This window comes from Lissotriton helveticus, chromosome 3_1 (genome assembly GCF_964261635.1).
Source record: "Lissotriton helveticus chromosome 3_1, aLisHel1.1, whole genome shotgun sequence".
In the NCBI taxonomy this organism is placed as follows: Eukaryota; Metazoa; Chordata; class Amphibia; order Caudata; family Salamandridae; genus Lissotriton; species Lissotriton helveticus.
The window spans coordinates 779,040,940-779,185,118 of record NC_136061.1 but is presented as its reverse complement, the minus strand read 5'-3'; positions in this window follow the sequence as shown (position 1 = coordinate 779,185,118).

The following is a 144,179-nucleotide window of genomic DNA, read 5'->3' as shown; positions in this document are numbered from 1 at the left end:
GTACACAACAAGGAGTTACGAGTCCCATTTATTCCGGCGCCATTTTGGGCGAGGACGGGCAGGTCCAGGATATAGTCAAAATGTCTCCACCAACCATCGACTATGATGATGTTCATATGCTGTGTTTATTAGAGTAACACTCATCTGTCCACATGAAATTAATTTGCCACAATCTAAACATGTCATTTTAATCTTTCCAAAGTTCTTCTGAATATTTGGGACCGTTTCCCTTGCCTCTGATGCTGTCAGTGCCACTTCTTTGGTGAATGTACTGGCAGGTCGGGGGTTGTCCTCCAAATCTCTCTTTTGTGCAGCACTATAATTAATCGGTGCCACCTCTCCATATGACGATGCATGGTATAATTACCATAACTATATTTTTTTTCGGTTCCTCTGGAGAGTACATCGTGGCAGATGAGGCAGGTAACGTACCGGGCATTTACCTTTTTTGCATGTAGAGGAAAGGAAAAAAATTTCGAGCGTCCGAGTTCTAAGGTGTCCCAGGGCCATTTTAGTGGACCAGGCGCAAATCCAAAGAACAGGCCGCCATTTTGAGAGTCCTGTTGCAGCCGCCTGTCGCTGTAGCAGCAAGAGCGGGCGAAACTCAGCTAGACGGCGCTCCACTGCAGATGAAGTGCCTCAACCTGGAGAGGCGGGAGAGGCTCGTTTGCGCCGCCTCCCCCCCCCTTCGGGCACCCCACGCCGTCTTTCGGCGCAGCATTGTAGGATGGCCACACCAGTGCGGCAACTTGCTAGACACCACCTCGGTGCCATCCGGATCTCGGCGCCCCACTGCAGATGAAGTGCCTCCACATGGAGAAGCGGGAGAGGCTCGTTTGCGCCGCCTCCCCCCTCCCCCTTCGGGCACCCCACGCCGACTTTCGGCGCAGCATTGTAGGATGGCCACACCAGTGCGGCAACTTGCTGGACACCACCTCGGTGCCAACCGAATCTCAGCGCCTTGTGGTGTCTTCCATTCCGAAAATATTGTTGACAGCATTTTGAAAGGAAAGATAAACAGCCGTTTGTGGCCCTCACTACACCGTTCTCCTAGTGAGTCTCACATTGTTACATTTAGGAAGAATGTTGAAGAGTAGTATGTTGAAAATCTGAAGCCATTGTTCTACAAACTCTCAACCAGCCTTGGATGGAAAAATCCTGAAGAATGTACAAACTGAAAACCAGTTTTTGTCTGTATAGCATCAGCAGCAACGCTTGAGTCAGCTTTGTGTGAAGCCGCCATTTTGATTCAATCAATAGCGTCCCCCTGCACACATTCAGGGACCTGGTCGTGTCTTCAGGTCAAACGGATTGTGGGACAAGATGCACAAAGGAAAAGGAAAAAAGTTCCGCCGGACCCCGGGAGGCGGCCGCCTATGTCATGGGCGATCTTAGGCCACACCAGGGCAATAGTGAAGCTGCAGCAGGTGCAAATAAGCTTCAGACAGTGTTACAAGCGCTGCTCAGAGCTCTCAACTATGACACCACCTCGGTGCCATCCGGATCTTGGCGCCTTGTGCTGGTTCCGGCCTATTCACACATCGGTCCGCTACTGACACCACCTCACAGGCCAACGGGGCACCCCACGCCGACTTTCGGCGCAGCATTGTAGGATGGCCACACCAGTGCGGCAACTTGCTGGACACCACCTCGGTGCCATCCAGATCTCGGCGCGTTGTGCTGCCTTCGGCCTATTCGCCACAAGTGCGCACGCAACTCAGCTGCATACCGAGTGAAACACCAAGGGGCGCCCCACTGCAGCCGAGAAACCTCCATCTTGGGGGCGACGCACAGCATCACATTGCTTTCCAATGCAGTCAGATCCTCAAACAGCCCCCACTGACTGACGCGAACTCACAGGCCAACGGGGCGCCCCACGCCGACTTTCGGCGCAGCATTGTAGGATGGCCACACCAGTGCGGCAACTTGCTGGACACCACCTCGGTGCCATCCGGATCTTGGCGCGTTGTGCTGCCTTCGGCCTATTCGCACATCGGTCCGCTACTGACGCCGCCTCACATGCCAACGGATTTTCTACGCTTTTTATAGCCCTATGCCGCATAACAGGTCATGTGACTTGTTTATAAAACTTTTCATTGGTTCATTTTACTTTTGGTTTCCTAATGATGGAAGGCTGGATCATATGACCTAAAAATAACACTTTTCATTGGATTAAAATTTTTTTTTTCCCAAACGATGAAAGCCCCACCTTGTTTCTGGATGTTTCAGACTGAAGCTGGCGTCAGCATGAAAGCACCACCATCTCGTGGCTCCGTCGTAGTCATTCCGTGAGCAATCATGGCAGCCGCTCCCCACCGGAAGCCTGCAGGAGTCGGGGGCCCCCAAGACTTTTGTAGAATCTTCAAGGCTGAGGGGACGCTTTCGAGAATGGGGTCCAAGACCTAGCAGACAAGCGTCCGAGTTCCAAGGTGTCCCAGGGCCATTTCAGTGGACCAGGCCCAAAAAGGAAAGAGCCTGCCCCCATTTTGAGAGTCCTGTGGCAGCCGCCTATCGCTGCACCGCAAGAGTGGGCACAACTCAGCTGAATGGCGGATTTTGGCACAGTGTACCAAAAGCGGGCGGAATGGCAACTGAAACGGTAAAGGGGCGCCCCACTACAGCAGACGAGCCTCCACCTCGGGAGGCCCGTTCACGCCGCCTCACCCCCCCCCCCGGGGCGCCCCACGCCGTTATTCGGAGCAGCATTGTAGGATACCAAAACCAGTGCGGCAACTTACTGGACATCACCTGGGTGCCATCCACATCTCAGCGCGTTCTGCTGCCTTGGGACTATTCGCACAACAGACCGCTACTGACGAGGCCTCCCCCCGCACCCCCTGGGACGCCCCACGCCGTTTTTCGGAGCTGCATTGTAGGATACCAAAAACCAGTGCGGCACCCAGGTAACATCACCTGGGTGCCGTCCAGAACTCAGCACGTTGTGCTGCCTTGGGACTATTCGCACAAAACACAGCTACTGACCATTGTTGCTTCTTTTTTCAAAAAAATGTTTACATGTATTTACTGTTTTTGTTGCGTTGTATATATTTATAAGTTATTAAAGTTTTATAATCCTACTACTTTGTTGGAGTGCTATATATTTTTTATGTGACACATAATTGTAAAAACTTTGATGTACAAAGAGGCATCCCTGGAATCTTCCGCTTCAGGCTCGGTCCCCTCCCCAATCACAATACAGGATGGTTTTCAGATAGTAGGAACGCGTGTGGTGTGACGGATCTCATCGGGTGGGGGCCTTGATCTACTGTAACTCCTTTGAAGAGGGGTGATTCTTTACAGCTGGGGCCATAAACTACATCTGCAGGGCTAGGTGATAGCCTGGGACCGGCCTGGACAATCGGACACAGAGGAAGAGGAGTGTCAGAGGGTGCGGTAGTGAATAGGGCGAAAGGGAGGTGTCGGGCGGGCACAGGGTGTGATTCTCAAGGAAGAGCAGCGCAGATGGGGGGAGGTTTATTGCCCATGCATAAGACAGAGAGCGGGGTGACCAGTGCCTGGGGGAGATGCTTGCGAGGGTGGGGAGCCATGCTAAGGATCGACAGCGTGCAGAGAGTGGGTCTGGTCAAGGCATCTAAAATGGCTGCCGTGCACGACAAAAGTGTGGCATTTGAAAAAAGGCAAGATGGCGCAGACAATGTTTATCAACACTTCCTGATTTCCTTCGAATCGAACGTTAACAGACGTTAAATCTCCCACACTACCGGTCCCCCTGGGCTTAAACGCTGAGATGGTAGGGACTGCATCCCGTGGAGATAGGCCGAGACGTCACTCAGCAGAAAAAAAAAAAGTCTATAAACATACAATAAGTTAAAAGTCAATCATTCTTGTTTCCTTGTAGTACGCTCCCCAGTCCGCTTTCCGTTACGCGTACCGGGCGCACCCCACGAAAAAAACTTTTTTTTTTTTTTTGCCCCGCGGGGCCCTTTTAAAGCCTCCACATCAAACCTAGGGGGTCAGGGAGGATCTACTATGCCCCCTTATGGTCATTTGCCCCTTCGCTTCGGCCTCCTCTTGTCTCTCGATCCTACCGAGAGACAAGATGGCGGCCGCTCCGGACTGTTTAGAATGTTGACAGACACCGGAGAGCCAATCAGCTTTGCTTCGCGAAGTTCCGTTACGCGTCAAGTACGCGAACCGGGGCGCTGCCCAGAGCGCGCTTACAGATATATATCTTTTTTTGAACGTTAATTTCTCAAAATCCACTGGAGCACATATATTGAGACCTAGCAAAGGCACATCGGGCTAACAGTCCCTACAATTTTGCCAAGTTTCGTGCAAATCCATTCAGCCGTTCGGGCTAAAAGTGAGGCCAACCGCCCTATGGAAATTAACATGGGAAAAATGTGTTTTGGGACCCCCCTTTTTTCTCGGCCCCCCCTTGACGAACCCCCCCCAAATTTTCAGTGGCTGCTCAGAAACAAAATGTTCCATTTTCCTGAAAATTTCAGCCAATTCCGTCCACAAACGCCAAAGTTATTAGACATAGAATTTTCAAAAATCCCATAGAGAAAAAATCCTAACTATATATACTTACTGGCGACCGCCAGTAGGTAATATATATATATATATATATATATATATATATATATATATATATTCGTTTCACAACAAAACTCCTTCCGGGTCCCTTGACCCATGAAAGGTGGCGTGGACGTCGGCGGAGTGAATCCGACAAAGATATGCTCAATAAACAAAGTCCATTAACCCACGCTCTCAGGAAGCAACACGGAGACACCAAAATGAAGCCAGTGCTGTTTAATCCACAACGCGTTTCGCCGACAAACGGCTTGATCACGTGAATTAGCGTTACCGTATCAGTGCCATATATCACACAATAATGGAAATGAAAAGAGGACTGGTATAGTAAAACATTGTAAAAGTAAAGTTTCTCCATTATGTTCTATCATAAAGACTAACTTATACATTCTCTAAACAGTGTAGAAGAAATGTTGAGTAATCACATACTTTACACAAAGAATTGGCGTTATAATGAAACAAAGTAATAAACAGTGCAAACATACATAATAATACATACATATGTCAGCACCTGAAACGCGGCATTAACCACAGTGAATAAGGTATATTTAAACCTGTGGATCCCCTTCCTCGTGCACCCAAGCTTCACCCTTATCGCACGCCCAATGCGTGAAAAGAAGGGGGAGGACTCTCTCAGCGCTGCAGGCGTCTGCAAATTAATGTGCGCCTGCGCACTAGAACAAATACAATATTTGATCATGCAGTTGTACTCACGACAGAATGTCAAAGAATACAACGAGGGAGGTGCAAGAAGAGAAAAATGAATGAAATTAGTGGCCAGTGCCCAAACCTATTCTCAATCAAGTAGTCAGTCCAGTAAATCTCCAAGTCTTAGTGATGGCAGATCCATAACGCAAAAGTGCTCATGTGACAAGAACCGGATTAGGGGAGGGATCCCGTGAAGTGAAGTGACGGTGAACTGGGCCCCTTATCTCGGTCCTAAAACAAAACAAATAAACAGAACTAGTTAAAAACAGTTTCATTTCATTGAAAGGTTACATGAAGCTTAAAATATAATCATCAGACAGATGAACATGGTAAAAGAAGAAGAACGCTGTATTACAGTTGTATTATTCCTTTAGGTGTACGGCTAGCTCCTCATCCTGATTAAGACCCCCCGGGCTCTTGGTTTGGAAGTCTATAATGAGTTTGGACTCCCTTTGGCGTAATTTTAATACCCTGTTGCCCCCTCTGGGATTCTTTCCTATCTGTTCCAAGATGAAAAAACTCAGATCCTTGACATTAGAGAAATGTTTATCTCTAAAATGTCGGGCCACTGGGTATTTGGGGTCAAAATTACTGATGGCTCTAGTATGTTCCAATATTCTTTTCTTGGCCATACACGTCGTACTACCTATATACCATTTGTTGCATGTGCATGTAATGGCATATATCACAAAGGTCGAGCTGCATGTGAGAAAGGGTACAATCTTTTTCTCGACACCATTGTACTTCACTTCCTTTACAGATTTACTGTTAGCACAGGCCTTACAGTGCCCACATGGGAAAAAACCATCTAATCCCTGAATGTTACTGGGTGGGTACACTGTGATGTCACTGCGAACTAGCATATCACGGATACTCCTCCCCCGTCTATACGTTATACTGGGTCTGGGAGGTAGTTCTTTCCCTATAACACTGTCCGTTTTGAGAATGTCCCAGTTTTTTGCTACAATTCTCTTGATATCTTGGGAATCAGTGCTGTAGGTTAGGATAAGTCTGGTAATGTCCCCACCTTTATCCTTGTCCTCAGTATTGTCTAAGAGGGTATCAGGTCTTTGGATATTGTTGGCTCTATCCCTAGCTTTTTTAAGAACCCAATTAGGATAACCTCTCTCCTTGAATCTGTCAAGAATGGTACCACTCTCTTCTAGGTATGCTGTCGCAGTGTTACAGTTACGCTTGGCCCTCAGTAGTTCTCCAAATGGAATACTCCATTTCAACTTATCCGGATGACTGCTGAGGGCATGTAGCACACTGTTGCCCGCAGTTGCCTTACGAAAAAGTGAAGTGTGGATTTCATTATTCACAATCTCGATTTTGACATCTAGATATTCAATGTTCGTATGGCTTTTGCAGCCACTGAGAACAATGTTCAGGGAGTTGCAGTTTAATTTCGTTATGAAATTGTCTGCTTCCTCAATGGTGCCCTTCCATACAATAAAAAGGTCATCGATGTACCTCAACCACATCGATACCTTTTTAAAATCCTGTTGCAGACTGGGGTCAGATCGAATATCCCTTTCCCATTTGCCCATGAACAAATTGGCAAAGCTAGGTGAAAAACACGAGCCCATGGCAGAACCACTAACCTGTCTGAATAGTTCACCATTGAAAAGGAAGATGTTGTTTCCCAGACAGTATCTCACCATGTTGAGCAACATGCGAGTATGCTCTCTGAATTTAACATGTCTGTTTTTCAGAAATTCTTCACAGGCTTCCACACCTTGCTCATGATCAATAATGGTGTATAGACTCTGTACATCAAGTGTTATGAGTACAGAGCCTATCTCCCATTTCAATTTCTCAATCTTATTAAGAAAGTCTTTCGTATCACGAACATAACTTTCTAGTTCCATGACATGTTCTCTCAGAAAATGGTCAATGTATTTGGAGACTCTTTCCGACACACTGCCTCTGGAAGACACAATGGGTCTCCCTGGCGGTCTAGTGGCATTTTTGTGTACTTTTGGTAATAAATAAAGTACTGGTAAAATCGGATAATCACATTTCAAATATTCATATTCCTCCCAAGTGATGATTCCCCTCTCTTTCCATTCAAACAGTAGGTCCCACAAAACACAAATACTCTTATCATAGACTTTCATTTCAATACATTCATAGAATTTTTTATCAGTTAGTTGTCTGTTGGCTTCTTCTAAATACATTTCCCTGTCGAGGACAACAATATTTCCTCCCTTATCAGCAGGGCGGATAACAATGGAATTATCTTCCATTAATGATTTGATAGCCTCTCTTTGTTTGTATTTAAGATTTTGTCTGTTTTTTGATTTGGATTTGTGTCTCTGTTTGTGTCGTAGATCATTCAAGTTTTTATTGACACATTCGTGAAAGGAATCGATGTTATCGTGGGGTAAGATAGGTATAAAATTAGATTTGTTCTTAAACTTGGTATTGGCTGCAGTGTCTGTGCATATGTCCAAGTCTGTAAGCATTTGTGTAGAACCACATGGAGTGCCCCCCTCTCCCTCATTGGCTCCCAATTCCATAACAGTGTCCAATGTCTCAACATCAGCTATGTTGAAATTATATACATTTGAGATGTCAGTAATGTTGGAAGGGTTTTCGCTGCATTCTCCCTTGAGTTTATACCATTTCTGCAGTTTCAGTTTACGTGTATATTTGAATAAATCTATGCGATTATCAGTGTATTTAGATGGGAAGGAAGGGCAGAACGACAATCCTAAACACAGGGTTCTTTTCTCATTCATATTGAGTTTTCTTTTTGATAAATTCACTATGGTCATATTTACCATTTGATCATCCATTAGTATTTCTTTTTGGCGTGTCCCTTGTTGGTTCCCATGTCGCCACGTCCCTTGTCGCTTTTGCCATCTTTGCCTGATCCGCGTTCTTCTGTTGCGGCGTTTCCCCTTCCTCGTCCTCTTCCGCGGGCTCCCCGTCCCCTGGGCTTTGGTACCGGTGTCTCCCTGGTTGTTAAGCGCCCCCTCCTTAGGGTCCGGTATTCGTCTAAAAAAGTCTGCTTTTTTCCTTTAGGTGGTCCTGCTTCGCTAATCAAAGAGATATCTGACTCACTACCACTGGTGAGGTTCTCTTCAGTGCCCACCGTCGCTCTTGATTCATCGGCACCTAGTTCTTCATTTCTATACAGGTGGTCATACTTGTGGCTGAACGTAAGAATGCGACCGCTGTCATAGTCTGCATAATCGCGATCAAGTTTCCTCTCTTTCCTCGCTTTGATGTCTTCCTCATGTTTGGCTAATCTCTCTTGTATAGGTTTAAGTTTAGCCTCTAAGTTATCAGCCGACAAGCTTTTTTTCAGATCCTCCATGATGTCCTTTATTTCTTTCATTAACTCCTCTCGGTCTATCCATGCGTATTTTATCAGAATTTCCAGCATTCTGCGCGAGCTGTTAGCAGAATTAGTTGACCATTCCTCTAGCATTGCTGGATTCGGTTTTTCATAGGTCGGGGTCGTGAAAATGCATAACCCCCTCGGTACCATGTTTTGCTCCACATAGTATTGCAGGGATGTTGCTTCCCACCACTTGGTGATTTCCGTTTTTTTATGTTTCTCATACAGTTTCAGTTTCTGCTCTACTGGTTCAGTTTTCTTGGTTATTTCACTCGTTTTTGTGGTAGTTTTGTTGGTGTTATCTTTTCTCACAAATAAAGTTTTCGCAGCCCTAGTGCGTTCTTCATCTTCTTCCATGCTGTCTTATTTAAACAGCGTCTGTTCTTCTGGCTAGTATAGTTAGTTGGGTGTCTCTTAGTTGCGTCCCCCCAGTATATACCGGGTTCCTTTTGCCAGTTCTTAAATCCTGAAGGCAGTGTTATCACCGTGATACCAATGTCAAATGCTCTAGCAGCGCGAGCACTCGGAAAATATTACAGAGTGTGTACACCCCCACAGACAATCGTTAACTGAAAATAGATCCAGGGCGGTATGCAAATAATCTCCCGCTGCCCCGGAGTGTCCAGGAAACGCCGAGCAACCTGCGTATATATCCAGCAATTTGCAGAACCAAATTTGAAAAGAGCCTTCCGGAGACAACTTCATTTGCAGCAATTTTAATCATAAGTGACAGCGTGCCAGCAAAGGAATTTCAGACAGGCAAAATAGGCATCCAATATTTAAAAGCCAGACGCGTTTCAGGTAATGAGTCCTTTCATCAGTGGCTTGTTTGGAAGGCAAGGGCACCTCCTGTTTTTCAAGCTTCTCCCCGCCCGGTTGGGCGTGGCCGCACGGCCTCCTGGGAGACGTAGTCTGTGCCAAAGTCTACCCCAGTGGGTTCGAATTCTCCCAGTCAAAGTGTCCTTGAATAAGTGGTGACCTTTCTCAAATTCCGTGCCTTGTGTAAATGCCGTCACTATACTGTGAGCGCACACCTTCCTGCATCGGTGCAAGCTCATCCCGTTCCACTAAATAGCAGCATCGTGTGGTGCCGCCACGGACCCGCCTCGCCAGCAGTAGGCTCTTTCTACGACCTTGGCAGTCCGTAACATATCCAGCAATTTGCAGAACCAAATTTGGAAAGAGCCTTCCGGAGACAACTTCATTTGCAGCAATTTTAATCATAAGTGACAGCGTGCCAGCAAAGGAATTTCAGACAGGCAAAATAGGCATCCAATATTTAAAAGCCAGACGCGTTTCAGGTAATGAGTCCTTTCATCGGTGGCTTGTTTGGAAGGCAAGGGGAAAACGATTTACGGGCACCTCCTGTTTTTCAAGCTTCTCCCCGCCCGGTTGGGCGTGGCCGCACGGCCTCCTGGGAGACGTAGTCTGTGCCAAACTCTACCCCAGTGGGTTCTAATTCTCCCAGTCAAAGTGTCCTTGAATAAGTCGTGACCTTTCTCAAATATATATATATATATATGACCACCAGCTCCAGTTCCCCTCCAGTCCCTGGATACCAGCACAGGGACTCCGGTACCGATTAAAAAGAGATTCTCTTTATTTTCTCCACAGGCTTGCTCACACTATGAGCGCCATTGCAATTCCTTCATTTCTAAAAACACGAGTACCCGATCACGTGGTTCGCTGTTTCCATTGCAATGGAAAACAGTCTCCATTACACACCGTGCTAAATCCAACTAATGAAGACAATGTTGATATATATATTCACTGAAAAACCACAGGTTTCAGGGACGTTATAGTTAGGCTGACATTTCACTCGTACAAAACCAGATAAATTTGGCCGTTATAATTAGCTGAGCTAACTATAACTCGTGCCCTCACAATGCACTGCTGATGACATCACATATTACATCACTCATGATATGATCAGTGACATCACTGATGACATCACTGATGACATCTCAAGTGACATCACTCATGACATCATCCACGTGATCATCTGATGCGCGTCCTCACACCCTAATATAACCTTTGATACACCCACTCTACAGACTATCTCGAAACCGTAGACACACCAATAGGAGTTAGTACATAACCACTCACTGATTCATGGGTCTACACACACATCCACTCACTAACCCATACAGACACTCATACACGCAGTCACTCATCAATGCAGCCACTAATATATCCACTCATACATCCATACAGACACTCACACACTGCTACTCACTCATAGAGTTACTCAAACACCTAGTCAGTCACCCAAAGAATCAATGCACTGCCATTTACTCACCTATACAGTTATGCACACACACCACCTCACTTATTCATGCAGATACTAACACATACTTACTCTCTTATACAATCACTGACTAAACCACACACTCATCTATACAGCCACTCTCACAATCACCCACTCTCCAATATACTCAGTTATATACTCCAACACTCACATATACTGCTTTTCACATATGTAGTTACTCACATATATCCCACTGAGACATCCATTCACTCACCAACACAGCCATGCACGCACTCACTCACTCATACAGCCCTTCGTAGATGCACTCATAAACCCATACACCCACTGAATCACCCACTCACACATCCGTGCAGGGAGTCACACCCCCCCAACCACCCACACAGACACTCAGTCACCCATACAGGTAATTAGACAACCAATGACAAACCCATATAGACACTCATGTAGATACTCACAAACCCATGCAGCCACTTACACACCAACTGACAGACTGATACAGACATTAACACATATTAGTCCTTAACCCATGCATTCACTAGGACATTTGTAATCACTCACTGATACAGTCAGTCACGCACCCACTAATTCCGCCATTCAGACACTCATACATCCACTCATTCTTCACTAAACCTTGGTGTGTGTGTATATACAACATTCTTAAACTTTTCAGAGGCACTCAGTCACTGGATGATGTCATCAGTGATATCATCCGTGATTTCACTGACCATGTCATGAGTGATGTAATATGTGATGTCATCAGCAGTGCATAACTGGGGCGTGAGTTATAGTTAGCTCAGCTAGCTATAAAGACTGAATTTCTCTGGTTTTGTATGAGTGAAATGTCAGCCTAACAATAACGTCCCTGAAACCTGTGCTTTTTTAAGTGAATTTCAACGTTTTTTTAAATGCTAAATCTTAACTATAACATCCCTAAAACCTCAGTTTTTTTCAGTGAATTTCTAAGGATTTTTAAATGCTAATTTCGAACTATGTCTACATAGGTAGAACATGTACAGAAAGAGGAAGAAAGCCGCAGAAAGAAGCATGAGAAGTGCAGTAAGAGGGAAGAGAGGTGCAGAAAGAGGAACAAAGGTGCAGAAAGAAGGAAGAAAAATACAGAAAGAGGCAACAGAAGTCCTGAAAGAGGAAGAAAGGTGGAGAAAAACGCAAGAGAAGTCCAGAAAGAAGCAACAGAGGCACAGAAAAAGGCCTACTTTGACTGTAACTTTCCACAGGCTCATACAAAATAGCTGTTAGAACTGGGGGTCTCTAGTTGGCAGAGCTAGGTACCTTTGACCAAGTAGGGACCCTTACTTCTAGTCAGGGTAAAGGGGCACACACTGTACATAACCCCTGCTCACCCCCCTTGGTAGCTTGGCACAAGCAGACAGGCTTATCCCGGAGGCAATGTGTAAAGCATTTGCGCACACACACAACAGCAACAACATCCTAGGCACACCACAAAAGGAACTCCACACAAGGTTATATAAAAAGAACTTCTGTATTGTCAAAACACATCAGATAGAAATCACACGTGTACATTGTGCCAACTGGCACGGGCAATATTCACAAGGGATTATTTACAAGACAGGGCCACCTGGACCACTCTCAGGAATCAGCACTCAGCAGAAATACTGTTAGAAATAGCACTTCGTAGAACTTAGAATAAATGTAGCACAAAAGAACAATTATAGGTAAGAACACATTATGCATAAAACACATTCAGAGGGGTCACAGGCATAATGGGGCCATTTTAAAACACCATCTTTCCTGGTGTATTTGATCCATACTTCGTTGTATGTGATGGCGCCTACCCCATGTTTCACATATAACTCGTAAGTTGGAGTTCCAACCAGAGGAACCGGACATGAGTCCTCCAATCGGGAGTCCCTATTATTACAACCAAGACAAAACAAATTTCCAAGTCTAAGACTAGGCATCTTCGCTCTCTAGTCTAGTTCCAAACGTCAAAGGATTATCAATTACGATATTTCTCGTGAAAACACGAGTCCTTCGGTTTTGGTGCTTGCAAGTACCAACAATTATCCCAAAGGATACCCAAGATTAAGACCAACTAAGGACTGGGAGACGCTCGATTTATACTTAACTGAGATATCGATGACGTCACCAGAAGACTCGTTTAGTGTTTCGCTCTACCAAACTTCAAGGGTCCAAATCAGGGCGATAGCCAGGGCAGCAGTCCTTGTAGCCGTCGGGAAGCGGGGAACCTCGCAGCAAAGACCTTCGGACCACGTCGACATGCAGGGGTCGATGAGGTGGTTGGCCGTCCTCCGGAATTTTCACACGAAGCTCCTCACGAACCTCTGGCTGACTGGTACCACTGGAATCGCCCCAAACGTTGGGCGCCAGCTGAGGTACTGGGTTTTTAAGAACCGGCACAGAACCGGTAACCCAGCGGTGTCAGGGTACACCCAGAGACCTCGGGTTCTTCCTGATCCAGACCACAGAAACTCAGAGTCTTCTAGGTGAAGTCAAAGATCGATTTATTGGCTGCAACCAAGGTAACAAGTGTCCTAGAAGTACAACACACGGGGAAGTATATTCTCAGGAGACTGCTCGAATTTACAAAGTCAGGCTTCTCTCTTTATACAGAATATTCGGCTTCAGGCAAACATTCTTCGAATTTGCAATATATCATTTACAGGTTTTGGTTACAAAGGAAAAGCAGAGTCATGATGACATGTACATATTTCACGTTGTGCTGCCCACAACAAATCACCCGGCAAGGCCCAACATTTCATCAGATATCGGTGGACCCCCAATAAAACAGGCACCCCCCCACCATAAAGTAAGTGAAGCAAAAAGAGTAGAGACAGATGGGAGCAAGATACGGCAGGTGTGCGCGCTGAAATGGTTTTATGGCCTGTTGAGCCCTGATGCTATCTTGTTCGGCCACTGGGAGGGGAACTGACCTAACGTGTTCGGCCCGGGGCAATGGTTCCAACTTGCACAGGTCATAGGAAAGTCGATTAAGGAGTATGTGTCCTTGTGGAATTGAATTCAGCTGGATTAAGGCCTAAGTAAAGGGCAACACATAAATGGAGGCCAAGGGTTCAGGACGTGAATGACGATTTCGAGGTGAAATCGTCACCAGAATATGCTGAAAATATTTGTACATGGTATGCTCGTCATTCTCGGTCTTTTGATACCAAATTCGTCATGTTTCGACGAAGTTTTAATTCTCGAGTCCAGGGCGATTACATGAATCCAGAATCTTCAGAACCACACTCTGCCGTCTGCCTCCACCCCCCAATAAGAATGAGATAAATATACATTAAAGGTAAAATAATAAACACTTACCTTGACTGCGGTGTCCCCGGGCTGCCGAACTCCTCTTCCTCAGCGTTTCACAGTGATCTGCACATGCACGCATGCCCGCGCATTTGCCCCAAAGGACGCTTAGCATCAATGGGTACTTCATCCCCCAACATAAGCATGCCAGGAGGTGCATTTTCAGAGTGTTTGACAAAGGGGGCTGGGGCCTCCAACGAGGTGTCCCCCTCCCAGGCCATTATTGGCCCCGGGGACCTCATCCCTCGGGGCATGGCCAGATGGTTGGGGACCGCAGAGGGAGCCTGAAGGTCCCCAGAGTCCCAACCGGCTTCTGCTCCTTGCTGGAGCTGGCACGGATTTTTACCCCCAGGGAGCTGCTGACATGCAGCTCCCTGGGGGTAAAAAGCAAAGTGCTCCACTTGAACAAGTTAGAGCAAAATTCTCTCACTTGCTCAAAGTGGAAAACTTGTTTGCTACCGCCATCTCATAGCAAACTGCAATGTCCAGGAGGTGGACAACCCAGGACATTGCTGGAGCAGGCCCTGAAGGGTTGCAATCTCCAGGGTAATTTATGGCTCCATGAGGGGGGCCACGCGGCCCCCGCCAACAGTATTGAGCCCCCGGGGAGCTGGGGGTCCCAGGGCTGTGTGGGGGGGCTTGAGCCCCCCACACTTTATTTTCTAATGTAGCTCCTGGGAAGTGGCTGTCCCCAGGGCTCCGTGGGGGGCTGGAGCACCCCACAAATCTTTTCAATGTAGCCCCGGGAGGTGGCAGTCCATGGGGCTGCATGTGGGGGGCAGGAGACCCTCCACGCACATTTTTTTTAAAAAGACCCAGGGAGGGGGCAGTTCCCAGGGCTGCGGGGGGGGGGGCCAGCATGGCCCCGGCAATTGATGAACATAGCCCCGGGGAGGTGGCGGTCCCCCGCATGTATTTGGATCATTGCCCCCAGGGACCTGGCCCATCCGGGGGCCTAAATAAACAAAGCGGAGGAGCATGCGCTTTGTTTTGTAAAACTTTTCAGCCAGATTCGCAGATCCAACGTGAATCCCGCCAATTTATTTAAAAAAATAAGGATTTTTGGGGCCCTGTGGGACCCCCTGAGCAGGCCTAGGGAGTCAGGGTGTTTCTACCCTGCCCCCTTTTCTTAGTTTTTAATGTTTATTAACCTTTTTCCTTGTGACTCGGTTCAACTGAGTCACAAGATGGCTGACAACACTTCCTGGTTGGCACTGTTGGCAGCCAATCAGATAGCAGGCTCGCGGATCCTCCGCGGCCATAATTTGATATCTGAGAAATATTTAAACTTCTCAGGAACTACTGAACAGATTTACACCATTTAACAAAAAGAGTAGTTTCTGAACCAAGAGCTACCTTTTTGCCAAATCTGGTGTAATATCATTCAGCAGTTCGGGCTGTAGCCGTGTCTAAAGTTTCCTGTGGAAATGAACATGAATAAATGTGTTTTGGGATCCCCCTTTTTCTTGGCCCCGCTTGACGAATCACTCCGAATCTTTCAACACAGCAGCTGAAGTGAGTGGACCAATAGTTTTGAAAATTTCGCGAAGATTTGTCAAACGGCGCCAAAGATATTGGTAAAAGAAAAAACCCTTTTTGAATAGAAACAAGGTCCTAACTCTAACTACCTACTGGTGACTGAAACCCAAATTATCAAATGGTGGGGTTTCATTGAAGACGTCTGCATTATATGGAAAGGTTTGGTTGAAACAGCCAATGAATTTGTTAAAATCATCAAAAATAATGTTTATAATCTAGAATGAATTGCTTAAATCAGTAGTACCAACGTCCAATTCCTAGATGTAGAGCTTTATGTTGAGAATAGTCAGAATAGTCAGATACAAACTAAGCTCCACAGGAAGAGTACAGCGGGGAATTCAATACTTCACGTACAAAGTGCCCATCCGCAACATCTGATCTGATCAAAAGCATACCATACGGAGAGTTTTTGTGTATAACAAGAATTTGCAGCTCAGAGAAGGACCTTATACAATGCCATAATGATTCCTTATAAAGATTTTTGGCACGAGGATACAACATTAGTGACTTAAAAGCAGCACTTACAAAGGCCAACAACTGTAGTCGTGAGGACTATTTGGGTACAGTATCTAAGACCACTAAGAGATCTACAAATTCTCCCCAAAGCACAGAAACCATAAGATTAATAACCACCTTAAGCTGCCAGGACAAAGAGATTAGAACAATCATTTACAAGAACTGGCCCATCCTAAAAACTGATCTAACCATGTCCCAAATGGTGCCTGATCTCCCTCAAATAACATTCAGGAGGGCACCCTCAATGAGGGATACCCTAGTTAAAAACAGTCCTGAGGTAATGGAGTCAGGAACATGGTTATCCAAACGTGATGGGTTTTTCAAATGCAGCTCGTGCAGAACATGTACATTTGGTACCAACACATCTGAATTTTACAATGCCTTTGAAACACCTACCAGCAAAATAAACATGCAAGACTGACCATGCAGTATACATTTTTGAATGTTCTTGCAAGTTGAAGTATGTAGGAGGCACCACATTGCAAGTATTTACACACATACTCCTGCACTTGCATGCTATTTTCAACTCTGACTCTAATTACCCAGTAGCTCTTCATTTTTAACTAGTACATCCACACAAAGGGCAGCATACCCACTATAGTTAGTCTGGAGCCAGGACAGGAAAGGAAGGATGACAGGGAACTTCAAAGGGGAACCTCTAGAAGATGTTTCCCCACTTGACTCAGACACCAACTCTTCAGTACATGTGGCTACTCTGCAAGGAAGAAGTACTGCTGTGCTGCTGAAGAACCACCACTCTGCTGGACTGCTGCCCTGCTGGACTACTGCCTTGCTGTGCTGCTCCCTTGATGTGCTCACCTGATGCCTGCCACCCTATTGCCTAGGCGAGAAGGACCGGACCTGCATCTCTTAAACCCAGACCCCCAGAGTGAGTCCAAGGGCTAGTTGACTGCCCTCTGACTTGAGCCTCAGGGAACAGAAGGCTCCAACAACCTTGACCCATCACCTGTACTCTGCCATCTGTGAGTCTACCCGCCAAGTGGTGCCACCCTAGTCCTGGACCCTTGGAAGTAGGCCAAAGGTACTCTGCCAGTCGGAGTGGATTCAGCAAAACCGATGCATGTCCTCTGCTCAACTGCACAATCCTGAGCAGAACCTATGCATCGTTGCTACTGTGTGGATTGGAACAGTCACAAAGACCCGCATGACATTGCAGCCCGCAGCCTTATTAGAACTGCTGCTGCGCGACGCATCCACAAGGCCGACCCTTGCTGACAGCTTCCTCGATGAAGATGCCAGGTTCCTCATGGCATCTTAGCAGCTCCTCGAAACTGATGCATCGCCCGACATCGCCCGACTGGATGGCACATCCTCAACTTTGGACTTCACATCACAAGCTCTGGTCGACGGGATCCTCGATGATGACACAAGACTTTGCATCGCAACATCATCACATCTTAGAACTGATGCATTGCTTCAGCTGTGCAAGGCATCTTTGACACAGATCCCCTCAATGCTCTGCAAACTAGCATTAAAGGTACTCTGTTCAGCGAGCGTAACTGGGTCCCTGTAGCTGGCCCGTGCTCCATCATGTCAGTCTGAACTTATGAACTTATGACTTTGTTCCAGTCCAGCCCGACCAGATATCCACAGTTGGCGCTTTATGCCTGTTTGCGTTATTTTCACTGAAATCTTTAAAATTGAATATCTCTGGTTCTACTAATTGATTTTTTGTCATTTTGATCTTGTCTTATTTATTAAAACTAGCTCTATGTTTCTAAGTCTGTTGGGGGCTCCTTTTGTGGTGGGTTTGTTATTGTTTTAAGTATTGCCCAAATGCTTTACATATTGCCTCTGAATTAAGCCTGACTGCTCTGTGCCGAGCAAATTAACCTGGGTTGAGCACAGGTTAATTTAGAGTTTGCTTTTGACTTCACCCTGAGGCAAATTGTGGTTGCTGCTTTGGAAGGTTTTCACCCCCTCAACCAGTAACACAATTTCTTTCAACAAGGTAGAAGAATAACTGTTTATGTGATATTAGATGTTAAATATTGTTATTTGAAATGCACCATTTATGGGATGGAGCAGATCTGCAAACAGTAGGACAGGCTTCTCCAACGCGTAGCTTGTGAGCCACTGGTAGACTGTTAATTGAGAGGAAATGAAAAATTATAAGTTTAAAGGACAGATAAAGAATATCCTACAGATTTATGAATAAAGTAAGATCGTTGGATAACATGAACTATTGACTCCACAGCATCATTTGAATAAGGAATCCTGGTAACCCCAGGAGATTAGAGAGAAGTGCACCAGGGAATGCTTTCAATGTTCTATTGTGAGCACTACTTTTGATATACTGGTAGCTCTCCCACTACCTGAAAATAGCTTCACCAATGTGCAGCACAGATTTTTAAATTAGAAACTTTTGAGGGTTGAAATAATGCATGCATCTCAAAATAGAAAGGTGTGTCTTCACTATGAAAATGTGTGTGTTTTCAGACCTCATAAGCTGACGTTTGGAGAAAAATGTATTTCCAAAATCTGTTTAAAGCTTATATTAAAGCGACCATATTACTACTATTACCCTGGTGACTGGGGCACTGCAACTATTACCACCCAGTATTACCCAATTAGAGGAATTCCAAATTGAAAAAAGTATTTTTACATTAGCACTGGCAAAACTGCAGGATACACTGAGGTGATAGCTGCTGGGAATCAAGCATGTAGTGGCCACTAAACTAGTCTTATCTTACGTGGTCACAATTACAACACTAATAATATTAGTAGCTCAGGATCATTCTCATTGAACATAGGCAGCTCTAGTCACAGAAAAGGTTGGAGGCCATATTTAAAAAGTGTAAACCTTATTAAGAGATAAGTGTTATATATAATATATTCAAAGTTTATGAATCTTGTACTAAAGTGTTTGTATACAAGTTTGAAAACGCATTTGTTAACTTAAAGAGTATAGTGTGTGTTACAGTAGTTACTAAAGATATGTTTACATGCTTGGACAACATACATACGAGAGGAGTACAGGGGTTGAAATAGCTGTGCTTATCTCCAACAGATCGGGAGTCTTTTATAGCTTCTGCACATGTTGCACCTGACTACTGCAGCCACCATACCATTAACTGTTCCTTGTGTTATGAAAGTCTGCACCTGTGCTGTTCATGGTACCCTAGTTGTATGTAAGTAAACTGGTTGAAATCCTTTCCACTGTGAGGAAAGGCAGTGTGTACAAGGCTGGAACGCACAGAGTTGAATGGGATGTGTTAGAAATTGGGTCTTTAGTTGGCAGAGGTTTGCACCATGTCCAAGTAGGGACCCACACTCCTGGTCAGGGTAAGTGTAGTACATGTTAGGTTTACCTGTGCTCACCCTGGGGTAGCTTGGCTCAGAACAGTCAGGCTAAACTAAAGGCACAATGTGTAAATTATTTTTACACACCCACACACACACACACACTCTGAGAGCATCATGAGGGCACATTTTACTCACATGCACAGAGGTATTAAATTGAATCTGTGCCTGTATTGTCTGTTGGCAGGACTGCATTTTTCTGGTTTGTCTGATGGCATCAGTGCATATGTTTATTTATTTAACTTTTTATTTAATTTCTTTAACAGCATTTAGTCAAAAATCTCCACAAGGTGTACAGGATACACCAATAAACCTGTTTTTAAAATGGATAGACAGCCACATCCTAACATGTACACATTGACACTGTTCAGGTACTAGATCATAAAATAATATGGAAGGGGGTAGCAGGGTGTGGAAAGAAAATACAATACTAACCCAGAGCAGCATAGTGTACCCTGTCTTGCAGAGGAGTAGCCAACGTGTGCATTACAAAATAAAACGAAACAGTAACTTTTGAAACCATCTGCCCGGCGCTCTCACGACAGCTAATCAGAATTGTGTGACAGGCAATGCACAAAATTCACTTTACCGACTCCACGGCCGTGGCCCAATTCTGAGTGGTCAATACTGTACCTAGGCAGTCATCCCTTTTTGGGTTTACCCCGGGTTAAAAATTCCTTGCATGACCCCGCAGTGCTGCATACAATGCCCAAACCACCCAATAGCCTAGCCCGGTTGTTAAGAAGCATTGTAAGCCCAAGTGCAGTAGCAGATTGGCCTGTCCTGGTGCCCAGGTGTCCCCGATGGCTGCCAGAACTGCATTGTGCGCAGAAAAAAGACCTGCTCCAAGCCCATAGAGTACCTTCAGCCCCTGAAACGAGAGCATATCACCATCACCGTATAGATCACCCAGATGGGTGAGCTCAGCTGTTGCCCATGGTGAAGGATCATGGGCCCCCTGCAGAGTTTTAATGGGTCGTATGCTCCATAGGTGCAGCTGTGGTATGTAAGGCGCCAGTGCGTGTCTGAGGGTTGTATATATTGAAGCGAAACGAACATGGCCACTCATGTGAACTTATTTTGTCCTCTTTTGGCTGAATTCTAGGCGAGAGCAGCCATTCAAGGAAGTCCATGCCCCTCAGGTCAAACCAAACCAAACTACTTTCCGCAGTTCCATCTCCAGTCAATGCACTGACCACAGCTGTTGTGCTATTGTGAAATACAGCTCCAGGTCTGGACATAGGGTGCTGAAGCATGTGCATGGAAACCCGTTTCTGAATGGAGCCCCAGTCAAGCTCAGAGTCCTGAAAAAGGATCTGGTCAGTATCACTAGCAGAGCCACAAAGAAATATAAGAGCCTCTGAAGAACCATTTTCTTTGCTGCAGATGCCCTGGCCATGGACGAAAGGGGTAGTCGAATCCAAAAGTCCATGGGCTGGGGGATCGAGGTCAGGGCCTCACCATGATTACCTTCTAGCAAGTCCTTATCTTTGAGATAAACATTCACACCCAGGTAGAGAAAGGTCTCAAAGCTCCACTTGAGGTGCCCAAAGACCAGCACTTCTCGAGGCTCTGGCTCAATCCAGCGTAAAGGGAATACACAGGACTTACCCCAATTCACCCTGAGGCCTGTCAACTCTCCGAATAAATCCAGATGATCATAGAGGGCCGGCAGCTTTCAGGCAGGGTCTCTAAGGTATACTAATACATTATCTGCATATAAGGACACAATATGCCAGTTCATTCCCTCCTTGATACCCCAGGCATGGCAGCCAGCGGCTCCACAGCTAGAGTGAAAAGTACTGGGGATAAGCAGCACCCTTGGTGGGTTCCTCTGCTTATGGAAAATCGCGAGATGTAATGGCTGGTAACCCAGCCAAGGGAGTTAGGACCCATCTCAAGCACCTCAGCACCTATATTAGATAGGACCAACTCAGCGTATCAAAGACTTTTTCGAAGCCCAGGGAGACCAACACAGGGAGGTTAGCCACCCCACACATCACATCCATAATGTGGCACAGACGCCGAATGTTGTAATGCGTCGTCCTTTGGGGCACAGACCCACATTGGTCCGAATGAACAAGGGAGCCAAGCATTGGAAGCAGATGATTAGCAAGGACCTTACTCAAAATTTTGTAGTATATGTTCAATATTGACGACTGGCGATAGGAGCTCACCTCAAGTGGGTCCCTGCCTGTTTCCGAAGCACCACTATGAGGGCCTCTGGTTTGAATCCTGGCAGTATACCCTGGAGATGTGCTTCTCGATAGACCTCCAGCAGGCGAGTAGCAAAGGTGGCCCCAAAAGCCACATAATACTCCATGGGGAATCCGCTGTGGTTTTACCGCGCACCATCTGGCGAATTGTCAGGATAATTCTCCCCTATCTGGAGATGTTGCTCCAAGTCCAACAGCTGCAGCGGGGACAAGCTGGGAAGTGCCACTGCTCGCAGGTCGTCCTGCACTTGCGTTGAGGGTTCCTGGGGGGAAGAGTACAACTGTTCACAATAGTGGGTGAACACTTCAATAATGTCTGGCTGAGTATTTCTCACGTGCCCTAGGCTATCCCGTATGGTGCTCGTCAGGGTTCTGAGGCTTTCCGACCGCAGCAACCATGCCAACTTTCTCCCTGGCTTATCGCCATCTTCATGTTTGCAGGCTAGATGGGTGTATATGTTTATGATGATTTGTGTGTGCACAAGGAAGCCTGTATCTGTTTTACACTGACTGCACTGGTGCATGTATGTGTATATATTTTATCTGTATGTGAGAACCGTTTAAAAGCCAAACCCATTTACTTTGTCAGCGGATATTAAGACATAGCAGAAGAGAATAGCAAGTCCCAAGGGCTGTCTGGCAATTTTATTAAATCAATACTGACTTTTCGAGATCCACTGCTAATGTATGTGTGTGCTTTACTTAGTCACAGCCTTAACAGCCTTTCAGAATTGTATCTGACACGTGAGTGACTCTGCTTCTGCCCTCTACATGACCTAAATGTGTGCGACACTTGACATATTCACAGTTGTACTAACTGGCCAGGTGTGCACCTGACATTCTTAACTTTTCCCCAAACTTACTGATCTTTCACAAAAGTTATTGACTCTACAACTGCTCTACCAGCCTTTCAGATGGACTTGTGAAATATATTGCAACTGTCTCTTCTTTAGCACTACTTTCCTGTCAGAGGTATAAATGACATGTGACTGCATCTTCCTCAGCCCTACCAGCCTTTCAGAGGTGTGTGTGGAATGTGACTGATTCTGTCTGAACATCAAAGGCTTTGTGGGATACACACCGGAGTACGGAAAAGCCATGCTCTTCAAAATGTTTCTTTGATTCTGAAAGAGGAAACTGGACATTGGGACCAGGAAACATCTCAGGAAGAAGATGGGACAGACATGGGAATCATAACCCTTAGAGCTGGACCTTTGTAACTTGCACATATCACTGAGGCCAACATCCAGGTACTACAGATGACTCTAGTCATTTTGACATAGATTCCTGAACCAGGCTCCATTTTTAAATGTTGTGTTAGGCTGACTTTAATTATTCCCCTTCGTCAGATTTAAATGAGATATTTACACATTTTCATGACACAAAGGCACATTCAGCTGGAACAACAATGTTTTTGCATTAAATTATCAGCATAATAGAAGACGTGTGTGTACAAGATCCCCTAAATATCTACATCTCAGGGTTGTCTGATACACATATGAGATATAATGATGATATGTCCACAAAAGTGATGCAGGCAAAGAATACTGCTTCAGGCTGGATTTTTTAACAGATTTCTGCCTAGCTTCTCATTTACAATCAGTTAGATTACACAGTGGTCAGTTTATTATATGAACACTGAGATCCGACCATTCAGATTAGAGAAGTCTTCGCACCCTAGCTGCCTAGAATGAAGTCAGATTCCATATTACCAGTTGCTGTCCTTCCTGGACCAAGGTTGGGCATATGGAGCTGAATCCGAGTTCGGCTGAACTATGCCTGATTCTGTCATTCTAAGTGTTAAAGGTGGGTTTCCTAAATAAAACGGAGTCCCTGGAAAGCACTTCTTCCTCATACAAAGCGCATTTAACTAAGTCCTCGTTTTACAAGAGTTAGGGGGTCTAAACCTGTAGACTTGGGGTATATTCCTAAAATACATAACAATACCCATGGCTTGTGCTTGGGTCTTTCAGAATTGGAGATGTTCCTGCTGTGATAGACTGCTCCCTGGAGGAAGAGCTAGAAAGCACTTCAAAGTGAGCAACCCCCAAGACATGAACTACAAATTCATAGACTCTAAAGTACATTTGAGCCTATAAACAGATTATATAAAAGGGAGCTTGAGGCTCCCAAATTGTGAAACTGAAGCTGTACATCAGTGTGGAAAAGCTCAGCATGAATTGACCAGGACAAAGGAACTGAGGGTCTGCAAGTCTCCCATGCTGGGTGAGAGGAAATCCATCACAAGAATCAAAGACACCCATCTGGGGCCTGAAGCACCAGCTTTTTCCTGATCCAATGCCAGCGGGCCTTCTGAGGAGAAGAGATGGCCTGGGGGGAGCAAAGTCCAGTGTGAGATTCGATTAAATCAGGACCACCACACCAATCGGGGTGTCTGTGAGTGTGCATCATTGTACTGAACTATCTGCCTGTGTGTAGAATTGTCTCCCCCCTTTGCCAGGTGAGGGCCATGGAGAGGAATGAGGGCCATCACCCTTGGGCTCAGCTGTGGCATCTTTAGGACTGCTTCCCTGTGCAGCACCGTGACTCAGGCAGTCACCTTTTTTGTGCCATTCACGACCCCCCTATGCCAGGTGGAGGCCATGGTGAAGAGGGAGGGCCGTCACAGTGATGCAGCACTACATCGAGTAGAGGGTCATCGTCCAGGGTATTACCATAGATCAGAGGAGGCTGGCACGCTGTGTACACTGATATGACCCTTTATGTCAGGAGGGGGAAGTGATTAAGTGAAAGGGTCCCCTTGAACTAAGGTGCAACCATGAAGGAGAAGCGGGTCATGACCTATGAGGAAATAGCAATGATTTGACTCCTTGAATCCGGGAGCCCCTGAGACATGCTTCTTTGTACAGAGAGAGACTTACCACATGACCGGAGGAGCACAGTGAACATCTGCTGTCCTGACCTCAGCATCCCTAATTCTGCTCACTACCAGGACCCAGAGTCTCTAAACCTCCACTACACTCCAGTGAGTGGGGGTAATAATGACTAGGGGCTATTAGCCTCTGAGGGAACCTTCTCTGACTAAGGCGCTGCGGCACCTGGACATGTTACCTTTCACCAAGCCAATCGTAGAACTTCTAGGGCTTAAACTGACTACTGAGACCTAACTAGTGAGGCCCAACTTGGATGTTGCAACATGTAAATGGGAAATAACTACGAGCCTTAGAAGAGGAAGAGGGACTCAAAAGATGACCTGGGTAAAACTAGCATACCTGCCTTATGAAGACTGTATATATTATTTGTGGAGTACCGCATTGTACCTTGTGTTATCGAATAAATACTCCTTTTTTAGGTCTCGCGACCTGTCAATGCGCATGCGCATTGAGCAGGGCGAGACTATAGCGACTTATACAGACTTTACCCAACTGGGCGATTTGGTGCTGTGCCTGTGCGCTTTTAGGTCAATGCGCAAGCGCATTGACCTAAAATGCGCGTGCACATCATCAAATCGCCATCTGTTCCCTCAGCCGCACTCCTCCCACACCTTTGAAGTGAAGCTTAGCTTCACTTCAAAGGCCCCTGCTGCTTCACACCCTCATCGCCGCTCTCCCCGCTCCGCCCCCTCCCCTGCCCGCCGTGTCGCATTTCTCCTCCCCCCTCCCCACAGCAATGCCCTCCGCCGGCCGTACTTTCACTTTGACGGCCGCAGGCCGTCTCTCGTGTTTCACCTCCCCCTCCCAGTGTACTTTTTTTTTTTTAAACTTGTTTTCTTTTACAATTATAAAACACAGTCTTTATTTTTCATAATTGGTGCCCCTTGCAGAGCTGATCACTGCTCGTTAACACGCCTTTACTTCTGCACGATGTCTTGCAACTCCTCCCTTGTTAACTGCTTCCCATTCCGAGCAGCTGCTCTTCGCTCCCTCTCCTTGGCCACAACTGCCTCCTCCCTATGCTTCTCCTGTGCCATTGGAGCTTCAAAAGGATGTCACGAGAAAGCTGGTAATTATTTTTTTATCAACTTCATTACTGTTGCCTAAGATCAGTGCAACGCTCGACTAGTTATGTGGCAATTGATTACTTAAAATGTGTCTCCATTGAACGCATGCTCATTTGCTTCCTATTTTCTGCCAGAGTCAAGACATTGTGTTTTCTGTGTGGGATAATGATGGTGAGGCTGTTGCTTTGTATATCCAGTGTTATTGAGGGTCAGATCCTGGTTTAATGCAGCACGACTACGATGGCACCAGTGTGAGCACTACTCATACTACCACTGCTTTCCACTGTGTTGCTCGCCAGCCCCTTTCCTATATATCTAGTGCTTTTAAGCTTGTTACAGCGCCTCCTCCAGGACAAGCAGTGTGGGATTCTGGGGCTTGTTTTCGTTGCTGTTGTTAGGGCTGGGTTAGGGATTTTTGTTCTGGCTGCATGTCTTCACCACTCACTGACCTGTGTTTATTAGGGCGCCATCCTTAAGGTGACATCATATATCCATCCAGACAAAAGGCAACAGATCTCACTCAATCTGCATTACTCTGCACACCACTGTCTACGATCCCGCTGCCGACATACATCTTTAATATATGTGCACATTCCTGAAAGGATTGAACGCACACCCAGCCTGGTAAACATATTAATGCTAATGAATGCATGCAGACCTATGCACATTACGGAGTAATGATACAACAAGCGTGGCATGCATTGCTATTGAAATATGTGCACATGTTCTGCTATGTGCAGTTGCCTAGCGCCTACTTCTCATGTATAAGGCCTCGAAGGGCATTTGGATTTTTAGCGCTCCTCGGCGTCCTGATAATCGTTATTGTAAAACATAAGTAACAAGCAGTGGCATAGCCAATAGGTCTCGCCTTTGGGACCTTATAATGTTTAGCCATCCAAAAGGTGATTTTGTTGCACTAAGGATATTTTGCTGCATAACTAAATACTTATAAGGTCCCAAAAGCGATACCTATTGGCTATGCCAATGCTTGTTCATAAAAGCAAGTATTGGACTGGCCAATCATTTATAGGGGTAGTGGGATGTATTTTGAGTTGTGAGTTTGTGCTCACCTCATACCCACCTCCTCCTTGAGAAACCTTGGCCTGTTCGACTCTCTCAATACTGAGAGTCAGAGGTTCAGGGGGTACTTACCAGTTGCTCAGAGCCCACAGGAGGCTAGACATCAGGGGTGAAAGGCCTCAACCATCACCATTGGGCCCAGTGACATCTGCTTCCCTGAGGCCCTCTGAAATGTATTCTGACAATTTATTTTGGGGTGAATTCTTATATAATGGGTTAGGATTGGGTGGATAGTGTTTTGATGTTATGCTAAAGTGAATAACATAACTATTGCATTTTTTTAAGTGATATATTTTTAGGGGAATTTATTTGGGCAGGTAGTGTTGCATTTATGAATCACTTATTTGACAATGTATCTTTTTTGGTTTTCAGGTAAAGTTCAAGAATGTAATAACATCAATACACTGTGAGATGTGTCTGTGAGATTAGAACAAGTCTCTTTAGCACTTAAGCATGCAGTTTCTAAAAATAAAGTATCTTTTTATTAGCAGGTTAACATTCAAGGTCAGACCTTTAAACTATTTAGACATTGATGTTTGAATAAGTCTGTTACTATTTCACCACCCAGTTTGTGCAGAACAGTTAATTCTGTAGTAATTTAATTAATTAATGTATTTTATTTTAAAAGTTTGTATGGTGCTGGTACTTCTAGAGGATCTTCAGCCACCAGAAAGCTCCAGTTACTCTGTGAGGCATCTCAGGGTATTGTAGTGTAGGGCTTTATGGGTCCTGCAGGAAATCTTTTAATTAATTCTTGCTTCGTAAGGGAGCCAGTTTAAGGATTTCAAATCAGGGATGATGTGGTTGTTTCTTTTAGATTCTCTGATCAGTCTGATTCTTGTGGAATCTATAATGTGTGGCAAGCATTTATGAGCTGTTAGTTGCCTCATCCGTTCCTCGATATCCATTGACTGTTTGGGAGCGGCGATTAGGAGGAATTCCGTCTTGAGAGTGTTTAGTTTTTAAGTGGTTGCCCGTCAGCCAGTTTGGAGCATTTTGTGGAGATAAGTTGAGGGACCTGATATCTTAGGGGCGGACACTTTCAGGTACAATTGGGTGTCATCGGCATACATGTGATAGTGGATGTTGGATGATCTCGGAATTTCCTTTAAAGGCTCTATGAACAAGTTAAAGAGAGTAGGTGAGAGCGCAAACCCATATGGAACGCATAATGTGACTGGAGTGGACTTAGACTTGGACTGATTGACCTTGAATCTGTGAGTTCTGTTGTGGAGAATCAAGGCAAACCAGTTTAGGACTGACCCTGATAACCTCATCTTATGTTCAAGTAAGTCTAGTATGTTGTCATGCTTAACCGTATTGAATGCTGACAAAAGTTCACGAAGGATTAGAAGGTAGGATTCGTTCTGATCCAACATTGTTAACATGTTATCCACTATGTGCGTCAGATCTATTCAGTGTTATGACCCAAATGGAAGATGGAATGGAATTGGCCTAAATCGCCAGAGTCAGAATATTGGAGACTGGGCTTAGGTCCGTGTGATCAGCCGTGGATTTTTTCAGGATGGAGGAAACCTGCCCAGGCAGTCAGGGCTTGAAGTAGTGATACATTTACTATTTTGGTCTAAAGTGGGAGTATAGACAATTTGATCTCACTGAAGAAATTAGTAGGTAGAAGGTCGTTGAAGTGGTTTTAAGGTGTCAGTGCTGCTAGAATTTTGAGAATGGTTCTTTCCTAAAAGGTTTTGGATAAGTTCCATGAAGCGTTGTTTTTGGGTGCATGCCCATGTGAACATGAGGGCACAGCAGTCTGGGAAAGGGAGAGGCTAGAATGGGGTATGACCGGACAATGCTCGAATGCCATCTGCAAATCAATCTCTTCCATCTTGTTAATAAGCCTGGGTGGTGAACCCTGCTCCTTTTGTGGAGTTTGCAGAGTTTATTGCACTTCGCAGTCCGCGGACCTCAGGGAGTTCTGTAAAACTCCGCTTCGTGTAGCGGAGCGGAGTTCTTGCTCGATTGCGCTCGCCAACTGTAAGTTGGCGAGCATGAGCAAGGAAAATACAATGCTAGACCACTTCAGAGCAAGATTTTTCAACACGGACTGTCGCGGATCGTAACTACTGCTCGTGTTGAGAAACCTTCAGTTCATGCTGAGGGCGCTGCCGCTCAAGTAGAACTTCTATCTGAGCGGCAGAAAGAAGCAGTGCCCTCTTGCACTGTGCATGATGCTGTTTGCGCTGATTTTACAGCACAGGACAAACACCCAGCACTAAAACCCAGTTCAAAGGCACGAGGCAACCCACTCCATCGCTAGCAGAACTCCACATAGCATGGCAGAGTTTTTTGTCACTTTGCGGAGTTCCTTATTGCTGAACTACCGAAATTCCGCCCAGGCTTACTATTCAAGGAAGAAGGGCGCAAATATCCTGTAGTATGGTTGCGGACTATATCCAGTTGGGGAAGGGTTGGGTTGGCTCTTTGATTGCAGTTTGATGGGTTCAAACAGTTTGGTTGGTTTCTATCTTCATTTATTTGGTTTCTGAAGAAATTTTCTTTTGGACTTCTAATGCATTTGTTATATGGGTTCCTCAGTGCTCTCAAATTCTTGAGGTGTTCAAGGGATGGTGTGGATTTCCACAATCAACCACCTAGTCTCAAAATACGTATTTCTGCATTCCGGCAAACATTGTACCATGGTTTGGAGTCTTTGGTGGACATTCTTTTGAGCTGTAAGGGTGCAATCGAATCTAGAATATTCTTCATAGATCCGTTGTAGTGGTCAGTAAGATCATGGACATCTAGCATGTCCACAGGAGGAGGCAAAATGGTATTGCTATGGGATTTCCCTGTGTTTAGGTTAATGTTTCACAGGCTGTTTTTCCAGTGGGTTTCTTTAGTTGAGCTATATTTGTTCTCACAGATTCTGTGAAGAGACAGATGATGCAGTAGTAGTCTGTCGAGTCACAAGGGAAGATAGGTTCAAGTTGAATGTAGTTGTCCTTAGCAATGATAACATCTAAGGTAACTCCCTTGTTGGGAATGGGGCTGTCACAGGTTTGGATCAGGTTGATGTTAGCTAGGAAGGTTTAAAGGGTTTTAACTCAAGGGCCATTCTGGCCACTCCAATTGAGGTTGAAGTTTCTGAGGAACATCTGTGTGCAGTGTTGTCCTGCGTTAGTTGAGATGATTTACATAATTTTTTTATGAAAGAAAGGGTTGTAGATCATGTGCAATTTGCATAGTGTCCTGTTGTTACATCCAATATCGATGCATAAGTATTTGCATGAGGATAGAACAGTGGATATTGACTGTTTAACTGATAGGTGATGCTTCCATCAGGTCTGGGGATGTCATGGCTGGGAGGGACGAGTATGTCAAGGATAGGTGCAGAGTAATCATTTAGCCAAGTTTCGATCAGGATTAAGAGGTCAAAATCATGTGCAAGGATAAGGTCAGCAATGTGCGCCGCATGTCTTGCTGCCGATCTGCAATTGAATAGCATGCATTTCGGATAAGGTTTAGAGTCAGCTGGCATAGTCTGTGTGAGGGTAACTCGCTTAAGGTTGTACTTCTTTACAGCTCTGGGGTTGCACCCAGGTTTTCTTTCTGGGTTCACCAGAATAGTTTTGATTCGACCCAGACAGTCTGTGTTGTCAGAGTATGTTGATTTATATGGCAGGAGTAGGGCGTTGATATCCCTATCAGTTAGTGGATCTTTTAGTCTAATGGACCGAGTGGGCGCATTGGGGTAGAGTAACATTCTCCAACTCTGGTGAGGAGACATTTAGGTAAGTGAGAATATTTTGGTTGGGGGGATGATGGAAGCCTAGTAACGTGGTTGGTGGATTGGTCGTGCTCGTAACAGTTCTTCCTCTGAGTCCTATTTGCCCAGCAATTGTTGGTCATCTCTCAGGTGATTTATATTAGGCTTTGTAAGTCTGCCTTGAGTTGTTATAGGTTTAGTGTGATCTCATCAAGTCTGGATTCTAGTCAGGTGTGGGAATACATTGTTGGGTCTCGGAGTAGAGGGCAAGGAGGTGGGGGTGTGTTCAAGGCTGTGGTGTTGGGGTACTGCTGGCATAGGAGAACAGCATAGAGGAAGTTGGGTTGGAGCTGGGTGTAAGCTCCAGGTGCAGAGGTGGAGAGCTCGAGAGCTGGCTGAGTAGAAGTGCTGGGATCAACTCCCAATCCATGGTGTGATTGGGAGTTGAGCCATGGGGAGTGTTAGGGGTAAGGTTGGGGTGAGGGTGTTACTTCTGTGGCTTTATAACTCTGAGCTAGCTATTCTGGATGTGTACTGTGAAAGCAGGTTACTTTGGCGATTGATGGAGGGGGGTTTGGATCTGACAGGTGATTCTGAAGAGTTAGGGTTGTGAATGTAGATCATTGTGGAGTAGCAAGGGATGGAAAGGAGTGGAGCATTTAATATGGTGAGGATAAACGAGGACAATACCTGGGGATCCTGAAGGTTGCACGCAGAGTGAGGATGGCCTTAAGAGGGGGCGGATGTAAAACATAGCTACAGTTTTTTTAATGAGAGGGAAAATCTCCTCCAATATTTCTAGGTTGCGATCTGATGACTGGATGAGGATAACCCCATTGTTGTAAAGGGAGATGATTGCTTCTGCTCTGCAGACAAATGAGGTGGCTACAGAAAGTCTTAGACCATAAGGAGTTTTCCTGGATGTAGCGATCAAGAGCAATGAGTTCTGGGCTTTCCTCCTTTGTGCTTGCTTTTTCTGTAAAGGATAAGGTCACTTATTACAGCTCCTCTATTCGGGCAAAAGTAGGGGTCAGAATTTAGAGATTCTTGGTGAGCTTAAAATGTGTCTATGTTTTATGCTCTTGGATGTATTTCTTTTAGATTAGGAGGGCACTTAATTTTATGAGCATTGCGGCCTGACTGATCCTATTTGGTGCTAATTGCTCTTGGGGGACGAGGATGCATGTCTGAATGTGAAGTATGCCAGAAGAATGGAAGGTGTAAAGAACTGGAGTTCCGGGTTTATTTGTGTAGATGCCATATGGGTGTCACTTGCAGGTACAAAGCTGACTTACTGGGAGCTGTACTAGGCTACAGACAGGTGCCAGAACCCATGGAGTTGTAGTCAGTGAAAAGTGCTGATGGAGGAGGCGTGGTGAGTATGAGGCAAATGTGGTTCAAGCCCTGATGCACCCATTAGAAGATTTCAACTTATTAGAAGCATTAAAGTGTAGGGATTTTCAGTACTTTGTTTGCATAAAAGAGTTTAAGTTTAAGTTTAAAATATTTATTAAGCGCAACATACACCTGAGCGGTTTCTTGGCGCTGAGATAGCAAACAGCCTACTGGGCAGAGTCAATCACTAGGACATAAGCTGAAGAGGGGAACAGAGGTTTAAGACAGAAAGGCCTGAGTGAATAAAAATGTTTTCAATGATTTGCGGAAAATGGAATACTGGGTGAGAGACCTAAGGTGAAGGGGAAGAGAATTCCAGAACATGGGGGCGAGGGTGGAAAATTTCGAGCCACCCTGTTTTTTTTTCCTGTAGCGAGGGACTGCTAAAAGATGTTGGGCCGAGGAACGGAGGTCTCTGCCAGGGACATAAGATTTGATGGCTGAAGATATAAAGAGAGGGGCCAGGCCAGTCCTGGCCTGAAACGCCATGCAGCCTAATTTGAACAAGGCGCGTTCCCGAACGGGGAGCCAGTGGAGGGTCTTCAGGAGGGGAGAGGTATGATGGAATTTGGGGAGACCGAAGGCGAGGCGGGCCGCCTGGTTCTGCACCAGTTGCAGTTTGCGCAGGCTGTACTGAGGGATGCCATTGAACAAGATGTTCCCATAGTCCAGGCGGGACAGGACCAGTGCGGACATAATTAGTTTAAGTGCAGAGAAGGAAAAAAAGCGAGAAATAGAGCGGATAGTACGAAGAGTGAGAAAACAGGAAGAAACCACCGAACCAATCTGGGAGTGCATAGTGAGTTTATCATTTAGCTTGATGCCAAGAGTCTTAACAGAAGGAACTGGGGTAGGGGGAGAACCAAAGGAAGGGGGCCAAAATAGGGAGTTCCAGGGACTGGAGCAACCACCCGTAACCACAAGTTCCGTCTTATCGGGATTGAGCTTCAGGTGGTTGAAGTTCATCCAGTCCCTGATGAAAGATAGAATAGATTGGAAGTTAGAAATAGAGTCGGAGGAAGAGGACAGATTAAAGATGAGCTGGAGGTCATCGGCATAGTTATACACCGTGACCTCCAGCTGCTGTAGAGCAAAGATAAGAGGCGAGATGTAAAGATTGAACAGTAAAGGAGACAGAGAGGAGCCCTGGGGAACACCGCACTGGACCTGGCAGAGGGTGGCTGAAAACTCCCCAAGATGAACCGCCTGGGTCCGGTCCCTCAAGAAGGACGAGAGCCAAATAAGGGCTGAGCCTCCTATGCCCGCCGCCCTGACACGGGAAAGTAAGATGGAATGATCCACCGTGTCAAAAGCGGCGGACAAATCAAGGAGGACCAGCGCCTGAGATTGACCTACATCCATACCCTCTCTAAGGGTATCTAGCACTGACACCACCACTGACTCTGTCGAGTGCTTGGGTCGAAACCCAGCCTGACAGGGGGCCAACATCCCGTTCTCCTCGACAAAGGAGCTGAGCGCAGATGTGACATGTCGCTCAAGCACCTTCCCTAAGAAGGGTAGGAGGGAGATGGGGCGATAGTTGGCCATCACGGTGGGGTCGGCTCCTGGCTTTTTTAAGATGGGAACGATGGAAGCGGATTTAAGTGATGGAGTGACAACCCCTTGGGCCAACGAATCATTAAGGAAGCTAAGAGGAGGCAAAGTACAGACAGAATAAACCTGCCGTAAGATGTGTGCCGGGCAGATGTCTGAGGGGGAACCGGATTTGATTTTGGGGAGGAGAGACAGGAAAAGTTCCTCAGAAAGAGGGGGAAAGGAGTTGAAAAAGGCTGGGGCAGGGGGTGGCTGGGGGTCAACAAAAACAGGGGAGGGGGGGGAATGTTGGATTTAATTGTCGCGATTTTTCCTACGAAGTAGCAATTCAACGAATCACAGAGTTTCTGGGAGGGAGGGGGTTTGAGTGAGGTCCTGTCGGAAAAAGCCAGGTCGTGGGTGATGGCGAATATCTCCTTAGGTTGATTCTCGGCCGCCAAGATTCTGGCCGAGAATTAGGCTTTCTTGGCCTCTGTGATGTTTTTTTTATAAGTCCCTAGGAGAAGGACGTAACGGGACTTGGAGATGGGGGAATAGTCCAATCTCCATCTGCGTTCTGCCTGTCGAACCGTGAGCTTCAGCTCTTTCAGATCATTACTGAACCACCGATTGGCGTCGTTAGGGCGCCTAATCGAGGTGCGCCGAAGAGGAGCCAAGCAGTCGCTTCCATTCGTAAGCCACAAGTCGATGGCTTTGGCTTGAGCTGCGGAGTCCAGGCCCGATAAAGAGGGAGAGGAGGCCAGAAGTGAAGTCGTAAGGTCGGACAAATTGACCTTGCCCCAATTGCGAGCCCATGAGTTTTTAGTGTGAATAAGTGTCTTGGTCAAGCAGAGGCTGAGGGAAAAAGAAATTAAAAAGTGATCGGACCAAGTGCATGGGGTAACAGTCAGTGCAGACAAGGGGCAATTGAGAGACCAAACTTGGTCTAAAATATGGCCATGAGTGTGGGCGGGGGTGTGGACAAGAGCGGTGAAATTAAGAGAGAGGAGGGTTTCGGAAAATTCCTTCGATGAGGCGCATTCCTTAGGGTCCGTCGGCCAATAGTTGAAGTCCCCGAGGACTAGAACCGAGGCATAGTTGACGGCCAGAGTGCCGAGTAAGTCTTGAAAGGCCGGAAGAAAAGATGGGGTTGGTTGAGGTGGGCAGTAGGCGAGCATGATGGCTAGGTGAGGGGAAAGAGAGGTGGAACGGACCACCAAGTGGTCAATTCCTCCCAAGGGGGGTGAGGGGAGAATCTGGAACTGGAAGTCGGTACGGGCGATGAAGGCAACGCCTCCACCCGTTCTCCCGCCAGGGCGGTCGGCACGGATAGCGTAGTAGGTCGAGGGGAGGGCAGCCAGTAGAGACGGAAGAGAAGATTCAGAGAACCATGTCTCCGTTAACAGCAGGAGATCGGGTTTGTCCGTGTCTAAGAGTATGAAGAGTTCCTGGTGGTGTTTGATGGCTGACCTAGTGTTTAGTAAAATAATAGACAATGGGGGAGAGCAGAGGTCAGAGATGGTCGATAAGTGGGGAGCTGACGGGGAAGCCGTAGGAAGAGGACAACCTAGTGGGCAGGCACGGCAGGGAGAATGACAGCCCATATTGATGGTCCGTTGAATAGTGAGAGGGTCGAGGGGCCAATGACCTTGTAATAGGGTCAAGTCCGCTGAAGAATATCGGATAGGAGGACCAGGGGTAGCGGCCCCTAACCCCGGCCAGCCGCGGACGGGCGCAGACGGGCTTAACTCTGGCGTGACTCCGGCGCGCCTACGTCGCGCCCGCTGCGCTCGTCCGCTGCGCTGACGCATAGTGGTCGTTTTAGTAGCCGTGTGACCAGGGGGGTGTGGCCAAGGAGAGGCCGGCCAACAACCCGACCCAAGATGGCGCCCGCAGTCGAAAACGACCGGCTTCAGGCGGACCAGCAGGTAAGTGTGGCGGCTTTGTAATCAGCGGGCCACAGGGGTGCGATTTAAAACTAGGGAACAAGTACAGAATGTCCTTACTTGTAGTCAGCAGGACGGGTAGGGGAATAATAAAAAATTATGATGCTCGTAGTCAGCAAAGGCGAGTGGGGTAAGAGTTTTAAAAGACTGCAGCAGCACATGCGCGCGAGCCCTCTGCCACCGGGCTGCGTGCTATCGCTGGAGGAAGGGGAAGGGAGGTCCTTAGTAGCCGTGTGACCAGGGGGGTGTGGCCAAGGAGAGGCCGGCCAACAACCCGACCCAAGATGGCGCCCGCAGTCGAAAACGACCGGCTTCAGGCGGACCAGCAGGTAAGTGTGGCGGCTTTGTAATGTTATGTTATGTTATGTTATGTTATATGGATTTGTATAGCGCGCGGCTGCCCCAGCCAAGGGGCGTCCCGGCGCTGCGAACTGACCAGAGTGCAAAATGAAGGTGCAAAAGAACGGATTATTGGAAAAGATGAGTTTTAATGGCTTTCCTAAAGGCTAAAAGGTCATGCATCCCCCGTATGGTAACAGGCAGGCTGTTCCATAGTTTGGCAACAAGGAGGCTGAAAGAACGTCCCCCAACTCTAGCGAGTCTGGTGCGTGGGATGTTCACTAGATGTTGTCCCTCTGAGCGGAGAGGTCTGCTGGGTGTATACTCAGACAGGAGGGGGCTCAGCAGTGGGGGGGAGGCGGTTTTAAGGATCTTGAAGGCCAAACACAAAGCCTTAAACTGGATCCTTCTTCCCACCGGGAGCCAATGTAGTTTCCTTAAAGTTCCAGAAACAGAAGAGTGGCGGGGTAGGCCGACCAGAGCTCTGGCAGCCGCATTCTGGACTCTCTGCAGTCTAATGATTTCGGCCAGGTTTGCTCCCAAAAGGAGAGAGCTGGCATAGTCCAGTCTTGAAAGGATCGTCGCCTGGACGATGAGCTGGCGGGTGCTGCAGTCAAAAAACTTCAGAATAGGCCTGATGTTGCGTAAAGTGCCGAAGCACGTGGCGGCCACTTTCTTGGTGTGGACGGTGTATTTTAGAGCCGAGTCCATCCAGACGCCTAGATTCTTAACACAGTCTTTAGGCTTAGGGGGAGAGCCCAAAATATCAGGCCACCAGTTGTCTCCCCAGGAAGCGGTGTTTTTTCCCAAGAGGAGAATCTCGGTTTTACCGGCATTTAGTTGGAGAAAGTTCGCCGTCATCCAGTTGGTGATGTCGATGAGTGTCTGCTTGAAATGACGGGCTTCCAGACCACTGTTGTTATTCAAAGCCACCACCAACTGGGTATCATCTGCATATGATACTAAAGCCATTCCATTCCTTCTGGCCACCTCCGCCAACGGGCGGACATAGACATTGAACAGGGTAGGGCTTAGGGACGAGCCCTGCGGCACTCCCTGTCCAATGCTGTGCTCCTTCGAGATGTAAGGGGGGGTGGAGACTCTAAAGGACCTGTTAGCCAGGAAGTCTCTAAACCACCCCAAGGCTGTCCCTGTGACTCCAATTTCTTCCAGTCTCATCAAGAGGACCTCATGTGACACCGTATCAAAGGCAGCACTGAGGTCCAATAGGACCAGTGCTGCAGTGCCGCCAGCGTCAAGAATGGAACGGAGGTCCTCAGAAACACTAAGCAAGGCTGTCTCGGTGCTATGACCAGCTCTAAACCCGTGTTGGGAGTCGTCCAGGATGTTATTGGTCCGGAGGAAGTTGGACAAGATGTTATTAACGTATGCCTCGGCCACTTTAGCGGGCCAAGGGAGCAGGGAGATCGGCCTAAAGTTTTCCGGGAGTGAGGGGTCCAAGGTAGGTTTCTTCAAAATGGGGGATACCCACGCCTGCTTCCATTTGATAGGGACCCTGGCAGTGGAGAGTGACCGATTGATGAAATCACGAATGTGGTCTGTGATGAGTGCATGAGCGTCACAGAAGAGGTCAGGCTTTAAGGGGTCTGCCGGAGACCCGGATTTAATCTTTCTACAGATCTTAGAGAAAGTATCACGGTCAAGTGTGGGAAAAGAGATGAGGGAATGCCTGGAAGGATCAAAGGTGACCGGTGCCTGTGGGTCTCTGGGGAAGGTGTCGTATATCTTCTTGATTTTGTCTGTGTCTGTGTTTAATCAGCGGGCCACAGGGGTGCGATTTAAAACTAGGGAACAAGTACAGAATGTCCTTACTTGTAGTCAGCAGGACGGGTAGGGGAATAATAAAAAATGATGATGCTCCTAGTCAGCAAAGGCGAGTGGGGTTAGAGTTTTAAAAGACTGCAGCAGCACATGCGCGCGAGCCCTCTGCCACCGGGCTGCGTGCTATCGCTGGAGGAAGGGGAAGGGAGGTCCTTAGTAGCCGTGTGACCAGGGGGGTGTGGCCAAGGAGAGGCCGGCCAACAACCCGACCCAAGATGGCGCCCGCAGTCGAAAACGACCGGCTTCAGGCGGACCAGCAGGTAAGTGTGGCGGCTTTGTAATCAGCGGGCCACAGGGGTGCAATTTAGAACTAGGGAGCAAGTACAGAATGTCCTTACTTGTAGTCAGCAGGACGGGTAGGGGAATAATAAAAAATGATGATGCTCGTAGTCAGCAAAGGCGAGTGGGGTTAGAGTTTTAAAAGACTGCAGCAGCACATGCGCGCGAGCCCTCTGCCACCGGGCTGCGTGCTATTTGTCTCTGAGTTGCCAAGAGACTTTCATTTATCTATCAGGGTGTCAGAGAGAATGGTAAACTCATCTTAGAAATGCATTATCATGAGTAACCCTGGGCGGAGTTTGCGTAGCCGCGCTACGTGGAACTCCGCTAAGCGGCAAAAAATCTCCGCCAAGCTACTCAGCGGGCTGAGTTGCTTTTCCCGAATCTATGACAAAATATCGACTACAAAAATATCTACCTCCAAAATATCGCAACAAAAATATAGATGACAATAATATCGAGATCCTATCTCTAACAAGGTAAGTACAAAAATATCGAAAAAATCGTTTTTTAGAAAATATCATTTTATTTTAATAAAAAAACAATGTAATATTAACAAAATACTTATAAATGTAATAAACATAGTTACAAATATATTATATTATTTAAAATTAATAAATAATGTAATAAAAACTAATAATAATAAAGACATAATACATAGTATATACTTAATTAATAATAACTCTAAAATAATTATTTTAATAACTTATAAATAAATGAAAATATAATAACTTACAAATAAATGTATATACATAAAATAGTAATATAAATAACAATTAATAACAATGTAAAACCAATAAAAAAATTAAAAACATTTTGAATAGCGTACGGGTAAAAATTACTATTCCCACTCCAGAGAGTGCAACAGTAGGAAAAGTATTGGATAGCGTAGGGTTAACAATTACTATTCCCACTCCAGAGAGTGCAACAGTAGGGAAAGTGTTGGATAGCGTAGGGGTAAAAATTACTATTCCCACTCTAGAGAGTGCAACAGTAGGGAAAGTGTTGGATAGCGTAGGGGTAAAAATTACTATTCCCACTCCAGAGAGAGCAACAGTAGGGAAAGTGTTGGATAGCGGAGGGGTAACAATTACTATTCCCACTCCAGAGAGTGCAACAGTAGAGAAAGTGTTGGATAGCGTAGAGGTAAAAATTACTATTCCCACTCCAGAGAGTGCAACAGTAGGGAAAGTGTTGGATAGCGTAGGGGTACAAATAACAAACTTATAAATAAATGTATTTTTTTTAAATAATAAAAATATTAACTATTAAATAAATATAAACTATTTACAAATTCCAATACATAATTATTAAAAACATGATTAGCTAAATATTTTTAACCCAAAAAATTAATAAAAAATACCATATAAAAATATTTAATTACCAATTAATAATTATTTAACAATTATATAATTAACAAAACAATTAATTAAAGAACATTAATACTTAATTACATTTAAATTACTTCCCACCCTATTCCCCTATAAACCCACAACCCGCTACAGAACATAATTATCAATTAATCAATTAATTAAAATTAATTACCAATTAATTAAAAATAATTACCAATTAATTAAAATTAATTTAGAATTCCTACTTAGTAATAATTAATTTAACATAATTAAATTACTTCGCACCCTATTCCCCTATAAACCCACAACCCTCTACAGGACATATTTATCAATTAATCAATTAATTAAAATTAATTACCAATTAATTAAAATTCTTTACCAATTAATTAAAATTAATTTATAATTCCTACTAATTAATAATTAATTTAAACTAATTAAATTACTTCCCACCCTATTCCCCTATAAACCCACAACCCGCTACAGTACTAAAATACAAAATTCAATTCAATTACATAAAAAGAAATTAAAAACATAATAAATACATAATAATATACACAAAAATAATTTAAAAATCAATATTAGTAACATCGAAATTATTAACATCGATATTACTGACATCGATATTTCAAACTTCGATATTACTAATATCGATATTAAATCTATCGATATTACTTACCTTCTATATTATTTCCTTTCGATATTTAAACTTCGAGATAATTGTATATCGATATTTAAATATCGATATTTTGTCTGCATACCGCTTTTCCCACCCATTTGCCTGACGCTTCCACCGTACTTCAATGCGGATTGCATGTTCGGATGGAAATATTGCGCTAACTGCACCACGTATTCGCACATGGGCGCGACCATCTAGTTTCTTACTCTGATTATGGTACTGGGGCCTACTTTTTTATCCTTATCCAATCTTTGCAAACCTTGCTTTGTAAATCTTTCATCCCATCTTTTTTATTTATTATCCTACCCTTTATCTTTCTAAGTGTGTATTTTGTGTTTTTTTCTACTTAATTGTGTGTTTTGAGTGAGTTTTGTACTTTTTTATTTTATACATTATTACCCTCCATCCTTCTTTTTCCAGATTTCTTTTTTTTCTCTCTCCCCCTCAGCCCCATGGTAGATAAGTGTGCACCAAGACACACAAGTAGCAGCCGCCTCCCTTGAGGAAGGCGGCGCCAGCCTGGGGTGCAGCTCTATGCCCTGTTTTCCAAGTTGGAGGTGGCAGAGCTGGTTTTTTATATCCAGCGCTACCTCCCCTCCAGCCTGGCAGCCTGGGTCTGGGTATGGAACGTGAAGGCACCAGCAGGGCTGGGCGAGGGTTCACTGGGCAGTTTACCACTGCTCTGGGGTCCGGTGCACCCATCAGCAGTTGATGCATCACTGGTCCGACATCCTGGACTGAGAGCAGGACCTGCTAGGGGTTGAGGCCACCTGGCTAGGTGAGAAGCTAAGCACTTATTCAAATTAATATTTTTTCTTACTACTTGTGTATATTATGCTACCGGTAATATTTTTTACCAAATAATAGCAAGCATGCTGCTCACATGCAAGTAATGTAATGTAATGTAATGTAATGTAATTTAATTTTTGTAAAGCGCGGCTTACACTCCACGGAGCATCTTGGCGCTGACCACTAATGTCTAAGAGGTGTTTGGGCAGGTAAGTTTTCAAATTGTTGTAGACGAATCTAGGACTCTAGTTAAATATTCCCGATTTATACCCTCATGTGGTTATATCAAATCATATCCTTATTAGGCATAAGAATCATCCCCATATTAAGACATAGCCAATGCAGTCCAAATACGTCAAGGCTACTCCCATAGACAGCTAGAAAGCACAACGTGTTCTTCAACAAACCAAGCCTCCATCAGCCCGGGAATTCCCCCTGCTTCTGTATTGATTTGTCCTAGAACTCCCGGAGTCCTGAAAGAACTGCGAGTTCTAAGTAAATAAATATACCAGCATCTGCCCTAGCAAAACACACAGTGGTTTGGAGCAGATCGACTATCTACTTCCCCGACGCCCTGCTGTAGCAAGTGCCGAAGGAAGCCGACCCTCCCGCTGACGCACTGAGAGAGACGCTGTCTTTTCTCCTGCCGAGAAATCCATCTCCAGTGTTTCCCTGTCACCCTTGCGGGTTGCTGGGAGATCGAGTACTGAGAGAGAGATACAAGACCTCCTTCATTCTATAACCAAGGTACGAAGCTGATTAGACCCTTAGAGAATTCTTGATTTAGATTCTTGGCAGAAACTATCTTAACTCAAACTACATCTCACTTACTCCTTCCCATGTACTAGGCTTAGGTTAGGTACACCGGGGTAGGCGTATCTTAGAAGCACCAGTTGAGTATATTTAGTCATGATTTTATCATTGTATGTATTTTATCAATTTTGAACACCGTATGGCTTAGAAACCATACCATGCTTTTACAGTATTATTTTACAATACTCCTTTTACTGTACGCACTTTACTTTATGACAAGTATTGCGATTGTAGCAATTCACTTCTCTTGCATGAGAAAGAAGACTGTACAATAAATAACCTCTTTTATTGAAAACGCCCGTCTCTCTGTTTCTCTGCACTTCTGGTGAAACTAAGCATGCACGATTGACTGAGTAAAATAGCTATCTATTGTTTCCGCGACTCTGGAGATATACTCCTAATTCTTGAGGGAGCAAAGTTGTCATGTTTATGCGGTTGTCAGAAGCAAATCCCTTCTTGTGAATTCGAGAAAGTTTCTAGTGACCTCTGAGCTAGCTGGCATTCATAATTAAGTCTAACATATTCAATAGAGACCTAGTCGACCTAAGTCCTACATCTAAAACTATTGTTTATGTTATTCCAATGCGCAGAGCCTATTGGGAATATAGGAACTACACTACATGGCGCCCAACGTTTGGTAAGGCGATAATTTAACGCTAGATACTAGAGTAACTCAGTCGTGCTTTTCATACAGACCCCTTTTTTCCCCGTAAAAACTCCAATAGACGTCTGGAGTGGGTGAAAGGTTAATATCCGCCAAAATTTAGTAGGAGAAGAATTCTATTAATTAGTTTTTGGTTTAGTCAACATTGAATATACAGTGTCCCAAAATATTGTGCACCTAATCTTTGTTTCCTTGAAACTTGCTCTGCAAACTTTCTGTCAGCAAAAATGTCGGAGAGTGACGACGAAGGGGAAAGAGCTAGAATAGCAGCTCAAGCAGTCTTAGATGACACAGACCTCCAAAATGACCCGGAGGCAATAATCATCCTGATAAATGTAAGAATAAACATAACTATAAAACTTATAGAAAATGGAGTATCATCAAGAGGTAGTACAGTCATATTTGTGGTAGAGGCACATGAAGATCAGCAGACAGAGGTATTCTATTCATGGATAACTTTTCCAGCAGCAAATGCTGTGACACACGAGTTCCACTACTACAAAGCAGAGGAACCTCCAGCGGAATACGTTCCTTTCGAGGACGTTGAAATTTCACTAACTTACCGGGAGCATCAGCCCTGGTTTAATGGCACCCCAAAACATCAAAATCACATTACCAGGCTCGGTCCACTAGGTAGACCAGGAGCCACATGGCCGGTTCTAGCCAGCTATACACCACATCCTGACATTGAAGAAATGTCAAACAGAGAACGTTTAGTTCAGCTAAAACAATTAATTAAAATACATAGACAATTGGTCCAATATGTCATGCGGACTTTAACAGTCCAACCAGCAATAAAAATTCCACAGCACACCCCTCACCAGGGGAACACAAAAAAAATTACATCACAGACTATACAATCAGTCATTGGCAAATTACCCGCAAAACGGGAACAAATTCCGTTCTGGTTAGCTCAAAAAATTACTCAAATAGAGGCAGTATTTCCTGATAGTACACCTCATGAAAAACACAGAATTCTGACAATCTGTCTACCAATGGGGATCGCACTACATGTGGAGGAATGTGACACTTGGGGAACAGTCTTTGCTTCAATATACACAAAAACACATGGTGTTCCGTCTATGGCGATTATACCAGACGTACTAAGACAGATTCAAAATGAATACGGTCCGGAGCCTGCTTTAAATCTAGGTATGAAATTACTGAAAGACTTCAAGCAAGTCTCGGCTATACTACTAGCCAACATAAAAGGAGAAGCAGCATCTGTGGCGTTCCGCCAAAAATTGAAAGAAACAGAAATAACGGACCAACCTTTTGAACTTGCCAGAATAATTGAAAAGTGCTATGAAGAATTAGGTAGAGATAGTTTGGGTGGGAAACCACTAAAACCACAACTAACTGAAAATCCTGAAAAAACCTTTATTAAGAATAATCTCATTACTCCAAAAAAGAAGTGGGAGGGTAATAAACAAACAACTCCTAGAGGAAAACATTTTCAGTCCAGAGGAAGGTCTCCCCAACGGAGAAATAGATCTCCATGACGAGGCGACAGGTCTCCACAATGGGAGCCCTCTGAAAAAAGATACAACCTTAGAAATAGGGACAATTTAAGAAAACCTGACAGATATCAAGATAATGATACACGTCCCTCTCGATCTTTTCAGCCTTCCTCACAGAAATCGGAAAGAAGTGGATGGTCAGAACATAAAGAAGAGCGCGTCAAGTCCAAAGATAAGGAACCTGCTCATCAAAGTAAAGAATTACAATTTCCCAAAAAGAAGGTAGCTAGTATTAAAATAAAACATGCAGAGGATTCTGAGGACACAACTCAAGAATGGAGAATGGGCCCAGACAATGCTAGACAGCGCAGCAGATGTGACCACAGCTCACAAGATCCTGATGAATCTTCTGGAGACAGTGGACGCGAATGAATACATTCAGGTGGAAACTGCAGACACCAGAGTTAGTGTACGCCATAAATTATATGAAATAACATTACGTATAGAAGGGGACAAAACTAGGAAAATAGGAGGTCTCTTTTGGGAGATCTATCTAAAGGCTATGATATCCTTCTAGCAGAGAAAGACTGGCCACCAGGGTTTGTCAGGGAGTGCCCACATGGCAAAGAAATGATTATGCCTGCCTTCTCAAATCACATTCCAATTCATAAAAAATACACATATGCTAGAAAATGGGCAGTGGCCCAAGCCCCTGCATTATATAAAAATCATGTAGGATGGAATGAGGATTCTCCTCACCATAAAATTCAGTTAAAAAATCAACCTACTGCACAGAGACAGTATCCTGTTAAGCAAGAAGCTAAAAAACAAGTCAGGGAGGTCTTAGATCAACTTGAATACCAGGGGGTGATTGAAACATGCACCTCACAAATGAACAACCCTTTGTTTCCTGTCTCCAAACCGGACGATTCATATCGTCTAGTTTTGGATTACAGACACCTAAACTCTTTTTGCAAAACATTTGCAGTACAAAAGTCACACAGTGCAGCACTAATGAATAACATCGTCAGCAAAAAATATAAAACAACATTAGATATTTCAAATGGTTTCTTCTGTCAAAACATTGCACCAGAAAGCAGGTATTTGACTGCTTTCTCCAGTATGGGGTCCCAGAGGCAATTTTGTCGTCTCCCTCATGGATTCAAGAACAGCCCAGGATTATTTTCAGCCAGGGTAACAGAATTACTACAAATGTATGATGATGAGGCATTATCTTATGTCAATAACATCTATCTTACAGACGATGACCTGGAGACACACTTGAAAAGAGTGAACACCATTATACTTGGGTTCGCATCTGAAGGGTACAAATTCAACTTTAAAAAATCACAAATTGCCCACTTCACTGTCCTATTTTTAGGATATGAGTTATCAAGTGAAGGCAAAAGCCTAGCAGACAACTTCTTAGAGAAGTGTACAATACTCCAAGCTCCAAAAACGCTGAAAAACTTACAATCAATTCTAGGTTTCCTGAATTTCGGAAGAACTTACATTCTAAACTACGCAGAGTGGGGTTAAACCCCTCTACGAATTAATAAAACCTGATTTCAAACCAATTAATTGGACACAGAAACACACAAAAATTATACGATCAATACACACAGACATGTTAACTAAAACAAAACTGCAAACACGCGCAAATGAACGCAACCTTTTAATCCGAGTCATCCCAGGAAAATGCGGATTTACGTACCTGACCTCTAATGAGGGAGAAACGGTACCTATAGCTTATAAATCACACTTGTACACACAAGCTGAAATGAAATTCAGTTCTACTGAAAAAAATCTGACTGTGGTACAAACTGCTGTAGCAAAAGAAAGAGCCCTAGCCCAAGGGAAGAGCATATCTGTTTTAACAGCAGTATCAGCCCTTGAGGCAGTAACAAGACCGAGCATTCCAAATGCTATGGCATTAGATCCAAAATGGATATAATGGGTTAATTCTCTTGCTGCAACAGACGTGATACACGCATTTGATCCCAAAATGAAAAAGCTAGAGCATCTAGAATACGAACATGAATGTCCTTTGTCGATCGAAATTCTGCCTCTCGAACAGTACGCCTGAGTAATCTTCACAGACGGATCTGCACAACACTACGTTGTGGATAAACAAGTTTACAATGCAGCATGCGCAATTGTTAAAGGTCGCTGGTGCATAGGTAAATTCAGACCAATGGTCACTAAAACTGAATCACTCAGAAACTGTACAGCTCAGCGAGCTGAACTACAAGCTTTAAAGATGGCGCTTGAGAATGCCGATTGCGAACTCCCCACACTAATAGTGTGCGATTCGCATTTCTGCGTCCAGTCTTACAATGATTTCATGCAGACCTGGATTGAAAATGGTTACAAAGATGAGGCAGGTGTCACAATAAAGCATAATAACTATGGGAACAAGTAGTTCTTTTACAGAAAGAACTACGAAAGACTCACGTGATACATACGCAGAGTCTTCGACGTGATGGCGTTCACGTTGCAGGGAATTCATTGGCTAACAAAGCCACAACGGCAGCTGTTCAACTGGCTTCCGTAGCTACAAAAAAGCGTTCTAAAAAACAAATAGATGGAGAAACCATGCTGGCATTAAAAGCCTCATTAAAAGGCGATTATGCGGCATTACCTCTAAAATATCCACTCAATAATACATACATAATTGATGCGAACTCCGTTTCTTTTGCTCGAATCCCTGGAGTGGGGGACAGAGTAATTCCAAACACGACCCGGAGGGCTTACTTGATTCAAGAAGCACACATGGGAATGGGTCTGAGGCACCAAGAGATCTTGAAATCTCTAATAGAATTGCAATCAATGTACTGGTGGCCGGGGATGAGCGTGCATGTTTATAACTTTGCATTAGATTGTCAGGACTGCAACAGAGATCGCAGTTGTGAACCGGACAAGATACCAGACTCAGGCACAGCTAGACCAGCCCTGACACCTCTATTAGACAGCATTAGGCTATCTACACGCAGACGTCCACACGGAAAGAAGCGATCCCATAAATATTAAGACGAGATTCATTTGGATGTGGCTCCAGCGGTCGGCTGACGCCAGAACTAAAAGATTTGCGAGTCTTTATCTGCACATAAGCAATTGGCATGCTACATTCTGACCAGGGTCCTGAGTTTAGCTCTTGAGCGTACAAGGAGGCCATGGCTAGCTTGGGCATTGCATTGCGGTACTCTAGTCCATTCCATCCTGAGGGAAATGAGGTAGTGGAGAGAAAAAACCGTGACATAAAGCAATCTATAACAGCGAGGGTATTAGGTTCGGGTGACGGGTGGGTCAAACATCTAATAAGTGTCCAACGTAGTCTTAATAATCTGCCAAGACATTCTCTGGGTGAAATCACTCCGTATGAACTTTTGTTTGGTACAAGAATGATAATCGAAGACCTCGATAGTCAGACTTCAGTGGTGGAACAAAAAACGTTTGATATCAAAGATCGTTTGGCTGTTTTACAGGACTTAAATGAAACAAGAAGAAGTCTAAGTAACACAAAGCTAAAGCCAACGGCCACTGAAGAAAAACCACCTGTCCCAGCAAGACCTGTCTCGATTCCAAAGATTGGGGATCTGGTCAGAGAAAAAATCACGGTGAAGAAGGAATTTGGGCCTTCTTACAGAAAAGCAGTACCTGTCTTGGCAATCAGCGGAACAAGATCAGTAGTACTACCGCCTCTTGCTGGTAAAAAGGAGAACGGAGTTGTACCAATCGACCTGGTAAAACCACAATCATGTGGCCAATAATAAGTAGTAGGCCCAGTGGACTCCCAAAATATAGCAGAAGACCAAACCTTGCTACAATTCAAGAGGTTCAAACTGAGAGACTAATCACATTTGATAAACCTGCAGTTAATAAAGAAGGACTATGCAACAAAGACATGGAACTTGTGCCTCTTGAAATCCAAATTGCAGCAGCTCGTCAAGAAACACCTATCTACAATGATGTAGCCTCTGACTATACTAATATGACAAAAGAAGAAGCAAATGCAAAGATTAATAAGAATCCGGAAGCAATTCCAACAATTGACAGAACTGAATCTGGCTACTTCATCAATTTCGATGACTTTTCTGAAAATCCAAGTGAACATGAAGAAAAGCCAGCAAATAAAACTTCAAAGAAAAAATGACTGAACTCTTTCATCAACTTGGAGAAACATATCTGATTTCACCATGGATTGAATTGTGGATTGTGTTAGGTATACTTTTCCTCCTACTCTGGCTCATTTTGGTTTTAAGCTTGGGAAGAATGATTGATGGAAAATACAGTACAATGGACACAGCAAGTCATAAAATCAACTTGGTTCTAAAGCCTCACAGATCTTCTCACATTGAAAAAAGAGAACTATCATCAGTAAACATCACAGCCATTCCTATACCTGGTGGTGTAGCATGGGACACTACTGATTACGACATCTATGGCCTGGTTGAACTCTTGAAATATCCACATCAGTTCAAGGTTTCTTTAAGTGACTTTGTATCACCTAGCACTTTCTCTGATGATTGGGACTTTGAAACTATTAATAATATGATATCAGATTTAGAAATGTCAGCAACATTTACAGAACATGATTATTTAGAAGGTTCATCAGATTATGAAGAAATGTCTTGCTTTAATCATTATGGGCACCACTATTTGCATAAATCTGCTAATCCTAGAAATGTTTTCACTTATAATCAATGGGAACATTGTCCAACACCGCCAAAAGGCAGCTCGAAAACATTTTATAAGAAATTCCCTTACTTCTCAGGGTTTATTAACTCTGATCCAGAAACGTTTTATTTTAAGATTATAAATAAGACAGGAATGAAAAAATGTTGACAAATACTAAACTGATATATTCAGCAAAATTTTATGAAAAATTGTCTACATTTGGTTTTGAATTTTGGAAAAACAACATTGAGACAAAAACTGTCTGGGGTACAAAAGACTAGCAGGTACAAGGTTTAGAATCATTAATTAGAGCCTGCATGATCCCAGAACAGATAATGTTCCTGAATGACACCATTCAACAAACAACCTGTCTTGGCCTAGCCAGGATAAAGGACTTAAAACAAACCGTCTATACCAAAGCCCATACCTGATAGTAATCGCACTACAGATGTGGAGATAAACGTATCCCATATTTTACACCAAAATAGAACTAATCCTGATTGGAGAAAATGGTTGATCTGGCCCACAGACACTAATAACTGTCAAGATAGATTCCTGAACAGAACACAGGGGTTCAAACAGAACAGGCCAGACCCAAGATATTCCCAGAGACAACATCCAGGGATAGTAACAACATACAGTGTAGGAAAACTATGCCTCGAATGGCTACGGAAATCCACACTACCTGAAATTCGGCAACAATTGACCTTACTTAAAGAAGGTGCTGACTTGCGAGATTTCTTATTGGGACCTCGCAAACAGCGTCAAAAATGTTTCATGTATGCCGGTATATATGCTGCTTACAATGAAGCTTGGAAAGTAACGCAAATTGAAACTGCTGAAAAAATACAAGAAATTGATCGTATTCATTTAGAAAAAACACTGTCTTTAGAGGACAATGGGTTAATGACTCAGTCCTGCAGAATGTATTCACTGGAAAGCATTGTATCATCTGCTATTGATATAATAGAACAGGATATGCTAATGTTACAACATGGCCAGTCCCAATTACGTTCTATTGTAAAGTTAGGCTGGACGTTACAAAATCTCCGTTCAGGCTAAGTGCCATGGTGTCTATTCAACACAACGTCATTGTTTTCTGTCTCTAACCTTACAGATAAACAAATCTCTTTGGCACAAAGAGGAGCAGACTATACGATGCTGAGCATTGAAAAACTAGTAAGATTACCATTGACAATCTCCGAAAGACCTGTCATTGAATGGATAATACATGGCACCATTACAATTCCGATAACGACTTTTCAGTTTCAATATTACCAAAAGCACATACCAGCGGGCCTGTATGAAAGGTTGGGTAAAGGGTACATCAAGTCAACCTGGAATTTACCTTACACACATAGATGTTGGAGTGGGGGAAAAAAGAGGTATTTCTTAGTGGTAACAACTGTAAAATTCACTAAGCGGTACACTTCTGTGTAAAGGAATTAACTTGCATGGAGCCTGCGAAGGTTCATCAAATAACCTTTCATGCCACCTGCACAGCACCCCTGGAACACCAATAGAGCCTTTTTTCAGACAACTTTCCAACGGCAGTTACGTTATGTTAAGTGACCGCAGCTGTTATGGCATGTTGCCCGGAAAGGCCTATCTCGTCAGTGTTACATCCAGGGTCACTTGCTGTATGCAAGTATTGTATCCAAACAACAAGCCAGACAAGGAGGCAACGATATGGCCTTCTCTGAATATCTCTTCTATTTGAATTGATACTTTAAGCAGAATGAAGTCCATTCTTTTACAAACAACTGTGCCTTTAACCTCATCTAGAGAAACGTATAATCTGCAAGTCGCAAGGACAGCAACAGAGATACATGCATTATTATCAACAAATTGCCCCGTGCATTTCGTAGAAATGTTAAGTCAAATCTTAAACATGTCTGATACCAGTGGCATCACACATGTATTTAAGACAATTTTTTCGAGACTGTTAGCACCCTTTGAAGCAGTCCTGATCATCTTCCCGAATTTTGTGCACTCTGTGTTCGGCGGCCTGTCTCTCATCTTGGGACTCGTAGCAGGAATCTTATTTTCGTTCCTTCTGCTCCGATATGGCAAGTCCAGTCACAGACAAAACTCAGGCTACAATGGAAGAAACGCTCCTAGCAATGCGATACCAAGATCGGATTACTAAAGTCCTCGGCTTGGCTCGGCTAAGAGATCTGAATACTACCTGGTTTCTTTTGTTCAGACCAATCTGGCAAGATTGCATCCTACCTGTTCTACGATGCCTGCTCTGTGGAGAAGAATGCGTGTTAGACGTCTGTCTCACATTCCCATCAGCAGTACCAATGGATATCGACACTTTGCTTGGTTCGGTAACGGCTCATGCAACGTGTTGTCCCAAGCGGCTACCTATTCTGATGACGGCATTCGTTGAAACCTCACCATTACGACTAGGTGGCGGTGAGGTACGAGATGAAAGCGACACACAGGTACAACCTTCTGTGACCATTGCTGATCTAGTCAACGATGACGGCAATGCATCTCACATATGCACTATTTCTACTTTTTCGAACATGGTCCAACTTTCACCTACTGTTGTAGACAAATTCTTTGCCAGCCTATCTGAGTTAATGTTCTCTCCTAACAACAAGAATAACTTTTGAAAACACGAGCACACAGCGTTCCCTGTACTCGGAATTTGGCCTTCAGTTTTGATAAACAGAACTTCTAAAAAACTCTGGAACTATTTTTTCCCTGAAAGCGAAATTCTTTTTTCCCCGTTCCCAAAATATTTACTTTTTTGGCACATGATACTCTGCTTAAAGTAGAACTATTCTTGAAGAACAAGATTTCTATTTTTTGAAAACTCTAGAGACAATATTTTGACTTAGCCTCTAGCACATGTACAGTCTTTTATAAATATGTGATGAAATGGTCTCGACCTTCTCTTCTGTATTAAGAGCCATTTCATAAATGTAAATTTCGTGATTCATTCAGTCGACATTCCAATGTACAATATATGCATTATCTGAATGATACCACTGCTTGAAAACGTACAGTATATTACTCATTTTTCGTGTATATACCATTTCAAATGCATTTTTCTGTATTTTAGGGTGGGATGGAAAACACATGCATAGATATGTTTAAAATTACTTAGTATTTAGTAATGATGGACATTTATTTGTGGAGTGGGTGTTGTAGACGAATCTAGGACTCTAGTTAAATATTCCTGATGTATGCCCTTATGTGGTTATATCAAATCATATCCTTATATAGGCATAAGAATCATACCCATATTAAGACATAGCCAATGCAGTCCAAATACGGCAAGGCTACTCCCATAGACTCCTAGAAAGCACAACGTGTTCTTAAACAAACCAAGCCTCCAGCAGTCCGGGAATTCCCCCTGCTTCTGTTTTGATTTGTCCTAGAACTCCCGGAGTCCTGAAAGAACTGCGAGTTCTTAGTGACGTCTTATGTCCAACCTTACGTCAAACTCAGCACCTTCCAGGTATAAACATACCAGCATCTGCCCTAGCAAAACACACAGTGGTTTGGAGCAGATCGACTATCTACTTGCCCGACGCCCTGCTGTAGCAAGTGCCAAAGGAAGCCGACCCTCCCGCTGACGCACTGAGAGAGACGCTGTCTTTTCTCCTGCCGAGAAATCCAGCTCCAGTGTTTCCCTGTCGCCCTTGCGGGTTGCTGGGAGATCGAGTCCTGAGAGAGAGATAAAAGACCTCCTTCATTCCATAACCAAGGTACGGAGCTGATCAGACCCTTAGAGAATTCTTGATTTAGATTCTTGGCAGAAACTATCTTAACTCAAACTACATCTCACTTACTTCTTCCCATGTACTAGGCTTAGGTTAGGTACACGTAGGCGGATATTAGAAGCACCAGTTGAGTACGTTTAGTCATGATTTTATCATTGTATGTATTTTATCCATTTTAAAAACTGTATGGCTTAGAAACCATACCATGCTTTTACAGTATTATTTTATAATACTCCTTTTACTGTACGCACTTTACTTTATGACAAGTATTGCGATTGTAGCAATTCACTTCTCTTGCATGAGAAAGAAGACTGTTCAATAAATAACCTCTTTTATTGAAAACACCCGTCTCTCTGTTTCTCTGCGCTTCTGGTGAAACTAAGCATTCACGATTGACTGAGTAAAATAGCTATCTATTGTTTCCGCGACTCTGGAAATATACTCCTTATTCTTGAGGGAGCAAAGTTGTCATGTTTATGCGGTTGTCAGAAACTAATCCCTTCTTGTGAATTCGAGAAAGTTTCTGGTGACCTCTGAGCTAGCTGGCATTCATAATTAAGTCTAACATATTCAATAGAGACCTAGTCGACCTAAGTCCTACGTCTAAACTATCGTTTATGTTATTCCAATGCGCAGAGCCTATTGGGAATATAGGAAGTACACTACAAAATATTATGTAATAGTCTATTGTTCTAGACCGGTGCTTAGCTTACTTGACGGTCCCTAACCTAGTTATCGCACTTCTAGGTGCTCGCTTGTGCTGATGTGCTTAGTGATTATTATGCAAGAAGTTCTGTAATTAGTAACTTATAATTTCATAACCGCATGGTGCATACCACACAGACGGTGCAGAGATGTTTGTGAACAACAACATTCATTTTTCAATGGAAGCTTGTGCTGTAGGCCTTTTACCGCCTGCCGCACAAGCTTCCATTGACAAATGGAGGTTTGCGACTGCCCTATGGCCTATGGGCAATTGCATTGATTTCTCAATAGTGTGGTTGTGACTGCTGACCTAAGGTCAGGCAGTTCCAGAACCGCAACGGCGTCTGTCTGACACCATTCTAATAATCATAAGACCCTTAGTATTATTGAATTGGCCCAACAAAGGTGGTTGAGAGATTGCGAATGTAAATGTACATGTATCACGACTTATATAGCGCACGTATCACCCGAAGGCATCAAGGCGCTTGCCTTGGGAACCCGTCCTGGCTTTTCCCTGTGAGATAACCCCTACTGGGTATCCCCAGGGTGAAAGCCAGGCATCCCGTAGCGTGTGGGCCGCCATAGTGGAGATTAAGCAACTATTGCCCAGAGTTGCAGCGTGGGACCCCATGATTAGAATAGGCACCTAAGCGAGAATTATCGAGACCGTGGACATTTTGGGCTCAGGACCCTGCCGCGTCGGGAATTGAACCCTGGTCCCGGGCCAGACTTCTGCATCAGGGTCTGCCGCTCTAATCTGTGAGCCACACTCCTCCTGAGATTTGAGAAGGAGCAAACATCATTCATTGCACATTATTTATTGTATACATTTGGACTAGTGCTAGGTTGGTAGGATTTGGAAATTTGGAATAGGATAGGACGGTCTGTGATATACTACTACTGGTTGATCTTATTTAGAAAAATTAAATGTTATTGCGATTGCCTTGGCCTGTCAAAATTTTTTGGGGGAGATATTTATTTCCCACTAATCTTTTTTTGTCTACATGTTTTACATCAGCATCCAAGAGCAAAAAGAGGGCTGAGGGGCGTGAGGGTCCAAGAGCTGGAGTTACCTCCCAGATTCCTCGCCTAATGGCTCTGCTGGCCCCAGTAGATCCTCTTGGTGTTAATATTAATATATTTATGCTACTAACTTTTCCACTCCATTTTGAATATTATGACGTCTACCTGTTTTATATATTGTTTTTCAAATCCTCTGCGCTCTATCAATTTCTAAATTCTTGTTATCCCTGTATTATGCTATTTACTTATTTTCTATATTTCATGTTTCTGTACTTCACTTTAAACTGTCTCTAGTCCGTAGTTACCAACCCGTCTGTAGCTTTCTTTCTTCTGCTTTGTCAGTCAGCTGTCTCCCTCCCCTTATGTTGTGGACGGCCGAGTGGTGGTACTCTAAGACTCAGATAACCCATTTGTCATATACTACTACTCCTCTGCCAAGGAGATTGCCCAAGTAAGGTATTCTACACATGTTTGTTGAGATGTGGATGCTCAATCACTAAAACAAGAGGGTGGCCATTGTCACGTTAGACACCCCAAAGTTATGTCTTTTTAGCTAAGCATAGTTTTATTAGCAGTAGTTGGTGAACTGATGACTGTGCACCATGTCTGGGAGAAATTACAAGGAGGATGGCTCCATTGCATTTGCCAACCAAGGCCATATACTATTTTTTCCTCAAAACATCAGATTTATCAATCAATAGCTCCGACCACTCCTTGACAGCTTTTCTTGACTTGAGGCGTTTTTCTTTTTAAATTGCCCAACCAGATTTTTTTGATAGAAGAATGTATCCAAATTGTGGTGAATTATGTGTGTGGTGTATTATGCTATAAAGAAATTAATAGGGGGAGGCGTTTCTGGCATCTGAGAAATGTGTAATTTTTTTTAGCTGCAAAGACCACCAGTGCCTGGGCCAGTAGTGATGGCGCCAGCCAGTCTGCAGACGAGGCAGTGGAAGACGGTGAACCAGTGGCAGTGGCGGTCGGAGGTACGTGATATTGCTTGCTTATTGACAATAAATTATATACTCACTGTAAAGGTGTAGTGCTGTTGAGTTGTGAACAACAGGTGAACCCAGCAGGAGTTCGCTGAGTAAATAATGGCCGCTCCTATCTTTAACTCAGCAGAGAAAGTTTCATGAACAATGTTTCATGAACAAGGTCTTTAACTATGGGTTGATGGAAAAGGAAAGGATGGAAGGAGAATGGATGGGTGAAATGTAACATATATGACTGAAAGAGAAGGATGCCTTGGTGAAATCGTGGAATGCATATACTATAGGTGTCTGATAGCCAGGATGCATGGGTGGGTGAAGGATGGATGAAAAGTAGGGAAGTCTATCTGGGTGGGTGAAAGTGCTTGCGTGAAAGGATGCCTGCCTGGAAGTGTGATTGGAATCCTGTGGTCTTTTTTTTATTGAAAAAAACGTAAGGGCGTATGGGTGGGTAAATGACAAATGCATGTTGCTTAAAGGTTTGTTGATACTAGAGTGCAGGGCTGGCTCTAGGGCGGTGTGACCGGTGCCACTGCACCGAGTGCTGACTTCGCATGGGTGCGCCTGTTTGCTAGTTTATGCTGTGCTTAAATGCACCTGCTGCCGCGTTCCTGAACTCCAGTAATTTTCAGGCAACAATTAAAATGTCAAGTAAACTCTGGTGATTAATGTTCTTCATGGTGAGATTGGAGTTTTGTCTAGTAGAAAATTGACTCGTGGAAGTTTTGAATCATGGTAAGGTAGCGCAGAGGGTTAATATGCCTACTGCAGTGAATATGTACCATGCAGTTCACAAAGTGAATATAATGTAAACAGATCAGTGGGCTATTGATGTTGTCAGAGACTTCCTTTTGTTAGTTACATTTTACAGTGAGCTATATCAAAGAACTGCGTGCAGACTTCAAGGTATAGATTAGAGAGTATGGATTATTTCCTCAGACTTTCATTATTCCAATGTTGCGAAAAGTGTTCATTTGGGCACAAATCAGTTCTTGTTGTTAGAGAGAGCCCAATCCATGGTGCTACACTTTAAATTCAGAGTTTGTGCTTCCAGACCAAGTACTCTTCAACAATAATGCCTACCTGTATTGAAGCCATGTGAATCCACCCCTTGTTGTCCTCTGCCTTATGTAACATTTGCAATACACTGGTTTATGCCCCTATGATTAATAGTCTCTTTGTGTAATGTGTGTGTTATGTGAAGTGCTCTATAACCCTTCACTTTTAAGAGTGACACCGTGAAATTATTTAAATGCATCTGAGAGAGAGACGTTATGGGGAATGTTAAAGGGTGGTAGGGAGGGAATCCATGGCGGAGGTGGTCATTGGGGGGGTGCCAAAAATCATTGTCTCTCTGGGTGCCACCAGTGCTAAAGCCGGCCCTGCTAGAGTGAGACAGAGAGCCATGTTTGAATGGATTCCCATATGAATGCATGGGTGGTTTCAATGGTGTAGAGTGGCCTGAGAGAATATAAAACTTAAATGGTGGTGAGTAGCGAAGCCAAAGGTGAAGAATAAAAAATAAAGCTCTAGAATAGAAAAATCCTTGGGAAGGTGAATAAGGGACTAGGGTGTTCCTCTGTAGTAGTTTTTTTTATTCAGAGGGTTGAGGAGGTGGTATTTCAGACTCCTCCCTGAACTCACAGTAGTTTTCAAGAGCAACATATTATGTCAATCATATCATTTGTAAAGCGCACTACTCACCCGTGAGGGTCTCAAGGCGCTGGGGTGGGGAATGCTGCTATTGCTCGAAAATTCAGGCCTCGAGGAGTTTTCTGAAGGTCAGCAAGTCTTGGGTCTGCCGTAGGTGGATGGGGAGGGTATTCCAGGTCTTGGCGGCGAAGTGGGAGAACGACCTGCCACCGAATGTCGCTCTTCAGAAGCTGGGGACTGTGGCGAGGGCTGCAGAGCGGAGCTGGCGTGTGGGGGTGTAGCAGCTGAGTCGTCTGTTGAGGTACGTTGGTCCGGTGTTGTGGAGTGCCTTGTGTGCGTGGGTAAGGAGCTGGAAGATTATCCTCTAGTTGACCAGAAGCCAGTGCAGGTATCTCCGGTGGGGCGTGATGTAGCTGCAGCGCGGGATGTCCAGGATCTGGCGTGCAGAGGCATTCTGGATGCGTTGGAGCCATCTCAGGAGTTTGGCCGAGGCTCCTGTGTAGAAGGCTTTTCCGTAGTCCAACCTGCTGCTGACAAGTGCCTGGGTGAACGTTCTTCTTGTTTCAGTGGGGATCCACCTGTAGATCCTGCGGAGCATGCGGAGGGTGTTGAAGCAGGAGGAGGAGACGACAGTGACCTGTTGAGTCATGGAGAGGGTGGAGTTGAGGATGACCCCTAGGTTGCGTGTGTGGTCGGTGGGTGTTGGAGCGGTTCCTAGTGCAGTCGGCCACCAGGAGTCCTTCCTACCCACCCATCCTCAATCACCTCCCTCTATACCCATGCCAACCTTTTTTTATGTGTTCTGCTAATAGCATTATTAACAATTTTTCATTTTTCATTCTTGATATGTAGCTATTCCTGCTCCTATCCCAAAACCACCAAGTAAGCAGGAGATTGCAGCTCAGACCTAGCAGCGGAAACTGGAGGTCATCAAAGCCGAGTACCAGTGGCTGGTGGCCTAGAATGATGAAAAGGCAGAAGCTGCTGCAGATGCCCCAGGCCCCAGCCAGGCCACAACAACCACACCACACCGCCGCCGCGGTCCAATGGGTGCCTGCCGCCATTCCACCATCACTGCTGCCCCCCCTTATTTCTGCTAATTTGAGCGCTGCATCATGCTAAGGCTGGTGAATATTGAAGCCAGGCAGAAACGGATGGATAGGCACCTGAAGAAGCTCCTAACCTGCTGTTAGTACCTTCATCAGACCCTTTTTAAATCTTTTTTCGGGTGGGTGGGTGAGAGTTTGGGCATTTGTGGGTTTTTCTTTCTTTATGGACAAGTTACTCTTGGACACTACTTGGACATTGGTTGGGGTTAGGGAGAGGGGTGGGACAGTTGTGAGTTTGGTTTAGATTTGTTCAGGGAATAAAGTATTCATACTTTTACATTATGAATAATTTAAAAAAAGAAATGTGGGGTTATTGTTTTACTTCGCACTGCTGCATTTGCCGCAGCCAGTTTTAAAAAAATCTGTTGATAGTATAAACAACAAAATAGTCATGCTGTACCCTCCCTTGTCCAACTATTCTCTCCTCCTAGTCTCTGTAGTCTACTCTGCTACTATATATTAGTATTACCCTGAAGGACTCAGAGGGGTGAGGCATGAATTTCCATTGCATAGAATGATTGCTATTCAACATGAATCAATCAACCACAGTTCTATTACCGAATTAGATAAAGCAAGGGCTGTATGGTTTCTCAAAGTACCATGGCGGTGGTAGTAGTAGCAGAATGCATTGCTGGCATTTCCTTTAACATTGAAGGCAAAGTCATCAGAACTGAAGAGAGGTTCCACTCCCTCCTAGGAAAACTAGAAGTGTAGGATTAGGACTCAGAGAGTAGAGACTATTTGTTGCAGGGAAGTTAACAAGTTAAATAAAAACGAGGTTAATGGCGTTATTTTATTTAAGCTTAAAAAAAATGTCAGTCGCCAGAGACTAGAACAGACCCAGACACAAGAAAGTATGATAAGCAATGAAAAATCGGATTCATCAGAACAATGTTGAGCTACTATGAACTGTACGAAGTGAACAAGCTTAACCTTAGACAAAAATGTAATCCCGTGCCTGGATGATGATGGCAATGAGATGTTCCTCTGAAATAAATATCATACATTGTGCAGGGGTGGCTATTATAATATATTGCCAGTATGGGCTATGTGAGCTAAATAATAAGATCCTCCTTATCCTGCAGTGAGTTGGTGTTGCTTTCACCACATCTGCCGCACCAAGGGTGTGATCAATTGATGGTGTAAAGTGTTAAGTCACACCTCAATAAATCACACAATCCGTGGGGAAGAGGGTTAGGGGTTTGATGTATCGATGGGAAGGGGTATTTAGGGAAAGGTTAGACAAACACAAACCCTACACAAGGACAACATTCCTCTTGGAAATTAGCAGCCGACCATCATAAATCTGTTATTGGAGGAAAAGGAAGGGGGCGTGGCTTGAGCGCCGATGGGAGAGGCGGCGTGAGCTCGGAGCTCCGCGCCAGATCCCTGAATTATCCTGAAAACCTGAGCTTTGGACCCGCAACTTCGGCCCGAACAGTCATTGGAACGGTGCGGGAAGTGAAGCTGCAGGCTAGGGTGGCACTGGTAGAAGTCCGTGACTCCTGGGAGGTCTACAACATTGCATCAAACACCGGAGGAGCGGGACCTAAAGTGGCGGCTGTCCCGGGCTCCCGATAAAGCTGCGAGGTGCGTAGCTGATTTGCAGCCGCGAGGAGAACCCGGAGGCAGCGAACGTTGGTGCCTTTATCAGTGAAGCGCAACGGAGGTGACCCGGCAACTGAGAGGGGTACGGTGACGCCGCGAGCTGTGGTAACGACAAATGACTTGGCGCCGCAGCGGCATAATGGCGGCCTGGAACTGACAAAAGGCAAACAGCAGAGTAAGCCCTGAGCAGTTGTTCCAGGGCGTGGGCCACTGGCGTGTGTAGCGCCTACGGCCGGCCGCGCATGGCCATTACTAATACGGACAGGGGCGGAGTAGGGCTGGCTTTGCCGACTTGAGGCCTGTGGCTCGCGGAACCAGGAGCAGGGGGCACCGAGATCGGAGCTGCAACCTGGCTGAGACCCGCCTCTGAGAGCCGAGACGAGTGGAGGAGCCGAGATCGAGTTGTGGAGGCGGACCGAGAGGAGCTGCCCTGCAGACAGTCACCCGGGTACGTGGGGCGCAGTAGACCGGGGACCCCGATCTGCAGAGGTGGACGCGGGGCGCGGGCAAGCTGTGTCCTGCGAGCCTTAGGTGGAGCGGGATGAGCACCTGGCGGCGGCAGTGAGAGGCGCAGATATCGGCAACGACTGGACCAGATCTGGCTATCAGTGGCGGCACTGGTGGTGGCGGGCCAACGCCGGGGGATAGCAGGACCAACAGAGGCGGACAGGGACCCTGCGGGACCAGTGGGAACACTTGCGACTGCCGGAGATAGGGGCAGCCGTGATGGGGTGCTAGCGTGATACATCTTAGCAGCAGCAGAGACCGAATACGATGGAGCTCTGAAGAGACCGTGCACAGAGAGGATAGTGCATAAATTTGCCAAGCAAATAATAGAGAAGGTGGAGGCTAATGCGGTTGACCTGGCCCTGGGCCTGCCCTACCAAAGGGCGAGTAGATGGACCATGATAGACTACTGAACCAACACTGTGTTTGTGTGTCTAATAGCCGGTACTAGGAACACACAAGTAGGAGAACGCTGATCGACACAAGGGTTCGCCTAGTTGGATGGTATAGGGGCAACACTGGCCCAGCAGCGTAAATAGCACTTCATCAACAAGGCAACACACGGCCAGCTGCGAATTAACTACAGGCCCATAGCTCTATTTCAACCTTGGATAACACCTGCATGACTATGGGTAAACCCAAAGGGAAAACCGTGGAGGGCGCAGACACTGACACTTCAGACCAGCCGAAACAGGGGACAGCTGATTTGCAGCAACAGCTGGACCGCATATTAGAGGCCATAGCAGCGTCACGAGAAGCCCTGCAACAAGACATTGCTCAGGTAGCGACGGGGCTGGGCCTACTACGAGCGGATCATTCTAAATTAGCGGATAGAGTAAAAATAGCCGAAGATACGCTCCAGGAACTAAACCCGGCCCAGGCAACCCTCGAGAGCAAAATGGCGGACGCCCTGGAGCGTATTAAAGCCCTGGAAAGAAGAGCTGAGGATTCCGAGAGCAGAAATAGGCGCAATAATATACGCGTGGTGGGCCTTCCGGAAAAAGAAGAAGGGGAAGACATGATCGGCTATCTGGAAACCTGGTTGCAGTCTGTGGTGGCCCCAGAGGGCCTGTCCACGTTCTTCACGCTCGAACAAGCACACAGAGTCCCGGCGCGTCCTCCACCACCGGGTCGTCCACCAAGACCAGTAGTGGCAAAGCTGCTTCACTACAAGGACAGGGATTTGCTACTCCACAGGGCACGCACATCGGGGCCTTATTCGGTGGGTAACAGCAAAGTGAACATTTTCCCGGACTACACGCTTGAGCCTCAGAGGCTCCGAGCGTCATTCCTGTCGATTAAGAGGGAACTCAGGACCGAGGGGATCCAGTACTCCTTGCTCTTTCCAGCAAAACTGAGGGTCATATTGGACGGCACCATGCAGTTCTTCCACACCCCTGATGAAGCATGGACATGGCTAGAAACCTACAGAGCGGGCACGGACTGCAGGGGGGACTGGGAGTACGTCCCACAGAGGGCCCCACAGGTGTGTAAATCTCAGCGACTCCTGCGGAAACGACAGGGGTCGAAGAAACCATCGCCGTCACAAACAGATGAGGAACGACAGGCAGCCCTGCAAGTGGTGCTGGCGCTCTCAGGGACGCAGTTAACACAGTCAATACCTGGAACTGAATCGGAGGGGCATAAAACCTGCTCAGAAACGGAGATGTCGGAAACGGATAGAGTACCAGGCCCGAAGATCACACCGGGGACTGCTGATGGTGTATTGGATGCTTAGGGCAGGGAAGGTCTAGCTTTGATGTTGAAACGTTGAAGTTAACTGGGGCCGGTAAAATGGAGGTCTTATGCCTTTACACAAATGGGTCCAGATGCTGAGACTTTTTGATAAGAGATCATGGCGCAGAGGGGCTGCAGGTTGGCGTAGCTGCCTGTTGGACCAGGGCCACCCCCCAATTGCCCTTAAGGCCGAACCGCAGTGCCTACTGTGGGACATAGTTAAGTATTTTGGTTTCTGTGGTTTGGATGGGGGCTGATAGATCGTTATTAGGTCCTGTTCTGGGGGGTGGGTGGAGATGCTAGTTGGGGAAGTTGTTGAGATGAGGGGGCAAGCTGGTGCGGGCAGTTGCTTGGAGACAGTCAGGAAGGGTAGTCTCGAGAGTAATGGGGACGTTACCTGAATTGGTCTGCATTTCCTGGAATGTGCGCGGCTTACATTCAATGATGAGGCGACACAAAATCCACGCATATTTGGTCAGGAGGGGAGTTCAAATAGCCTTTTTGCAGGAAACCCACCTTACCAAAGCAGAGGGCGTAGCGCTGCAGCGTAGGTGGAGGGGCCAGATCTTTTGCACAACCTACTCAGCATATGCTAGGGGGGTGCTGATCTGGGTGAGGACAGGAGTACCATTTCAAGCTACACAACATGTCGTGGACCCCGAGGGCAGATATGTGACAGTGGAGGGACGATTACATGGAAAGGAGATCACACTCTGTAGCGTATACGCACCCAATACTGACCAGACACACTTCTTTGAACACCTGTCGGGTGCGCTAGCACATTATCTCACCAACCCAACACTAATGGGGGGCTTTTAACTCGCTCATGACACTGTGCTTGATAGGTCCCACCCCCTACTGGCCGATTCACCGGTGCTGAGGTTGGCACAGTGCAGACTGAACTGGCAGGAAAGATGGGAATTAATAGACATCTGTGTAGACAACACCCTAGAGATAGAGATTACTCCTTTTTCTCAGCCCTACATGAGCTCCACGTACGCATAGATGCGATCTTATGTTCACAGTCGATAGCCACGATGGTAAGGCGATCAGAATACCTGGCCAGAACCATTTCAGACCACAATCCACTGCAGCTATCCATTAATTGGTGGATGGCTAGATCGGCCATTCCTACATGGCAATTACGCCCTGAAACGTTAGAAGATCAGGTCTACCAAGTAGCCATACGAGAGGGCATTGAACGATACTTTGCGGACAATAAGGGCACAGCGTCTTCTAGAGCGGTGGAGTGGGATGCCTTCAAGGTGGTGCTACGGGGGCTCTGTATCAGCAAATATACGGGAATAAGGAAGGCGTTGCTGACTGATATAGATAAGGCTGAGGGGAAACTGAGGGCACTGGAGCGACAGCGACCAGAGCAGCCAGCTTTGCAAGCGCGACTACTGGAGGCAAAAGAACTAACAGCAGCAGAAATAGAGAAATTGCGCTGGGAGTAGACGGATTACCGATAGAATTTTATGCACAATACGTTGATTTATTGGCGCCCCGTCTAATCGAGATATATAAAGAAGCCAGTGAACTGGGTAGGTTGCTGTCTTCTATGAGAGAGGCACTTGTTATCCCACTGTTGAAACCAGGTAGGGATGGAGAGGATGTAACGTCCTATAGACCGTTATCCATGCTGACGACAGACTACAAAATTCTGAGTAGAATTTTAGCGACTCGATTGTTGCCTCATATGACCACCCTAGTCCATCAAGATCAGGCTGGTTTTATACCAACTAGAAACACTTCAGCCAATATAAGACGGCTCATCAGGATCATGGGGACCGCGCAACAGGGCCTAACCATGCCGGCGATCCTATCGGTCGACATAGAAAAAGCTTTTGACAGCTTAGAATGGACATATCTTGGTAGAGTGCTGGACCGGTTCCATCTGGGTGAGCGGTTTGGGCGATGAGTTAAAGTGTTATATTCTTCGGCAGTAGCCAGAGTGAGGTTGGGGACACTGATTTCCACCCAATACCCAGTACTACGGGGTACGAGGCAGGGATGCTCCCTTTCCCCCCTGCTGTTTGCGCTGGCAATAGAACCGCTGGCGGTGCAAGCGAGATCGAGACTACACTACGATGGACTGAGATGTAATGCACTGCCGCAACGCATATCGTTGTATGCAGATGATTTAATTTTGTATCTGGAAAATACAGATGAGGCACTGCAGGGAGCAATTATGCTGCTAACAAGATTTGGAAACCTATCGGGACTCAGGGTGAATTGGCGTAAAACATGCGTATATCCAGTACGACCGTGCGAGACGGCTCCAGCCCTCCCCCAGGGAATGAAGTGGGAGCCGACGTGCCTCACGTACCTGGGAGTTCGGATCTACCATGCTGCTGCCGACCTCCTAAATGGTAACATAGGACGCTGTGTGAGGGCCTTGAAAGGGTGCATGCCATTCTGGTCCACGATTCCGCTGTCAGTAATGGGGAGGATAGCCTTACTCAAAATGGTGGCGTTACCGAGGCTAATGTATAACTTTAGGACGCTACCGATTTGGATCCCACCATCGTTGTTTAAAGAATTGAGATCAATGGTTGTTGGTTTTCTGTGGGGCACTGTCAGGAATCGAATAGCCTTGGGAACTCTCATGCGACCGAGACTGGAAGGGGGACTGGCAGTTCCAGATTTTGAACTTTACTATCTGGCAGCACAACTGCAGGTTCTTACACAGGCGGTGGCTGCAGAGTTTAGGGGCCCTGAACAGGGGAGGGGCATGGGGATTCAAAGACATATCATCTCCTATATAGTCCTACAACAGGCACTCCTCCCCGGAGACCTATCGCTGGAAGAAAGCACCTGGAGATCATGCTGGAACCGTAGCCAACGTAAAGCGGGAGTCTTGCATCCATATGCTCCTGGGATCCCACTGGGAATGCTGACGGCACTCCCACATGGGGGGGACTGGGTTGCCCTAGAAGAATGGGAGAACATGGGAGTCCAGATGGTGGGGGACTTGTATGATGAGGGCGAACTGTTGCCTTTTCAGGCCCTGCAGGAAAGATATGACCTCCCGAGTGGGGACTTCTTGCTCCATGCAGCAGTGACGAGCGCAATTAGGAAACACTGGAAGAAGGGAAAATCGGAACCTCAGACTACAATGGCATGCCAATATGTGGTGATGGCGGCGGGGACCTTTAAAGCGGTCACGTGCCTCCAGTCGCGGATGCTGCCTGAGGGGCTACCGCCTTTAACTGCTCTAAAATTGAAGTGGGAAACAAGCATAGGCCGTCCTCTGCCAGACACTACATGGGGACAGATCCTCAAGAGAGCCTGGAAAGGCACTCGGAACGCACAGCTTCAACTGATACAGCTTTACATAGTGCACCGAGCCTATTTGACACCAGGCAGAATTCAGAGGCACTTCCAGGTGCAAAATGCTGCATGCCCCAGATGCCTGACAGAGGGTGTGGAACTGGAGCATATGCTGTGGGACTGCCAGAGCCTGGGGAGTTATTGGACAGAAGTAGGTATGCTTTTGAATGAGGTTACAGGCAGGGATTTGTCTTATGATATGGCCACATGTGTACAGCTTTGGTTCCCTCACACGCCTAAGACGAAGATAACAAGCAAATTCATAGACCTAGGGCTTATTTTAGCAAAGAGGGAGATCACCTTGCACTGGAAGTCGAGGGAGGGACCATCACACAGGCGCTGGCGGGCGGAACTTCTGAAATGGGCAAGGAGTGAGAGTACAATCCGGATGCAACAAGCCCAACGTTTGCATCAAGAGAGGGCCTTAGACCAAGCGAGGGCATGGGAGGCCTTAGTTCAGGCCTTGATAGATCTCCAACATGAAGATGAGAGCCATAGCGCATAGCATCTCAGTGTAATGCTTAGACCTACCAACAAATAGAGACAGTACTGCTGCTAACTGAGTAACATATGTTATTGGGAATTGGAAGTTACAAGTCCGCACCAGCCGAGGAGGGTGGAGGGGGACACGAAGGAATGTTGGGGTATAAAAGAAGACGTGTTTAGTAGAAGATGTTGAGAGGTTGCACGTAACGTTGTATGATGATAAACCTTCAATAAAATATGTTTTCAAAAAATTGGAGGAAAAAGAAACCAATGAGCAAATGAGTACAGCTAAACCAAACCAAATTGTCCATCTGCCCCCAAAGAGACGAAGTTACGTTATTATTTATGATCAGTCTTATCGATCTTTGAAAGGTATCAATTATATTACAAAATACATTTTCTTTTTATGTAGGATTCGAGTAAACAACACAAACACATGCAGTTCAAATGATAACAGAAAGAAAAAAATATACTGAATTGCCATTTTGGGACTGACAGTTTCATATGCATTGATTCCTCTTGTACGGTCGGTCAATGTTTAGTGCCTGGCAGATGTTGTCCGGGAATGTAAGCATTGGTTTTCCAGTTTGGCGCCAGATAAGAGGGTCTGTAGATTGGAAAACAAAAATTATATTGAAGAACCTAGGACTGGGAGATAGACAGAAGTTAAACTAAGGAGGACTAGGAGTGCACCGTGAAGACTTAGAGGAAGTGCAAAAGGAGAAAAGAATAGTCCTTTAGCTTTTGCATTATTTAATGTTATGCCTGCTGTGTGAACAAATTGGGGATGAGGCCAATTTTACAATGACCAGCAAAAACCCCACAAAAAATGGCGGCATGTAATGTAACTATCAGTACCTGGCTGATCAAACTGTCTTGATCATGATTGTTTTTATCATTACATAATATATAAGAAAATATGTAGCTTAACAGTAGCACATGCATAATGTGATTACCTATCATTCATGACTAAATGTCTGTCTCCAGTTACCTTCAACAACAGGCCTCCACTCAACATTAATTTTGCTTCAAATCTTAGCTAGACAGCACTAATCAGCACCCCTCCCTCCAGCAACATAGCATTGTCCCAATCAAGTAAAAATAAATGCAGCAATTGTCAGTCACACCACTCACCACCACCGCTACACAGATGTGTCAACGTCTGGTGTGTTGTTTACATTTAGGCATCCTCAAAGTCATCAACAATCATCGAAATCGATTGGTTTCATTGATTTTGAAAACATCCATCTACTTCTGGTGGCAGTCCTTAAAGTAGTCACGCTCTCGTCCATGCCCTGAGTCATTCCATCATCTCTGATCCTCCTGAATCTGACTCCAAGTATGGTGTCCAACTCTGTACCAACAGTGTCCCAAGTCCTGACTCAAAAATGCAATGGATTGGAATATAATAGTACAATATTGTTAGTGAGCAACAAGAAGGGAAAGGTTGAGACACTTTTTGTGTAGACTAGATTTGTGTTTGCAAACATTGCATTATCTAAGGGACTGGTCGGGTCTGAGTCTTTGAGGAGTATAAGCAGAAAAAAAATAAGAAAAATAAGAAAGCAGTGTGGACTGTCAGGAGTGGACCCGGTGAAGGAATCATGCTATTCTATCTCTCAAATGGGAAGGAAAAAAAATAACCTTCGAGGACAAATTATTGATCAGGTGTCAGTATTTGGGTCACCAAAAGTGTGAATCTCAATCAGAATCATCACTATCACATGAAGCGTAAAAAAAAAACATATTCACACTGCCTGCCATCTCATGGAATTATCTCTTCTCAATCTCACTGCACATGATAATGAACATATCATCACAACAAGTTCACATCACAACAAACAACAATCACTCAGCGTGCAATTCATGCACACATTTACCTGTTCTTCCGGTGTGCTCACCGTGAGATCCTCCTACATGTGTTCACGAAGCAGAGACTCGCGAGTGTAAATCGAATTATGATAATGTCACATGTGGGACTGTACCTAGGGTAGGAAAGGAATGGATAGATAGTCACGGTCACAGCCCAGGGTTGGAGGCCGGCACACATATTTTTACTCTCCGCCCAATATCTTACTTGGGGGAAATAGCTTTGGAGGGTGAGTCATGACTTTTTCACTGCACAGTTGCGAGTCCGACTTCAATCTGGCAAAAACATTTGTCTACGAGTAAGACGGTGGGATGAATTGGTCAACCAGACACACACAAATAATAAAGTAAATAATTTTCCCTAGCTACATATATTTTTTGGGGGGAGTCAAAGAAAGAGAGCCTAGTAGTCAGGGAAGTAGAGCTCGTCCTCAAACTCTGATGGTTCACCAAAAATATGTAGTCTAACACACTACTTCCATGACCTGAATCTCCGTCATTTTCCTCTTGTGGTACTTCACGTATGTTGTAACCCGGTGGTAACAAGTGCTGATTCATTTTGATCATGGCTAATCTCATCACGTTTTGGGGTGAGAGACTGTTCCTTCTCACTGTGACAACAGCCCCAGCAGCACTGAAAATTCGATCAGCGGAGACACTGGGTACAGGGCATGCCAGATAGTTTATTGCCAGACTGCTGACCACTGGCCATTGACGCCTCTTCCTAAACCAGTACACCAATGGGTTTTAATCATGGTAGACCTTTGTTGTATCATCTAGATAGGCCTGGATCCTTTACTCAATGTTCATTGCTGGTGCTCCACTTTGCTCAACCTGTTTTGCCTTTGCCTCTGCGCTGTACCTAAGAACTGCGAGTAGAAATCATTCAGTTGCAGATTTGGGGGCTGATGCTCCTAGTCTTGGTTTTGTTGATGGTGTTCTCATTGGATTTGGCTGCGGTGAGCCAACAGCACTGCCTCAAGCTCTGAACTTGAAGGCTGCCCCGCAGGAGGTGTGCCCTAGAATCCTGGTTCTCTAGGTGCAGCGCTAACATTTTAGCCAGCTTTATGTTGTACAAATGTGCTGTTGGGTGGTTGCGTTCATACTGCCCCTCTGGCCTAAACATAGCAGGAATAGTAGCCTGATTTTTTTTAATTTCTTGATGCCACTGATGCAGGTGACTTCTTGAGACTAGGCGGTGATAGGCTCATGTGCTTTTCAGCGGGGCAGTTACTCTCCTCTGTTGCCTTGGTGTCTCGATCTGAGTCTTGTGCCATTTCGATGTTGCTGATGTGGGCGATACCACTGCACCACTAAGGAGAGTGCTGCTTTGCCTAATAAAGATGTCTTCCTCTTCTTCTCCGTCCACCGTGATTGAATACAATTTGAATTCCCTGTTCAGCCAGCTTTCACTTCCTTCTCCAGCAACACTTGTACTTTTTTAGCCGCTAAGGTGAACCTCCCAACGGTTCATATGGTGCTTTCTCAAATAGGTTGTTTGGCCCCAGTACCATAGTTTGTATCAACCTTACCCAGACTAACACTTGCTCCACAAAGGGAGCATATGGCAATGGTCGCTGCTTCTGACTAACAGAAAAGAAATCTCAAACTGGGGAGCTCAACTTTCTGATGCTGGTGCCACTACCGATGTCGGAAGAACTGGCGGTAGGTAGGCATTTTGACGTTTGATGATCTGGCTCTGCAGTACAGACTTCTACTGAGGTGGTTGTGGATGTAGGTCGCTGCCTGGACTTTGGAAACAATGCAGCTGGAGGTGATTGGATCTGTGGTGCCACTGCCACACCCTCCCCGGGAAGTTGGGATTAGGTAACATCTGTCTCCACTTGGGCTGACCCATGATGACTGGCTCATCGTCATCCTCCTCTTCCACATCTGCCTCCATAATTCTAAGGCTTTCTGGAACCTTACTTTTCCCTAGCCTCATCTGAGTCATCTCATGGCATGTCTCACTCTCAGACTGAGGCGGGATCCAAGTGGCATCTAGATCATCAGAAGGGGGACTAAAAGAAGAAGATGATGCACCACAAACGCTCCTTTTACTAGCTGGAGATCTGGAAGACAATGGATCTTCTGGAGCAGATTACTCCCCTTCCTTAGCATGAAGCTCAATCACTTGAACTGCTCCTAACTTGGGAAGAACTATTATTGGCGGTTGTGACTTCTCCGAGTTTCCTGCAATGATTAGGTACTACTTTTGGATAGAGATAAGTCAATGTCAACATCACTGCTCATCGGCGTTGTCGTGATTAGACTGGCTGCCTATGTGACAGATATGAACTTGGGCCTAGTTTGGGGTGGGTCCACTGATTTGGGGGTGCTGCTCCCAGTTTTCTCCCCAGAGGCACAGTTTTGTGTTTTCCAAAAACATCTGTGGTGACTTCCCAGTGGTGGTGGTAAGCTCCTTCTTCTTCTCACTGGTTACTTTCTTGGTAGCGTTTTTAGGCTTGGCAGTGGTAGCTTTCTTTGGGGCCATCATGAAACTGGTAGAAAGCAGTGGCACTTAGCTTCACAAGTTGAAGAGATGTCTGATGTATGGCTCACTCACGCGTCACGCTGTCCACAGGCCTTCTTTCTGGCTGTACTGCGAGTGATGTGTTCTTGCCTTTTTGTCGTGCACCTAAAAGAAAAGAAGCAAGAATGACATCAGTGAAACGTGGCATTGTTGCTGTTCAATTAGTAGCACAAACAAAAAAATATCATTTATTGTGTGATCACTGCTGTTACTTCCTTAAATACAGTTTAAATGTATCTGCTCATTCGTAAAATGGAAAACCACACCAACATATAATTACTTTCATGGTGACTGAACATTCAGGAAGAATAGGAGAAAGCAAAATCAACGACAACAACAGATGAAACTGTTTGCATTGTATGCGTCATGTGACGTCAAGTCACTCACGACGTGATGTGGCGCTTACTCTGAGGAAGGGAGGTGAACCTGACAAATGACAATGGAAGGAATAATCCCTAGACAATAAATGCTGTTGTGCAACTATAGCAGACATGGGGTTGATTTGATTGAAGCAAGATGTAGTGGGAAATGGTATAAACAAAGATTGTTTTTAATTATACAGAACATTTTTATAAATGTAAATTATAATTTACAAATGAAATTTTTTTCAAATTGGAAAAATTTACCTAATTAAACATAAGTGAAGTTATCCTCAAAGATATAATATTAAGCTATTATTAAACTGCGATCTCATTGCTCAACCATCCATACAGCATATGGAAAAAAAGAGCTGAATTTGTTTGGAATGCACAAAATGGCTGCCAACCAGTGCCACGTTGTCATCAACAACAAAACTGAACAGGAAGGCATTCATTGGGAACAAGGAGAAGACATGTAGGCCTATAGAGAAAGCACACTGGCTGGATCAACAAAATGGCCGCCAGCCACATGGTCATAACAAGAAGATATAGGCCTAGAACGAAGAATGCATGTGGGCCTATGGCAAACGGACACTGGTTGCCTACACAAAATGGCCGCCAGCCACTTGATCACAACAAGAGGCAGGAGGCCTGTAAAACAATCAAACAGCACCTGCAGAACAGTGCACTGACTATACAAAATGGCCCCTTGAAAGTTGCCTTATGACATCTGGAACACAGGCAAATTACAAACACACACACTGGCCAGACAAAGGAGGGTTTGTAAAACAGAGAAAACATAATTAATTCAGCAATGCCAAAAACTAACATTATTGGGCTAAAGAAAACATGTTTATAACAAGACACATCCTTGAAAGGCATTACCCCACCTAGTCCAGACTCCTATTCACTTTTTTCATGTAAAAGAATGATATACCAAAAAAAAGCAGATTTTGCATTCTAATCCAAATCCATCAATGGCCTAAATGCTGTAAACACCACAGAAACTCTTGTTTCATACACCCATGACTAGAACTAGGCCTACTGACTGGAAGGCCAATTTGCAGACTATGAGCCAAATATTCAATCAAAATTTCAAGTGTATTAAAAAAAAATTGAAAATGTAGTAAACTGTAAAATATTTTTCCTTTACAAAAGAAGAACAATGAAATGGAAATAAATCATTAGGTCAAAACACCACCAAATGTCAAATCCAGGAGGTTTTTAACTTCAAATCGGAAGATTGTGATGCTGCTCGAGGAGAGAGTCTTCCCTAGATTGCAGCTGCGGTAGAACCTGCACATTCGGGATCGCGTACAACAGAAAAGTTCCCCTGGAAGTTGCTGGCGCGCCAGAATGACGTGTTGGTGGATGCAAAATCTACCCTGAGCATGCAGCCGGCTAGCAAATCTCTTGGCAACCACGACCAGCCCTGAAAATCTCATAGGCGATCGCAAGTCACTCCTGCACACACAAAATTGCATTCCGAGTGCGGGACCAAATAAAACCTCAGCTCCGTTGTGGAATGCGGAGTTTAACGGTAACTTTGCGTTCTACGCGGAACACAGAGTTGCCAAAGTCCGCAACCACTGCGAACGGAGTGGAGTTTATGCCCAGGGTTACATTTGATTTGATTTATTGTACTACTCATCATTCCTCCATTTCCTTTTCCTCCCATAATTTATGATGGTTGGCTGCCAAGATGAATGTTGACCTTGTGCATGGTTTGTCTTTGTCAAACCTTTCCCTCAAATTTCCCTTTCCATCCATTCATTGAACCCCTAACGCTCTTCACCCCGGGTTGTGGAATTTATTCAGGTGTGACTAAATTTACACCATTAACTGATCACACTCTTGGTGGGACGAATGTGGTGAAAGCAACATCAACTCAGTGCAAGTGGGGGATCTTCTTCAAATCTAATTATAGCCCACACTGGCAATAATATATTTATATTAGCCACCCACGGACAGTATTCAATATTTTCTCATAATTGCCAGTATCATCCTTCAGGCACTGTATTGCGCCAAAGGTTACGCTTGGTCATTTCGTGTCTCGAGTTGACTTCATTTTGTTACTTTTACTAGCTCACCATTGTGATTATTTTAATTTAGCATAGCTTATATTTTCTCTCTTCTTCTTGTGTACAAGTAGTTTAGTCTCTGATGACTGTCTAATTTTTTTAAAGCTTGCATATAATAACAGCGTTAAGTCCTTTATTTCAATTTGTTTACTTCCCTGCAATGAAAATTCCTTATCCTACAGTTTGAGTTTGGCTAGGAGGGAGTGGGACCTCGCTTATGAATCTGGTGCTTTCACTGTTAGACTAGTTCGCTAGCATGCTGCTATTACTAACACCATCATGGCATCTTGGGAAACCATGCAGCCATAGCTTCATCTAATCAGGTAAGAGAAGAACTGTGGGTGATTCATTGTTGAACTACAATAATTCTATATACAATGGAAATTCACACACCCACCCCTCCTAGTCCCTAGGGGTTGATATAGTTGCAGACTGCAGGGACTAGAATGACAGAGCAGTAGAACAAGGGAGGGTACCACGTAACTATTTTGTTGTTGTTACACCATCAGGAGATTTTTAAAAAACTGGCTGCGGCAAAAGCAGCAGTGTGAAGTAAAACAGTAAACACCCAAAAGAGGTTTAAATCATAATGTGCAATTCTAGAAAATGTATTTCCATAACAAATATAAACAAACTAGTAAACCCACAGCTGGCCCACCCCTCTCCCTAACCTCAACCAAGGTCAAAAGTCCAAAAACGGAACTGCCCATAAAGAAATAAGAAAATCCTCAAAATACCTGAACTCCCACATTCCCCCCTCTCCCCAACAAGTCCCACCCACCAAAAAAAAGATGAAAAAAGGGGCAAAAGATGTCTAAGGCTAGGCTAGGAGCTTCCTAACGTGCCTCTCCAATGTGTCCAGGCGCTCCTCCTGCCTTGCTTTCAGGCACGCCAGCTTCTGAAGAATGCGGTGATGAAATGCTCTAAAATAGGGGGAGCGGCAGTGGTGGAATGGCTGAGGGCGGCTGCCTTGCGACCGTGGTGATGGACTACCGGATGCCTTGGGGCTTGGCTAGGGCCCGAGGCATTTGCAGCTGCTGCCGCCTCCTCCTCGATCACTAGTCCCTGATATTGATCCCTGCTGGCCTCCAGCATCCTCTGCTGGGTCCTGGCTGCTACCTCCTGACTTTTAGATTGTGTCTGATTGGCAGGAGTCCCTTTATCAAGAAAGGAAAAAGACAAATTGTAAACGATACTCTTAATAAAACACATAAAATTATATAGTGGCACAGTAGCAGTACATTTGCTGGTGTCATCGGGCCATTCGATTTTGAGGTTCAGGCATTATACAGTATGGAGTATACTAGTATTCTTCTCTCTCGATGAGCTAATTTGATGTAGGCATGTCAGCTCAGCTGGTGCCCTAAACAGATACACTCTTGTTGAATTACTTTGCTACTGTCTGCAGGTGGGGCAGCTGTACTAGACAATTATCTCTTTTCCTATCATGGCCATTCTCTGTTAAATGCCTCAATTTCACCCTGACTACAAGGCAGATGAATAGTTACTATGAATGATACACTTCATGTGAGGTTCTACTAATTATAAAGAAGACAGTTATTCAGACAGACATCCTCCTGTCTGCCCATGAGAAAAGCAATGCACTACAGTACAGGGAAAGGATTAAGGAACAGGATATTGTATTTGACACGCTCATCACAGACTATCCCATTCACACAATGAAAAAGTTACCTACTTCTAATCCCACTTTAGTCTCTGGTCTCACCCTCCAGCACCAAATTTAACATTACTTTTTCCCAACAAAATAGATTTGCTTAGAAGTAAGGAAAATATTTATTAAACACATCAATGCTACAGCAATTCTCCCTCAGCGCTGGAACTTATTGATTCCCTTTGTTCATGACGAGGTGAGCTCGTCATGAGCACACGAGCAGTGTACTGCATGACGAGCTGAGCTCGTCATGAGCATGGAAGGGGTTAACTAAGTCTACTGCAGGTAAATTGAAGGGATTAGGATGGATAGGAAGACATTCCAGTGATCATCATCAAGTGTCTAAGGTTTTGTTAGCAGTGAGTCACTTTGTTCGGCTATTACTGAAAGGGAAAAATTTGAACTGATGTAATCTGCTTTGGAAGTAATAATCAAACATATCACTTGGCCAGAGTATGAAGTAGCGCAAGCAAATAATGTTTTTTTCAAATTTTATGGAAGGCTGGGACAGAGCAAGGAAGTTAGGAAAGGAGTTACTTATGTAGTAGAAAGTGAATGAGTGGGCATTGGGAGTGCCATGACATTTATAAAGGGGCCTACACAATAACTGAGGCAGACGTACATTGCACTGGCCGCAGTGCAGTGCCGCCAATGTAACCATGCAGCTGATATGTCACAAATGCCTGTCACTGGCAAAATGCCATGGGTAGGGGCTTCGAAGGTGGTGATTGATGATGATGGGTGGGTACTAGGAAGGATAAATAATATATATTGCGCTTGAAAACCACTGGGAGTAGCCTGAAATACTACCTCAACACTTTGAATCAAAAACATTGATAAAAATAATTCCAAGCAAGTAAAGAAGGTGAGAGGAAGATAGAAGGCCATTAGCTACTCAACTTCCACTGTATATGCTAAGAGGGGTGTGTTCAACTGTTCACAAGTCTCAACAGTACACCCTTGCAGTGAGTATATAATTAATTGTCAATAAGCAAGCAATATGACTTACCACCACCAGCCACTGCCGCTGGCTCAACCCCTACCGCTGCTGCATCTTCTAACTGGCTGGCGCCGCCATCACCGCTAGCCCGCTAGCCCTATTCAACATTTATTAGATGCCAGATAAGCCTCCCCCTATTTATTTCTTTTTATACCAAAATTAAAAATATGCCAGACACATCACTACAATTCGCATACAGACAGTATCTTCTATCAAAAATATCAGTTTGGGCATTTTGTGGTAGCAATTTTTGAAAAGCGTCTCAAGACAATCTGTAAAGCACTGGAGCTTTGATGAATCTGAGTTTTTAAAAAGAAATAAGAGTGGACAACTGGACATATGGTCTTTATTGGCAAATGCAATGGGGCCGTCCTCATACTTCCTTCTAGCCATGGTGCACGGTAATCAGTTCAACACCAACTCCAACACCAACTCCTACTAATGATACAATTACTAGCTAATAATAAGAGGAAACAACTGTGGGGTGTTCAACATGATCATGGCCTCTCTCTCGTTTGACTGATTGAGCATGAGAAAGTGAAAGAAAGCCTTTTAATCTCAACAAACATGCAAAAAATACCTTACTTGGGCATGCAATCTGCACAGTAGAGTAGTAGTACTAGTAGTAGACAGTAAGCATGAATGATGGGTTCTCTGAGTCTTACAGTACCAGCACTAAGCAGTGCACAAAATATATAAGGGGAGAGGGAAAGCTGATTGACAAAGCAGAAGAAAGGAAGCTACAGACAGACTAGTTCAGAGACAGTTTGAGGTAAAATACAGACAATAGGAATATAGAAAATAAGTAAATCGGATAATAAGAATTTAGAAATGGATAGATCGAAGAGGATTTGGTAAAACATTAGGAAACAGGTAGAAATAAATACTTCAAAATAAGGAGCAGTACAAATTAGAGAAATATATATTAATATTAACTACAGGAGGACTTAGCAGGGCCGGCAGAGCCATTGACCAAGGAACGTTCTTCGGACTGGGAGGCACCTCCAGGTCCCTCACCCACCTCAGATGACTTCTTCTTGCCCCTGATTGCTGATGTAAGGCATAAAGACAAAAAAAGATGGGTGGTAAATAAATAATCTCTTCACAAAATTTTTGCGACAGGAAAAGGCAATTACAATAATATTAAACTTTCCTAAATCAGATCGACTAGTTGTAGACTAGAATCATGGACCGTCCATTCCTATTCCAAATTTACTAAACCTACCTTGCCCGCCTAGTCCAAAGACTTTAGAATTACTAATAAATTGCAACTAATGATTTCAATCACTAAGTCTTCATTTTGTCTTCGAATGAATAGATGGACACATGCATACACCAAATTGGTTGGTTGCTTGTCACTATACGAGCTACACAAAAAGGTTCTAAGAACTGAAGTGAGAGGACACACACACCTCTAAATTGCTAATACTACCTACCACTATCTTAGTGACAGGACAAAGGAGTATCTGTATTGTATAGGTTCTTGTGTAATCAGCCCAACCTAGCGTAAACAAGTAAAATTAGGTTGCGCTGAGTACCTGTGTAGAATAACGGTCACATAATATAATATTTGTAAACTTAACTTACCTGCATGTGAGCAGCATGCTTGCTATTTGGAAACAAAACATATTAGCAATAACATGCAACACACAAATAATAATATTTTTATTAATTAGCTACTCACTGATCCCTGCGACTTCAACCCCTAGCAAGTCCAAAAGGTCTTCCTTTCAGTCAAAGATGTGGGACCATCAGTACATCAGCTGATTATGGGTGCGCCGAACCCCAGAGCAGCGTTACACCACCAGGCACACCCTCGCCCTGCGCTGCTGGCCCTCCCAGAGTCTGTACCTGCATCCAGGCCTGCCACCTGCAGCCAGGGAGGACATAAACAAACAGGGCTGCCACTTCCACCTCAGAAAACAGGGCCCGGGACTGTACGCCTTCCTGGCGCCGCCTTCCTCAATGAAGGAGGATCCTTGCTGTGGACTTTTTTCGGGAACCCTATTCTGCCATGAAACTGGGGGTAGGTGGAAGAGAGAAAATGTAGAAAGAATAAAAAACAGGAATAAAAGTGTAGGAAGTAAATACAATTAGGAAGGAAGTAAAGTGAATAAATAAAGTGCAAAACTCACAACAACAAAAAAGTAGAAAAAAAGCAAAATACACACTTAAAAAGACAAAGGGTAAGATAATAAATAAAAAATATTGGAAAAAAAAGTTTAAGAAAGCAAGCATTAAAACCATTGAAAAAGGATCAAAAAGTAGGCCCCAGCACCTATCTTTTGGTTTACACTAGCAAATGTGGGCCTACGTATTATAACACTATACACAGTGCACTGGAATATACTTCTAGTCAGTACTGAAATGGTGCCATTTTCAAACATTCTGATCAAACAGATGCGCGAAACAGCCATTATCCATGAATACATTTTCCCTCGCACCTATGTGGCAATTACTATTTCAAGTTTTAGAAGTCATCTGCTCCAATTAATTAAAAGAACGGATATAAAATCCCTGCTTAAATCATACTTTGCATATCCATAATCTCAGCACTACATTTTATGTACACTCTACCCTTGGGTAAAAATTTGTGAGCACATAAATGCTTTCTCACATAATCTTGCTAAAGCACACACTTCCTATAAATATTCATACTACTGCCAAAACATTCTCCGGCTTCCCAAAGGTGAAATATGTGTAATGTACTTTGCCTTCTGGGTATACATATTATCCAATACAATTTGGTTAATATGAATATACTAATTATTCTTGTAACCCTTTTGAAAGGGTCATCTTCATGATGTGAATTTAAAAAAATGTAATTACAGTAATTGGATACTTCATCTAATTAAAACTGGCTTTATCTTTAATGGGTTTTTTTTCTAAAGAGGCAGAATGACAATTCACTTTTTGATAATCGCTGTTTTCTTTCAAAGAGAGAATGCTTTTACCTTAGCTGATATCTAGGAACACGCCTTGATCCCTTCTGCCAACTTCCTATTAGAAACACTACAGTAATAAAAATATTGTCGATATCATACCATAATGAACACAACTATTTTCACGTAAAAACACAAATTAAACTATCTTTATTCACATCCTTGTAAAACCATTTCAAACAGTTAAGGATCTCTCTTCCCATGCCATAAGTTCTGAACAGCGCCAGTCTCCCGACGCCTATTCACATTAAATTTCTATTAAAAACAACAGATGTTTAACATTATCCATGAAAATTGTCCAACGGAGGGGCTTAGTCATCCACACGCAGAGCTTTGAAGGAACAGCGTATTAAGAGAGATTAAACACATATCAATGAAGGTATGGCACAACTTGTGGAATGGTTGAATTCAAAATGAGTTTTTCTTTTTGTGTTTCTTTGAAAAGTTGGGTCAGACAATATCTTCTGCGTAACCCACGCTACTTCAAATATGCCTCAAAGTTCATTTAGTTTTGAAGTAAATAAAGTTACCAGGTGACCTCATGTAGGAAGTGACACCATTTTCTGGTTCATGTCAACTTAACCACTTGAATTAATACACCTGCAAACTATAGGTCTGATTTGTGGGATGCATTCTGAAATACATAAAGTAGTACTCCTCTAGTACTACTTCACCTACTAGAAAATGCAAATCACAGGCGTAGGCACGCTACATAGTGGAGAAGTGTGGCTCAGTGGTTAGAGGCGGCAGATCCCGAAGCTGAGATCGGCCGTGGACCAGGGTTCGATTCCCCGCCTCGGCGGGTCTCGGGCTCTAAAATTCCACGGACTCGATAATTCTCGCTCCGGTGCCTACTCGACTCACGGGGTCACACTCTGCGTCTCTGGGCAATAGCTTGCTTAATCTCCACTACGGCCCCTCGCGGCGGGATGCCTGGCTTTCACCTTGTGGATACCCTGCCGGGGTATCTCACAGGGGAATACCAGGACGGGTTCCCTAAGCAAGCGCTTAGATACCGTGTCGGTGATTTGCGCTATATAAATACATGTACATTTACATAGGTTGTGGCAGGAGTCGTACCTTGCACAGATCATTGCAGAGCACCAGTTAGCACTGACCCGGGCTCCAACTCAAAAAAAGTCCCCGCCATTCCAGCCCCTCTTTCCTCCCAAATTGCTTAAAACGCCAAAATGCCACAGCTCTGCCATTTCTAAGGTTAAAGTGCAGTGATTTAGTATCTCTCTTATAAAGGTAGAGCCCCGAGGGGTTCGCAGAAGTGGTTCAACTAAGCCGGGGGCAGCTTCCGTTCGGGAGTGCTCCCCTGCACCTTCAACCAGCTCCATATTCCAGCCCTCAATCTCTAATAATAAATAAGCTTCAGCTCAGCTTTGCAATCTTAAAGAAGCCTACCTTTCCAGCTTGGATTGTAATTTCGCCTCCACTCTTTGCCTGGGCCAGCAAATTGGTGCCACATATCAACGTTTGCCACAGATTCGCCCTACTTTTCGATACTGTATACCAGAATTATCTGCGTTTGGCCTGAACAGCCCCTAGGGGCACGACCCCAGCCAAAGGAGTGGCCAGCCCACACATGTGGACGACAAATCTTAGCGATCATCTAAACTAATCTGCAACTACAAGACAACAAAACTCTCCAAGGTGCAGACAGGGGTCTACCTGACATTCTTCCCAACATTCCTCCCATAATAAAGCTTTCTTCCTGGTCGCGCAGAAAAGGAGCAGGCCTCTAATGAACCTCCAAGAAGGATTAGACGTTTAGAGGCCCCAACACGCGGTCAGGCCGTGAAAGGTGCCTCACATTTTATTTAAAAGCAAAAAGAAGCACAACCTCTATTAACTGCAAACAGTGTGGAGGCCAATTCAGCAAGGGAAGACAATCTGCTAATCTCACCTGTAGCACGCATGATTGAGAGATCAGCAAAACACGCTGAACAATTTGACTTATTAAAAGTGACTCACACTATCTCTCAGATCCAATACCACCAACAAAAAGTAATAGGAGTCTCTCACAAACCTCCAACTCTAACTCAGACCATAAGAAGGGCCCTCTAGACTATGTGTCCAAGAATACGTCTGGGGTAAGCAAAGATTCTGCTTGAGGCCTGGTCAGTAACCTGCAGTTTCTTTCACTGGGGTCTCTGTCGCCACGACTCTCTCCAGAACAAGAGCCACCCCACACACCTGCCAGATTGCTGTTAATTAATGAAGCCCCACTCTCAAATGAAGTAACAGTGGGAATTGTGAAAGGGCAAAGTATCTTGGTCACTAATTGTATAGCGCATCAAGAACTCAATTTCTTGGAATTCCAACAAGGAGCCTGGGTCTCACAAGGGGCCCCTTACTAACTCCTCAGAAAAACCAAAAAGCACAGGAGTAGCAACCTGTGGGCATCCCTTCAATGCACGGTCTCACCATAACAACTGGCTCAGAGATGGTTTGGGACATTCTGCTTAGAGAACATCTCAACTGAGCCTTGATGGCCTAATGTACCAGTCCAATAAAATGGATGTGCAAGTAGACCTTTTGAATCTAATGGCCATTTCAGTCTCTGGAATTGATCAGAAGTTGACTGAGCTAAATAACCTGATCACCCATGCACAAGCATACGTGGCTGTAACCGGTATAGACTGTACCTGTACCCAGGTGGTTAATAAACCTGTAACAATTCCTGAGGCTCTAACTATACTCATATAAGACCTAAAAATATGTCTCAAACACCATGGGCACAGCTATAACCTACAATCGTAAATGTTAAATATTCCTCCAATGACCAGAGGGGAGGAATAAATAAAGAACAAAGGGCCCTTGAAAGATGACTCATCGCCACACATGGCATCTTTACTGGAGTCCAAAGACCCCCCACGCATCAAGAGCCTATAGAACTTGTGATATCAAAAAAACTTAGAAAGAAGCTACATAAAGCAAGAAATAAAAAAGAGTATGCCTAGTAATGCCTCCTGGTGCAAGCACAACAACCCCATTTCTGCATATTAAGCAAAACCACCAAAAAGCACCAACAAGTCTCCCCCAAAGAAGATTACACTTTTTTCACTATTTGACAAAACATTAGAAGTACCAGCTGGGGGTAGGTCCATCGCAGACTCCCCCATTTGTGAAGGAGTGATATCTAGCCCACCACCAAACAAAGGCCCTTGTACTCCCATAGAACACATCCACCAAGACATGAATCAGAGGGGGACTTGCCATCCAAAACCAAGAGCAAACCTGTTTAATAACACAGTCAGATCTGAGCCCTAAAACTTCAACAATGAGGTGGATCAAGATAGTCTGCAACCTGATCCAACGTACACTAACCCCAGGACTACTCGGATGCATTTGATCTCCCCAGCCACTGGGTAGTAAGTCAAAGTGAAACAGGAGGCACCACAGGAGCAAGGCAACTGTCTGATCATCACCCCTCAGTTTCTGATTCATCCTTCAAAACAATGTTTTCTACAATATATCAGTCGAGAGGGAGGAACAACGTCCGCAATTGGGGTAACATCCTGAAACTGTTACAAACTGTACCCTCCCTTGAAAAGATAATTACAGCAGAAATTGAATCAATTGAATTTCTGGCCTTCTTGGATGGTAAGAATCAAGAATCCACCCTTGTGACCTGGACAGGAAGCCTACCAGCAAAGTGGTCCTTCAGGAAAAGGAATGCTTCTTAGTATGGGGAGTTTTTATTATTTATTTATTTTATTTTATTTTTGTGTTTTATAGAGCGCAAACTTGACCCGTTAGGGTATCAGAGCGCTTTACAAGGATCATAGAAGTGTACAATAGGCAAGGAATCACAAAATACAAAAGATTAAGAGGGTGTGGGGGTGCAGGATACATAATGGGTAGAGGGCACGTATGTACAGATTACATTTATGATTACGCAAGATAAGGCCCCAGGATTCTTGGTGAGGTAGCTCGATACACAGATGGGTGGCGCTAGTCGGTAGTTTGTCAGGGTCTCTGTGTTGGTAGGAGGCAACATTTAGGAGAGGAATTTACCCATAAGGAAAGTTTTGGCCTCCTTTTTGAAACATGCCAGAGAAGGGATTCTTCTGATGGTGAGTGGGAGAGAGTTCCATATTCTTGGAGCGGCCCCAGAGAAAGCTCGATTGAAAGTTTTATTTTTCCGGACACGTGCAGGTTGGAATAAGAGGTCTCTGGTAGACCGGGAGTTCTCTGATTCTGTCGGATACCACAAGTTTCGTGCAAGAGAAGTCGAGGAATTTGAGTATAAAGCCTTGTGAGTGATGCAGGCCAGATTAAGTTGTATTCTAGCCTCCAGGGGAAGCCAGTTCAAAGCTTTCAAGTGTGGAGCGATATGGTCGAATTTTCTTGAGCTTGTAAGAAGTCTGGCGCAGCATTGAGGCAGGCTTTTAAAGGTGCCAGAGAGATCTTGGGTAAACCCGAGAGGGTGGAACAGCCATACTCCAGTCTGGAGATTACAAGCGCTTGGACTGCACTTTTTAGGTCGGCAGCGTCGAGGAAGGGTTTCAGTTTCCTAAGGTAGCTCAAGTGGAATCAGGCTGATTTGGCCATTGATTTGATGTGGTCCCGCATGTTCAAATTGCTGTCCAGGGTTATTCCCAGCGATTTTGCTGAGTCCACGATGGTCGGTGGGCAATCTAAGGCTGTGATAGCCTTCATCCATATCTGCATCTCAGGATTGGTTTTTGGAGGGGAGATTAGGAGAAATTCTGTTTTCTTTGTGTTGAGTTTGAGTTGATTGGAGGTGAGCCAATGGACGGTTGATTTCAGGGCCTTATTCAGGGAGAAAATCTCCTCGAGAGATGAGGTTTTGATGTAGAGCTGAGTGTCATCAGCATACATATGGTAGGAGATATTTGCTGTGCGAAGTACTTCAGCAAGTGGTTCAAGGTGAAGTTTGAAGAGGGTAGGTGACAGGGTTGATCCTTGAGGGACTCAGATCGTGACCGGAGAGGGAGCAGATACATTGAGTTAAAATACCTATGCCTCACCCTGCAACTTATTCAACGCCGCTCTCACCTTCAACTGGGGAGTGGAACTTAAATGGAAATGATCCAGAGGTGACCAACAAACGTACTCGATCCTTAGGAATCCTGCTGGGAAATCGTCCACAATAGCATCCTCAATCAACAAAGACAAAATAAAGCTAAACATAGGCTGGCTTACTGCCGCCTTACACAGCAACTCATGCTCATGACACTGGAAAGCCCGCAAAAATAATACATTTAATACATCGCAAGCATAGAACTGATTGGAAAGTTTAAATATTTTTTCTTGGAACATTAATGGTGCACAGACTAAAAGACAGGAAAATAATATTTCACCAGTACAATCAAAATGTACCACCATCACACCGACACAAAGGAAACCCAGAAGCCCAAAGAAGGCTCAAAATATCTGCCTTTTGCCGGGCAGTCAGGAAGGAGCGTAATCATACCTGGAGACACGCTAGGAAATATCTTGGCAACCCTGAAGCACACAGATCCTTGAAAAGCTCAAATAAAATGTATCGGAAAATGTAATAGGAAGAACAATCGATCAAAAACATAAAACATTTGGGTAAAAGCTATGTATCTTGCCAAAAAGAAAAATTCAAGGGACTTCTGGAAAATGGTTAACAGTTTGAAACAAGCCCCTGGCCGCAGCAACCAGCTCCAATTGAATGGAGGACAGCTGGGCCAACTTCCTGAAGGATCATTTTTAATACTCTCCTGAAGTGACCCCTACATCCCCAGATAGACAGGACCAGTCTCCAATAACTCCACCCTATAGTCCAGAAGCCACTCCATACATCTAACTGGAAGAGCAAACATGCAAAGTCATCCAAAGTGGGAGGCAGGACGGGCCCTGGGAACAAGTGGTCTAACACAAACACTATTTAAAACAAATCCAACATACTGGGCTGCTATTTTAGCAACAGTATTTAACAGTGCCCTACGACAACAAATTCATTCCAGATTCTTGGAAGGGATCCATAATCAATCCAATCTTCAAGAATGGGGACTGACACCATCCAGCACATTATTACTTAACAACTCTTTTAGATACTGGGGCAAACACTTTGATAGCTTGCTACTTGCAGATCTGCTGCAGTGGATCAATGACAATTACATTGTCCCTGCGAACCAAACTGGGTTCAACAACGGGGCCGGCACGTCATCTAATATTCTGGCACTATCCGTAATAATCGATAAGCATAGCACAAAAAGCAACCCCTTTACTTATGTTACACAGATTATAAGGCTTTGTTTGACTGTGTGGACCATGACATTCTTTGGCAAAAGATATCATCAATGGGCATTCCGCCTCACCTCCTAAAAACTATACTGTTTCTGTATATGGACACCTGGGCAAGGGTGAGAATTTGAGACAGTTCCATATTTTCAGGAAAATACATGCATCTAAGGCCCTAAATCAAGGCTTTGTCTTAGCACCATATCTGTTTGATCTTTTTTTAGATGACCTATCCCCCCCCCTGGAAACAGCAAACTCCCCCGTCCCCAAGCTAGGGCCTATGCTTATTTCAAACTTGCTATACGACGATGATGTGATCCTGCTTAGCCAGCCAAAAATTGGACTACAACAATTAATCGACAAGATGTCCTTATATTCTTCAACCAATGGGATGCACTACAGAAAAATAAGATCATGGAAGTCAGCAGCAGGATCAAGAATAGCTCCAAATGGTTCCTTTAAGGTGAACAACTGGAGCTGTCAAGAACTTATAGATATATATATATGTACTCTTTGATGAAAGAGGCTCCTTTCAACAGCACAGGAAAGGCCTGCCCAGGAAAAGGGATACCTTGATCCTTACATTCTATACCCTACAGCGAGCTCTGGCCATTCCAAGATTTTTCCCTTGTTGAAAGTAAAAGGAGAAAAACATATCCCTTGCATTTCTTATGTAAGTGAAGCTCTTATGGCAGAAATGGAGTAGTTTTAAATTTATTTTAGCTGTAACGTTTAGATCACGCTTCTATCTCACTCCAAATGCCTCACCTGCCTAGATAAGGCTACAGTTCTGCTTACCAAACTAAACAATCGCAGGGAAGGGGGACTATGTAAAATCGTAGCAGAGAACCAGGTCCTCCACGGAAAGCCAACTGTACCAAGCCCTGTGCCAGAAAATGCAGACAAATGAATCTGCACCCGCCCTTCTTTACCTCAACTGGACCATAGTACATTTTTAGATAGCTAGACCGCCCAGTCTCTAGGTAGGATTGAGGTTCAAGTATCTTATAGCTATTTTGAATCATCCTTGCATGTGATCTCGAGGATAGGATTGCTTTGTCTGTTAACACAGAATTTCTTTTCACAATTCTGTAAACCAGTTTTTTTAATGCAGTTGGTGATTGAGAGTTTCCCCATATAACATGAATGCCTAAATCATTATTATGTGCTACCATTTTGGCTTTTTTCTGGGGAAATCAATGGAATGTCATGGAAAAGGTAAATCTCAAGGGCCCATTGCAGACTGTGTAATTTCGGAGAAGAAAGCATTATACACATTGCATGTCTTTGCCCAGGCTTACTCCATAATAGGAGACCTCTGTACAATAGAGTGCGCAGGTCACCCGACTATATTTTTACCATACTCACCTGGGCCCATATACAATAAACATATAATATAATCAGGTTACCTTTGCTTTACTACCAGATATTTTCCCTACTAGGTCCTGTACCATTAACTTACCAATCCTTGTTGCTGGTACCTGTAAACCTATTGGATCAGGGAGTTAGTTTGAAAATAGGCAGCGAAAATTAACATTGCACTCATATAATAACCACAGACTCGGGAACGTTTTAACTCTTTATCTAAGTTTCTCAAATGGTCATGATCCAAAGATTAAACACCAAAAGACTTTCAATTATGAAGATCAGAATCAAAATGTAACTATGCAAAAGATGTATTACACTAATTTCAAAAGAAAAGGAACATGAAATACGATCAAAAATGTTTAGGCATTTAACAAAAGGGAGAGTAAAAAGGGAACATGTCAAACTTTAACAGTAGGAAGGGTAAAGAGAAGGAACATGATATGCAAACATGCAGCAATTAAAACATGTAGCGATTAGGAAGAGTAAGAGAGGGAACAAATCAATGACGAACCCACTTAGATTTTATATTTACCTAGAATGGTGTGAAGAACTAACCCTGGCCACAGGTCAGTTTAAAGGACAGAACCCCGAAAGTTGCAGTCGTCAGTAGGCTAGCAGGTGCAGATTAGAATCAGGACAGGTAAAGCCAAATTGGATCAGGACAGGACCACCAAAGGTTGAGACTGGCACCCGCAGTTAAGTTGCAACCCCTGCGCTACTCCCTCTCTGCAGCTAACAGCCAGAACCCCGCTTGGGTTATCGATTTTCCCCGACAAAGTGCTTCACCAGCACTTCAGCTCCCAGAACCCTGATTGGGTTATTGAATCTTCTGACAGAGTGCTCCGCAGCCCTCTGCTCTCGGACACCTATTGAGTGCGTTGGGTCAGTGACAGGTCAGCTCTTCGGACAAGTCGGACAAATTAACTAGCTAAGCCTTCCCTAGTTATACTATTTTCCAGGTCAGTGTACCACCCCACAATGTGCAAGTGTAAGGATCCACAATTTTGATTGGACAAGGAATGAGGAGAGGTCATCACACCATACCCGAATTACACTTTTCTTTTGAATATTCTATTACCGTTCCCACCCATCAATTTTTATTTTCCCATGTATATTTCCTTCAACCCGACAATGAATGTTCTATTATTTGTTACATTTTAGTTCATATTAGAATTCTGTTTCCTTCCTAAAGTTCAGGAGGTGAGGTTCCCAGGCGCATCTTGGCCAAGACTATCCCTGGCACTCATTCAATGCCATGACTCGATGGATTTTAGACTCTGGTGCGCAGGCTCAAAGGTTTCAATATGGAGTTCAGCGACAGGCATCAGGCCCAAATTGATTTACATGCAAGAATAGAAAAGAAACAGTTTGAGAACACAGAATAAAATAATGCACTGTATACCACTTATCTCTTCTCTATTCCCATTACTTTATATTTAACTATTGCGTTAAGGTTAAGCAGAACGAACAGCTTAGCAAAAGCAGCAGTGCAAGCTTTATGCATGCTGTAACATAGATCAGCCATTTTTAATTCTAGTGCGCAGATGCGAAAGTTTCCCTCCAAAGCAAAGAGTACGTCATGTCACGTGAGTGTGATAGACGCATGCGCAGTAAAAAATTCCGCGTAGCAGCAGCCATTTTAATGCAAGCGGATTATAGTTTGTAAAAGCACATATGCAAGCTTCCCTCGGATGTCATGTAATGCGATATTAGTAATACAAACATGTTGGTTAGTTTATTAACGTTATGTCGAGAGGACTGAATACAAGCAAGTCGCGTTACGTGCGAATCCTTGCTCCATCAATATATTTTATATTATCACCAATTAATAAAACAGATGCCAACTTTTCACAATTCACCCAACTCAATTGCTTCAATCTTTCTTCTAGGTATGTTATCATTATTTAAATGAAAAGTTTTCATTTTCTTATAAATTTTGCCAATTAATTCTTCAAGCTCTATTTCATTGCAGTTTCTTTTCTTCCTTCTTTTATTTACTGTATATCTCTTTCTGTGTTTACGACATTTGCAACATACTATTATCCCTAAAATCAGTAGGCCTATTCCCACCATTGGCATCAGTATTCTACCTACAAAACTTCTCCCTACATTAGAAATCCAACTACCTATTGAAGAGAGACCATCAGTCAGTCTCTTCCATGCACTACCAACCTCCAGTGGTTGGAGCTCTTTTCCCAAACGTGTAATATTTTTTACACACCCTTTAATTTCAACACTCTTGTCAGGTATGTAAGTGCAATAATGTTGCGCTTTCAACATTCTACAGACTCCGCCCTCTTTTGCTAATATTGTATCAAGAGCAAGTCGATTTTGTAAAACCATTGATCTCATCGCAACCAATTCGGTATTTACCATCAAGAACCCTCCAGCAGTGTCAGTTGATAACCGATCCACTACTGTTGACAATTTGCAAACTCTTTGTGTATTCAGAGCCACTCCCACTGTAGGTATCAATGAACTAAATATATCACCTACTATTTCTCCCAAACTAGGTCTTTTGCTATGTATTAATACATTAGTTTCTTCATTGTTTCCAGTGATTTTATTTACATGATATATCTTTGGGACTATTCCAAAATAACAGCTCCCATACCAATGATCTGGCAGTTTGTAATAACCCTTGGTTCCGCATATAAAATAAATTCCAGGAAACACAGGTTCAGTTCAATCTTTGAAACCCCAACCCCCAATTACCTTATAATTGTGTTCACATTTACTGGAACCAATGAATATACTGTTATAATAACTAATTCTTTCCCTATGGAGACAGAGCTTCCCCTTCTTTTCGAAATCCAGCAACATAGCAGCATGAGTCTTGCCATTTGGGGTGGACCCTATGTTCTCAGCCCATTTTGGAATTTTATGATTCTTGTCATTTGCTTTTCTTTGGAAACTCTCTCTCCTTTTCTCTACCATATTCAAAAATATTTTCTCTTTTTCTTGTAATAAGGATGTTAAATTATTCTTCTGTGCTTTAGCTATATCTATTGTACCTATAGTTAGAAAATATGCACCCATATAACGTGTTACATCACTCTTTGTATGTACAGGATTCAAGTTACTACGTATAGGAAGTTCCGAAAATATCACATCTGAATTAGAATAGTAATACTGCAAAGGTCCTTTCTTATAGAATAGACTAGCTAAAATACTACATGAAATACCATATTTTAGTGGTAAATGGTGGTAGGTAACACCTTCGGCTACTGAAATAGGTAATTTCATACAAACATAGCAATCTTCTATTTCCATAGCTTCTACATAATGTACTAATAAGTTTTCAAATACATTTAAGTGAGTTCTGTTTTTAATTCCAGTATAATGTAGCCCTTCCTCATCTGATGCTTCTAAATCTAACTTCTTTTGTTTAATGCTAAGTGTCTATTCTTGTGTATCTTTTCTTCTACGTGTATCTATCGTTTGTAGCTCATTAGTATTACTCTTCATGTCTCTACTCATTATGTAAGGAATAGCTATTGTCAGTCCTAACCATACTATGAGTACTATCGCTATACTACATGTGCATATTCAACAGCATGTTTTCAAGCAGTTTCTTTTCGGTCTTCCATTAACAGTACGATCAGCCATTTCTGACTAAGGAGATTTAACCCCTCTTTGTAGTTCTACACAGTCTTTTACCCTGTGAAATTTTCAAGTGGGTCTCACTTCTCCGTCAGTCTGATCAGCAATTAATTTGTCATCACTTTCATCACGTATTGCTAGATTTTCAAAATCTTCAAGAACCCTGTAAGTCCATTCAGGGCCTCTGAATTTATTATTCAGCCTTTTCAGTCGTGGACTTCTCCTTCCTGGTTGTATTTCTGACTGTTTAGTTTGTCTTGCTATTTCGTTAACTTGTTCAGGTCCTTCATTTATGGTCTTTAGACGGAATTTCAGCCTTTTGACAAACCTAGGCCATTTGTCTCCCTTTATGAGTCTTTTAGCTGGCACTGTGCTCTGGCCTTCTTCCAATGCTCTTTTATTTTCATTCAGTTGTAGCACATCTATTTCAATGCTTTCTTCTGTGTCCCTCTCTATCTGACTAGGTCCAGGTCTTATTTCTGTCTATTCCGCCTGTTTACTAATCTGGCCCTGTTCAGGTATCTGCTGAATTTGACTTTGATTTGACTCACCTTCTTCTTCCTAAACACATTTTTCTACTCCTATCTGGTCCTGCTCAAGCTCTTCAAACTCTTGATTTTCTTCTGCTCGAGCTTCTGCTCTATTTCTTATCTGTCCCTCTTCAGACTCTGGAGCTATGGCAGGTATTTGGAATGTCTGAGTATATTGATTTTACCTTATCTGATCCTCCTCAAGATTACCATTGGCTTGGTTTTCTGTAATCTGAGTACGTTCTTCTAGACCTATCTCATCCTTACTATCACTCTGACTGTCTAGATACGTTTGACTTCTAGTTCTCACATATTCTGCAGGTATCTCAACTACTGGCATCCAATCATCTTGGCTGGTGCTTGGTTGTTCTTCTTCAGCTACTTCAGGATCGACATCTCGAGACCCCTCAGCTGCACAACCTTCAGCTTTAGTTTCATACGGTTCAGTCACTCTTTTTGTATGACTGGCATGGATCCAGTGTGGAACTCCTTTGCACTTTACAGCTGTGGTAGTAACTAAAATCACTTGACATGGTTTTTCTCACCTCGGGTTCTGAGTCCCATCAGAACAAGAGGTAAAGCATCTGGCCACTCTAGTCGGGTAGACTCATATATCTTTCCCAATCTTGACTTGATTGTGCCATTCAGTTGTTCTACCACTCCAGAAGCCTCTGGGAGATATGCACTGTGCAGTTTTTGTTTAACATTGAATGCTTCACAGATTAGCCAATTATTTCAATATTAAAATGGCAGCCTCGGTCTGATTTAATTGTTACTGGAAAACCGAACCTCGGGATGAGTTCTCTGAGTAGGAGTTTGGCTACAGTGATGCTATCATTCCTACGTGTGGGGTAAGCCTCCACCCATTTTACAAACAGGCAGACAATGACAAGAATGTATTTTAGTCCTCGACAAGGGGGTAACTGAATGAAATCAATCTGTAATCGTATGAAGGGGCCCTCTGCCTTCCCAATCTTTCCTGGTAACACTACAGTTTTCTTTCCAGGATTCATCTGTTGACAAATTAAACATCTTTGGCAAAGTGCTTCTGCTATGTTCCTGAAATTTGCATTGAACCAACTCTTTCTGAACAGTCTAATTATGGCATCTCTTCCCAAATGGGAATCTCCGTGGAACATACTAGCCTTAGGAGCAAGCATACAGTCTGGTAACACAGGCCTACCATCAAGGTAAACAATGACACCATCTTCAACCCTTCTCTAACAACCTATCTTTCTCCACTCTTCCTTTTCCTTTGGTTCTGCTTCATTTTGCAAGTCTCTCACTTCTTCCCACGTTCTCACACCTTCAAGCAACATAAGTTGGCAGCTGTTTTCACCTACTTCAATTTTCTTGTTTACAGCCATTTTAAATTTGGCACAATGTTGGGCTAACTGGTCTGCATACCTGTTACCAGCTGTCACTTTGTCATTTCCAGATTTGTGAGCAGCACACTTGACCACAGCCACTTCTTTTGGCAATTGAATCGCTTCGAGCAAATCTTTTACATAATGACCATTTTTGATTGGAGTACCTGAAGAAGTCAGAAACTCCCTTCACATCCATAATTGGCCATAGTCATGCACAACCCTGTAACCATACGGGCTATCAGTGTATATGGTTACTTTCCACTTTTTTCCAAATTTGCAAGCTTTTGTCAATGCAATCAATTCGGCTACTTGTGCAGACTTGACTCCAGGTAAATAGGATGCTTCAATTGGACCTCCCAATGTACACACTGCATAGGCAGCACTTAAACCTCTTTCCTCATGTCTCATGCATGAGCCATCTACAAATAGCTCATATTCAGAATCAATTAGTGGCTCTTCTCTTATGTCAGGACGTGGTTTTGTACTCTATTCAGTCAAGTCGATACAATCATATTCGACTTCTTCCTTTACTTCAGCAAAGTGTGAATTAGGTAGCAATGTTGCTGGGTTCAAAATATTACACCTGGCAATAGTTACATTTCCTGCACCTACAAGAATACGCTCGTACTTAATCAGCCGACTAGGAGTCAAGTATTGAGTTTTTGTTCTGGTCAGTAATATCACAACTGCATGTGGAACATACACTGTTACAGAATGTCCCATAATGATTGACTCGCTTTGCTCAAGACTCATGCAAGTTGCAGCTACTGCTTTTAGACAACCTGGTAATGCAGATGCTACTGGGTCTAATGTGGAAGAGAAATATGCCACAGGATGTCTCATCAGACCGTGAGTTTGGGTCAAAACTGAAAGTGCACAATTATCTCGTGTGTCACAGAATAGTGCAAAATCTTTCGAATAGTTAGGCATCCCTAATGCTGGAGCTGTACACAGACATTCTTGTGATTTCAGAAAAGCAGTCATGCTTTCATCATCCCATTCTACTGGGTCTTTTGCTTTTTTCTTTGTCATTTGTATCAATAGCTTTGCTAGGACTGCAAATCCCACAATCCATTGCCTGAAGTAACCAACTACTCAAAGAAACATTCTGATCTCTTTCTAAGTTTGGGGTAAATTCATGTTTCTGATTATTCTGATTCCCTCTGAGGTAACCCTTCTGACACCTCTTTCTATCTGGTGCCCCAGATATTTCACTGATGTGGTGCAAAACTGTAATTTTTCAGATGACACTGTATGCCCCCTTCACCTAAATAATTCAGTAAGGCAATGGTATCAACAACACAGTCATTTCGAGTTTTGGACGCCACCAATAGGTCGTCTATATACTGGACTAGGACTGACTGTCCTGGCAGCATCAAATACTCAAGGCACTTTTTCAGAATCTGATTAAAAATCGATGGACTCTCTGTGTACCCCTGAGGAACGCGGTTCCAAAAGTACACATGACTGTCGAATTCAAAAGATAAAAGACATTTGCTATCTGGGTGCCATGGAATTGAGAAAAATGTGTGACACAAATCAATTACAGTGAACCATCCAGCCTCCCACGGAATCTGGTACAGAATTACTGCAGGATTTGGCACAACTGGACAACATGGGACAACAATTTGATTAATCTTGCGGAGGTCTTGTATGACCCTGTACTTGCCACTCGGTTTCTTGTTTGCAATTATGGGCGAATTAAATGGGCTGCTCATTATTTCCTGTAAAATGCCTGTTTCAACCAAACGTTTTATTTCTGCTGCAACACCTGCTTTTATTTCTGGGCTCATTTTGTACTGTCGAGTATTTGGGTAAACTGCACTTTCCTTCACTGTCTCTTTTATTGGATCGACATTTGCCATTAATCCTACATCTTTTCCAGTAAAATCCCACACTTTAGGATCTACAGTCTGTCGTAATTCTTCTGGTAAGTCTTCTATAGTTAACTTTTTATTTTCAGTTTCCTGTTTCGCTAACATTAATTTATAAACTCCGTCTTCGTCTGGGGTTTGAATTTCAACACCACTTGGAGTGCAAAAGATGGTGCATTTCATTTTGCACAAGTCTCGGCCTAACAAATTTACTGGACTGGAGTCACATACAACAGATCTATGCATCTCTTTAAAATGGCCTATTTTAATTTCTATTGGTTCTGTAACTGGGATACTAATTTGTTTATTAGAAACGCCCACTACTTGGATCTCTTCTCCCGAGAGGGGTGGGTTTGGAACGTCGGCTGTTCTCACAGTAGAACGGATAGCACCAGTGTCCAATAGAAAGGTGACATCATTTCCTTCAACCTTTCCTTCAATGTATGGACCTGACTGATCTACCGGCAAGGAGGCGCCAAGTACACACTCCTCGTCCTCCCCTCTCAGGCACCGTCAGTAGGAGTGCTTACTGAAAAACGTATCACTCAAAAGAAATTGTGATGTCGCTGTGTCTCTCCTTTCACTTCCCTCCCAATTTGTGGTGTCCACACTCTGTTGTGCTTTGCTCCTATAATTTAGCATAGGTGCTAGGGGTTTTGTATTACCTGCTGCTGTTGCTTCCGTGGTACCTCATTCTGTGGAATCAAATCATTAGTTTGCATATTACCATTTTGCATAGCCTTTCAATCGTTCTTCCAGTGCCCCAACTTGCCACACCCGAGACAAGGAAACTTCTTTTTTGCTTCTTCTTTATTGAATTTTCCCCTTGGCTTACCCCCATTTCCATCATTTTGATTCTGATTATTCTTTATTTGACTCAATTGAAGCTCTTGTTGCTCTGCTAATTTCACTTGTGCCCACATTACCTTTTCCTTTAACTCTTTTCGTTTATTGTCAAGTTTGTCCTCACAATACTTTGCGTATTTAAGGATTTCATCAATCGGCTTGGCCTGCCAACAAATTTTATGGTCCTTTATCCACTGAGAGATTTCTGGCCTTAATCCTGACACAAACCGATAGGTGAAACGCGTCATATCTTTCATGTCAATATTGTCCAAACCGCTGTACTGTTTAAAGACCTGCAACAGACGTTCATAATATGCATTAACAGATTCATCTTTATTCTGAGTGGTTCTATCTATTCTAATCCAATCAGTCTCCTTAGCAGTCACCTTCCCTTTGAGGTAGAGTATTACCTGGTTGTACTTCTTCATCACTTCGTCAGAAAGTGCCCCTGTCTTTGGGTCTCTAGGGTACTCATCACTAGGCCAATACATAGCTATTTTGCATTCTGTCCACAGATCTACAGGTACAACAATGTCAAATAATTCATCTAAACCTTTCAAGAGACATTTTGAAACCTTTACAAATCTCTCAACTTGTTTGCACCATTCTATAGGTTTTTCTCGAAGTTTTGGGAAATCATTTGTAAATGACAAAATATCCTGTCGGGACCATGGGACATGTACATAACCTCCACCTGGTACTTCTTTCATAGGTAACAACCTTTCTACTTTTTCTGTTTTTTTAAAAACATATTCAGATGCAACTTTTGATCGAGCCTCTTCTTTTTTCTTTGCCCATCTAGTTCTCCATTTTTCTATATCTCCCCATTTTTGCAATAAAGTCAAAAGCTCCCTAATTTGTACTTTTCTTCCTGACACATTCATATTTTCCAAATCTTTGTCAGAAAATTCAGCTCGATATGGTTTCTGTAACACTTCAGACTTGCCAATGTCAATTCCCATATTAGCAGCCATATCTGTTAGTTTTTTATGCACCACTCTGGTGTTTCTAGTAATGCTTTTACATATGAATAATAATTCATCTTCACTGTGTGTATTTAACCTGTCCAATCCCAAATTCCCAGCCATCAATTATGCTAATCCGACTCTTTATTTATATATATCTAATACTTTTGACTGTGACTTGGGTTTCTCTATTTCTCGTGACCATCTCTCTATTTCCTCTGGAGTTACTACCGTGGCACTACTTGTACCGGAAGATGTCTCAATCTGTACTTCTCTAGAATTTGTAGGAGTGGTTTTCCAAACCGAGTCATTCACTGGTTCTCTTATTGGTAAATCCATCAGAGAAATCTCTGATTCACATTCACCTGCTTGATCATCGACTATTAATGGTTCTTTTCTTGGCTGAACTACAGGTGTAGTCATAACGGGAGTTTTAAGACTAGCTTGGATATCTCCATACAAAGGAACAACTGGGCCAATAGTTACTGGAATTGTTAGGGCTTCAGGACTCGTATTTAATTGGGAAATTGTCTGAATCAACTTACTTCTTTGTTTATTTAATGCTTCTCTTTCCCTGTCTTGCAGTACTTTTTCTAACGAGGTCTCATGTACCACTTGCGCAATCAGAGGCGGTTTCAGAAACGGAGCACTAGGATTACTCGTGCCTGGCTCCTCATTATACGGTGGTGGATTTTTCATTAACAAATTCTCAAAATAATCATCTTCTGGATTATTACTAATCATTAGATTTCCTTTCTTGTCTGTGCTTTTACTTCCTGACGGATTTTCTTGTGTAAATACAGGATAGAACCCTTCCACCGTCATGGACTGTCTCCATTGTTTCATTTGTTTATCTTTAGTTTCTCGTGGAAACTTAGGGTAGAACTTGCTCAACCCTTTGTCACTTCTGGGTCTGTCTCATTCAAAAGCTTCAATCTCCCACTCTTCTAGTGCCTCATACTGCGTTAGTCTAGGTCTGGGATTTAAGTCATTCATACGTGTCCTCAAATTAAATAAAACTCTGCCATTGAAAGTACCATATTCGAGAAATGCCCAAACTCCGTCATCTTTAGTGTATTCCACCCAATTTTCTAACCATACACAAGTGTGGTAGCCCCTGTCAAACATCATGTATGATGCGGGCGTATTCGGTGGTGGAATAATAATTGCTTCTCTGATTTTAATCGATTTATCTTTCTTAAAGAAATTTTTAACTCTCTTAACGAATGACATTTTTCTTTCACCTCCGTACATGATATAAGGTCTTCCCCTTATCATCTGTTCTTTAGCAAAACCTAAGTATCTTCTATAAGGTCGATTTGCTATAAATCCTGAATCTAAATGCCACATATAATTTGGAATTTTAAACCTTTACGATAACACTCGATTGTTTTCAAAAATACTTCCAATATCAGTGAGTCTTATATTTTCTAGTGACCAATGAAACTTTTTAATTCAAATAAATCCAACCAGCTTTTCTCTTAAGACTAGTTCTCACGCTCCTGTACTCACCCCTCCTTTACAATTATTACCTCAGGTACACACCCGCTGTTTCAACCAATACCAGCGCAGCTCTGAGTGACATCAGCGCAGCTCCGCAACTGACTCCCTCCTTTGCAAGGTAATACGAAAACTTAATTCCTTTCACTTTTAAATGCAAATTTATTATTTAACAACGTAAAAACATTTGCCACTGTACCTGAGTAACTAAATCAAAGGAAAGATATATTTCATTTACTACGAGTAAATCCCTTCCACTTACTCTTCATATACTACGAGTAGATCCCTTCCGCCTACCCTTCACACAAACATTAGAGAACCTGCTACTCCTTTAGACTTATCCCTTCTGGGATGTACTAAGGCCAAAGTTTCACCAGCGAACCCCTTTGCTATCAATCAAGCTCAGACAAACCTGCTACTCCTTCTGTGTGACCCTTTCTAGGTGATATCACACCAAAAGTTTTGCTAGCGAACTCTTTGCTATCATTTATTCATACATTCATACAGAAAATCCCTAAATAGTGCTTCCGGTTTTACCTAACCATGCACTTATTTCCTACAGGTAAGTGACCTCACTGCAGTGTGGCTTCCATTTACCACCCGCTATTCTGCCCCCGGGGATTCCAGACAAAACATATAACAGGTCTGAAAAATTTTGGTTAATACATAAAATCAATACAATCAATAATATGTTTCAAATATGCAAACATATTTTTCCTTAACCAACTAACTTACTACCTATTTTAACTAAACCCTAACCATACTGCTGCTACCAAAAGAATATACTGATAGAGCGCGCAGGTCACCCGACTATATTTTTACCATATTCACCTGGGCCCATATACAATAAACATATAACTTAATCAGGTAACCTTTGCTTTACTACCAGATATTTTCCCTATTAGGTCCTGTACCATTAACCTACCAACCCTTGTTGCTGGTACCTGTAAACCTATTGGATCAGGGAGTTAGTTTGAAAATAGGCAGCGAAAATTAACATTGCACTCATATAATAACCACAGATGCGGGAATGTTTTAACTCTTTATCTAAGTTTCTTAAATGGTCATGATCCAAAGATTAAACACCAAAAGACTTTCAATTATGAAGATCAGAATCAAAATGTAACTATGCAAAAGATGTATTAAACTAATTTCAATCATTTAGCAATAGGGAGGGTAAAAAAAAGGAACATGAAATATGATCAAAAATGTTTAGGCATTTAACAAAAGAGAGGGTAACAAGGGAAAATGTCAAACTTTAACAGTAGGAAGGGTAAAGAGAAGGAACATGATATGCAAACATGCAGCAATTAAAACATGTAGCGATTAGGAAGGGTGAGAGAGAGAACAAATCAATGATGAACCCACATAGATTTTATATTTACCTGGAATGGTGTGAAGAACTAACCCTGGCCACAGGTCAGTTTAAAGGACAGAACCCCGAAAGTTGAAGTCGCGAGTAGGCTAGCAGGTACAGATTGGAATCAGGACAGGTAAAGCCAAATTGGATCAGGACAGGACCACCAAAGGTTGAGACTGGCACCCGCAGTTAAGTTGCAACGCCTGTGCTACTCCCTCTCTGCAGCTAACAGCCAGAACCCCGATTGGGTTATCGATTTCCCCCGACAAAGTGCTTCACCAGCACTTCAGCTCCCAGAACCCCGATTGGTTTATCGAATCTTCTGACAGAGTGCTCCGCAGCCCTCTGCTCTTGGACACCTATAGAGTGCGTTGGGTCAGTGACAGGTCAGCTATTCGGACAAGTCGGACAAATTAACTAGCTAAGCCTACCCTAGTTATAGTATTTTCCAGGTCAGTGTACCACCCCCCAATGTTGCAAGTGTAAGGATCCCCAATTTTGATTGGACAAGGAATGAGGAGAGGTCATCACACCATACCAGAATGACACTTTTCTTTTGAATATTCTATCAACTTTCCCGCCCATCAGTTTTTATTTTCCCATGTATATTTTATTCTACCCGACAATGAATGTTCTATTATTTGTTACTTTTTAGTTCATATTAGAATTCTGTTTCCTTCGTAAAGTTCAGGAGGTGAGGTTCCCAGGTGCATCTTGGTCAAGACTGTCCCTGGCACTCATTCAATGCCATGATTTGATGGATTTAAGACTCTGGTGCGCAGGCTCAAAGGTTTCAATATGGAGTTCAGCGACAGGCAACAGGCCCAAATTGATTTACATGCAAGAATAGAAAAGAAACAGTTTGAGAACACAGAATAAAAGAATGCACTGTGTACCACTTATCTCTACTCTAATCCCATTACTTTATATTTAACTATTGCGTTAAGGTTAAGCAGAACGAACAGCTTAGCAAAAGCAGCAGTGCAAGCTTCATGCATGCTGTAACACAGATCAGCCATTTTTAATTCTAGTGCGCAGAAGCGAAAGTTTCCCTCCAAAGCAAAGAGTACGTCATGTCACGTGAGTGTGATAGATGCATGCGCAGTAGAAAATCCCGTGTAGCAGCAGCCATTTTAATGCAAGCGGATTATAGTTAGTAAAAGCACCTATGCAAGCTTCCCTCGGATGTTGTGTAATGCGATATTAGTAATACAAACATGTTGGTTAATTTATTAACGTTATGTCAAGAGGACTGAATACAAGCAAGTCGCGTTACGTGTGAATCCTTGCTCCATCACCTTTTTATTCAAAGTGGAATTCGGACATGCAGAAAGGCGGTAACTTCAAGTCTAAATGTCATTGACTGTATCTTGAACTGTTGTTATATGAAATTCATAAGGCTTACCGGGAAAAATATGACCTACACTATTGCCCCGTGGCATTAAACACAATACTCTTCCCTTTCTCCACTACTACTGCACGCTTTTGTAAACTGCACTTTGCCATAATATGCACCTTGTTCGATGTGCCTTCGAGTGTGTTAGGTAGACCAAGCTGTAAAATGTTGCTTAAGATGATAATACAACTCCCATATTAAGTCATTCATAACAATATTTTATTATGATATTACGAAATTGAATTTTAAGCTATGTCGTATGATCTTAAAATGAATTGTATTAATGTGTTTTTGTGAACCTTTATAGTTAAGGTTTTAATTAGCACTAGAATAAAACTGACTTGACTTGACAATTCGCAAACTTGCAGCCTGAATCTCCACCTCATCCCCTTCCTCTGGGGTTGCTGAGAAGCCTGCCACAATCCTTTCAGGTCTCAGTACCTCTCACAGGTGCAAAGGTGCATCTCCAGAAGCTCGTCAGCTCAATGTCTCAAGGGAGCCTTTTCAAACAGGAAGGGGTGGGAGCACACTGCTTCACCTCCCAGCACAGTTCACCCGATAGAATTCTGGTCAATGCAGTTCATGGTACATGCATACTACAAATTTCGCAGGAGTATTCTACGAAAGTTGGTGCAGGTTAGTGCTGTAAATCTGTAGACATGTGTTTCTGGATATCATCGATCATTAGTACAGATAAAAATGAATTTAATTTGGGGTTGCTAAGTAGGCTGCCACAATCCATTAATGTCTCAGTACCCCTCACAGGCTCACAGGTGCATCTCCACAAGCTCGTCAGCTCAATGTCTCAAGGGAGCCTTTTCAAAGAGGAAAGGGTGGGAGCACACTGCTTCACCTCCCAGCACAGTTTGCCCCATAGCATTCTGTTCAATGCAGTTCATGGTACATGCTTACTTCAAATTTCGCAGGAGTATTCCACAAACGTTGGTGCAGGTTAGTGCTATAAATCTGTAGACATGTGTTTCTGGATATCATACATCATCAGTACAGATGAAAACTAATTTAATTTGGGGTTGCTGAGCAGGCTGCCACATTCCTTTCAGGTCTCAGTATCTCTCACAGGTGAACAGGTGCAGCTCCACAAGCTCGTCGGCTCAATGGCTCAAGGGAGCCTTTTCAAAGAGGAAGGGGGGAGCACACGGCTTCACCTCCCAGCACAGTTCGCCCCATTGAATTCTGGTCAATGCAGTTCATGGTACATGCTTACTTCAAATTTCGTAGGAGTATTCCACCAAAGGTGGTGCAGGTTAGTGCTGTAAATCTGTGGACACGTGTTTCTGGATATTATCCATCATCAGTACATATAAAAACAAATTTAATTTGGGGTTGCTGAGCAGCCTGCCACAATCCTTTTAGGTTTCAGGGCCTCTCACAGGCGCACAATTGCATCTCCACAAGCTCGGCATCTCAATGGCTCATGGGAGCCTTTTCAAACAGGAAGGGGTGGGAGCACACTGCTTCACCTCCCAGCAAAGTTCGCCCCATGGAATTCTGATCAATGCAGTTCATGGTACATGCTTACTTCAAATTATTTTGCAGGAGTATTCCACCGAATTTGGTGCAGGTTGGTGCTGTAAATTTGTAGACACGTGTTTCTGGATATTATCCATCATCAGTACAGATAAAAACAAACTTAATTTGGGGTTTGCACAATCCTTTCAGGTCGCAGTACCTCTCACAAGCGCACAGGTGCATCTCCACAAACTCGTCAGCTCAATGGCTCAAGGGAGCCTTTTCAACAAGGAAGGGGGGGAGCACACTGCTTCACCTCCCAGCACAGTTCGCCCCATAGCATTCTGGTCAATGCAGTTCATGGTACATGCTTACTTCAAATTTTGCAGGAGTATTCCACCTAAGTTGGTGCAGGTTAGTGCTGTAAATTTGTAGACACGTGTTTCTGGATATCATCCATCATCAGTACAGATAAAAACTAATTTATTTTGGGGTTGTTGAGCAAGCTGCCACATTCCTTTCAGGTCTCAGTACCTCTCACAGTCGCACAGGTAAATCTTCATAAGCTCGTCAGCTTAATGGCTCAAGGAATCCTTTTCAAAGAGGAAGGGGTGGGAGCACACTGCTTCACCTCCCAACAAAGTTTGCCCCATAGAATTTTGGTCAATGCAGTTTATGGTACAAGCATACTTCAAATTTTTCAGGAGTATTCCACCAAAGTTGGTGCAGGTTAGTGCTGTAAATCTGTAGACAGGTGTTTCTGGATATCATCCATCATCAGTACAGATAAAAACGAGTTTAAATTGGGGGTGCTGAGCAGGCTGCCACAATCCTTTCAGGTCTCAGTACCTTTCACAGGCGCACAGGTGCATCTCCACAAGCTCGTCAGCTCAATGGCTCAAGGGAGCCTTTTCAAACAGGAAGGGGAGGGAGCACACTGCTTCAACTTCCAGCACAGTTCGCCACATAGCATTCTGGCCAATGCAGTACATGGTACATGCTTACTTCAAATTTTGCAGGAGTATTCGACCAAATTTGGTGCAGGTTGGTGCTGTAAATTTGAAGACATGTGTTTCTGGATATTATCCATCATCAGTATAGATAAAAACGAATTTATTTTGGGGTTGCCACAATCCTTTCAGGGCTCGGTAACTCTCACAAGCGCACAGGTGCATCTCCACAAGCTCATCAGCTACATGTCTCAAGGGAGCCTTTTCAAACAGGAAGGGGTGATAGCACACTGCGTCACTTCCCATCACAGTTCGCCCCATAGCATTCTGGTCAATGCAGTTCATTGGTACATGATTACTTCACATTTTGCAGGAGTATTTCACCAAAGTTGGAGCAGGTTAGTGCTGTAAATTTGTAGATATATGTTTCTGGATATCATCCATCATCAGTACAGATAAAAACAAATTTAATTTGGGGTTGCTGAGCAGGCTGCCATAATCCTTTCAGGTCTCTCTCACAGGCGCATCTCCAAAAGCTCATCAACTCAATGGCTCAAGGGAGCCTTTTCAAACAGGAAGGGGTGGGAGCACACTGCTTCACCTCCCAGCACAGTTCGCCCCATAGCATTCTGGTCAATGCAGTACATGGTACACGCTTACTTCAAATTTTGCAGGAGTATTTCACCAAATTTGGTTCAGAATGGTGCTGTAAATTTGTAGACATGTGTTTCTGGATATTATCCATCATCAGTACAGATAAAAACAAATTTAATTTGGGGTTGCCACAATCCTTTCAGGTCTCAGTACCTTTCAAAGGCGCACAGGTGCATCTCCACAAGCTCGTCAGCTCAATGGCTCAAAGGAGCCTTGTCAAACAGGAAGGGGTGATAGCACACTGCGTCACCTCCCAGCACAGTTCGCCCCATAGCATTCTGGTCAATGCGCTTCATTGGTACATTCTTACTTCACATTTCGCAGGAGTATTTCACAAAGTTGGTGCAGGTTAGTGCTGTAAATTTGTAGACACATGTTTCTGGATATCATCCATCATCAGTACAGATAAAAACAAATTTAATTTGGGGTTGCTGAGCAGGCTGCCATATTCCTTTCAGGTCTCTCTAACAGGCGCATCTCCACAAGCTCATCAACTCAATGGCTCAAGGGAGCCTTTTCAAACAGGAAGGGGTGGGAGCACACTGCTTCACCTCCCAGCACAGTTTTCCCCATAGCATTCTGATCAATGCAGTACATGGTACACGCTTACTTCAAATTTTGCAGGAGTATTCCACCAAATTTGGTGCAGGTTGGTGCTGTAAATTTGTAGACATGTGTTTCTGGATATTATCCATCATCAGCACATATAAAAACAAATTTAATTTGGGGTTGCCACAATCCTTTCAGGTCTCAATACCTCTCACAGGCGCACAAGTGGATCTCCACAAGCTTGTCAGCTCAATGGCTCAAGGGAGCCTTTTCAAACAGGAAGGGGTGGGAGCACGCTGCTTCACCTCCCAGCACAGTTCGCCCCACAGCATTCTGGTCAATGCAGTTCATGGTACATGCTTATTTCAAATTTTTCAGGAGTATTCCACCAAAGTTGGTGCAGGTTAGTGCTATAAATATGTAGACACGTGTTTCTGGATATCATCCATCATCAGTACAGATAAAAACGAGTTTAATTTGGGGTTGCTGAGCAGGCCACCACAATCCTTTCAGGTCTCAGTACCTTTCTCAGGCACACAGGTGCATCTCCACAAGCTCGTGAACGCAAATGGCTCAAGGGAGCCTTTTCAAACAGGAAGGGGTGGGAGCACACTTCCTGACCTCCTTGCACAGTTTGCCCCATAGCATCTGGTCAATGCAGTTCATGGTACATGCTTACTTCAAATTTCGCAGGAGTATTCCACCCAATTTGGAGCAGGATGGTGCTGTAAATTTGTAGACATGTGTTTCTAGATATTATCGATCATCAGTACAGATAAAAACATATTTAATTTGTATTTTTCACAATCCTTTCAGGTCTCAGTACCTCTCACAAGCACACAGGTGCATATCCACAAGTTAGTCAGCTCAATGGCTCAAGGGAGCCATTTCAAAGAGGAAGGGGGGTAGCACACTGCTTCACCTCCCAGCAAAGTTCACCCCATAGACTTCTGGTCAATGTAGTTCATGGAACATGCTTACTTTAAATTTCTTTGGAGTATTCCGCCAAAGGTGGTACAGGTTAGTGCCGTAAACTGTAGACACGTGTTTCTGGATATTAACCAACATCGGCACATATAAAATAAATTTAATGTGGGGATGCCACAATCATTTCAGGTCTCAGTAACTCTCACAGGCGCACAGGTGCATCTCAACAAGCTCATCAGCTCAATGGCTCAAGGGAGGCTTTTCAAACAGGAAGGGGTGAGAGCACAATGCTTCACCTCCCAGCACAGTTCACCCATTGAATTCTGGTCGATGCAGTTCATGGTACATGCTTACTTCAAATTTCGTAGGAGTATTTCACCAAAGGTGGTGCAGGTTAGTGCTGTAAATCTGTTGACACGTGTTTCTGGATATTATCCATCATCAGTACATATAAAAACAAATTTAATTTGGGGTTGCTGAGCAGCCTGCCACAATCCTTTCAGGTTTCAGGGCCTCTCACAGGCGCACAATTGCATCTCCACAAGCTCGGCATCTCAATGGCTCATGGGAGCCTTTTCAAACAGGAAGGGGTGGGAGCACACTGCCTCACCTCCCAGCACAGTTTGCCCCATACCATTCTGGTCAATGCAGTTCATGGTACATGCTTACTTCAAATTTTGCAGGAGTATTCCACCTAAGTTGGTGCAGGTTAGTGCTGTAAATTTGTAGACACGTGTTTCTGGATATCATCCATCATCAGAACAGATAAAAACTAATTTATTTTGGGGTTGTTGAGCAAGCTGCCACATTCCTTTCAGGTCTCAGTACCTCTCACAGTCGCACAGGTAAATCTTCATAAGCTCGTCAGCTTAATGGCTCAAGGAATCCTTTTCAAAGAGGAAGGGGTGGGAGCACACTGCTTCACCTCCCAACACAGTTTGCCCCACAGAATTTTGGTCAATGCAGTTCATGGTACAAGCTTACTTCAAATTTTTCAGGAGTATTCCACCAAAGTTGGTGCAGGCTAGTGCTGTAAATCTGTAGACAGGTGTTTCTGGATATCATCCATCATCAGTACAGATAAAAACGAGTTTAAATTGGGGGTGCTGAGCATGCTGCCACAATCCTTTCACGTCTCAGTACCTTTCACAGGCGCACAGGTGCATCTCCACAAGCTCGTCAGCTCAATGGCTCAAGGGAGCCTTTTCAAACAGGAAGGGGAGGGAGCACACTGCTTCAACTTCCAGCACAGTTCGCCACATAGCATTCTGGCCAATGCAGTACATGGTACATGCTTACTTCAAATTTTCCAGGAGTATTCGACCAAATTTGGTGCAGGTTGGTGCTGTTAATTTGAAGACATGTGTTTCTGGATATTATCCATCATCAGTACAGATAAAAACTAATTTAATTTGGGGTTGCCACAATCCTTTCAGGTCTCAGTAACTCTCACAAGCGCACAGGTGCATCTCCACAAGCTCATCAGCTACATGTCTCAAGGGAGCCTTTTCAAACAGGAAGGGGTGATAGCACACTGCGTCACCTCCCAGCATAGTTCGCCCCATAGCATTCTGGTCAATGCAGTTAATTGGTACATGATTACTTCACATTTTGCAGGAGTATTTCACCAAAGTTGGAGCAGGTTAGTGCTGTAAATTTGTAGATACATGTTTCTGGATATCATCCATCATCAGTACAGATAAAAACAAATTTAATTTGGGGTTGCTGAGCAGGCTGCCATAATCCTTTCAGGTCTCTCTCACAGGCGCATCTCCAAAAGCTCATCAACTCAATGGCTCAAGGGAGCCTTTTCAAACAGGAAGGGGTGGGAGCACACTGCTTCACCTCCCAGCACAGTTCGCCCCATAGCATTCTGGTCAATGCAGTACATGGTACACGCTTACTTCAAATTTTGCAGGAGTATTTCACCAAATTTGGTTCAGAATGGTGCTGTAAATCTGTTGACACGTGTTTCTGGATATTATCCATCATCAGTACATATAAAAACAAATTTAATTTGGGGTTGCTGAGCAGCCTGCCACAATCCTTTCAGGTTTCAGGGCCTCTCACAGGCGCACAATTGCATCTCCACAAGCTCGGCATCTCAATGGCTCATGGGAGCCTTTTCAAACAGGAAGGGGTGGGAGCACACTGCCTCACCTCCCAGCACAGTTTGCCCCATACCATTCTGGTCAATGCAGTTCATGGTACATGCTTACTTCAAATTTTGCAGGAGTATTCCATCAAAGTTGGTGCAGGTTAGTGCTATAAATCTGTAGACACGTGTTTCTGGATATCATCCATCATCAGTACAGATAAAAACGAGTTTAATTTGGGGTTGCTGAGCAGGCCACCACAATCCTTTCAGGTCTCAGTACCTTTCTCAGGCACACAGGTGCATCTCCACAAGCTCGTGAACGCAAATGGCTCAAGGGAGCCTTTTCAAACAGGAAGGGGTGGGAGCACACTTCCTGACCTCCTTGCACAGTTTGCCCCATAGCATCTGGTCAATGCAGTTCATGGTACATGCTTACTTCAAATTTTGCAGGAGTATTCCACCAAAGTTGGTGCAGGTTAGTGCTGTAAATCTGTAGACACGTGTTTCTGGATATCATCCATCATCAGTACAGATAAAAACGAATTTATGTTGGGATTGCTGAGCAGGCTGCCACATTCCTTTGGGAGCACACTGCTTTACCTCCCAGCAAAGTTCGCCCCATGGAATTCTGATCCATGCAGTTCATGGTACATGCTTACTTCAAATTATTTTGCAGGAGTATTCCACCGAATTTGGTGCAGGTTGGTGCTGTAAATTTGTAGACACGTGTTTCTGGATATTATCCATCATCAGTACAGATAAAAACAAACTTAATTTGGGGTTTGCACAATCCTTTCAGGTCTCAGTACCTCTCACAAGCGCACAGGTGCATCTCCACAAACTCGTCAGCTCAATGGCTCAAGGGAGCCTTTTCAACGAGAAAGGGGGGGAGCACACTGCTTCACCTCCCAGCACAGTTCGCCCCATAGCATTCTGGTCAATGCAGTTCATGGTACATGCTTACTTCAAATTTTGCAGGAGTATTCCACCTAAGTTGGTGCAGGTTAGTGCTGTAAATTTGTAGACACGTGTTTCTGGATATCATCCATCATCAGAACAGATAAAAACTAATTTATTTTGGGGTTGTTGAGCAAGCTGCCACATTCCTTTCAGGTCTCAGTACCTCTCACAGTCGCACAGGTAAATCTTCATAAGCTCGTCAGCTTAATGGCTCAAGGAATCCTTTTCAAAGAGGAAGGGGTGGGAGCACACTGCTTCACCTCCCAACACAGTTTGCCCCACAGAATTTTGGTCAATGCAGTTCATGGTACAAGCTTACTTCAAATTTTTCAGGAGTATTCCACCAAAGTTGGTGCAGGTTAGTGCTGTAAATCTGTAGACAGGTGTTTCTGGATATCATCCATCATCAGTACAGATAAAAACGAGTTTAAATTGGGGGTGCTGGGCATGCTGCCACAATCCTTTCAGGTCTCAGTACCTTTCACAGGCGCACAGGTGCATCTCCACAAGCTCGTCAGCTCAATGGCTCAAGGGAGCCTTTTCAAACAGGAAGGGGAGGGAGCACACTGCTTCAACTTCCAGCACAGTTCGCCACATAGCATTCTGGCCAATGCAGTACATGGTACATGCTTACTTCAAATTTTGCAGGAGTATTCGACCAAATTTGGTGCAGGTTGGTGCTGTAAATTTGAAGACATGTGTTTCTGGATATTATCCATCATCAGTACAGATAAAAACCAATTTAATTTGGGTTTGCCACAATCCTTTCAGGTCTCAGTAACTCTCACAAGCGCACAGGTGCATCTCCACAAGCTCATCAGCTACATGTCTCAAGGGAGCCTTTTCAAACAGGAAGGGGTGATAGCACACTGCGTCACCTCCCAGCACAGTTCGCCCCATAGCATTCTGGTCAATGCAGTTCATTGGTACATGATTACTTCACATTTTGCAGGAGTATTTCACCAAAGTTGGAGCAGGTTAGTGCTGTAAATTTGTAGATACATGTTTCTGGATATCATCCATCATCAGTACAGATAAAAACAAATTTAATTTGGGGTTGCTGAGCAGGCTGCCATAATTCTTTCAGGTCTCTCTCACAGGCGCATCTCCAAAAGCTCATCAACTCAATGGCTCAAGGGAGCCTTTTCAAACAGGAAGGGGTGGGAGCACACTGCTTCACCTCCCAGCACAGTTCGCCCCATAGCATTCTGGTCAATGCAGTACATGGTACACGCTTACTTCAAATTTTGCAGGAGTATTTCACCAAATTTGGTTCAGAATGGTGCTGTAAATTTGTAGACATGTGTTTCTGGATATTATCCATAATCAGTACAGATAAAAACAAATTTAATTTGGGGTTGCCACAATCCTTTCAGGTCTCAGTACCTTTCAAAGGCGCACAGGTGCATCTCCACAAGCTCGTCAGCTCAATGGCTCAAAGGAGCCTTGTCAAACAGGAAGGGGTGATAGCACACTGCGTCACCTCCCAGCACAGTTCGCCCCATAGCATTCTGGTCAATGCGCTTCATTGTTACATTCTTACTTCACATTTCGCAGGAGTATTTCACAAAGTTGGTGCAGGTTAGTGCTGTAAATTTGTAGACACATGTTTCTGGATATCATCCATCATCAGTACAGATAAAAACAAATTTAATTTGGGGTTGCTGAGCAGGCTGCCATATTCCTTTCAGGTCTCTCTAACAGGCGCATCTCCAAAAGCTCATCAACTCAATGGCTCAAGGGAGCCTTTTCAAACAGGAAGGGGTGGGAGCACACTGCTTCACCTCCCAGCACAGTTTGCCCCATAGCATTCTGATCAATGCAGTACATGGTACACGCTTACTTCAAATTTTGCAGGAGTATTCCACCAAATTTGGTGCAGGTTGGTGCTGTAAATTTGTAGACATGTGTTTCTGGATATTATCCATCATCAGCACATATAAAAACAAATTTAATTTGGGGTTGCCACAATCCTTTCAGGTCTCAATACCTCTCACAGGCGCACAAGTGGATCTCCACAAGCTTGTCAGCTCAATGGCTCAAGGGAGCCTTTTCAAACAGGAAGGGGTGGGAGCACGCTGCTTCACCTCCCAGCACAGTTCGCCCCATAGCATTCTGGTCAATGCAGTTCATGGTACATGCTTACTTCAAATTTGGCAGGAGTATTCCACCGAAGTTGGTGCAGGTTAGTGCTATAAATCTGTAGACACGTGTTTCTGGATATCATCCATCATCAGTACAGATAAAAACAAATTTAATTTGGGGTGTGCTAAGCAGGCTGCCACAATCCTTTCAGGTCTCAGTACCTCTTACAGGTGCACAGGTGCATCTCCACAAACTCATCAGCTCAATGGCTCAAAGGAGCCTTTTCAAACAGGAAGGGGTGGGAGCACACTGCTTCACCTCCCAGCACAGTTTGCCCCATAACATTCTTGTCAATGCAGATCGTGGTACATGCTTACTTGTAATTTTGCTGGAGTATTCCACCAAACGTGGTGCAGATTAGTGCTGTGAAACTGTAGAAACGTGTTTCTGGATATCATCCATCACCAGTATAGATACAAACTAATTTATTTTGGGGTTTCTGAGCAGGCTGCCACAATCCCTGCAGGTCTCAGTACCTCTCACAGGTGCACAGGTGAATCTCCACAAGCTCGTTATCTCAATGGCTCAAAGAATCCTTTTCAAAGAGGAAGGGGTGGGAGCACACTTTCTTCACCTCCTAGCACTGTTTGCCACATAGCATTCTGGTCAATGCGGTTCAAGGTACATGATTACTTCAAATTTTGCAGGAGTATTCCACCAAAGTTGGTGCAGGTTAGTGCTGTAAATCTGTAGACACGTGTTTCTGGATATCATCCATCATCAGTACAGATAAAAACGAGTTTAATTTGGGGTTGCTGAGCAGGCTGCCACAATCCTTTCAGGTCTCAGTACCTTTCACAGGCGCACAGGTGCATCTCCACAAGCTTGTGAACTCAATGGCTCAAGGGAGCTTTTTCAAACAGGAAGGGGTGGGAGCACAATGCCTCACCTCCCAGCACAGTTCGCCCCATAGCATTCTGGTCAATGCTGTTCATGGTAGATGCTTACTTCAAATTTCGCAGGAGTATTCCATCAAAGTCAGTGCAGGTTAGTGCTGTAAATCTGTAGACACATGTTTCTGGATTTCATCCATCATCAGTACAGATAAAACCAAATTTAATTTGGGGTTTGCACAATCTTTTCAGGTCTCAGTACCTCTCACAAAGGTGCATCTCCATCAGCTCGTCAGCTCAATGGCTCAAGGGAGCCTTTTCAAAGAGGAAGGGGGGAGCACACTGCTTCACCTCCCAGCACAGTTCGCCCCATAGAATTCTGGTCAATGGAGTTCATGGTACATGCTTGCTTCAAATTTTGCTGGAGTATTCCACCCAAGTTGGTGCAGGTTAGTGATGTAAATCTGTAGACACGTGTTTCTGGATATCATCCATCATCAGTACAGATAAAAACAAGCTTACTTTGGGGCTGCTGAGCAGTCTGCCACAATCCTTTCAAGTCTCAGTACCTTTCACAGGCGCACATGTGCATCTCCACAAGCCCATGAAATCAATGGCTCAAGGGAGCCTTTTCAAACAGGAAGGGGTGGGAGCACACTGCCTCACCTCCCAGCACAGTTTGCCCCAAAGCATTCCGGTCTATGCAGTTCATGGTGGATGCTTACTTCAAATTTCGCAGGAGTATTCCATCAAAGTCGGTGCAGGTTAGTGCTGTAAATCTGTAGACACGTGTTTCTGGATTTCATCCATCATCAGTACAGATAAAAACGAATATAATTTGGGGTTTGCACAATCTTTTCAGGTCTCAGTACCTCTCACAAAGGTACATCTCCATCAGCTCGTCAGCTCATCGGCTCAAGGGAGCCTTTTCAAAGAGGAAGGGGGGTAGCACACTGCTTCACCTCCCAGCACAGTTCACCCCATAGCATTCTGGTCAATGCAGTTCATGGTACATGCTTACTTCAAATTTGGCAGGAGTATTCCACCAAAGTTGGTGCAGGTTAGTGCTCTAAATCTGTAGACACCTGTTTCTGGAGATCATCAATCATCAGTACAGATAAAAGTGAATTTAATTTGGGGTTGTTGAGCAGGCTGCCACAATCCTTTCAGGTCTCAGTACCTCTCAAAGGCGCACAGGTGCATCTCCACAAGCTCGTCAGCTCTATGGCTCAAGGGAGCCTTTTCAAACAGGAAGGGGTGGGAGCACACTGCTTCACCTCCCAGTACAGTTCGCCCCATGGCATTCTGGTCAATGCAGTTCATGGCACATGCATACTTCAAATTTCGCAGGAGTATTCTACCAAAGTTGGTGCAGGTTAGTGCTGTAAACCTGTAGACACGTGTTTCTGGATATCATCCAACATCAGTACAGATGGAAAGTAATTTAATTTGGGGATGCTGAGCAGGCTGCCACAATCTTTTCAGTTCTCAGTATCTCTCACAGGTGAACAGCTGCAGCTCCATAAGCTCGTCAGCTCAATGGTTCAAGGAAGCCTTTTCAAAGAGGAAGGGGGAGCACACTGCTTCACCGCCCAGCACAGTTTGCCCATTTAATTCTGGTCAATGCAGTTCATGGTACATGCTTACTTCAAATGTCGTAGGAGTATTCCACCAAAGGTGGTGCAGGTTAGTGCTGTAAATCTGTAGACATGTGTTTCTGGATATTATCCATCATCAGTACATATAAAAACAAATTTAATTTGGGGATGCCACAATCCTTTCAGGTCTCAATACCTCTCACAGGCGCACAGGTGGATCTCCACAAGCTCGTCAGCTCAATGGCTCAAGGGAGCCTTTTCAAACAGGGAGAGATGGGGGCACACTGCTTCACCTCCCAGCACAGTTTGCCCCATAGCATTCTGGTCAATTCAATTCATGGTACATGCTTACTTCAAATTTGGCAGGAGTATTCCACTAAACTTGGTGCAGGTTAGTGCTCTAAATCTGTAGACATGTGTTTCTGGATATCATCCATCATCAGTACAGATAAAAATGAATATAATTTGGGGTTGCTGAGCAGCCTGCCACAATCCTTTCAGGTCTCAGTACCTCTCACAGGCGCACAATTGCATCTCCACAAGATCATCAGCTCAAAGGCTCATGGGAGCCTTTTCAAACAGGAAGGTCATGGGAGCACACTGCGTCACCTCCTAGCACTGTTTGCCCCATAGCATTCTGGTCAATGCGGTTCATGGTACATGCTTACTTCAAATTTTTCAGGAGTATTCCACCAAAGTGGGTGCAGGATAGTGCTGTAAATCTGTAGACACGTGTTTCTGGATATCATCCATCATCAGTACAGATAAAAACGAGTCTAATTTGGGGTTGCTGAGCAGGCTGCCACAATCCTTTCAGGTCTCAGTACCTTTCACAGGCGCACAGGTGCATCTCCACAAGCTCGTGAACTCAATGGCTCAAGGGAGCCTTTTCAAACAGGAAGGGGTGGGAGCACACTACCTCACCTCCCAGCACAGTTTGCCCCATACCATTCTGGTCAATGCAGTTTATTGTTACATGCTTACTTCAAATTTTGCAGGAGTATTCCACCAAAGTTGGTGCAGGTTAGTGCTGTAAATCTGTAGACACGTGTTTCTGGATATCATCCATCATCATTACAGATAAAAACGAGTTTAATTTGGGGTTGCTGAGCAGGCTGCCACAATCCTTTCAGGTCTCAGTACCTTTCACAGGCGCACAGGTGCATCTCCATATGCTCGTGAACTGAATGGCTCAAGGCAGCCTTTTCAAACATTAAGGGGTGGGAGCACACTGTCCCACCTCCCAGCACAGTTCGCCCCATACCATTGTGGTCAATGCAGTTCATGGTAGATGCTTACTTGAAATTTCGCAGGAGTATTCCACCAAAGTCGGTGCAGGTTAGTGCTGTTAATCTGTAGACACGTGTTTCTGGATATCATCCATCATCAGTACAGATGAAAACTAATTTAATTTGGGGTTGCTGAGCAGGCTGCCACAATCCTTTCAGGTCTCAGTACCTCTCACAGGCGCACAGGTGCATCTCCACAAGCTCGTCAGCTCAATGGCTCAAGGGAGCCTTTTCAAAGAGGAAAGGGTGGGAGCACACTGATTCACCTCCCAGCAAAGTTCGCCCCATAGAATCCAGATCAATGCAGTCCATGGTACATGCGTACTTCAAATTATTTCGCAGGAGTATTCCACCAAATTTGGTGCAGGTTGGTGCTGTAAATTTGTAGACACGTGTTTCTGGATATTATCCATCATCAGTACAGATAAAAACATATTTAATTTGAAGTTTGCACAATCCTTTCAGGTCTCAGTACCTCTCACAAGCACACAGGTGCATCTCCACAAGCTAGTTAGCTCAATGGCTCAAGGGAGCCATTTCAAAGAGGAAGGGGGATAGCACACTGATTCACCTCCAAGCAAAGTTCGCCCCATAGACTTCTGGTCAATGTAGTTCATGGTACATGCTTACTTCAAATTTCGTTGGAGTATTCCAACCAAAGGTGGTAGAGGTTAATGCTGTAAATGTGTAGACACGTGTTTCTGGATATTAACCATCATCAGCACATATAAAAATAAATTTAATTTGGGGATGCCACAATCATTTCAGGTCTCAGTACCTCTCACAGGCGCACAGGTGCATCTCAACAAGCTCACCAGCTCAATGGCTCAGGGAGGCTTTTAAACAGGAAGGGGTGGGAGCACACTGCTTCACCTCCCAGCACAGATTGCCCCATAGCATTCTGGTCAATGCAGTTCATGGCACATGCTTAATTCAAATTTGCCAGGAGTATTCCATCAAAGTTGGTGCAGGTTAGTGCTGTAAATTTGTAGACTAGTGTTTCTGGATATCATCCATCATCAGTACAGATAAAAAATAATTTTTTTGGGGGTTGCTAAGCAGGCTGCCACAATCCTTTCATGTCTCTGTACCTCTCACAGGTTCACAGGTGCATCTCCACAGGCTCGTCAGCTCAATGGCTCAAGGGAGCCTTTTCAAAGAGGAAAGGGTGGGAGCACACAGCTTCACCTCCCAGCACAGTTCGCCCCATAGAATTCTGTTCAATGCAGTTCATGGTACATGCTTACTTCAAATTTAGTAGTAGTATTCCACCAAAGGAGGTGCAGGTTAGTGCTGTAAATCTGTAGTCAGGTGTTTCTGGATATTATCCATCATCAGCACATATAAAAACAAATTTAATTTGGGGTTTGCTGAGCAGGCTGTCACAATCCTTTCAGGTCTCAGTACCTCTCACAGTCGCACATGTGAATCTCTATAAGCTCGTCAGCTCAATGGCTCAAGGAATCCTTTTCAAAGAGGAAGGGGTGGGAGCACACTGCTTCACCTCCCAACACAGTTTGCCCCATAGAATTCTGGTCAATGCAGTTCATGGTACAAGCTTACTTCAAATTTTCCAGGAGTATTCCACCAAAGTTGGTGCAGGTTAGTGTTGTAAATCTGGAGAAATGTGTTTCTGGATATCATCCATCATCAGTACAGATAAAAACGAGTTTAGTTTGGGGTTGCTGAGCAGGCTGCCACAATCCTTTCAGGTCTCAGTACCGTTCACAGGCGCACATGTGCATCTCCACAAGCTCGTGAAGTCAATGGCTCAAGGGAGCCTTTTCAAACAGGAAGGGGTGGGAGCACACTGCCTCACCTCCTAGCACAGTTTGCCCCATAGCATTCTGGTCAATGCAGTTCATGGTACATGCTTATTTCAAATTTCGCAGGAGTATTTCACCAAAGTCGGTGCATTTAATGCTGGAAATCTGTAGACACGTGTTTCTCGATATCATCCATCATCAGTACAGAAAAAAACTAATTTAAATTGGGGTTGCTGAGCAGGCTGCCACAATCCTCTCAGTTCTCGGTACCACTCACAGGTGCACAGATGAATCTCCACAAGCTCGTCAACTCAATGGCTCAAGGGAGCCTTTTCAAAGAGGAAAGGGTGGGAGCACACTGCTTCACCTCCCAGCAAAGTTCGCCCCATAGAATTCTGATCAATGCAGTTCATGTTACATGGTTACTTCAAATTTCGCAGGAGTATTCCACCAAATTTGGTGCAGGTTGGTGCTGTAAATTTGTAGACACGTGTTTCTGGACATTATCCATCAACAGTACAGATAAAAACGAATTTAATTTGGGGTTTGCACAATCCTTTCAGGGCTCAGTACCTCTGACAAACACACAGGTGCATCTCCACAAGCTCGTCAGCTCAATGGCTCAAGGGAGCCATTTCAAAGAGGAAGGGGGGGAGCACACTGCTTTACCTCCCAGCAAAGTTCGCCCCATAGACTTCTGGTCAATGCAGTTCATTGTACATGCTTACTTCAAAATTCGTTTGAGTATTCCACCAAAGGTGGTACAGGTTAGTGCTGTAAATCTCTAGACACGTATTTCTGGATATTAACCATCATCGGCACATATAAAAATAAATTTAATTTGGGGATGCCACAATCATTTGAGGTCTTAGAACCTCTCACAGGCGCACTGGTGCATCTCCACAAGCTCATCATCTCATTGGCTCAAGGGAGGCTTTTCAAACAGGAAGTGGTGGGAGCATAATGCTTCCCCTCCCAGCATAGTTCGCCCCATAGAATTCTGGTCAATGCAGTTCATGGTGCATGCTTACTTCAAATTTCGCAGGAGCATTCCACCAAATTTGGTGCAGGTTGGTGCTGTAAAATTGTAGACACGTGTTTCTGAATATCATCCATCATCAGTACAGATAAAAACTAATTTATTTTGGGGTTGCTGAGCAGGCTGCCACAATCCTTTCAGGTCTCAGTACCTCTCACAGGCGCACAGGTGAATCTCCACAAGCTCGTCAGCTCAATGACTCAAAGAATCCTTTTCAAAGAGGAAGGGGCGGGAGCACACTGCTTCACCTCCCAACACAGTTTGCCCCAAAGAAATCTCGTCAATGCAGTTCATGGTACATGCTTACTTCAAATGTTGCAGGAGTATTCCACCAAAGTTGGTGCAGGTTAGTGCTGTAAATCAGTAGACACCTGTTTCTGGATATCATCCATCATCAGTACAGATAAAAACTAATTTATTTGGGGTTGCCTAGCAGGCTGCCACAATCCTTTCAGGTCTCAGTACCTCTCACAAGCGCACAGGTGCATCTCCACCAACTCGTCAGCTCAATGGCTCAAGGGAGCCTTTTCAAAGAGGAAAGGGTGGGAGCACACTGCTTCACCTCCCAGCACAGTTCGCCCAATATAATTCGGATCAATGTAGTTCATGGTACATGCGTACTTCAAATTTTGCAGGAGTATTCCACCAAATTCGTGCAGGCTGGTGCTGTAAATTTGTAGAGACGTGTTTCTGGATATTATCCATAATCAGTACAAATAAAAAAGAATTTAATTTGGGGTTGCCATAATCCTTTCAGGTCTCAGTACCTCTCACAAGCGCACAGATGAATCTCCACAAGCTCGTCAGCTCAATGGCTCACGGGAGCCTTTTCAAACAGAAAGGGGTGGGAGCACACTGCTTCACCTCCCAGCACAGTTCCCCTAATAGCATTCTGGTCAATGCAGTACATGGTACATGCTTACTTCAAATTTTGCAGGAGTATTCCACCAAATTTGGTGCAGTTTGGTGCTGTAAATTTATAAACATGTGTTTCTGGATATTATCCATCATCAGAATAGATAAAAACGTATTTAAATTGGGGTTGCCACAATCCTTTCAGGTCTCTGTATCTCTCACAAGCGCACATGTGCATCTCCACAAGCTCGTGAACTCAATGGCTCAAGGGAGCCTTTTCAAACAGGAAGAAGTGGGAGCACACTGCCTCACCTCCCAGCACAGTTTGCCCCATAGCATTCTGGTCAATGCAGTTCATGGTACATGCTTACTTCAAATTTTGCAGGACTATTCCACCAAATTTGGTGCAGGTTAGTGCTGTAAATCTGTAGAAAGGTGTTTCTGGATATCATCCATCATCAGTACAGATAAAAACGAGTTTAATTTGGGGTTGCTGAGCAGGCTGCCAATTTCAGGTCTCAGTACATTTCACAGGCGCACATGTGCATCTCCACAAGCTTGTGAACTCAATGGCTCAAGGGCGCCTTTTCAAACAGGAAGGGGTGGGAGCACACTGCCTCACCTCCCAGCACAGTTTGCCCCATAGCATTCTGGTCAATGCAGTTCATGGTACATGCTTACTTCAAATTTCGCGGGAGTATTCCACCAAAGTTGGTGCAGGTTAGTGCTGTAAATCTGAAGACTCGTGTTTCTGGATATCATCCATCATCAGTAAAGATGAAAACTAATATAATTTGGGGTTGCTGAGCAGGCTTCCACAATCCTTTCAGGTCTTGGTACCTCTCAAAGGTGCGAAGGTGCATCTCCACAAGCTCGTCAGCTCAATGGCTCAAGGGAGCCATTTCAAAGAGGAAGGGTTGGGAGCACACTACTTCACCTCCCAGCACAGTTCGTCACATAGAATTCTGGTCAATGCAGTTCATGGTACATGCTTACTTCAAATTTTGCAGGAGTATTCCACCAAATTTGGTGCAGGTTGGTGCTGTAAAATTGTAGACACGTGTTTCTGGATATTATCCACCATCAGTACAGATCAAAACAAATTTAATTTGGAGTTTGCACAATCCTTTCAGGTCTCAGTACCTCTCACAAGCGCACAGGTGCATCTCCACAAGCTCGTCACCTCAATGGCTCAAGGGAGCCATTTCAAAGAGGAAGGGGGGAGCACACTGCTTCACCTTCCAGCACAGTTCGCCCCATAGAATTCTGGTCAATGCAGTTCATGGTACATGAATACTTCAAATTTTGCAGTAGTATTCCACCAAAGTTAGTGCAGGTTAGTGCTGTAAATCTGTAGACACGTGTTTCTGGATATCATCCATCATCAGTACAGATAAAAACGAATTTATTTTGGGGTTGCTGAGCAGGCTGCCAAAATCCTTTCAGGTCTCAGTACCTCTCACAGGCGCAAAGGTGAATCTCCGTAAGCTCCTCAGCTCAATGGCTTAAGGAATCCTTTTCAAAGAGGAAGGGGTGGGAGCACACTGCTTCACCTCCCAACACAGTTTGCCCCATAGAATTCTCGTCAATGCAGTTCATGGTACATGCTTACTTCAGATTTTGCTTGAGTATTCCACCAAAGTTGGTGCAGGTTAGAGCTGTAAATCTGTATGAACGTGTTTCTGGATATCATCCATCATCAGTACAGATAAAAATTAGTTTGATTTGGGGTTGCTGAGCAGGCTGCCAAAATCCTTTCAGGTCTCAGTACCTTTCACAGGCGCACATGTGCATCTCCACAAGCTTGTGAACTCAATGGCTCAAGGGAGCCTTTTCAAACAGGAAGGAGTTGGAGCACACTGCCTCACCTCCCAGCACAGTTTGCCCCATAGCATTCTGGTCAATGCAGTTCATGGCACATGCTTATTTCAAATTTTGCAGGAGTATTCCACCAAATTTGGTGCAGGTTGGTGCTGTAAAATCGTAGACACATGTTTCTGGATATTATCCATCATCAGTACAGATAAAAACAAATTTAATTTGGGGTTTGCACAATCTTTTCAGGTCTCAGTACCTCTCACAAGCGCACAGGTGCATCTCCACAAGCTAATCAGCTCAATGGCTCAAGGGAGCCATTTCAAAGAGGAAGGGGGGAGCACACTGCTTCACCTCCCAGCATAGTTCGCCCCATAGAATTCTGGTCAATGCAGTTCATGGTACATGCTTACTTCAAATTTTGCAGGAGTATTCCACCAAAGTTGGTGCAGGTGAGTGATGTAAATCTGTAGACACGTGTTTCTGGATATCATCCATCATCAGTACAGATGAAAACTAATTTAATTTGGGGTTGCTGAGCAGGCTGCCACAATCGTTTCAGGTCCCGGTACCTCTCACAGGCACTCAGGTGCATCTCCACAAGCTTGTCAGCTCAATGACTCAAGGGAGCCTTTTTAAAGAAGAAAGGGTGGGAGCACACTGCTTCACCTCCCAGCCAAGTTCGTCCCATGGAATTCTGATCAATGCAGTTCATGGTACATGCTTACTTCAAATTTCGCAGGAGCATTCCACCAAATTTGGTGCAGGTTGGTGCTGTAAAATTGTAGACACGTGTTTCTGAATATCATCCATCATCAGTACAGATAAAAACTAATTTATTTTGGGGTCGCTGAGCAGGCTGCCACAATCCTTTCAGGTCTCAGTACCTCTCACAGGCGCACAGGTGAATCTCCACAAGCTCTTCGGCTCAATGGCTCAAGGAATCCTTTTCAAAGAGGAAGGGGCGGGAGCACACCGCTTCACCTCCCAACACAGTTTGCCCCAAAGAAATCTCATCAATGCAGTTCATGGTACATGCTTACTTCAAATGTTGCAGGAGTATTCCACCAAAGTTGGTGCAGGTTAGTGCTGTAAATCTGTAGAAAGGTGTTTCTGGATATCATCCATCATCAGTACAGATAAAAATGAGTTTAATTTGGGGTTGATGAGCAGGCTGCCACTTTCAGGTGCCAGTACCTTTCACAGGCGCACATGTGCATCTCCACAAGCTCATGAACTCAATGGCTCAAGGGAGCCTTTTCAAACAGGAAGGAATGGGAGCACACTGCCTCACCTCCCAGCACAGTTTGCCCCATAGCATTCTGGTAAATTCAGTTCATGGTACATGCTTACTTCAAATTTTGCAGTAGTATTCCACCAAAGTTGGTGCAGGTTAGTGCTGTAAATCAGTAGACACGTGTTTCTGGATATCATCCATCATCAGTACAGATAAAAACTAATTTATTTGGGATTGCCTAGCAGGCTGCCACAATCCTTTCAGGTCTCAGTACCTCTCACAGGCGCAAAGGTGAATCTCCACAAGCTCGTCAGCTCAATGGCTCAAGGAATCCTTTTCAAAGAGGAAGGGATGGGAGCAGACTGCTTTACCTCCCAACATAGTTTGCCCCATAGAATTCTCGTCAATGCAGTTCATGGTACATGCTTACTTCAAATGTTGCAGGAGTATTCCACCAAAGTTGGTGCAGGTTAGTGCTGTAAATCTGTAGAAAGGTGTTTCTGGATATCATCCATCATCAGTACAGATGAAAACTAATTTAATTTGGGGTTGCTGAGCAGGCTGAAACAATCCTTTCAGGTCTCGGTACCTCTCACAGGTGCGCAGGTGCATCTCCACAAGCTCGTCAGCTCAATGGCTCAAGGGAACCTTTTCAAAGAGGAAAGGGTGGCAGCACACTGCTTCACCTCCCAGCAAAGTACGCCCCATAGAATTCTGATCAATGCAGTTCATGGTACATGCTTACTTCAAATTACGTAGGAGTATTCCACCAAATTTGGTGCAGGATGGTGCTGTAAAATCGTAGACACTTGTTTCTGGATATTATCCATCATCAGTACAGATAAAAACGAATTTAATTTGGGGTTTGCACAATCCTTTCAGGTCTCGGTACCTCTCACAGGTGCGCAGGTGCATCTCCACAAGCTCGTCAGCTCAATGGCTCAAGGGAGCCATTTCAAAGAGGAAGGGGGGAGCACACTGCTTTACCTCCCAGCACAGTTCGCCCCATAGAATGCTGGTCAATGCAGTTCATGGTACATGCGTACTTCAAATTTTGCAGGAGTATTCCGCCAAAATTGGTGCAGGTTAGTGCTGTAAATCTGTAGACATGTGTTTCTGAATATCATCCATCATCAGTACAGATAAAAACTAATTTATTTTGGGGTTGCTGAGCAGGCTGCCACAATCCTTTCAGGTCTCAGTACCTCTCACAGGCGCACAGGTGAATCTCCACAAGCTCGTCAGCTCAATGGCTCAAGGAATCCTTTTCAAAGAGGAAGGGGTGGGAGCACACTGCTTCACCTCCCAACACAGCTTGCCCCAAAGAAATCTCGTCAATGCAGTTCATGGTACATGCTTACTTCAAATGTTACAGGACTATTCCACCAAAGTTGGTGCAGGTTAGTGCTGTAAATCTGTAGAAAGGTGTTTCTGGATATCATCCATCATCAGAACAGATAAAAATGAGTTTAATTTGGGGTTGCTGAGCAGGCTGCCACTTTCAGGTCTCAGTACCTTTCACAGGCGCACATGTGCATCTCCACAAGCTCGTGAATTCAATGGCTCAAGGGAGCCTTTTCAAACAGGAAGGAACGGGAGCACACTGCCTCACCTCCCAGCGCAGTTTGCCCCATAGCATTCTGGTCAATGCAGTTCATGGTACATGCTTACTTCAAATTTTGCAGGAGTATTCCACCAAAGTTGGTGCAGGTTAGTGCTGTAAATCTGTAGACACATGTTTCTGGATATCATCCATCATCAGTACAGATAAAAACTAATTTATTTGGGGTTGCTGAACAGGATGCCACAATCCTTTCAGGTCTCGGTACCTCTCACAGGTGCATCTCCACAAGCTTGTCAGCTCAATGGCTCAAGGGAGCCTTTTCAAAGAGGAAAGGGTGCCAGCACACTGCTTCACTCCCAGCAAAGTTTGCCCCATAGAATTCTGATCAATGCTGTTCATGGTACATGCTTACTTCAAATTACCCAGGAGTATTCCACCAAATTTGGTGCGGGTTGGTGCTGTAAAATTGTAGACACGTGTTTCTGGATATTATCCATCATCAGTACAGATAAAAACCAATTTAATTTGGGGTTTGCACAATCCTTTCAGGTCTCAGTACCTCTCACAAGCGCACAGGTGCATCTCCACAAGCTCGTGAATTCAATGGCTCAAGGGAGCCTTTTCAAACAGGAAGGAACGGGAGCACACTGCCTCACCTCCCAGCACAGTTTGCCCCATAGTATTCTCGTCAATGCAGTGCATGGTACATGCTTACTTCAAATGTTGCAGGAGTATTCCACCAAAGTTGGTGCAGGTTAGTGCTGTAAATCTGTAGAAATTTGTTTCTGGATATCATCCATCATCAGTACAAATGAAAACTAGTTTAATTTGGGGTTGCTGAGCAGGCTGCCACAATCCTTTCAGGTCTCGGTACCTCTCACAGGTGCGCAGGTGCATCTCCACAAGCTTGTCAGCTCAATGGCTCAAGGGAGCCTTTTCAAAGAGGAAAGGGTGGCAGCACACTGCTTCACTCCCAGCAAAGTTCGCCCCATAGAATTCTGATCAATGCAGTTCATGGTACATGCTTACTTCAAATTACCCAGGAGTATTCCACCAAATTTGGTGCGGGTTGGTGCTGTAAAATTGTAGACACGTGTTTCTGGATATTATCCATCATCAGTACAGATAAAAACCAATTTAATTTGGGGTTTGCACAATCCTTTCAGGTCTCAGTACCTCTCACAAGCGCACAGGTGCATCTCCACAAGCTCGTGAATTCAATGGCTCGAGGGAGCCTTTTCAAACAGGAAGGAACGGGAGCACACTGCCTCACCTCCCAGCACAGTTTGCCCCATAGCATTCTGGTCAATGCAGTTCATGGTACATGCTTACTTTACATTTTGCAGGAGTATTCCACCAAAGTTGGTGCAGGTTAGTGCTGTAAATCTGTAGACACGTGTTTCTGGATATCATCCATCATCAGTACAGATAAAAACTAATTTATTTGGGGTTGCTGAGCAGGCTGCCACAATCCTTTCAGGTCTCAGTACCTCTCACAGGCGCACAGGTGAATCTCCACAAGCTCGTCAGCTCAATGGCTCAAGGAATCCTTTTCAAAGAGAAAGGGGTGGGAGCAGACTGCTTTACCTCCCAACACAGTTTGCCCCATAGTATTCTCGTCAATGCAGTTCATGGTACATGCTTACTTCAAATGTTGCTGGAGTATTCCACCAAAGTTGGTGCAGGTTAGTGCTGTAAATCTGTAGAAAGGTGTTTCTGGATTTCATCCATCATCAGTACAAATGAAAACTAATTTAATTTGGGGTGGCTGAGCAGGCTGCCACAATCCTTTCAGGTCTTGGTACCTCTCACAGGTGCGCAGGTGCATCTCCACAAGCTTGTCAGCTCAATGGCTCAAGGGAGCCTTTTCAAAGAGGAAAGGGTGGCAGCACACTGCTTCACTCCCAGCAAAGTTTGCCCCATTGAATTGTGATCAATGCAGTTCATGGTACATGCTTACTTCAAATTACCCAGCAGTATTCCACCAAATTTGGTGCGGGTTGGTGCTGTAAAATTGTAGACACGTGTTTCTGGATATTATCCATCATCAGTACAGATTAAAAAAAAATAATTTGGGGTTTGCACAATCCTTTCAGGTCTCAGTACCTCTCACAAGCACACAGGTGCATCTCCACAAGCTCGTCAGCTCAATGGCTCAAGGGAGCCATTTCAAAGAGGAAGGGGGGAGCACACTGCTTCATCTCCCAGCATAGTTCGCCCCATAGAATTTTGGTCAATGCAGTTCATGGTACATGCTTACTTCAAATTTTACAGGAGTATTCCACCAAAGTTGGTGCAGGTGAGTGCTGTAAATCTGTAGACACGTGTTTCTGGATATCATCCATCATCAGTACAGATAAAAACTAATTTATTTTGGGGTTACTGAGCAGGCTGCCACAATCCTTTCAGGTCTCAGTACCTGTCACAGGCGCACAGATGAATCTCCGCAAGCTAGTCAGCTCAATGGCTCAAAGAATTCTTTTCAAAGAGGAAGGGGTGCGAGCACACAGGTTCACCTCCCAACACAGTTTGCCCCATAGAATTCTCGTCAATGCAGTTAATGGTACATGCTTACTTCAAATTTTGCAGGAGTATTCCACCAAAGTTGGTGCAGGTTAGTGCTGTTAATCTGTAGAAACGTGATTCTGGATATCATCCTCCATCAGTACAGAAAAAAACGAGTTTAATTTGGGGTTGCTGATGAGGCTGCCACTTTCAGGTCTCAGTACCTTTCACAGGCGCACAGGTGCATCTCCACAAGCTTGTCAGCTCAATGGCTCAAGGGAGGCACTTCAAAGAGGAAGGGGGGGAGCACACTGCTTCACCTCCAAGCACAGTTCGCCCCATAGACTTCTGGTCAATGCAGTTCCTGATACATGCTTACTTCAAATTTCGTAGGAGTATTCCACCAAAGGTGATACAGGTTAGTGCTGTAAATCTGCAGACACGTGTTTCTGGATATCATCCATCATCAGTACAGATACAAATTAATTTAATTTGGTGTTTTTGAGCAGGCTGCTGCTATCCTTTCAGGTCTCAGTACCTCTCAAAGGTGCAGTTCATGGTACATGCTTACTTCAAATTTCGCAGGAGTATTCCACCAAAAATTGGTGCAGGTTGGTGCTGTAAGTTTGTAGACACGTATTTCTGGATATTATCCATCATCAGCACATATAAAAACAAATTTAATTTGGGGTTGCCACAATAATTTCAGGTCTCAGTACCTCTCACAGACGCCTAGGTGCATCTGCCCAAGCTCATCAGCTCAATGGCTCATGGGACGCTTTTCAAACAGGAAGGGGTGGGAGCACAATGCTTCACCTCCCAGCACAGTTTTCCCAATAGCATTCTGGTCAATGCAGTTCATGGTACATGCTTACTTCAAATTTGGCAGGAGTATTCCCCCAAAGTTGGTGCAGGTTAGTGCTGTAAATCTGTAGACACGTTTCTGGATATCATCCATCATCAGTACAGATAAAAATGAATTTAATCTGGGGTTGTTGAGCAGGCTGCCACTATCCTTTCAGGTCTCAGTACCTCTCAAAGGCGCACAGGTGCATCTCCATAAGCTTGTCAGCTCTATGGCTCAAGGGAGCCTTTTCAAAGAGGAAAGGGTGGGAGCATTCTTTTTCACCTCCCAGCACAGTTTGCCCCATAGACTTCTGTTCAATGCAGTTCATGGTACATGCACGCTACAAATTTCGCAGGAGTATTCTACCAAAGTTGGTGCAGGTTAGTGCTGTAAATCTGTAGACATGTGTTTCTGGATATCATCCCTCATCAGTACAGATAAAAATGAATTTAATTTGGGGTTGCTAAGCAGGCTGCTACAATCCTTTCATGTCTTGGTACCTCTCACAGGCGCACAAGTGCATCTCCACAAGCTTATCAGCTCAATGGCTCAAGGGAGCCTTTTCAAAGAGGAAAGGGTGGGAGCACACTGCTTCACCTCCTAGCACAGTTCGCCCCGTAGAATTTTGATTGTGCAGTTCATGGTACATGCTTACTTCAAATTTCACAGGAGTATTCCACCAAATTTGGTGCGGGTTGGTGCTGTAAAATTGTAGACACGTGTTTCTGGATATTAGCCATCATCAGTACAGATAAAAAACAATTTAATTTGGCGTTTGCACAATCCTTTCAGGTCTCAGTACCTCTCACAAGCGCACAGGTGCATCTCCACAAGCTCGTGAATTCAATGGCTCAAGGGAGCCTTTTCAAACACGAAGGAACGAGAGCACACTGCCTCACCTCCCAGCACAGTTTGCCCCATAGTATTCTCGTCAATGCAGTTCATGGTACATGCTTACTTCAAATGTTGCAGGAGTATTCCACCAAAGTTGGTGCAGGTTAGTGCTGTAAATCTGTAGAAATTTGTTTCTGGATATCATCCATCATCAGTACAAATGAAAACTAATTTAATTTGGGGTTGCTGAGCAGGCTGCCACAATCCTTTCAGGTCTCGGTACCTCTCACAGGTGCGCAGGTGCATCTCCACAAGCTTGTCAGCTCAATAGCTCAAGGGAGCCTTTTCAAAGAGGAAAGGGTGGCAGCACACTGCTTCACTCCCAGCAAAGTTCGCCCCATAGAATTCTGATCAATGCAGTTCATGGTACATGCTTACTTCAAATTACCCAGGAGTATTCCACCAAATTTGGTGCGGGTTGGTGCTGTAAAATTGTAGACACGTGTTTCTGGATATTATCCATCATCAGTACAGATAAAAACCAATTTAATTTGGGGTTTGCACAATCCTTTCAGGTCTCAGTACCTCTCACAAGCGCACAGGTGCATCTCCACAAGCTCGTGAATTCAATGGCTCGAGGGAGCCTTTTCAAACAGGAAGGAACGGGAGCACACTGCCTCACCTCCCAGCACAGTTTGCCCCATAGCATTCTGGTCAATGCAGTTCATGGTACATGCTTACTCCAAATTTTGCAGGAGTATTCCACCAAAGTTGGTGCAGGTTAGTGCTGTAAATCTGTAGACACGTGTTTCTGGATATCATCCATCATCAGTACAGATAAAAACTAATTTATTTGGGGTTGCTGAGCAGGCTGCCACAATCCTTTCAGGTCTCAGTACCTCTCACAGGCGCACAGGTGAATCTCCACAAGCTCATCAGCTCAATGGCTCAAGGAATCCTTTTCAAAGAGAAAGGGGTGGGAGCAGACTGCTTTACCTCCCAACACAGTTTGCCCCATAGTATTCTCGTCAATGCAGTTCATGGTACATGCTTACTTTAAATGTTGCTGGAGTATTCCACCAAAGTTGGTGCAGGTTAGTGCTGTAAATCTGTAGAAAGGTGTTTCTGGATATCATCCATCATCAGTACAAATGAAAACTAATTTAATTTGGGGTTGCTGAGCAGGCTGCCACAATCCTTTCAGGTCTTGGTACCTCTCACAGGTGCGCAGGTGCATCTCCACAAGCTTGTCAGTTAAATGGCTCAAGGGAGCCTTTTCAAAGAGGAAAGGGTGGCAGCACATTGCTTCACTCACAGCAAAGTTCGCCCCATAGAATTCTGATCAATGCAGTTCATGGTACATGCTTACTTCAAATTACCCAGGAGTATTCCACCAAATTTGGTGCGGGTTGGTGCTGTAAAATTGTAGACACGCGTTTCTGGATATTATCCATCATCAGAACAGATAAAAAACGAGTTTAATTTGGGGTTGCTGATGAGGCTGCCACTTTCAGGTCTCAGTACCTTTCACAGGCGCACAGGTGCATCTCCACAAGCTCGTCAGCTCAATGGCTCAAGGGAGCCATTTCAAAGAGGAAGGGGGGAGCACACTGCTTCATCTCCCAGCATAGTTCGCCCCATAGAATTTTGGTCAATGTAGTTCATGGTACATGCTTACTTCAAATTTTGCAGGAGTATTCCACCAAAGTTGGTGCAGGTGAGTGCAGTAAATCTGTAGACACGTGTTTCTGGATATCATCCATCATCAGTACAGATAAAAACTAATTTATTTTGGGGACACTGAGCAGGCTGCCACAATCCTTTCAGGTCTCAGTACCTCTCACAGGCGCACAGATGAATCTCCACAAGCTAGTCAGCTCAATGGCTCAAAGAATTCTTTTCAAAGAGGAAGGGGTGCGAGCACACAGGTTCACCTCCCAACACAGTTTGCCCCATAGAATTCTCGTCAATGCAGTTCATGGTACATGCTTACTTCAAATTACCCAGGAGTATTCCACCAAAGTTGGTGCAGGTTAGTGCTGTTAATCTGTAGAAACGTGATTCTGGATATCATCCTCCATCAGTACAGAAAAAAACGAGTTTAATTTGGGGTTGCTGATGAGGCTGCCACTTTCAGGTCTCAGTACCTTTCACAGGCGCACAGGTGCATCTCCACAAGCTTGTCAGCTCAATGGCTCAAGGGAGGCACTTCAAAGAGGAAGGGGGGAGCACACTGCTTAACCTCCCAGCACAGTTCGCCCCATAGACTTCTGGTCAATGCAGTTCCTGATACATGCTTACTTCAAATTTCGTAGGAGTATTCCACCAAAGGTGATACAGGTTAGTGCTGTAAATCTGCAAACACGTGTTTCTGGATATCATCCATCATCAGTACAGATACAAATTAATTTAATTTGGTGTTTTTGAGCAGGCTGCTGCTATCCTTTCAGGTCTCAGTACCTCTCAAAGGTGCAGTTCATGGTACATGCTTACTTCAAATTTCGCAGGAGTATTCCACCAAAAATTGGTGCAGGTTGGTGCTGTAAGTTTGTAGACACGTATTTCTGGATATTATCCATCATCAGCACATATAAAAACAAATTTAATTTGGGGTTGCCACAATCATTTCAGGTCTCAGTACCTCTCACAGACGCCTAGGTGCATCTGCACAAGCTCATCAGCTCAATGGCTCATGGGACGCTTTTCAAACAGGAAGGGGTGGGAGCACAATGCTTCACCTCCCAGCACAGTTTTCCCAATAGCATTCTGGTCAATGCAGTTCATGGTACATGCTTACTTCAAATTTGGCAGGAGTATTCCCCCAAAGTTGGTGCAGGTTAGTGCTGTAAATCTGTAGACACGTTTCTGGATATCATCCATCATCAGTACAGATAAAAATGAATTTAATTTGGGGTTGTTGAGCAGGCTGCCACTATCCTTTCAGGTCTCAGTACCTCTCAAAGGCGCTGTTCATGGTACATGCTTCCTTCAAATTTCGCAGGAGTATTCCACCAAATTTGGTCCAGGTTGGTGCTGTAAATTTGTAGACACGTGTTTCTGGATATTATCCATCATCAGTACAGATAAAAACTAATTTAATATGGGGTTGCCACAATCCTTTCAGGTCTCAGTACCTCTCACGAGCGCACAGGTGCATCTCCACAAGCTCGTCAGCTCAATGGCTCAAGGGAGCCATTTCAAAGAGGAAGGGGGGGAGCACACTGCTTCACCTCCCAGCACAGTTCGCCCCATAGACTTCTGGTCAATGCAGTTCATGGTACATGCTTACTTCAAATTTCGTAGGAGTATTCCACCAAAGGTGGTACAGGTTAGTGCTAAAAATCTGTAGATACGTGTTTCTGGATATCATCCATCATCAGTACAGATAAAAATACATTTAATTTGGGGTTGTTGAGCAGGCTGCCACTATCCTTTCAGGTCTCAGTACCTATCAAAGGCGCAGTTCATGGTACATGCTTACTTCAAATTTTGCAGGAGTATTCTACCAAATTTGGTCCAGGATGGTGCTGGAAATTTGTTGACACGTGTTTCTGGATATTAGCCATCATCACCACATATAAAAACAAATTTAATTTGGGGTTGCCACAATCATTTCAGGTCTCAGTACCTCTCACAGGCGCACAGGTGCATCTCCTCAAGCTCATCAGCTCAATGGCTCAAGGGAGGCTTTTCAAACAGGAAGGGGGGGAGCACAATGCTTCAACTCCCAGCACAGTTCGCCCCATAGCATTCTGGTCAATGCAGTTCATCGTACATGCTCACTTCAAATTTGGCCAGAGTATTCCACCAAAGTTGGTGCAGGTTAGTGCTGTAAATCTGTAGAGACGTGTTTCTGGATATCATCCATCATCAATACAGATAAAATACATTTAATTTGGGGTTGCTGAGCAGGCTGCCACAATCGTTTCAGGTCTCGGTACCTCTCACAGGCGCGCAGGTGCATCTCCACAAGCTCGTCATCTCAATGATTCGAGGGAGCCTTTTCAAAGAAGAAAGGGTGGGAGCACACTGCTTCACCTCCCAGCCAAGTTCGCCCCATGGAATTCTGATCAATGCAGTTCATGGTACATGCTTACTTCAAATTTCGCAGGAGCATTCCACCAAATTTGGTGCAGGTTGGTGCTGTAAAATTGTACACACGTGTTTCTGGATATTATACATCATCAGTACAGATAAAAACAAATTTAATTTGGGGTTTGCACAATCTTTTCAGGTCTCAGTACCTCTCACAAGCGCACAGGTGCATCTCCACAAGCTCGTCAGCTCAATGGCTCAAGGGAGCTATTTCAAAGAGGAAGGGGGGAGCACACTGCTTCACCTCCCAGCACAGTTCACCCCATAGAATGCTGGTCAATGCAGTTCATGGTACATGGTTACTTCAAATTTTGCAGGAGTATCCCACCAAAGTTGGTGCAGGTTAGTGCTGTAAATCTGTAGACACGTGTTTCTGAATATCATCCATCATCAGTACAGATAAAAACTAATTTATTTTGGGGTTGCTGAGCAGGCTGCCACAATCCTTTCAGGTCTCAGTACCTCTCACAGGCGCACAGGCGAATCTCCACGAGCTCGTCTGCTCAATGGCTCAAGGAATCCTTTTCAAAGAGGAAGGGGTGGGAGCACACTGCTTCACCTCCCAACACAGCTTGCCCCAAAGAAATCTCGTCAATGCAGTTCATGGCACATGCTTACTTCAAATGTTACAGGACTATTCCACCAAAGTTGGTGCAGGTTAGTGCTGTAAATCTGTAGAAAGGTGTTTCTGGATATCATCCATCATCAGTACAGATAAAAATGAGTTTAATTTGGGGTTGCTGAGCAGGCTGCCACTTTCAGGTCTCAGTACCTTTCACAGGCGCACATGTGCATCTCCACAAGCTCGTGAATTCAATGGCTCAAGGGAGCCTTTTCAAACAGGAAGGAACGGGAGCACACTGCCTCACCTCCCAGCACAGTTTGCCCCATAGCATTCTGGTCAATGCAGTTCATGGTACATGCTTACTTCAAATTTTGCAGGAGTATTCCACCAAAGTTGGTGCAGGTTAGTGCTGTAACTCTGTAGACACGAGTTTCTGGATATCATCCATCATCAGTACAGATAAAAACGAATTTATTTGGGGTTGCTGAGCAGGCTGCCACAATCCTTCCAGGTCTCAGTTCCTCTCACAGGCTCACAGGTGAATCTCCACAAGCTCGTCAGCTCAATGGCTCAAGGAATCCTTTTCAAAGAGGAAGGGGTGGGAGCAGACTGCTTTACCTCCCAACACAGTTTGCCCCATAGTATTCTCGTCAATGCAGTTCATGGTACATGCTTACTTCAAATGTTGCAGGAGTATTCCACCAAAGTTGGTGCAGGTTAGTGCTGTAAATCTGTAGAAAGGTGTTTCTGGATATCATCCATCATCAGTACAAATGAAAACTAATTTAATTTGGGGTTGCTGAGCAGGCTGCCGCAATCCTGTCACGTCTCGGTACCTCTCACAGGTGCGCAGGTGCATCTCCACAAGCTCGTCAGCTCAATGGCTCAAGGGAGCCTTTTCAAAGAGGAAAGGGAGGCAGCACACTGCTTCACTCCCAGCAAAGTTCGCCCCATAGAATTCTGATCAATGCAGTTCATGGTACATGCTTACTTCAAATTACGCAGGAGTATTCCACCAAATTTGGTGCAGGTTGGTGCTGTAAAATTGTAGACACGTGTTTCTGGATATTATCCATCATCAGTACAGATAAAAACAAATTTAATTTGGGGTTTGCACAATCCTTTCAGGTCTCAGTACCTCTCACAAGCGCACAGGTGCATCTCCACAAGCTCGTCAGCTCAATAGCTCAAGGGAGCCATTTCAAAGAGGAAGGGGGAAGCACACTGCTTCATCTCCCAGCATAGTTCGCCCCAAAGAATTTTGGTCTATGTAGTTCATGGTACATGCTTACTTCAAATTTTGCAGGAGTATTCCACCAAAGTTGGTGCAGGTGAGTGCTGTAAATCTGTAGACACGTGTTTCTGGATATCATCCATCATCAGTACAGATAAAAACTAATTTATTTTGGGGTTACTGAGCAGGCTGCCACCATCCTTTCAGGTCTCAGTACCTCTCACAGGCGCACAGATGAATCTCCACAAGCTAGTCAGCTCAATGGCTCAAAGAATTCTTTTCAAAGAGGAAGGGGTGCGAGCACACAGGTTCACCTCCCAACACAGTTTGCCCCATAGAATTCTCGTCAATGCAGTTCATGGTACATGCTTACTTCAAATTACCCAGGAGTATTCCACCAAAGTTGGTGCAGGTTAGTGCTGTTAATCTGTAGAAACGTGATTCTGGATATCATCCTCCATCAGTACAGAAAAAAACGAGTTTAATTTGGGGTTGCTGATGAGGCTGCCTCCTTCAGGTCTCAGTACCTTTCACAGGCGCACAGGTGCATCTCCACAAGCTTGTCAGCTCAATGGCTCAAGGGAGGCACTTCAAAGAGGAAGGGGGGAGCACACTGCTTCACCTCCCAGCACAGTTCGCCCCATAGACTTCTGGTCAATGCAGTTCCTGATACATGCTTACTTCAAATTTCGTAGGAGTATTCCACCAAAGGTGATACAGGTTAGGGCTGTAAATCTGCAAACACATGTTTCTGGATATCATCCATCATCAGTACAGATACAAATTAATTTAATTTGGTGTTTTTGAGCAGGCTGCTGCTATCCTTTCAGGTCTCAGTACCTCTCAAAGGTGCAGTTCATGGTACATGCTTACTTCAAATTTCGCAGGAGTATTCCACCAAAAATTGGTGCAGGCTGGTGCTGTAAATTTGTAGACACGTGTTTCTGGATATTATCCATCATTAGTACAGATAAAAAAGAATTTAATTTGGGGTTGCCACAATCCTTTCAGGTCTCAGTACCTCTCACAAGCGCACAGGTGCATCTCCACAAGCTCGTCAGCTCAATGGCTCAAGGGAGCCTTTTCAAACAGGAAGGGGTGGGAGCACACTGCTTCACCTCCCAGCACAGTTCGCCCCATAGCATTCTGGTCAATGCAGTACATGGTACATGCTTACTTCAAATTTTGCTGGAGTATTCCACCAAATTTGGTGCAGGTTAGTACTGTAAATTTGTAGACACGTGTTTCTGGATATTATCCATCATCAGTACAGATAAAAATGAATTTAATTTGGGGTTGCCACAATCCTTTCAGGTCTCAGTAGCTCTCACAAGCGCACAGGTGCATCTCCACAAGCTCGTCAGCTCAATGGCTCAAGGGAGCCATTTCAAAGAGGAAGGGGGGGAGCACACTGCTTCACCTCCCAGCACAGTCGCCCCATAGACTTGTGGTCAATGCAGTTCATGGTACATGCTTACTTCAAATATCGTAGGAGTATTCCACCAAAGGTGGTACAGGTCAGTGCTAAAAATCTGTAGATACGTGTTTCTGGATATCATCCATCATCAGTACAGATAAAAATGAATTTAATTTGGGGTTGTTGAGCAGGCTGCCACTATCCTTTCCGGTCTCAGTACCTCTCAAAGGCGCTGTTCATGGTACATGCTTACTTCAAATTTCGCAGGAGTATTCCACCAAATTTGCTCCATGTTGGTGCTGTAAATTTGTAGACACATGTTTCTGGATATTATCCATCATCAGTACAGATAAAAACTAATTTAATATGGGGTTGCCACAATCCTTTCAGGTCTCAGTACCTCTCACAAGCGCACCGGTGCATCTCCACAAGCTCGTCAGCTCAATGGCTCAAGGGAGCCATTTCAAAGAGGAAGGGGGGGAGCACACTGCTTCACCTCCCAGCACAGTTCACCCCATTGACTTCTGGTCAATGCAGTTCATGGTACATGCTTACTTCAAATTTCGTAGGAGTATTCCACCAAAGGTGGTACAGGTTAGTGCTAAAAATCTGTAGATACGTGTTTCTGGATATCATCCATCATCAGTACAGATAAAAATGAATTTAATTGGAGTTGTTGAGCAGGCTGCCACTATCCTTTCAGGTCTCAGTACCTATCAAAGGCGCAGTTCATGGTACATGCTTACTTCAAATTTCGCAGGAGTATTCTACCAAATTTGGTCCAGGATGGTGCTGGAAATTTGTAGACACGTGTTTCTGGATATTAGCCATCAGCAGCACATATAAAAACAAATTTAATTTGGGGTTGCCACAATCATTTCAGGTCTCAGTACCTCTCACAGGCGCACAGGTGCATCTCCTCAAGCTCATCAGCTCAATGGCTCAAGGGAGGCTTTTCAAACAGGAAGGGGGGGAGCACAATGCTTCAACTCCCAGCACAGTTCGCCCCATAGCATTCTGGTCAATGCAGTTCATGGTACATGCTTACTTCAAATTTGGCCGGAATATTCCACCAAAGTTGGTGCAGGTTAGTGCTGTAAATCTGTAGACACGTGTTTCTGGATATCATCCATCATCAATACAGATAAAAATAAATTTAATTTGGGGTTGTTGAGCAGGCTGCCACTATCCTTTAAGGTCTCAGTACCTCTCAAAGGCGCACAGGTGCATCTCCACAAGCTCATCAGCTCAATGGCTCAAGGGAGCCTTTTCAAAGAGGAAAGGGTGGGAGCGCACTGCTTCACCTCCCAGCACAGTTCACCCCATAGAATTCTGATCAATGCAGTTCATGGTACATGCTTACTTCAAATTTCGCAGCAGTATTCCACCAAATCTGGTGCAGGTTGGTGCTGTAAATTTGTAGACATGTGTTTCTGGATATTATCCATCATCAGTACAGATAAAAAAGGAATTTAATTTGGGGTTGCCACAATCCTTTCAGGTCTCAGTACCTCTCACAAGCGCACAGGTGCATCTCCACAAGTTCGTCAGCTCAATGGCTCCAGGGAGTCTTTTCAAACAGGAAGGGGTGAGAGAACACTGCTTCACCTCCCAGCACAGTTCGCCCCATAGCATTCTGGTCAATGCAGTTCATGGTACATGCTTAGTTCAAATTTTGCAGGAATATTCCAATAACGTTGTTTCAGGTTAGAGCTGTCAATCTGTAGACACCTTTTTCTGGATATCATCCATCATCAGTACAGATAAAAACAGATTTAATTTGGGGTTGCTGAGCAGGCTGCCACAATCCTTTCAGATCTCAGTACCTCTCACAGGTGCACAGGAGATAGGAATTGGAAATACGGCACTGGCTTGGCTCTCCTCCATCTTGTCTGATCGTACGTTTCAAGTGACATCCCCCCTGTTCCCTCTCACGTCCATCCACTTTGTTGTGGGGTCCCCCAGGACTCCGCACTGAGCCCTACTCTCTTTAACATTCATATGAGCCCCCTGACCAAGATGGCCAAGGCAAGAGGAATTTCTTTGATGTCATACGCCGACGGCACCCAGCTGGTAATCGCCTTATCCAAAAATTCCACTCAGGACAAACAAAAATTTAGAGAAGATATCTCTGTCATTGCAGATTGGATGACAACCAATTGTCTTCAATTGAACTCCACCAAATCTGAAATCCTTCTGGTGGGCAGAGACTCTCATCTATGGACCAATGAATGATGGCCTTCGACACTGGGTAGCCCCTTGACCCTAAACCCATGGCAAAAAACTTGGGCGTCATACTGGATAAAGATATGAATTTTGAAATACATGCTAAATCAGTGGCTGGGAAATGCTTTGGGACATTACGTGGCTTGAAACCAAATCTGGGATTTTTCGACGCCCAAACACGCCAGTTGATTATCCAAGGCTCTATCCTGGCCTGCCTGGACTACTGCAATGTGCTCTTCCTCAGCTCCAATAGGTCCGTGATTAAGAGATTGCAGCGGGTTCAGAATGCGGCAGCCCGTGCCATCTTTGCCCTCCCGAAATTCAGCCATTCCTCTAACCTTCTTCATCGGCTTCATCAGCTGCCTATCGAACAGTGGGTTAGTTTTAAGACGCTCTGTACCATGCACAAGATACTGAAAGGAATAGCCCCAGACATTCTTAATGATCTGTGCACTTTGTACACTCCTTCGCGCGCGCTGAGATCTGCAAACCAATGCCTTGCTCGCACTCCTCGTATACGTAAAGCGAGATCCGGTGGCCGATCTTTTAGATGACTGGCACCCGCTCTCTGGAACTCTCTTCCTCTTCACATTCGCGCCGAACCAGACCACATGGCCCTTAGACATCATGTGAAAACCTGGCTCTTTTCTCAGATCTAACTCCTGACCTAACACCTGTTCTCGCTCTCCACCTCGTCTTGCTCCAGCGCTGGGACGCCTTGTTACCGAGGCAGCCATGCACTCTATAAATATTTTAATCTAATCTAATCTAACAGGTGCATCAGGTGCATCTCCACAAGCTCGTCAGCTCAATGGCTCAAGGGAGCCTTTTCAAACATGAAGGGGTGGGATCATACTGCTTCACCTCCTAGCACAGTTCACCCCATAGCGTTCTGGTCAATGCAGTTCATGGTACATGCTTGCTTCAAATTTGGCAGGTGTATAGCAGCAAAGTTGGTGCAGGTTAGTGCTCTAAATCTGTAGACAAGTGTTTCTGGATATCATCCATCATCAGTACAGATAAAAACAAATTTAATTTGGGGTTGCTGAGCAGGCTGCCACACTCCTTTCATGTCTCAGTGTTTGGGACTGCTTTTAAATAGAGCAGTTTTTTTTAGTGCAGGCCGTTTTCCTTAAAAGAAAACGGGATGCATTTAAAAAAATTAAACTTTTCATTTTCATTTTTTAAGGACAGGCAGTGGTCCCTGGGAGCACTGCCTGCTCTTAAAAAATGTTTGTGCATGCATTCCCATAGGGGAAGGGGTCTGCTGGGGACCCTTTCCCGTCTGTGAGCGCTTTACCACCCTTCTGAGAAGGGTGGTAAACTGCGAATATTTCGCGACCGCAATTGCAAAACATTATTACATGGCTATTGAGGTCGCTAGTAGGAAAAGAACATCACTTCCTAATAGCGTGTCGCTAAACACTATTTTGCAAGTTGCAAATTATTTGTGACTCGCAAAATAGGATTAGTACATGGCCAACAGGCTTTTTGAATGCGCAAATGGGTCTAAAACCCATTTGCGCATGCAGAAATCCGTCCTAAATCTGGCCCGTAGAGTAATACAATTCAAAAGGGTAGAGTGTAGTATGGTAGAGTGGGCTGGCATAGAGTAGAGTGGCGTAGAGTGTAGTGTTGTAGAATGGATTGATGTACAGTGTAATATCATACAGTGGATTGTCATTGAGTGGAGTGGCGTACATTGTGGAGTGACTCACAGTGGAGTGGCGTAAAGTGCAGTGGCATACAGAGGAATAGTGTAGAGTGCAGTGGTGCACACTGAAAAGGCATAAAGGGGAGAGGCATAGAGGAACAGCTTAGAGCGTAGTGTTGTAGAGTGAAGTTGCACACAGTAATAGCAGACAGTGAAGTAGCACCGAGTGGAAGGGTGTACAGTGTATTGTGTACACTGGAGTGTCATAAAATGAAGTGGCATAGAGTGTGATAGCGTACAGTGTAGAGTGGTGTGTTTTATAAAGAAAATAATAAATACATTTCTCTACCAATTAACACTTCACCAAAGGGGGAATCGGTAGGGACCAGCAATAAAACCTAGTACTTACCAAGACCTAAAGCCTTAACCTAGAATGCAGCGAAACCTAGAACACAGACAAAATGTACTGAAAAAGACATGGCTGCTTTTTACATTTGGTAAACACAGCCATTAGCCAATCACATGGTGCCTTATCATTTGAATGTACCACGGTATACCACGAACTTTCAACAGTATACCGTGGCAATATATATAAGTAACTGTTACTGTTGGAAATGGCCCTCTTTTCAGGGTTATCCCCAAACTTTTTGCTTCTTCCTCCTTTATTTTTCCTGACCTGCGGTTGTTGGCTATAGGACTCTGGGCACTTTACCACTGATGACCAGTGCTAAAGTGCATATGCTGTCTGTATAAATTGTTATTATGATTGGTTATCCATGATTGGCATATTTGTTTTACCACTAGGTCCCTAGTAAAGTGCACTGAGTGTGCCAGGGCTGGTGATTCAAATGATACTAGTGGGCCTGCAGCACTGATTGTGCCACATACCTGAGTAGCCCTAAAATGGTGTCTCAGGCCTGCCACTGCAGTGCTTGTGTGCAGTTGCTACCTGTCATACTGACCTGACCAGTGTCCCCACTGGCCAGGCCTAACCCTTCCATTTCTGTATACATTGGACACCCATATGGAAGGCCCAAGGTACCCCCTGGGCAGGGTGCAGTGTATGTCAGAAGGTAGAGCATGTGCTATGCACTGATCAGCAGTGGTAAAGTGCCCGGAGTCCTATAGCCAACAATCACAGGTCAGGAAAAATAAAGGAGGAAGATGCTAAAAGTTTGGGGATAACCCTGCAAAGAGTGCCATTTCCAACTGTTGCGCCAAAGGTAAGCCCGTCTACGCCCGTCCGCGCCTGGACCGCGCCCAGCGCCAGATCCCCTGGCCCCCGGAAATCGCACCCCCCCCCCGCATTACGTATGACGCAGTCACCCTCCTAGCCCTTAACCCCGGACGCTCACCCCAATGCTACGAAGCCGGCCCAGAGCGTACCCACGGTCCCTTCACCTGCCACTCCTGCAAGTTCGCCTGCATCAAGACCCACATCAAACCCACTAACTCCAAACACAGCTCCGACTCTAACCACCTAAAGTGCATCCTGCTGAACACCCGCTCAGTCCACAGACCCGCCACTGAACTCTGGGACCTACTCGACACTGCTTCACCGGACATCGCCTTCCTTACAGAAACCTGGATGAACGCATCATCAACTCCCGACATCGCCATAGCCATCCCGGACGCTTACAAGATCATCCGAAAAGACAGCACCAACCAATTAGGAGGAGGCATCGCCATCGTCTATAAGAACACCATCAGAATCACGACCAGCTTCGACGATAACCTTACAACCGGCGAACACCTCCACTTCCAGATCCACACCGACCCCAGGACCACACTTAGAGGCACCCTCATCTACAGGCCACCAGGAACCCGTAAACAATTCAGCGAAGACATCACGGACTTCATCAGCCCACATGCCCTCGCCTCCGAGAACTACATTCTACTGGGAGACCTCAACTTCCACCTGGAAAAGAAAAACGACAGCAACACCACCACCCTTCTGGACAACCTGGCCAATCTCGGACTCAAACAACTTGTTGACACCCCCACCCATGTAGCCGGACATACGCTCGACCCAATCTTCACCTCCAGCAAACACATCTCCTTCGATCGCACCACAACTCTCCATTGGACGGACCATAGTTGTGTTCACTTCAGCTACAAAACCACCTCGACCCACAACCCCCCACAACCTATTCCACGAAGAAACTGGAACAAAATCACCACCGACCAACTTCTCACATCGCTCAACCAAAACCCTCCTGCCCTCTCATCGGACCCAAACCAAGCTGCCACCAAACTCAAACAATGGATCACTCACAGTGTTGAAGAATTAGCACCCTTGAAAAACCACCAAACCAAACAGGGTAGCAAAAAGTCCCCCTGGTTCAACGATGACCTTAAGAAATCCAAGAAACTATGCCGTACTCTCGAGAAAACATGGAGAAAAACCCCAACCACTGACAACCTGACCTCCTTCAAGACAGTCACCCGCAAACACCACCAATTGATCCGATCCACCAAGAAATCAGCATTCAAGGATCGACTCGACAACAACGCCCATAACAGCAAGGAACTATTCAACATCGTCAAAGAATTTACCAACCCCACCGCAGCCTCATACGACATTACTCCCTACCAAGACCTCTGCGATTCGCTATCCTCCTTCTTCTACAACAAAATCGCCGACATACATAATAGCTTTGAGAACATTTCCAAAGAACAGTCCACTCCACCCACCTCCGAAACTAAACCGCGCTCTAACAACCTTAACGCCTGGAACCTAATCACCACTGAAGACACCATCCGCCTAATGAACTCCATCCATTCAGGTTCGCCAACCGACCCCTGTCCCCACCACATCTTCAACAAAGCAGACTCCATCATCGTACCCCATCTCCGTGATGTCATCAACTGCTCCTTCTACTCCGCTATCTTCCCAGAAAGCTGGAAACACGCCGAACTCAGCGCCCTCCTGAAGAAACCCACAGCAGACCCCTCTGAACTTAAGAACTACCGCCCCATCTCCCTCCTCCCATTCCCTGCCAAAGTCATTGAGAAAGCCGTCAATAGCCAGCTCGCCGCCTTCCTCGAATACAGCAACTCCCTCGACACCTCACAGTCCGGCTTTCGAGCCAAACACAGCACTGAAACCGCCCTCATTGCAGCGACAGACGACATCCGAACACTACTGGACAACGGAGAAACAGTCGCCCACATCCTACTCGACCTCTCCGCCGCCTTCGACACAGTCTGTCATAGCACCCTCATTCAACGCCTCAGCAACATCGGCATACAAGGAAAAGCCTTGGACTGGATCATCTCGTTCCTCGCCGGGAGAACCCAGAGAGTCCGACTTCCCCCATTCAATTCAGAGGCCAGCGAAGTCATCTGCGGAGTACCACAAGGATCATCACTCAGTCCCACCCTCTTCAACGTTTACATGAGTCCACTCGCATCCATCGCGCGACAACACAACCTCAACATCATCTCTTACGCTGACGACACCCAGCTGATCCTTTCCCTCACCAAAGACCCTAACACCGCCAAAACCAACCTTCACGAGGGCATGAAAGAAGTAGCCGAATGGATGAAAAGCAGCCGCCTAAAACTTAACTCAGACAAAACGGAAGTCCTCATCCTAGGATCTTCCCCTTCTGCCTGGGACGACTCATGGTGGCCATGGGCACAGCACCCATCCCCACAGACCATGCACGTAACCTAGGCTTCATCCTAGACTCCTCTCTCTCGATGACCAGACAAGTCAACGCCGTCTCTTCCTCTTGCTTCAACGTACTTCGTATGCTCCAAAAAATATTCCGTTGGATCCCCTCCGAGACAAGAAAGACTGTCACCCACGCACTGGTCACTAGCCGACTGGACTATGGAAACACCCTCTACGCCGGAATCACAGCCAAATTACAGAAAAAACTCCAACGCATCCAAAACGCATCAGCCAGACTCATATTGGACATCCCTCGCCAAGACCACATTACCGGTCACCTGAAAGACCTCCACTGGCTTCCAGTCAACAAGAGAATTACGTTCCGTCTCCTCACCCACGCACACAAGGCCCTCTACAAACTAGGACCCAAATGCCTCAACACATGACTGTCCTTCTACACACCCACCCGCCAACTAAGATCCTCCAATCAAGCCCTCGCCGCAGTTCCGCGCATCCATAGATCCACCATGGGAGGAAGATCCTTCTCCTACTTGGCGGCCAAGACCTGGAATTCTCTCCCCACTCACCTCCGCCTTACTCAGAACCACATTTCCTTCAGAAAGGAACTTAAAACATGGATATTCGATAAATAATGCACCCCCTCCCCCAAAGCGCCTTGAGACCCTCTGGGTGAGTAGTGCGCTATACAAGTTCCTAAACTTAAACTTAAACTTAAACCTCTAGTAGGTCCCACACAGCGGGATTGCTCTGAAGTCTTCGACGGCCATGCCCCCTTTCTCCACCACTCTGCAAACACGCCTCCTGACACACTACTGGTTGGGGAATGACATCCCCTTGAATGCTGAGGATCATTGGGAGCCAAGAATCCTTCCTGTCACCTCCAGTAAGTTCCATTCAGTGGGATTGCTGTGAGCTGGTCGGAGGCCCCACCCCCTTTCTCTATCACTCTTCAAACGTGACTCCTGGTGCACTACAGGTTGGGGACAGAAGACCTCTTGAATGCTGAGGGTCTTTGAAGGCCAAGAACCCCTCCTCTAAACTTCAGTAAGTCCCACACGGCTGGATTGCTGAGAGCTGTTCGAAGGCCCCCACCCCTTCCTCCACCACTCTGTAAATGCAGCAACTAGTTAAAAAAAACTTAGAAAATCACTTAAAAAATCAAAGTTTTCAGGGGTGTTATAGTTGGGAAATAGATTATAAAATACCTTACAAATTCACTGAAGAAGACAAAGATTATAGGGATGTTATAGTTTGAGATGGCATCAGTGATGTTATCAGTGATGTCACTGACCATGTCATGAGTGATGTAATATGTGAGGTCATAAGCAGTGCATTGTGGGGGCATAAGTCATAGTTAGCTCAGGTAACTATAACTGCTAAACTTCTATGCTTTTGTACGAGCCTAACTATATGGTCCCTGTAACCTTTGGTTCTTACAGTGAATTTCTCAGGTTTTTTAAAATTCTATTTCCTAACTATAACGTCCCTGTAACCTTTGGTTTTTTAAGTGAATATATATATGTATGTATGTGTGTATGTGTGTATATGTGTATAAATGTATATATGATATAGATATATAACATATACACACATTTATATATATATATATATGTGTGTGTGCATGTGTGCTGTGTGTGTGTGCGTGTGTGTGTGTGAATACATGAGTCCCAGAGTTCTGGGGCTTTTAGTTGTGGCGGCGGTCTGAGCTGGGTTTCCAATAGTGAAGCCTTCCTGACGCGTTTCAGCCATGGCCTTGTTCATGAGTCGGGAAGGCTTCACAATCAATAAACAAATGTTCACACACCCAGAAGTGTCTGAGTTTTCCTTCAAGATCAAGAGGATTGTGTTATTGGAGATATAAATAGAACACATTTATATTATATATATATATATATATATATATATTTACAAGTTATAAACATTCATTTTTTAAGCTTAAAGTGTTGTGTAAATTATGCCAAATAGAAAGTAGACAACCCTGGGTAATTAAGAACTTTTCGATGGAAAGGAGCTCCTTTACATAAAACCTCTACAACACCACTGACACCATAAATATGCTCTCGCCAAATGTTTTGTTTGTGCAGCAGATTTTAATCATAGAATTACCACAGTGAGTTGCACACCAAGATAGAAAAGTATAGCAAAGCCTTTTGTCATTTTTTGCAGCAAAGTATTTAAGACTAGGATGACCTAGTGCAATCCACACCGATTATGTATACTTAGTCATAAATTTGAAGGTTGATTGTACAGCATGAAGTACTTTCAGAAGTTTGTCTTTTATGTTTAGTATGACTTTCCACATATGCACTTTAAATACGTTTCCAAAATGGTGCCCTTCATGGGCACAAAGGTTGCATGATGGCCGAAACCCGCTAACTATAGCACTTTAAAAAAGAATAACTACTGACTCCGGTGTGATAGCAATCCTTTTTGGGCAATTGGTGCAAAAGGAACAGTTTGGAGATTTCCGTGGAAATTGCTGGCTGCGCAAGAATGCCATGCGCCCTCCTATCTGGAAGGATTTGATTGATACGGGCATACATAGACAAAGTTGGCATGTAATTTATGCTTCACTATCATCCAAGGGCAGCAAAGGATTGGCCATTTAGTTTCAGTTAAGAAAGTCAGAATTTAACAGCTTGACTTCAACATGACAGGACAAAGAGAAACAAAATGGAAGGAACTAGCAGAATACTTATTCAAACACTCCCAGCTTGATCCCAATGCTGAGCTGAATCTGTTAAAATTGGAAATAGACTAACATCCAAAACACAGCTATGGGACAAAATAGGCAAATTGTTGAAGAAAGAGCAATCTAAATGGTTGGAGGCTGAAATGCCACAAAAATACATAGAATGCATAGAAGGTGAAAGAATCCCGAAGGGATTAAGGATTTTTATCATACCCACCTACCAAGACCCTGATTCCGAGATGTTAGAGGAGTGGGTTGTGAACACTCGTCAATGTTCAAATGTGATGTTAAAGATTTCAGTAAGTATACATGGAGAGAAAGGGATAAACTGCTGGAAGAAATTGACAAAATAACAGCACTTCGAACCAACATGTGCACAAATCAGGAATTTGATAAACACAAAACCTGACAAAGCAGAAGAAGAAGGAAGCAAAGCATAAAAACAAAGGAAATTCTATAGAGATTGCAGGGATTATGAACAGGCCAGATACTCACCTTTGATAAGAAAGTCAGCAGAATACACCTAAAGCAACAAGGGCAGACCAGTCAAAATGGTCAAAGCACGATCAACAGAAGTGGAGCAGTGGCAAGCAACAATACACAGCCCAGCAATATGACAGTTAATATCAAAACGGAAGAAGGAAGCAACTCAAACCAAAGTGATGCCTCAGTAACCTGAGACATGGTTGGAGTAAACAGCAATTTTTTTAAAGAATTTCAACTCTTCACATTAGTAATATTGGAAGCACAACCAACAAGAGGATCTCCAAAAAGATGAGGTTAGGGAGGAAGAGGACAAAACAGAAGAGGTACAGACACAACAGCAAGCGCCAGCGGCTCAATGAGCATGAGAACAAGGGCAGCAACAAAATAAAAGAGTTAAAGAGAAATGTGGTAAATCCATCTCAATACACTCTAAGCATCTCACAGATAAAAATCTTATCTTTAGGATTGAGATTCTGTCCTACAACCAATCTTGACTTCACATAAAGTCACATTGACCTGTTCCATTTCACTAGGAAACCCAAACTGAAAAGATGGTTTAAGGTACAATGTAACAAATACAAACATAATGTTACTACACCTAAGCTTTCCAATCTGCACATTAGTGACATCAATTTTCCACACACTTTGATCACTTTGGAAGAAGGAGATGACATTGTAGGAGACCCTGTGCAGAATTGAATCAACTTGAATTTTGAGTCTGTCATGAGTTTTCCCAGTGATTTCAAACCCAAATCAGTATTTGTTCCTCCCATGACTAGCGATGCCTTTGAGATATTTGAGAAAGGAGGGTTGTACTGAGGAAAATAAGATACAAAACAACTACCAACAGGGGCAATCTGCAAGCCGTCACCATCAAGCCATCAAAGAACTAAAAAACATACATGACATTGTGATAAAGCAATCAGGCAAAGGTGGCAATGTAGTTGTACTTCCTATTGAAATGCATTTAAGGGAAGGCCACAGACAACTGAATGACACATCTATAAATAATTTGTCTAATAAGAAAGAGGTGTTGAAGACGAACAAGATCTATTACGATAAATTGACTGAGTGGAAGGACCAAGGCCTACTTGAGTGGGAAGAATACCTGTTCTTAAATGCAAATGCAACTTTCCAAGCTTTTCAACACTGTATTTTCTTCCCAACTACACAACGTCCCCACCAGGCAGACTAATTGGAGAACACCTCACAATATGTTGATTTCTTACTTAGTTCTTTTGTGGAAAATCTATCCTCATACATTAGAGACACTGGGTACTTCTTACACATCATTGATGGAATAGCATGAGAAGGAAATTATCATCTCATTTGTTTAGATGTAAATAGCCTTTACACATGCATACCACATGATCTAGGCCTTCCAGCCTGTAGATACTTCTGGATATTCCGAACACACTCTTATTGTTTACACACAGAGATGTTAATAGATATGATGTGTTACTGCCTCGTCAATAACTACTCCTATTTGACCGAATCTATTGCCA